This window comes from Amblyomma maculatum, chromosome 1 (assembly GCF_055883805.1).
Source record: "Amblyomma maculatum isolate TAMU_Amacu chromosome 1, ASM5588380v1, whole genome shotgun sequence".
NCBI lineage: Eukaryota > Metazoa > Arthropoda > Arachnida > Ixodida > Ixodidae > Amblyomma > Amblyomma maculatum.
In genome coordinates this window covers 260,171,217-260,315,395 of record NC_139344.1, presented here as the reverse complement: position 1 = coordinate 260,315,395, position 144,179 = coordinate 260,171,217, and the positions used below count along the sequence as shown (strand labels likewise).

Genomic DNA, 144,179 nt, shown 5'->3' with positions numbered 1-144,179 from the left:
TGCGCAGCAAAATATTGCTTCTGAAGCTTGTGCTTCGCTCCCATTGAGTGGTTAAACAGAAAACAAATGGAAAGTGTTTTCGATGATAGCAAAAACGTTAACGGCAAGAAACTATGAGCCCTCCTCCCCCGCCAAGGGTAGATCTGCGGGCATATTGATTGGTATAGTGGAATTCTACGATAGCAAAAACGTTTATAGCAAAAAACTAGAATTCGCTTCGGCAGTATAGGTTCCTCATCAATCTGCCCTCTCTTTGTACATACACAAAAAAAAAATTCAAAACCATGCTGTTTTTCTTGTTCTTGTTACTCGTCGTGTTAGTCTGGTTTAAAATCCAGAACCTCCTTCCTAACCTTGAAACATGAAATATTTCTCGATTGTTCCTCTTCCACAAGCTTATCATTTACCGAGCATCAATCATATTGTATATGGCGCCCGAAGAAGACAAAGCGCGATCGCTTCGGAGACGAGCACAATGCTGCCAGACCTGGCAATGTTTTTGGTTCCGTGCAGTTGCTGTGCTGTTGCTGCTGCACTGGTCCAGCCGCTCCGTCCCTACGTCAAGTCGTGCCCACGAGGCGTATTTGATAAGGCATCCCGCGCGTAGTTTGATAAGCCGCCGGGACAGGTCATGTGTCAGCTTTCGACGTCCCAAAGGCTTCTTTTCTTCTTTTTTTTTTTTTTTTTTTTTTTTTAGCTGGGGTTTAATTCCGCTTAGACCGATTAAGACGTGCGAAATCATTGTATTGCGTTGCTTTGGTTGGCGGTTTAGCGCTGAGAAGCTGGCACAGCGGCGTCAGTGTACGTGAAAGGACCTAGGTGGTGGCAATTATTCCGTATCTCTCCACTACGATGCCTCTTTCACTTCCACCTCCTTCCCTCTTCATATGGCGCGGCTCAAGTGTCCTGCGAGAAATGTGAAAGCTACTTAACACTTCCTTTTTCTAGAAACGAAATCGTAATTTACGCAGAGTTTGCAAGGCGACCCTGTACTGTGCGATGTCAGTGCACGTTAAATAACACCTGTTGGTCGGAATTACCGGAGCTCTCTAGTACGATGTCTCTCGTAGCCTGACTTGATTTATGACGTTAAATCCAAACCAAACCAAATGCCCTCTATGAAGTGACGCGCTTCGTTGTTTGCGCTGTGAAAAGTTGCGGCGCTGCAGGCAACGCCGCTAAAAAAGCTCGAATCGTATCGATGATGCTTTCTTTGGAAAATCAGAGACGGCTTTTCGTGTGGAAACATAGCAAGGCCGGTCGAATTCATCGGCCAAAAGCTGGTGGAGATGCTGACGCTGTCCTTCACTCTCCCAATATATCGAGAATTTCAACAGATGCCAGCAGAAGTCACACTAAGATCGAAGACCGCGGACACATGCCAGGCAGCCATGCGTACTGTCGTGCGGCCGAATAATTTGACGCATTCACGTCGTTACAGACGCTTCGTTCTAGCCTTTGCTTCAGAGAAGTGATTGATAACTGATAATCAATTACCAAAAAATAATTGAAATACCCGAAACATTACTGTTTGAAAAAAGTAAATGGCTGGTTGCAAAATTACTCAAAAATGTAATTTATTACAAGCAATCGATAACGTACAATCCTAATCCTTATGGATCAAGAAAATGTAAAGCCGTCGCCGGAGGTGTTCGCAGAATGCGCCACCGAAAGTCGTCAGCCCACGTAAAGTCGCGCGAAAGCGTATGTCGTCTCATCAGACATATATCATCGCTAGGAGTGTAATGCTAAAACATATCGCGTAACAATCAGTCATATGACATTACAAGACGTGTGATGATGACTATATGATGGGATATTATGATACTCGTATGTCATGAGGCACAAACATAGAGGTAGAAAATGGTTTTTGTTGCGTCAAGTGAGAGATATGTAACTTCATACTAATCATGTGGCGTCATAAATAGTAATGATGTCACGTGATTCAGGATAACTTGCAAAGAGTGATGACATCACAGCAAACAAACGTGATACATAAGCGTCATGTTTCAGGATGACTTGCACAGAGTAATGACGTCGCGCTGGAGTAATGTGACAGAAAAGTGTGATGTGATTCAGGATGAGTTGCAAAAAGTTATGAGGTGACACTGCAGTCACGCGGCACTGAAGTGTCACGTGATTCGGCATGACTTGCAAAAAGCGATGACATCGCACCAGAGTTACGTGACAAGAGTTACCTAGACGAAGACAAGTCCACTTGTCGAAACATTGGCTCGGCTTACAAACTAAGGCTTCCCTCTACCCTTGTTGAGTGCCTCTTTCATACTGTGTAGCCATCTTCTTTCTCTCGTTCTAGCCTAAATAAGTGTTACATGATTCATGATGGCCGCTAGTTAATGTATCAGCAGCAACAAACGCTCATTCCTTCGCATTTCTCCACTGAAGCATACTTCAATCTCCGTAATGGTTTTTTTTTTCTTTTTTTCCAGCTCAATGCCGGCGGTGCGCGCTTGCGCATAATAGACGAGGAACCAGAAACGACATGCAAAGTGGTTCCAACTAACTCACTCTTTGGAAACAAGCCAAATTTACAGAGCCGGGAGCCTCCGACACTAGGCAACCAAAGGTTGAAAGAATTATGACTTACCAATATACTGAGGCTGAGTTGTGAGTCAGCGCTTATCCCGTAGCTTCTTTTATCTTGTCCTATGTCTTCCTGTTTGCGCTGTTTTTATTAACAGTGGTTGAAAAAATAAGATGCAGCAGTCTTGGCTTTAGCACAAGACGCGTACGTTCAAGGATGACCATACTATGAAAAAAGTAATTAAGATCGTTCTGTCTCCTGCCAAGCAGGGCAATATTGCGCGCTTCCTGACATAACTATGTTCACGCATTTCCCTTTATAAGAACAGTGAGGAACCGTGGCTGGCTATTCGAGCACCTGGTGAGTATTAGTATAAACAGATAATTTTTCTTCCCTTTCGTAACGCCCTTAATAAGACACAGAAAAAGCATATACTTTTGTTTTAAAAGATGTAAAAAAAAAACGTCTTTATTTCACGAACACTTTAGTGAAATCACAATTTTCTAGCGCAGATTTTTCATTTTCCCCAGGAAAATTATTTCGTTGTGTGCACTGTCTAGGACACGACGCTAGAACGGCAGTTAACAAGGTTGACCTTGGCCCGCCTCCGCGCTCGTGATCAATATTCTTCGTCAGACCAGGCAGATCAGGCATCCTCGATGGATGCCTGTGCAGAGAGGCCATCGCAACCCAGCACACAGCCGTGGCTTTCGTCTCTGCGATGGAAAGTCCGTCTTCTCTTATGAAACAACTGACAGCTCGTTATGCGATCTCCCTTTTGAAAGGCTTCTCTTTTCATCGGAGAAAACCCTTTGCCGCCGAAGAAGGCGGCCTTAAGTGGCTAAATAATTAGTCACCAAAGTATGTGCCGCAGCCTCCTCGCCGCGGGACATCCCGTAATAGAGCGTGACCTGCGCAGTTACACATCGCACGCGTTGCTTATTTAGTTGCACCGCGGCAAGCGTACGTAGATTGTCGCACGAGAAATGCTTCCGTCGGAAACGACTGCGGGCGCTGGGTGCCACGCGGGGAGCTCATTTCACGCTCGAGCGAGCCGAGTATCGACGCCAACCTCCGATCGGGAGGCGATAAATCATACACCGGGAGCACCGCATCACTTGCCCTCATTTCTGTCGCGAAATCCTTGATCTATGCGATGGGTTTGTTGCCTCCCACTGCGGCTGAACCACGAGACGTCAGCTATGCACTAGTGACGTGCACGCTGAGTCGGAATCTATATGCGGCTGACAGCCCCCCTCTTTGTGCCCCTGTAGATGCTGCATGCCAGCCACCTTATACTCGGATCCGCTCCAGAAGCGGGAATGTGGCGTTGGACTCGGGCGCAATTACGTACTCCCTGGGCGACTATTTCCCACGTTGCTTCAAAGAAGAAAAATTAATGTACGCAAGCTATCGGCGTCTGGTCTTTCAGTCGAGGCATTTCGTTCTCGTACCTGTGTTATGTGTGGGTGTTTATTTTTATTTTTTTTTAGTCGGATTGCTCTCACGCGCGCGGAGCATTTAGCGTGTTTTTTTTTTTTTTTTTATCCTATTCATCAATTTCAGACAAGTGTTTGGGGAGAAACCCCACGGTAGGCGATGCCTGAACACCTCTGACATGTACACCCTAACCAGAAACGACTTGGCAAGTGGTAAATTCATTTTCATGTAAGAGGGAACGAACCTCGAAAAAAAAAAAAAGAAATCAGAACGATCAATGGCATTCATGCGGCATATATGCGAGGGCGTTACTTTTTTGCACCATAATACATGACTATGTTATCGCTTTAGTAAACAAAATGACAGAGACATCAATGCCCTTTTCCGAATAATTTATTGTCCGGTGACAATAGGTGACTTAGGCCTCGCGTGATGTCCTACACCTGTCATTTCTTTCAGGTGACGCTTTCAAGCTCAATTCGATCATACGAGAGTATTGGACCCTCCACATCATCATTATCATCCTCATCATCATCATCATCATCGACCAGACTATGCCCACTGCAGGGCGAAGGCCTCTCCCATTTTCTTCCAATTAGCCCGGTTCTGTGCTAGCTGCATCCACTTGACCCCTGCGAACTTCTTAACCTCATACGCCCACCTAATTTTCTGCCGTCCCTTGCTATGCTTATCTTCCCTTGGAATACAAATGGTTACCCTAAGCGATCATGTGTTATGCTCTCTTCGCACTACATGTCGTGCCCAGGCCCATTTCTTTTTCTTGATTTCCACTAGAACGTCAATAACTTGAGTTATTTTTCTGACCTCTCTCTGCACGCTTCCTATCCCTTAATGTTACACCTACAATTTTTCGTTCCGTAGCCCTCTGCGTTGTCCTCAGCTTAAGCACAACCCTTTTCGTTAGCCTCCATGTTTCAGCCCCATAGGTGAGTAGCGGTAAACTGCTGGTCATAATGCGCGAGTGCCTTCCAAATGCGCTCCATTCCAATCTCATTCTCCTAGTTATTTCTCTTTCGCTGTTTCTGTATTTTTACCCTCCATATGTCACCTGCCAGTGGCATGCTTGTGAATTTGGAAGGGGGGGGGGGGGGGGGGTAGCTTCAAACGGGGGTTGCAACGGTCCTCACCTTTCCACATGAAACCAGCTTTCCGAGTTGTCAGCTCCTTCCAACTCGACAATGCCTTCTTCTCTCGTGACGTCATGCAACCTTCCGGCCAATCACAGGTCCAATGGCTTTCGTGAGCGAAAGAGAAATGAGCGCCGGGGCTCCATTTCTCCATTGCATCTCCTACATATATCAGTGCCCGGCCATGTCACTTGCCAGAGGCCCGCTTGTGATCTTTCAAGGCTTAAAACGATCAACGCCGCCGACGCCAACGGATATTGTTTTTTTTTTTTTTTACACATGGGGGTACTGACGCTCCCACGGTAAAAGTAATAAGTTTAAACGCAGGTGCGAGCAGGATCTTCCTCGTGGCACGCTGACATGGACAGTTTGCCACTCCAGCTTTTGTCTCAGATCAGGGTGGCTAAAAAAAAAAAAGAAATCGGGGGAATATCGCGACCTTGCGCGCCCTTACAATCTACCACATACCACACATTGTAGTGGCATACCGCTGCACTCATTTCATTCTGAAAAAGTAGTCACTTGATGCAAAGCATTCTACATACAAGGGTACACGGCTTTCCAAGTTTTAGAAGTCATTTTAGTCCCCATTTCAGTGAATAATTCTTCAAATTGCGGCGGTCTACTCAGATATGTACAAACACGACACAACTAAGCGCAACAGAAGCGCTCAGCCATGTCACATGACCAGCGCACCTGCGAAAGACCAACTGCCAGCGTTTATTCGCTCTCATTTCGGCACTGGCCTGTCGCTTCAACTGTTGGGCATCAGACTCCTTGGCGAGATTTACCTCTGGCTTCCAACGTGAACGGGGCTTTCTCGTCTCTTCGGGGCCTGTAGTACCTTCAGCGATGTCGACGCATACCGAATCGTGCGAGGGGCCTCCGATTCCATGTTTGCGACAACCTACTTCGATATATACTGACATACCTGCACGCAAACTAAGAGCAGCTGCCAACTGATGCCGAGCCCACCACCACTCTCGACCATACCACGTAGTCTCATGAAGCCACACATGTCAACCAATCAGAGTTAGACCACACCACGTGGTCTCACGACATCTCAGCATGACGACGCCGAATCACGTCGGACGAGGCTTCTATCGTCATCATCATCAGCCTCACTATACCCACAGTAGGGCAAATACCTCTCCCTTGCCTCCAATTAACCCGGTCTTGTGCCAGCTGCAGCCACCTGTAATCCCCGCTAACTTCCCAACACCATCCGCCCACCTAACTTTCTGCCGGCCTCTGCTTTAGGCGCCTTCCCTTGGAGTACGTTATCCTTAGCGCGCATCGATAACTTTGCTTTCGTATTCCATGTCTACCCATTCCCATTTCTTGATTTCGACTAGAATAGCATTAATTCGATCGCGTTTGTTCCCTAATCCACTCGGCAGGCTTTCTGTCTTCAAATGTTACACCTACAGTTTTTCTTTTCATAACTATGCGTTGTCATCAACTTAAGTTGAACACTTTTCGTTAACCTCCATGTTTCTGCCCCATAGTTGTGTACCGGTAAGATGCTGCAGATGTTATACGCTTTCCCTTTGAGGAATACTGGCGAAATGCTATTCATGATCGGAGAGTAGACTTACCAAATGCGCCCCATTCCAATCAGGTCTTCCTAGTTATTTCACTCTCGCGGTCCGGATCTGCGGTCCCTACTTGTCCTAAGTAGATGCAATCTCTTACTAATTCTATGACCTTGCTACATATCGTAAACTGCTGTTCCATCCCGATGGTATTAACCAGTACTCTAGTTTTCTACATATTAATTTTAGGCCTACAGGTTTCTTAGAAATTTATTCCTGAGTTATTTAGCAAGGTAATGTCATCAGCGACTCGCAGATTACTAAAATATACTCCATTAATATCCCTAACCGTTCCCAATGCAGGTCTCTGAATGATTCCAGTAAGGAAGCAGTGAGTAGCACTGGAGAAATCGCGTCTTTTGCCTAACACCATCTTTATGAGGATTTTATTACTTTCTTTATGAAGGACTATGGCTGTTGTGCCGTCAATATACATCATTTCAAGAACTTTCACATATGACTCATCTACACCCCGCTTCCTCAATTCCTTCAGGACTGCTGCGGTTTCTTCTACCGAGTCAAATGATTTCTCGCAGATTATGAACGCTATATACTAGGGTTTGGTTATATTAAGCGCATTTCTCTATCCACTGGCCGACAGTGCCACTGCCTTCGTACCTTGTATAGGCAGCGGACAGTAAGATGATCGACTTACAATCTTCAAGTCCTTGGCGTCTCCTTTCTAATGGATTAAGGTAATGTTAGCGTTCTTCCAAGATTCTGGTACTCCCGAGATCATGAGCCATTGCGTATACAGAGTGACGAGTTTTTCTACCGCGATCTCTACACCGTCCTTCAGAAGATCAGCAGTTATCTGATCCCCCCGCTGCAATTCCGCTTTTCATTGCTTATAAACTTTTTTTTATATACTTCGCGCATTACCGGCGGAACGTCTGATTGATCTGCACTACTGTAATTCTCATTATCGCCCTGATTGCATCAGCTACTCAGTATGTCAGTGTAGAAATTCCTCGACTACATTAACTCGCAGCGCATACATCTGATTTTTACTCGTGCGTAGTTTCCTCTTCCCCGCTTTCACGCTACCGTCATTCTTTGGAGCATGCTTCATTTTCACCATATTATGTTTCCGTACGCCGGTTACTTCCCGCTTATGAATTGGAGTTTTTTAATAAGATCACTCGTCTCCTTAGATAGTATACCAGTATCCTGCCTATCTTTCCCCGTACTCCTACTACGCCCTCAGTAATGATATCTCTGAAATTAGCATTCATTGCTTTTATACCATAAGGTCGTCCTCCACCTCAGTCAAAGCCGAATATCTTTTCTGCAGCGAGGTCCCGAATTTCTGCACTTTCCCTCTTACCGATAATCCACTTATGGGCTTCTTCCTTACTAGTTTATTCCTTTTCCTCTTCAGGTCTAAACTAATTCGAGACCTTACACTCCAATGGTCAGTACATCGCTTCTTTCCGACGTTCGCCACAATGCCAAGGCAAGAGCATAATATGAAATGTAATTTCTTTTAGTCACCCCATTCGGGTTTTTCCATGTCCACTTCCGGTTCTTCCGTTTTCTGAACAAGGTTCTCATGATCACTAAATTACATATATTTCGCTGTATCTTAGCCATACGCTATAGCCACGCCAAACGAGTGGTTTCCGGCGAGCTTCTAGCCTATCTTGGCACTGAAGTCGTCCGTCAATACAGTATAGTGTGTTTTTACTTCACTCATTACCAATCCGTCTTCATAGAAGCTTTCGGCTACCTGGTAATCATGACTACATGGCGCGTAGACTCGTATGACCTCCAATGCATACCTTTAATTAAGCTTAATTACGATTACTGCCACCCTTTTGTTAACTATATATGCGTATGCGTAAGCTATATGCGTGCCCCGCCCCCCTCCCATCCCCATTCCCTTCCTATATTTATTTATTACATTATACGCCTCAAGTCTCATTTGTCTTTTCAACCTCACTTAATTTTATATTATCCCATTTCATTCCCGCTAGCTTCTCGAACATAACTGCTATACAAGCCTCAGTAGACAAAGTCATCGCGTTGAACGTTGCAAGTAAAGTTTCCATTGGCGGCCTGTACGGAATCGGATGCTTAGCGCCCTCCTCTGCGTCATAGGCCTGGCCACCGCCGAGGTCAGTTCCTCCGCAGCCGCTGGCGACTGAGAGCGGGGGTTAAATGGTTGTATTAATATTTAGAGGAGGTGGAAATCTACTACACCAGGGTGGCCAAATTCGGTTTCGGTAATGGAGTGCGTTATCCGGCAGTGGTCATCGGGATCACGCCAGACCTGGGTATACAAAATTGCGCGGCTCCGGAATTCTACCTCTACGCTGGCTACGGCTGCACTTCTGCATGAGGCTCCTCTGTTATCGAAAAAAAAAAAAAATGCGAAACGGGCTGAAAACGAAAAGAATGTTTCCTGCTAGCCGCGGCTGGGCGTCAACCCTCGGTCAATACCACTTCGTGGGTATGTATCATTTCTGGGGAGTTCAAGCGACAACTGACACAGTGATTGGCCCCGTTAAGCCTACAGCGATCAGTTCCTCAATGTGTTTAGCCATGTCACTTACAAAACACAATACATATATTTTGCCAGTGAAACGGCGGCCGAAGGGAAGCGTAACCAGGTAATTTACTATATTTAGTGCGCGAGCATGTGGCAAAGTGTTGGGTGGAAAATCCCTCCCTCCTCTTTCAGAGGAGAAAGTGAGAGTAGAAACATTTAATCTGAAATTGGCTTTTATCACAGCATTACGCAAGGCCTACGCTCACGCAGCAAACTTTGTTTTTTTCGCGTACTGCAAAAATACGTGAGGAAGAGATACAAACGAACAAGAGAGTTTGCCCGGGAGTGAAAGAAGTCGGTCAAACGCGTCTTGGGCGGAACTCGGTTAACGCTAGCTGTGCCTCTCGCCCCATTTCACCTTCTTCTTTCTTTCTGTTTTACCTTACCAGGTGAACAGCGCCAGTGCGGATCCCGCTCGGCTACTTCAGAGGCTAGTATAAGCCGGTGCAAAGGCTGCGAAAGGGCGGAGCAACGCACTCGAGCCCACCATCGGAAGCTGCACGCGCAGTGTACATAACGCCGCAGTTTGTTGCTCGCAAGTGGCCGCGGCGGTTTGCAGAGCCGACGTGGGAACAAGAGGGCCAACGAGGAAACGACGGGCGCAGATAAAGGCGCACTAGTTTTTATCCGCCCTTCTCCGCAAACAACGGAACGACGCGAAGCTTGTGCCCGGCCGCAACCACGCGACGTACGACAGCAGCTACAGGCACCGCGTTCAACGCTGGCCCCGAGCCGAGCGAGATAGCGCCACTTCTCCACGAAAGACTCGAACCTCCAACGTGGGCACGTGACGCGAAGGCCTGGTAGTTCCATTCGTGTTTTTTGTCGTTTACGCAGGCCACCGGTCGCTCAGCTTTTTCTCACGTCCATCTTTGACTCGCTCCGTTCATGTATCTTATCCGCATAGCGTCCCCACACTGAGCGGCACACGCCGCGGTGAAGCGCGGCTATTTAACCGGCCGCCTTAGGCTGAGCGTGGGGCTTGCACGCGACTCGACACTTGTACGCGGCGTTGTCGAGTGGGCTCTGAACACTGAAAACATCCCGTGGCAGAGTCAGTGCCATCTGGTGCGCCTCCCGCTATTCACTTCCTTTCTTTTGGGGCGCCTGTTCCTGTCTGCGACCATTGCCTGCCCCCCCCCCCCCCCCCCCTCATTTTTTTTTTCTTCGGGCCATTAGAGCGTTCCGCACCTCTGGACATTTTGACAGCTTGGGACTTGAGCGAAACACAGATTAAACAGGAACGTTTTAGCTAATTGAGTGCCTGATGACTCGTAAGGTGCGCCTTAATGTTGCTGTTATCACGCTGAAAACAACACTCCGTTCAAACTAAGTCATGTTCACATCGTAACAGTATCGGAATCCAAAATGGTTTCGTTATCTCGCAAGGCAAACGGATATTTGACGTGTCGTATATTAAGGTTGTTACTACCGACTTCCGTCAACCTTACAGCAGATATATGAATTCAGGAATTCCCTTCCCCTTAATATACTAATACTCTGCCATATCTCTCTAAACCAAATAAAAGGCAGTACAAATAAAAGTTATAAACCAACGTCCGAAACGCTTGTGAAGGCAGAAAAATTTTATTCTACGTCATTTTGCTTTCTGTATTTCAGAACCAGCCACCGCTGTGGCTCAGTGGTTAGGGCGCTCGACTGCTTAACCCATGGACGCGGGATCGAATCTCGGCCGCGGTGGCCGCTTTTCGATGGAGGTGAAAAGCAAGGCGCCCGTGTGCACTGTGCGATGTCAGTGCACGTTAAAGAACCACCGGAGGTCGAAATTTCCGGATTACTCCACTACGGCTGCCAGTATAGCCCTAGTTAGGAATCTCAAACCCTGTAAATTTAACCACACTACGTTATTTCTTTTTATAACCACTTCCCTTTACACCCAAGCAATTCAGTGGCAACTTCCTGACCTCAGACGCACTACATTTTCCGACCGGCCTCATTGTAGCTAAATGTGCTTATTGTACCTTTCTGCAGGCTACTCAACGATCAAAAGCTATCATATGGCAATTTTGTTTCACGTGCCGTTGGCTCAAGGTACATCATACGCAGGAAAGCACTATTTATTGGTGAGGGCGGGCTGCCTTTGCAGTGCGCTGCTCAGTCACGACCATAACGAAATCCTTGCACTCCGCCACGAACCTGCTGAAGCAACGCTTCAGGAGAGCAGATACTCCGCCTGCCTATTGTGTTACCCGTGCTCTTGGCGTCGATATGGTAGGTCTATTTTCGGCTATGCGATGCTCGCCGTGAACGCATGGCTTCATGAACGCTTACTGCCGATAGGGGCAATTGAACCAAGCTGCTCAGCACAGGATATTTGTTGTGAACTGCCTGCGGCTGTTCACTGTTGCTCCCCTGAGCACCAGATTGCAGTAGTGAATCCAGCCTCACATGTTCCGCTGGGAATAGCTGTTACAGGCAGCGGGCACGCTAGCAACTAGATATGTACACCAATCAATTCCGCCGCCTGTGTGAAACAAATAACCACACCTTACACCCATCTAATCAAGCGCATGCATTGACACGTAGATGCACATTGAAATTGCTAAAATATGTATGTACTCATTAATTGTTATAATGGTTACATGGCAGGCTAGAAATTAAAGTCCGTGCTGATTTATTCACTGTTACGCTTACGAAGTTATGGATTCTAAAATGTAATTTGCCACAATTTGCCCCTGCATTTACAAAAGAATCGCTAAGAACATGTCTTCGCTTTAAATAGTGTTATGAGTTGTGGTTGCAGTCAAAGACACTCTACTTGTTTATCTTGGCCTAGGAGATTAGCGGTGATTACTGCACTAATACACTGCAGTGTCCTACCATGAACAAAGGTAGAAGAACGCTGTCGGAGCATGGCTGGCCTTGCTGAACTGCATGCGGCCGGCGCCACTGCGCACGTCTCGACAACAAGAGTGTCTCGTCAGATTGCGCCCGCATGCAGTTTGGCATGGCTAGGCAAACTCCGACAGTGGTCTCTTACATTTGCTCACGGTAGTGTGCAAAGCGGGTTGGTTATGTTTGGTTCTGAAACTGGTTGTAACTGTTACGCAGTATTCATTTCAACACAGTGACCCCAAACCGCGAAAACTGGCCCAATTTTAAAGGGTCACGTGAACCAAAAATTCCGCAACAGTAGGCTTGGTTTATGGTTTGTTTTATGGGGTTTACCGTCCCAAAGCGACTCAGGCCATGAGAGACGCCTTAGTGGAGGGCTTCGGAAATTTCGACCACCTGGGGTTCTCTGACGTGCACTGACATCGCACAGCACACAGGCGCCTAACTTTCTGCCTCCATCAAAAAGCGGCCACCGCGGCCGGGATTCGCTCCCTCGTCCTTGAGCACAGCAGTCGAACACACTGACGTCAAACGAGTTATCCGCTCGCTATAAAATAAGACTGGCTTGATCAGCCACCTGAGGCGCCGCTTATGGCAAACATCACCACCATGGATGCTCAACGCCCATGGCGATGTGCCGCTGACCACGAGGTGGTGCCAGAACAGCCTCAGGTGGTCGGACATAATCCGGAGCGCATACCCTTTGCGCGGATTAGGGGGCTACAGCTTGCATGAGACTGGTTTAAATAGAAGACCCCCCGTCATAATTTTTTCTTGCAGGGATGTAACTGGGGCGATGATGATTATGATGATGAAGACAAAACTGCATACAACGATGCAAAAAGCACATATTTATGAAAGGGTGTTAACATTTAACTGCAAAATCAGTTCTTCAGAGCCCATCTTGTTTTCTGGGTGTAAACATGTATAAACATAGTGAGTAACTGGTGCAATAACCTAGTACCGCGGCCAATATCCGACATGACCTATCGGCCATAGAGTTTCTTACTTTTACCTAGAGGGAAAGCTGTGCTGCTATCTATGGGAGTTTACATGGAGTTTCCTGACGACCGGTTCAGCCACCATGGGCGCTCAAAGAATCATGGGCCGGAGAGCTACCGAGTGCAGAACTACAACTTTTGGCCAAAACTAATGCAAAAATAAACGTTGTTCTACCATAAACAATGTTCTAACATGCAATTTTGTGACTATAAATTGCAAAAAGAGAGAAAAACAGCATGTCAGTGTGAAATTTATCCAATATAAGCGATGGCTCTTTCTCCTATTGGCTTAGTTTTGAGCAGCACAAATACCAATATTTCGCACTTTGAAAGGAAAAAAACGTTTCGGAAATATTTATGGTTGCACAATCATTTAAGGAAGTTTTTAGTGGCATTTCGGGAAACAGAAACCTTTTATTGGCGACGTCTGCTTTTGCGCCTTCGCTACTATGGCTTTTGCGGTCTATGTACGCACCTCGAAATGATGATGATGATGAAAAAGAAACATTATAGTAACGCCACTCCTCGCACTCGAGAAAAACCAACAGTCCCGCACCAAGTAGCACACCGGCCCATGATCCTTAGCGCGCCCATGGTGGCTGAAGTGCAGCGCCCTCAGCTTTCCCTCTAGTTAATAGTGTAAGAAACTCTATGCTATCGGCAGCAACAACCAGGGCATTCTTAGTTCACCGTGCCCCTTTGGTCGTCCCACGTGTCGATACGGAGTCCTGATTAAACTCCCAACTAAAAGGATCGAATCCTAGCCTGTGAAATTGGTGAAGCTGAGCAGGGGCGGCCACCGCAGCTCCTGTTCCAGACAGCTGCATTTCGAAACGGCGAGCCTTGTGACTAACGCTGTGTTGAAACGGGATAAATGCGCGCCACTGGCCATTGAACCGCCTCCCTGCGTTGAGAGCTTACAAGCAGGCGGTTTCGAAACCGCTCGATGGCTACCCTAAACCAAAGTATTACTTGGCAACTTTTTGTTTGTGTCTTTTCAACATTCACAAACAGGCTATGATGAAACATCACGAGTAAGTTCAATAAACCTGCAGAGCGGTTCAGGCACGAACACAGTACAAGCAGAACAAAAAATAATTCAGAAAAGGAGGATAATAAATCGCAGGCTCGTTGTTTGCATAGGCGTGCATTAACAAAAAAGGGGAACACGAAGCTGATTGCATAAAACGCGCAGACTAACTTCTCTTAACCGTTAATTCCATTTACAGTCATGAACGTTGAACGCGTACTCAACAGGGGCGACCTTTTTTCGTTGTTTTGAATGAGACTGACCTGGCGAGATTATTTAAATTAGCATCACATTATGCCTTTAGTTAATTTCTTCCTCGCTTTCATTTCGCAGTTCTGGCGACGTACAGAGCTAGTGAAAGGCAGGCTACAAAAAATTATAGGGCTGCGCTTTAGTCTGCTTGAGAGCGGAAATGGCGAAAGCCTCTATACAGGACTGTTTTCATGAACTGCATCGTCATTGACATCGCTACCATCATCCGCACCCTAGACAAGGAGAATTAAGATCTATTTCTGGCGGACCCAGCTTGATTTGCGCGCTCGGCTGGGGACCGAAGGGATAGTGGATCGATTTCATTTCATTTCATTTCATTTTATTACCTTAAAGGCCCCTAAAAAGGGGTGTTACATAAGGGGTGGCAAGAGCAAAAATACATAATCACAATAACAGGAAAGTTTTGACACTATCGATGAACTGTGGTGTGCAAGTGATGAGAGCAATGTTGTCCGGAAGGCCGTTCCAGTCTGCAGCTGTTCGGTGGAGACAAACTTTTTTTTTCTTAAGTGTCAGTTCGTGCGGACTTTTCCTGCGGATATTTCCTGTGAACGCTCTTTGTCCACACCACCCATAAGCCAAGAAGGAATTTCGCCTTAAAAGTGCGACGAAAGGCAAGCGACAATGGAGCCCTTTCTAAGAGTGGCGTGACGGCTGGCACCGTGCCTCTAGCGATGTAAGCGCAAGTCGCAGTCCATGTGAATACTGCCACTCATTCTCGAGACAAGTGGCCAAGCTGTTCTTTTTATCAAAGCGCCGAAGATGGCTGGTCTGATTATAAGACATGCCCCACAGCACATCAAGATTATTTACCGCCGTTCTTCCTTTCCTTCTTCCTTTATTTTTTTTCTATATCTTTCTTTCTCCCTCTTCCCCCTACGTTTATTTATTTATTTCTCTCTCTATCCCTCGCTCCCTCCCTTCCCCCTCCCTCCTTCCTACCTTCCTTCCTTCCTCCTTCCCTTCCTTTCCTTCCTTCCTTCCTTCCTTCCTTCCTTCCTTCCTTCCTTCCTTCCTTCCTTCCTTCCTTCCTTCCTTCCTTCCTTCCTACCTTCCTTCCTTCCTCCTTCCCTTCCTTTCCTTCCTTCCTTCCTTCCTTCCTTCCTTCCTTCCTTCCTTCCTTCCTTCCTTCCTTCCTTCCTTCCTTCCTTCCTTCCTTCCTTCCTTCTCTCTCTTTCTTCCTTTGCCGTCTTGTGTTATCACTGCCTTGGACCAAACGGATCGTCGTCAAAGTTGGCTTAACGGCATAGCACGCATGTAAACGGTGAAACTACCTTGCCGTTGCCGACGTAAATGGACTCCTTTCTTACACTTGATTTCGAAAGGTAGCGCCAGCTAGCGAGTTTGGCTTGCAACTTCAGGCTAGGGAGCACTATAAACCTGACAGTTCGAAGGATAAATGGAACGCCCAAAGCCGGATTAAGTATTTGACGGTGACATCAGGTTTGATTTAGCTCACAGCGGACATTCGGAAATTTCTGACCTTTAGTATATCGCGTGGTCTTAACCCTTCATAGTGTGAATAGCCGTTGCACTCATGGGCGCTTTGACGTTCTTAATTTTGTCCTGGGTATGAGCGATTGTTGCCGGATTTTTATATTTAAAACCGACTTCTCCGGTAGATATACTACTGAAACTAAACCATATTCGCCTTGCCAACAACCAGCGCTCACGCTGCCCACCTGTTTTGCACAATAACGGCGAGTCGGGCTTGCTGAATCTGGTTCGTCTTGAAAGAAAAAAATTAACGCAAACTGACGAAGGACACAAGAACAAGAGTGGGCACTACAAGCTCTGTCTCGCAACTAATTAGCTATTGTGAAGAATTGAAAATATAAACATATACACACGTATATGTATAATAGAGGAATGCGCAGAAGTTTACGTGCTTGCAACCATGTTAATGTTCGCGCTCCCTCCCCCTCTATCATTATGCCGTGTACTTGGTGTAAAGCACGCCAGCTTCGAACAAATCGCATCGCAGTACCAAGACGTGACGTGGCGGTACGATAAATTCAAGTATGTGGGGTTATATCTGCTTTTGATCCAGCTAGTACAAGTGAAGCAGGCTAAACCTTGCTCGTCTTGTCGCACCAAAACGTGCGCTTTTTTTCTTTCGCTTTCTTGATGCGTGTGTCGGTCCAGCTCATCAGGTACGGCGGAGCCGACATTATAGAGCTCTAAAGCTATAAAAGTACTAAGTCTCTTACGTTAGTCACATTCGTGTAATGTAGTTATATTTTTTCTTTCTAATAGGCCAAGTGCATAGAGCCGACGTGAGGCACATCATGCATGCCTGCACACAATAGAACACATTGGCACGTGTCCATACTCCCCATGAGCGATGTACCATTGTCTTAAGCAGCGAACCATTCGCGCATCTTTTTTTTTTTTTTTTTTTGCAGACGATTACTGACAACAATGCGCGGGCGACGATTCTCCGATTTTTGCACTCTTTTGAGAGTAGTTCTTTCATCTTCCTGTTCGCGTGTCGCGATGAGAGATGAAAACAAAGCGTACTGCGGCGGCGGTGTCGCATCAAAAGAAAGGGTGATTCAACCCCAGGGCGAAAAAGCACACCGGCAACAAGCTTCGCATTTTGACAGCTCATGCTGCGCAGAGCCATCGCCACTGTCACTCTATTGGTGCAAGCGCTCGCAGTAAAGCGTCAGCCGAAAGAAATAAACAGTTTTTTATTTGTTTGTTTGTTGTTTTTTTAATAGTGGCGACGAGCCAGGAGGAAACACTTCATTTGACGCCGCGGCAGTCGGACATGTTTACAGCGCAAAAGACAGGGTAACGAGATACAAGCTTCTTGGCTACGAACGTAAACACGTCTGATATGAGGCGTGATATCCGCGCCCCACAGCGTGCGACAGCGTTGTAACGGCAGAGAGCCAATTGACGTTCCGACCAACGAGCGCTTATCAACGGGAAATGAAAAAAAAAAATATATATATATATATATATAGTTTTCCCTCAGCCCCGGATAACCGCTGCATAAGGGGCAGAATCTTTGAGCGCTGATAATGTGCTCGCGCTGTTATATCATGCAAGGCCACTTCAATGTCAGGGTGATTTCTATATTCGTGATCTTAGAGCGTGCTTAGCCCAAAACATAACGAAATTGCGATCCGGACAAAAGAGGTTGAAACGGTCGCGAGGAATGGGAGGGACATTTGTGACATTTGTTTAGTTGACGGAAACTTTCCGCTCTCACGACCTTGAGACGAAGCCAACATGTAGCCGGTGAATGTGAACAATCAGGTGATAAGAGGCACAAAGAGACCCTTCGAATGAAGCCAAAGCTACATCACTCCTCATTAGGAGACTGTCCCGTAATTAGGACACTCAGTCGAGAAAATTTAGACAGGAAACCCATATTGAAGCCTCCCCCCCCCCTTTTATATATATATATGTATATATATATATATATATATATATATATATATATATATATATATATATATATATATATATATATATATATATATATATATATATATATATATATATATATATATATATAACGAAAGCCCACGAAAGGCACGTTTAAAACGGGGCCAATCCCTCCAAGAGTGAGCCCCCAATCGCCCCTGGTGCATGTTCACGTTCGTCAACAATGAGTGAGGTATTCGAACGAAGGCCAGCAAGTGAACCGCTATCACGCGGGACTACCCTGCTCCACGGCGTGAAAATCGCGGCCGACAACGCCTGCATGGTTAGCCGTTAATACCTACCGAAGGAAAGGACTTGGTGAATTATTCCTTTATCCCTCGCGAAATGTGTACTGCACAAGGGAGGGGCATAACAACACTTAAGGAGCAACAGTAGTTACTGTGAAACAGAAAGAAAAACGAAAAGAACAACCAAAGTTAGGGAAATTAGTAAAGAAAATAAACAAGTCTGCAAAATTTTGTGCATCGGAAACAATAACTGTCTGTGGTAGGTAATTAAGTTCGAGAGATGTCCCAGATGCACAGGGTCCACGTGACTGCACACCTGCATCTGCATGTCGCAGCTCTTCGCCGGATGCCCTCTAAAGGGCTTTATGCATATAAAGCAGTGCACAGACGAGCAGACTATCCCTTTAAGATCATTAAAAGACAAACTCAGACGAATTATCATACCAACGACAACAAGCTCGCTCGCCGGCTAAACACCCGCGACTCGTGCGCTTGTGATTAGTTTAGACCCACAAATCACGCTTACTACCTCTGTCAGTTCTCCCTCTGCGGGATTCAATCAATCAATCAATCAATCAATCAATCAATCAAAATTTTATTTGTTCTCTCAAGGAGAAAAGGGAGTGACGGGTAAAAGCCGCTTAGGTGCGGCTTGTCAAAGCCCGGCCCCCTCTATATTTCATAATAGTCATCGTCACCACCATCACAACGACCATTTATTTAATTACCCTTAAAGAAACACCGAGCACAACTTCGGAGAGTATTTCTTCGCGGTAAAAATTGCTTCTCAGAGTATTTCCTGGCACGTTACCGTTTGTCCGGCAGAATGCACAAGACACATTTCACACCGAGGAAATTTAATTTGAAAAATTTAACGCCTCCAGAATCAAACGTGTGACGTGTACAAGAAAAAGGACTAGCTACCGCGTTTTTGAAGTCAATAGAAAGTTTCAGCTTGTACGTGAAGCGCGATCCGCTACCGTGATCCGCCACCGCGCGTTCCACTGCGCATGCCGAGATCACCCTTGACGCCGATAGATGGCGCCACATACTGGATGGATGTCGGCACACAGCCCTACCGCGTCGGTACCAATCAGCGGTACCGCGCCCACGCGCGGTAGAGAGTCACGGTGGCGGATCGCGGATCACGGTAAGCTAAATCTCTCTAATGACGGTGCAGCACAACCTCCGGCGTCCTTGTCGACACACGCTGGTTACGTGCGAGATACGTCGGTAATTGTGACACCCGTGTTCGATGTTTGGTCTTCTCTATATTCTTACAAACGGCCCATTTTGAGTGAAATCGGTCTCCTTTTCTGCAGATGGTTTGGTTTATAGGGTTTAACGTCTCAAAGGCTATTGAGATACGCCGTAGTGAAGAGCTCTGCAAATTTCGATTACTTGGGATTCTTTAACGTGCACTGACATCGCACAGCACACAGTCGCCTTGTCTTACGCCTCCGTCGAAATGCGTCAACCGCGGCTGGGATTCGATCCCGCATCGTTGGGCACAGCAGTCGAGTGCCGTATAACCACTGCGCCACCACGGCAGGGTCCCTAGGTTACAATTCTGAAGTCTATGAATAAGCCTCTGGTGAGGAATCTCATAAAGAGAGAGGGGTCATATACCTGTTGATCGCAGTTCACAACAAATAAAACACGTAAATAAAAATACTAGACACGAGTAAAACACAGTTTTGTGCGTTGTAACACATATCGTAACAAATAATTTAAAATAAACAAATAAATACGTAAATAATCCAAATATCGTGGATCAGGAACTATATTCAATAAGCTTTATTATAAATTTTCTTAATTTTGTGACAAACGTACGATTTTGTCATAGCTATAGCGACCAGAACCTTTGGGTCATAAAACGACCTGATGTGCAGGCTTTAAATGTTTTGTGTTATAGCAATGCATATGCTTCCAGAATCAGAACACGAGAAAAAATACAAACACGTATGAAAAAATTGGGGAACGTTCCTTTTGCGGTAGCAGTTTAGGATACAAACTAATGAAACTTCTAAAATTGACGAATACGGCAACTATTTTTAAAGAGAGGTCGCGGGAAAAAAAAAATTCAGCGATTTTTTTTTTTTTTCGCACTATGGCAATCCTACGGCCACGTATAAAAAGCTGCAAATGCAACGTCAGAATTCTCCCTGCGCTGACCCGAAATTCAAATCACTGCGGCCGGCAGGTGTGCAATATGCGATTTTGTTTCTGTTTATGGGGAAGGGGAGGCGCATATATATGTCCCATTTCTCGGTGAATTCCCGAACCACGCCATAAGAGAAGAAAGAATGGGAATGAAGAAAGAGAGAAAAAAGGTGCTGTAGTGGAGGGCTACGGACTAATTTCGACCCCATGGGGATCTTAAACGTGCGCTGACATCGCACAGTGCACGGACGCCTTTGCGTTTCGCCTTCATTTAAACGCAGCCGCCGTGGTCGTGTTCGAACCCGGGCACTGCGGTTTCGTAACCGAGCGTATTAGCCACGGATCTACCACGGCGACCTGCGATTTCGCTAATTATCCATTTTCCTACGGTCGACCTTCGTAATGAAGCGGTGAAACAAACTGCTCAGGTACTACGTTCAAAGCTGTTGTGAGACAGACCTCTGCATGGGCTTCCGATAGAATCGCACGTGATATGCCGTCAGTTATAAGTTTTATGCTGAATAATTAAAAAGAGGACACCTTCGGGAAATACAGTGAGCTCTTATGCATTTAAACTCCAACGGACTAGAAGTTTTGTCAGATTGAGCAGAAGTTTCAGTTGTCAGATGTGTCCGTTAACATGATTTAAAAATTGATACCGTCTGCTTCATGGATTTTTCGCTGCATGCAGATAGTATCTGGAACATTTTTTTTTTTTCCCTGTACAAAGAAGCACAGCAGAAAATAAGGGCTTAAAGGACTGATAAGTTTGCTCGACCAGTTGTGTGTGGTTGAAAAGTTAATACTACCCTGATGTACCAACCCTGATGTACAAAACCATGAACCATATTTATTGCCATCTCGCGGGACTGGAGAAAAAGGTGAAAGTAATCTGAATGTCCAATCATTGAATTGCTGCAAAATAACTGCAAAGTAAAAAAAAATAATGTTCCTCATTCCAGCAAATATAACTGATGAAAAAAATGGCAATATCCGCTGTTGAGTGAAAACGTGCCATCCCATATATACTCGTTTCGCCATTTTATACTGGGAATATAAGTTCTGCCTCTGCATTCATCGTAGCTTCGGTCGTGCTGAGAGGAACTACTAGGATAGAATTATAGCCGGAATCACGCTGAGGAAAGTTATCGAATTTGCTGGACCGGTGGTGGCTCGAGTATTCGTGTAAAAGCTACCCCGTGTAAGTCCACTTTGCCGCGGTAAAGTCATATTCTTTATAAGTGCACGGGCTTCAATGAAAGTTAACATTTTAGAGCGAAAGCTTTAAATCACTATGTTTCAGGGTGCCGCCGTGAAGTACAAAAATAGGTGACTAAGAAAGTAAGAAAAATAAGTGAATCATGCCCACGCCAGGACTTGAACCAGATTTTTTTTACTGCCTAACCCGATTGTGTGCTAATCACTACTCTGCGCAGGCTTCCTCAGTACGCGTTCATAATTCTTGTTATAGTGAACCTGAGTTCACTGTATTTATTGTCTAGTGTAAGGATGCCGTAGGGCGTTGAGGATAGAGACAACAGCAGTGCTGGGGAGGGGGAAATGTCAGCTAAAGTATGTTAACAGCGGCAGCACGCTCGCCCGCATTTATACGTTGCCGCGCGGACTTCATTCCACACCGCTATGGGTGACGAAGCTCCAGGCCCTAGTCGCGGGCGCAGAAGACCGAGAACGTACTACGTCACGGCGGAGGAGGCTAGAGCAGCTCGAAATGCCGCTCGTCTAACCGCCGTCGGAAATAGGAATATATATGCTGCGGTGATTGAACTCTGTACTGAGAGAGTTGGATGTCTAGAGTGTGAACAAAAGACGTAAAATGTTTAACAAAACGTCCAACAAGGCTTTCTTCACATTCTAAGCAAGTTCCAAGCGTACCCGTAATGTTTGGAAGGACGCAACAAAGGTACGTCTCGCTCTTCATGAACAGCGATTTTGAAAGCAGTGTGGCCCATTTTCATTTCATTTTTATCAGGATGGCGCAGCATATTTTGTTGGTGGCGTCAATGCCGCAAACAGCGCACGTTTGCGATAGTAGCATGTAGGTTAAGAAATCAGTCGCAATTAATCGTTGCTTAGAAACTATTGTAGGGGACCTAGATATCCACGCAATAAATTAATTTTAAGGAAGGAAGGAAGGAAGGAAGGAAGGAAGGAAGGAAGGAAGGAAGGAAGGAAGGAAGGAAGGAAGGAAGGAAGGAAGGAAGGAAGGAAGGAAGGAAGGAAGGAAGGAAGGAAGGAAGGAAGGAAGGAAGGAAGGAAGGAAGGAAGGAAGGAAGGAAGGAAGGAAGGAAGGAAGGAAGGAAGGAAGGAAGGAAGGAAGGAAGGAAGGAAGGAAGGAAGGAAGGAAGGAAGGAAGGAAGGAAGGAAGGAAGGAAGGAAGGAAGGAAGGAAGGAAGGAAGGAAGGAAGGAAGGAAGGAAGGAAGGAAGGAAGGAAGGAAGGAAGGAAGGAAGGAAGGAAGGAAGGAAGGAAGGAAGGAAGGAAGGAAGGAAGGAAGGAAGGAAGGAAGGAAGGAAGGAAGGAAGGAAGGAAGGAAGGAAGGAAGGAAGGGAGGGAGGGAGGGAGGGAGGGAATCGTCTCACACTTGCTTGGACCTCTAGGCGCAATTTCGGTCAAATGAATACCTTTGGCGCAGCATGGCACAGAAAATTGTATTTCAAAATGGCGCAGCTGTCCCTCCCCTGCTATTAACAATCTTTGTGCATTGGAATTAAAGAGGTATAAAGCAAATTTGTGCTATCTAAATGTATTTATTCCTGCCAGAACAAGAAAAATAAAATTAGAGGTAACATTTTTTTAATGGGCACCAGCGCGCATCGTATATAAAATATACAATAAAAACGTCGTTCAGACGTAAAGAAAAGATGGCTTTCTGAAGACTAAAAGAAATCTCTTGTATAAAGGTCCATGGAGCTATAGACATCTCAAACCACTTTATATTATAGCGAACGCAATACTACTCTAGGTTTCGAGCCTTCAGCGTGGCGCGCCCGCACCTACGTGACGCTGTGACGTCGCACCCCACGTGACACTAGGGTAAGAGCTGGGCTACCAACTCAAGCGGTCGGCGTAGCCAACACCTCTAGGCCGGCGGCTAGTGATGTCAGAGGTTGAGGCGCAGGCCTTGACAAGTATAGGAGGTGTTGGCGTAGCGCGGTCGTAGCCACGGCGCAGCACATGACGTCACACCCCACGTGACACAAAGGTGGTCGGCGTGACGCGCTAGAGGCGCAGATGGTGCTGACGTAATATGTGACGTCAGGCACGTTCATACGGCTTGGTTAAAGCGCGGTTTTATATGTGGGCTGGCAGGAGCTACCAACTTGGGTCCCATCGTTTCACATGGGGCGGTTATGTCAGAATCAGCCTGTTAGGACCCTGGCATTCACGTTACCCCTATAGGCCACTAGCACGTTCATACGGGTTAGTTAAAGCGGGGCTCTTATATGTGGGCTGAGGAATAAAAAAAAAAAAGAAGAACGCTCGCTCACCCGCAGCTAATGATTTCGCTCAATATCTGGTTCAGCTGCGTTGAACCCTTGTAATTATTTTTCTAGACGTCCATGAGACATACTTTGCTCAGTGGGGCATGTAGCAGCACAAACAGTATTGTTTGCTTGACGTACCCACACCGAAATTCAATCGTCCCTTCCCGGGCGGTGGGACATGGAAAGAGCAGTGCATAAAGCTAATCCCTGCGGAACGCACTTGTGCAAGTGTGTCAACTTGAGTTTGTATTGTTAGGACCAATAACATTTTTTTAGTTTATTTACTCATTGCTACCCTCATTACAACCTAAAGGTACTATAAAGGTACTGCCTTTAGCCACAGCAAGGACACATAGCACTGCCCACGTGTATGAAAGGTGAAAGTTGACTCGTGCAATGTGCTGCGGCGACGCCCGCTCCCTGCATTTCCTTCGGTGGCGCGCTTCACCACGTGAACCTCTGACAGCGTTCGCTGCGCTAGGTCGCGTGATGTGCCGCGGTGATTAAGGCATGCGATTGGAGGTACATGAGTAATAAAATTCGAATCCCTCGAAAAACCATGATAAATAGGAAGCGAAATGATCACAAACGGAACGTTGCATGAAGAACGATTCACAATTGTGATAAGAATGAGGGGAAATCTAGCACCAAGTGGAGTAACGTGGAGTAAGTGGAGCAGTAACGGACCTCTACCAAGTGGAGGTCCGTTACCGACCCCTGGCACGCCGACGCCATTTTTAGAGGCAGAGGGAGACATATGCTAAACTAAATGTGTACTGGGTTACCGGACCCCCTCCAATGCAGGCACAGAGGCCACAATTGCCCCCCGAACGGGCGTGTGCCAAAAGGGGGGGATGTAGGAGAACTAAGTAGCTTACAGCACGAAACCAACGTCACATGTCTTGCTGTTGGGCACATGTACCGAATCTCATTATGTGAATCAATCGCGGCCGTTTCGCAAGGATCTTCTCTACTGTGGCATTTGGATGCACGTTAAACTACCCCAGGTAGTTAACGACATCGAAGCCCGCCGCTACATCATCCGTCATTGCCGATGTCGCTTTCCTGCGTTAAACCCATATGTTTTTTTTTTCTTTTTGCTATTGAAGGCCTTTGCCCATCTGTATCTGTAACAGTGAGCAAATTCCGCTTTATAAAAATGCTCGAACGTTTCAGAAACGTCTCTTCCCATCGCCTAATGTTTACACTAAATATTACATAATACACCTAGATCAATATACTTCACAAGTAGCCCATTAAAATCCCTTTTCGTATAAGTGCTACTGCTGTCTCCATAGCAAACAAGCTGTTTCTGACAAGGGGAGTGAAAATTAGCTTCATAGCGGCTTAACTATCACTGTTTAGTTCAGGAATAAATACATCTTTACAATCGAGTGACAAAATGAACTCCATTTCTTTCGGGACAGTTTTATATATCCGGCACCTGTTTTCCAAGTAACCCGAATATTTTGCTCCGCATGAGGTTGAGTCACTGCTCAATAATTACAGTGATGAAGAAATCTTCAGCCTTTCAAAATTATTTGCCAGAACATGACAGTGCACATCAGTGTTTTTACAATGTCTTCGCAGTGACTGATTCGTAGCTTGCACTTTAAAGATAGGTATTGAAGATTAATCGCTGATAGTCCTAAATTTTGTCAAGTGTGTAAAACTTCTTTCAAACAGTGAAATTCATTGGCATTGTATACAAGTTATTACACTACTAATTTACCATTTATCAACACCCCACACAGCAGAAATCCTTATATTTTCCTCGGTTTCGGAAAATCTTTGAGTCATTGGTGCAGTGCTACACTATCAGACATCTGACTTTGCCCGCAAGAAGCATTTGCTTCGTTCTGAGCTCGGTAAGCTCAACTCAGCGCTGCACACATGAACAGTAGCTTTCCTGTGCGGCGACATTTTCTGTACAGTGTCGGCGTAATCTCATTTTTGGGAAATACTGTGCCTGGTTGTCTAGCAAAGTGTTGGTGTGTCTACGGCGAGCAGCCAGGCAGTGCGCTGCCAGTGCTACATTTAACCAGCTTAATCGTCGAGTCAAGTACGATACAATGAACCAGGCTGTGTCTCGATTCATTCTAAAGAGCTGCAGGTCAGAGGATGAACTTTTCATGTGCGTGGGCTTGACACAAAATTTGCCTTTCTGACACTCGTATAAGAAACGCGCACACTGTTGAAAAAGCAATGCAAAGAACAAAGCTGTCATTAGGCAAGTGGTACACAACAAAAATATCAGGCCCACGAGCGCGATACAACGTAAAAAGCGAGCAAAAGCAATGCCAGTAAATCTAGAAGACTCGTTTGCTGCGTGCCTTGTTTTCCTAAAACCCGCGATTCTTCTCCGCAGCATTGGCCCAGTCCACTGATAATTTTTTTCTGCAATATTGGAACATTCTAAATGTTAAATCACTAATGCATTATAAAAGGCACGTTTTCTTCGCCAACAAACCCGCCGTAAAATTAACTTGGAAGCAGACCTGTACGCCGCATGCACTTCTGCTAACGCCGCCGGCTGCCAATCCACACTATTGGAGCGACGATGGCGCCACCTCATGGTCGATCTCGCGACAATTCTTGGGCTCTCTCACTGCTTTTTTGGCTCGCCGTTTTGCTGAAAGCAATTCAAAGATAGAGACGAGTCTCAAACTTCTCCAGCTGCATCGAGCAAATATGAAGCATTTGAGCCATGCCAAGTTTGTTGCCCTCGTTGAAGAACTAGTATTAAGGCTTTTACTGCATCGAAAACTTCAAGGAAGGGGCTATATTTATTTATTTATTTATTTTCACTACCTCAAATGCCCCTGTGAAGGGGTTTTACGTACAATACATGGCGCAACAAAACTGGGGACTCGTCGGATGCAACTTACTCTGAACGTCTGCTTCAGGCCGAGACATTCTTCCCCTTTGTGTCAAAAGCCATTAAGGCGGCTCTGGCCTTGCCATTTACCACCTGCGCCGTTAGCACAATGAGGAGAGTAAAAACCTGACTACACTCAACAATGACAGGTTTAATAGCCTTTTTATGATGAGTGTACACAAAAAAGTGCAATGAAGAACAATTCTGACTTTATCTCCTGGGTCATCACGCAATTTGCCCAGAAAAACCACCGAGACGTCTGCAGCTGCTCAAGGATGACCGACTGACTGCATTCACATGTTGGTGAGCATATACTGCGTTGTGTGCTTTTCGTCAGCTCACGTGCATCGAGAACCCACTGTAGCGAGACTGACCATTCTAAACGAAGAGGTAGAAACTTCGCATTTTGCTTCTTTGCAGTCCAATAATAAAAACTCAATTTGCTACAAGGACGGCTCTGTGTATAATTATTCTTTCAAGTGTGTACGTAGTTCAGACCACTAATGGTGGTTTTTTGATGCTAATCTACTTCCCCTCCTCCACAGCACACACCCCCGGCTATTGCCCCCCCCCCCCCCAATTCTCTCTTTCTCAAAGGTTGGGCGGACGCCTTTGAACCCAACCATCATAGGTAGCTGGGTTCTGGCATATGGAACTGCACCGCAGCTAGGGTGCAGTTAAGGTGCACACGAGACAGCACAATTCCAATCCAGTACTGACGACGACATAGTGAACCCGAATTTTAGTTCACTATAGTCACGATTTTTCCATCGCATGGAATTCAGCGCGAAAAATAACGAAACACAGACTGGATAACCCTCAGTGCGCACTAGGCCCACTAACATATTAATTTAACGTCACCTCACGTCCATCGAGCATAATCTCTCTGTTCTCATCGGCTTGCCGCCACGTAACATTTGGTAACAATATCAGAGGCTGAAAAGAACCTTTTTCATATAGCCCCATAAAAAAAATTCTAGCTCAAAAAGCATTTCAGCTTTAGGAAACCAGCTTTAGGAAACATCTTGTATGTTCCAATTTTTTTCGCTTTCAAGTTTTCTAAATTCAATTTCTGTTTGGGATTTTTACCCCCAACATTAACGTTGTTTTAAAATAAATGTTTTAATGAAGTATACACTATTACCATCAATCCTGTGCATTTTATGAATTGCTATGTGCCATACATACATTTCGCAGCAAAAATGTTTGAGACCTATAATGAACAATTTTTACCATGGTACAAGAGAGATATTACACCTATAACTTTCCATCCCAGTCTTTGCCCTTCATTAAGTTGAACCCTTTCTGTTGGCCTTCATGTTTCTGTTCCATAGACAAGTACCAGCAAGATTCAGCTTTTATACACTTTCCTCTTCAGGTATAATGGTAAGTTGCCATTTGTGATCAGAGAGTACTTGCAAAACGTATTCCATGCCAACTTGATTCTAGTTATTTCCTTTTTATGCTCCAGATCTGCAGTCTCGAGTGCAACTTGCCTTAAGTAGACGTATTCCCTTACCACTTCCATTTCCCAATGTAAACAGTTCCTTTCAGAGTCTGTTGAATGTTGCTTTAGTCTTCTGAACATTAATTTTTAGCACTATTATTCTGCTTTTCCTGCGTCATTAACCACCCTTTGCAATTAGTTCCCTGAATTATTTAGCGAGGCAATGTCATCAGCAAATCACAGAAAACTGAGGTATGCTCCATTCACCCCTATCTCCAACTACAATTGTACAAGCAGTCAAGGTGACATCACAGTACAGACAATAGAGTTGAACATTGAGCTAGTTGGTGTGACATCTTGGAAGAAGGAATTGAAAAAGGAATTAAATTTTTTACGCTTACCAGCAGGACATTACAGATAAGAAAGAAGTCAACTGCAGATGTAAAGCGAAGGGAGATGATGTGCAGGTTCTGATCAATATAGTTGCCAGTGCAGCGTCGTCCTTGTGTCTGTGTGCGCTTCTGTTTTGCCTGCTCTGCTGCCTTCTTCCAAGACACAGTACAGCCTTCAGACTGTGGGCATTGCTGTTAAGCCTTTTTGCTAAAGCTTACCGTATAAAGTCTACACTTGATAAAGTTTACCTTCAGGTTACGCACAAAAAGTAGTCCAACGAACTGCACATTTTGATCTTTCTATGTCAGCTGCTCCTATCATTGCAAAGCAGATTTTGCCAAGTGTTGTATTGTTCACCCAGTAACAGTGTCTTCCAAGACACAGTACAGCCTTCAGACTGTGGGCATTGCTGTTAAGCCTTTTTGCTAAAGCTTACCGTATAAAGTCTACACTTGATAAAGTTTACCTTCAGGTTACGCACAAAAAGTAGTCCAACGAACTGCACATTTTGATCTTTCTATGTCAGCTGCTCCTATCATTGCAAAGCAGATTTTGCCAAGTGTTGTATTGTTCACCCAGTAACAGTGAGCATATTTGTGAATAAACTTGATATGACACTGACTAAGGGTTCCAGTAATTATGCTCTATTTTCACTGCGTCCAGCAAAACAAACAGGCATGTGGAAACGGAGTTCTTCACAGCGTACTTTATTATGCTTTGCATATAGTAGGTACATGGGCTCAGATCTCCAAGAAATACAGCAGAACCATGCCGACATGTTTCCAGTTCATACGCTCAACAATGCGGACAGTAAAAATGCCTCATATAGCTTACACCTTTTTTCTTCCAGTTTCCAGAAAACAATTTTCTGGCTACTATGTTCAAACTTTTGATGCACTGTGGTTGTATACTTTTAGCAATCAACCACACGTGCTAACATAAGCGCAGGCTGAACCTGGGGGGTCCACCTGAGCTGGAAAGCACCGATGCTCACATACTGTGGTGGCAAGGCATGGTAGAAAGGGGTGGATTATCAAAGAAGCCGAGAAGTGGAAGCTATGGATCCGAAACATGCCTCTTCCCATGCAGTGGAATAAGGTCAGTTATTAATTTCTTTTTTAAATATGGCCATAGCCTCCCATATTACCCACGATCGGTCATAGGTGCACACATCCAAAGATACCGCCTGTCACATTCAAGGCTGTGCTGGCAGCAGGAATAGTGCCCGTGCTGCAGCAAGATAGCAGCCACTAGTGTGCGCCGCTAGTGGTAAGACGTTGTTCGGGAAATTATACTTTATGCTGATCCTGCTGCCTTTCCTACGGAGAAACGGCACATTCGCTGAAATTGCGCAAACTGTGTCAGTAATAAAACACTGCAACATTAAAATACGCCCCTTTCCTTAGTTAAATGTCTGACTCTAAGCAAGTAGGAGCCTCTGTGCCGCTTTTGACTGTCCAAGTAACTTCCTAACACCGAGATACGCGTCCCCTGTTCGAACAGCGACGTAGACAGCACTGCTATAGACTCTAGAGGTAGGCTGCCTCGTCTGACAAAGAGCCATTTAGTAACTTCCTGTCACCGAAAACAATCCTTGGTTGCATAATCGGCAACTCAACTGACGGGGGTATAGCGATGTGCAAGGACCGACTCGCGCATTTTCTTCAACTGCAACTGGAGATTAGTACCTTAATACATTGTCTTGAATATTCTTTGTATTTGACTATAGCAAGATGAGCATAGTTATGTGCCTTACATGGCAAGGTTGTCCTTAATTTGAGCACAGCTGACTGAAACCATCATTCTGACTTCGACTATCGAGAGTATTTGCCGCTATTGTCACTGCCGCACTTCATTTCGTTGAACAACAAGAAATCCTTCAACAGCTTTCTGCGTTGGATTAAAGCTTGCTTGTCCACATTCTTGTTAATTGCGCTGAAAAAGATACTGACACCAACTCGTTTAACTTCCAAAATTCTGTCCAATGAGTGACTTGAGCCAGCTCCAGACCCTTACATTGTACCTAAGCCAGGAATAATGCATTGCTGCAGGTATAACAGTGCTAACGAGGACGCAGAAAACTTTATGAGGGGTGTCGCTACTTCGTTTTGTGACTTGAGTTTCTTCTTTTTGTGACTCACATGAGGACAGTTTACAAAAGCGGTGAGGAGGTTGTAGAAATGCAAGAGAATAAATTACATAGCATTGGCACTTACCACCTCTCAGATTTGTCTACTCATTAGAGAAGCCATATTTTCTTAAGATAGCATCTATCTATAAGCCTTTTGAAAGAAACAGACCCCACTGTAAATCTGCAAGAAGTGCACTCCTTACTGGCTACGGCCAGAGGACAGAGAGAAGCACCCAGAAACAAGAAGGCTTGCCATTGCCACCAATGAACCATGTGTTGCAAATAGGTTTCCACTAAAGACAATGCAAATGCCGACTGAATTCAGCAAACATTAAAAGATAAATGGTTTATGAGGTCTAACACCCCAAAGTGACTCAGGTTATGAGGGATGCCACAGTAAAGGGTAACGGACAATTCCGATCACTTGGGGTTCTTTAAAGTGCACGGACATCACACAGTACATAGGCGCTTTGCATTCCGCCTTCATCAAAACACAGCCGCTATGGCCAAGATTGAAGCTGGGTCCTCCTGATCAGGAGTATAGTGCCTTAACCACTGAGCCACTATGGCAGGGAGATATAAGCAGACATTCACGTTTGTAACAGCTAGCACAGGTGAAATTGCGTACAACACTAACCTGCGACACCAATAACGTAAAAAGGTCTCGTATACACGATCACTTACACATGGCACAATGCCACAGCTTACGAGTGCATTTTGCTTTTGGATATTTGTCGCCGATGAATATCCGGCACAAAGCGAAAGTGCGGCCACTGGTGAACACAAACGACCCCCCCCCCCTCCCCCCCAAATGGTCAAAGCATGGTGTAACTTCTATGACTATGGCAGCTATATAATGCAGCCAGCACACAGCTACTTTGGCATTGACACATACTGGCCTTGATCAACTGCTTAGCCGATGGTGCCAATGGTGCTAGTACAGATTTCCCAACGTCGATTTTGTGAAAACCATTCTTGCGCGGGCAGAGGCGACTTATTTAAGGCCAGTGGGCGTACAATTGGAAAGTCAGCAAAATATTGGGAGTCTCCCAAGCGAATCAGGAAGGTTAGCAGATATAGAGTCACTTTTGGGATGCCAAACACCATAAACCAAATTAACCAGCATTTAACAGTTATGCTGCCCGAAATCAGGTGTTTTTGATCACACATTTTCTTGTGGATTTATTATTCCACCACATTCTTTTAAGAAACATATTAACAAGGTTCTGCTGCATATCATTTACGAGCACTTCAAGAGACACAGCATTTACAAGCTTTTGAAGGAATACAGCCCTTATAGGCTCTCTAACTGGATGGCAACAGAAGTAAGCATTTGTCTTTCTCTCTTGCAAATCAAGACGCAACAGACATGAGCGTTTGTTTTTCTCTCCTGTTAATCAAGACACAACAGAAGTAAGCACTTCTTTTTCTCTCTCTTGCTAATTGACACAACAGACATGAGTGTTTCCTTTTCTCACTTGTTAATCAAGACACAACAGAAGTAAGCGTTTGTTTTTCTCTCTTGTTAATCAAGGTACAACAAAAGTAAGCAATTGTTTTTCTCTCTTTGCTAATTGACACAACAGACATGAGCGTTTGTTTTTCTCACTTATTAATCAAGACACAACATAAGTAAGAGTTTGTTTTTCTCATTGCTAATTAAGATGCAACAGACATGAGCGTTTGTTTTTCTCTCATGCTAAACATGACACAACAGACATGAGTGTCAGTCACTTTTGGGATGCCAAACACCATAAACCAAATTACCTAGCATTTAACAGTACACTGCTCAAAATCAGGTGGTTTTGATCACACTTTTCCTGTGGATTTATTATTCCCCTGCATTCTTTTAAGAAACATACCAACAAGGTTTTGCTGCATATCATTTATGAGCACTTCAAGAGATGCAGCATTTACAAGCTTTTGAAGGAATACAACATTTACAGTGGCAACAGAAGTAAGCATTCGTATGTCTCTCTTGCTAATCAAGACGCAACAGACATGACGGTTTGTCTTTCCCTCTTGTTAATCAAGATACAACAGAAGTAAGCATTTGTTTTTCTCTCTTCGCTAATTGACACAATGAACATGAGCGTTTGTTTTTCTAACTTATTAATCAAGACACAACAGAAGTAAGAGTTTGTTTTTCTCATTGCTAATTAAGATGCAACAGACATGAGCGTTTGTTTTTCTCTCATGCTAAACATGACACAACAGACATGAGTGTCAGTCACTTTTGGGATGCCAAACACCATAAACCAAATTAACTAGCATTAAAAGTTACACTGCTCAAAATCAGGTGGTTTTGATCACACATTTTCCCGTATGATTAATTATTCCTCTGCATTCTTTTAAGAAACATATCAACAAGGTTTTGTTGCATATCATTTATGAGCACTTCAAGAGATGCAGCATTTCAAGCTTTTGAAGGAATACAGCATTTACAGTGGCATTAGAAAACAGAAGTAAGCATTTGTACGTCTCTCTTGCCAATCAAGACGCAACAGACATGAGCGTTAGTCTTTCTCTCTTGCTAACAAAGATACAACAGAAGTAAGCATTTGTTTTTCTCTCTTTGCTAATTGACACAACAGAAGTAAGCGTTTTTTTTTTCTCTCTTGTTAATCAAGACACAACCAAAGTAAGAGTTTTTTCTCACTTGCTAATCAAGGTGCAAAACAGACATGAGCGTTTGTCTTTCTCTCTCGCTAATCAAGACGCAATAGACAGGAGCGTAGTCACTTTTGGGATGCCAAACACCATAAACACATTAACTAGCATTTAACAGTTACACTGCTCAAAATCAGGTGGTTTTGATCACACATTTTCCTGTATGAGTAATTATTCCCCTGCATTCTTTTAAGAAACATATCAACAAGGTTTTGTTGCATATCATTTACGAGCACTTCAAGAGACACAGCATTTACAAGCTTTTAAGGAATACAGCATTTACAGTGGCAACAGAAGTAAGCATTTGTATGTCTCTCTTGCTAATAAAGACGCTGTTGACGCAACAGACATGAGCGTTTGTCTTTCTCTCTTGTTAACAAAGATACAACAGAAGAAAGCATTTGTTTTTCTCTCTTTGCTAATTGACACAACAGAAGTAAGCGTTTGTTTTTCTCTCTTGGTAATCAAGACACAATAGAAGTAAGTTTTTTCTCACTTGCTAATCAAGGTGCAAAACAGATATGAGTGTTTGTTTTTCTCTTTTGCTAATCATAACACAACAGACATGAGCGTCAGTCACTTTAGGGATGCCAAACACCGTAAACCAAATCAATTAGCATTTAACAGTACACTGCTCAAAATCAGGTGGTTTTGATCACCCATTTTCCCGTATGACTAATTATTCCTCTGCATTCTTTTAAGAAACATATCAACAAGGTTTTGTTGCATATCATTTACGAGCACTTCAAGAGATGCAGCATTTACAAGCTTTTGAAGGAATACAGCATTTACAGCGGCAACAGAAGTAAGCATTTGTATGTCTTGCTAATCAAGACACAACAGACATGAACATTTGTCTTTCTCTCTTGTTAACAAAGATACAATCGAAGTAAGCATTTGTTTTTCTCTCTTTGCTTATTGACACAATAGAAGTAAGCATTTGTTTTTCTCTCTTGTTAATCAAGACACAACAGAAGTAAGTTTTTTCTCACTTGCTAGTCAAGGTGCAACACAGACATGAGCGTTTGTCTTTCTCTCTTGCTAATCAAGACGCAACAGACAGGAGCATTTGTGTTTCCCTCTTGCTAATCAACTCACTGGGCTTCACACAGTGATCTCATTACAATATCAATATAAGAGCACTCAATAGAGCACACAACCAAAGCAAAAAGTTCTTAGAGAACAGCTTGGTACAACAAGTGCCAATACAATCCGAGCACAAACACACAGACGCAGCACTATCATCAGAGGATTGCCTAAATAGCAAAATATGCATCACAAAGGAATGGCTGCGTGAAGACTTCTGTTCTATAATTTTCAAACAGCAATGTTTGATAGCCGAGGAAAAGGCCAGGAGTACACTTAAAAAAAAAGGGGGAGTTATAAAATAACAAAAAAAAATGCATGTAAAGATGAAGAAACACATGAATCATCCAAGCCTTCTTGAATGCTCTGAATGGTACTACAACTGTGCAACAATACTACAATTTGAAGTGATTATGGGAGGTGAACATTATTTAACAAGACTGCAGTGATGACTCGGAAGATGTATGGTGCATCTTGAACTGGCAAGCACAAGAAAAGGATGAGCAAACTGCCTTAGTTCCTCTCTGGCCTAAAAAATGAAAACAAAGAAAAAGTAGATGAGCATGCTTTCCTGCTCTGGTAGGCGAAAAACACTCAACAGTCACATTACAGTGACAATAACAAAAACGAAAGATGGGAAGGTAGAAGGGTAGGGAAAGACAGAGGCAGGAAGGTTTACTAGAAGAGGCACACGGCTGAACCCCCCTTTGGGGCCCATTTACTTGATGTCCTTGATGTGATTCTTCAAGTATTTCATCATCCCAAACATGCGAACACGTTTCTGGCCTGTGGAACAGAGAATAAAGAAAGTATGCAAGACATTAGCAACATTAATAATAACTGTCATAATAGTCAAGTGAACTGAAAAATATTAAGCATGTGAGCCAAAATTAAAAATGAACACATCACACACACACCAGAGACCACACAATCTGCAGCAAGGACGTCACCATTTCAGCCAAGGTCCAAGAATTACCATATGCTAGGTCTCATATGACTTTGCAGGCTTATAAAATATTTGACAATTTACACGAATAATCTAGTCAGCATTGCTTGTTTGTTTTCAGCCCATTTCATTAAATTTCACAAGCATTAAAAACAAAACAAAAAGGAACTGAACATAAATGCTACATGATAGCTACATGATACCATGGAAACACTGTTGAGCAAATTATGAACAGCCCTCACACAACCAGGCAGTATATTATACGAAATAAAAGGTGCATGCCAAACAGTCTCTAACCTATGTTAATTATAAAGGTGCCCGTGTTTTCTTGTGAAGGGGAAACCTTGCTAATGCAAACGTAGAACATCAAACATTGCAGCGTACACTTCCTTTAAATGAACTCGAAGATACCCGAAAATCTGTTTGTCTTATCAGAAGTTCATCTTAACTGAAATGCCCATAAGCAAAAAGTACTAGGCGAATAGGCTAGATGCATCCAAATATATTTTACATTAAACAATCAATAAAACAGTCTTCGAGAGAGCGAATATTTGCAAATAGAGCACTTATTACACAATGCATGAAGCAAGCTGTACACCAAGATTATTAAAATAAGCTTATGTTATCTTGCTCGAAAATGGTACTGATCCAGCTTTCTTTCCTTCGCTGTCTCATTTTTATCTATCTATCCCACATCAGCTGCTATTTTTGTGTTTCTTATTATCACTTTTGCTTTCCATCCTGCTCTGAGCACTTCGACGGTAGCTAGCAGAGTGGCCATGTCTCTCTCTTTTTTCGCTCCATCTACACCAAAGCTATTATCCTCTCCACAAGCAGGTACAGCCTTTGTCAAAACTTTAGAGCCCAGAGGTTTGCTTTTAAGCCGTATATTATGACTTCTTTAATAATCGTGGAAGTCCTAGCCATTGTAAAAGGTAAGACCAAAGATCTTCTATCCTTTAGTAAGTATGGAAACCTAGGAATGCATTACGAGCCAATAGTATGGCGCAGAAGTAGACCCCCTGGGCTCTAAACTTTTGACAAAGGCTGTATATCACGCGCCATTCCATACACCCCAGGCAATGCGTGTTGAAGTTTCCAGTCCTCAGCAATGGTGTGCAGAAGCCTTCCTGAGGGGGTGCACTTTCTTGTGAAGGAGCATGTAACATTCCCCCCCCCCCCCCCCCCCCCCCCTTGATAGTGCTGTGCCCTGTGCCCAGCGAGTTTCCCTGCACGGAGTTGGCACGGTCCGCAGCCGCTCTAAAAGTTCATTTTAATTGAAAGTCACACAAAAAAAGTTCACCATAACGGATTCTTTCTCACATTGAGTCCCATGAAAACCAATTAGCAGTCTGACAATTTTGGAGCACCATTTGAGTTCTGAATACAAGTGATTTTGAAAAGTTGCTCGAGTAAAAAAATAAATTTTCACACTGAAAATGGAGAGAGCTACACTTAAAGCACGAGTGTTAACCATGCAACTTCAAGCATGTTATCTATTCATCAAGGGCAACGATTATTACTAGCTGCCTGTGAACACTGTATTGAACGGGCTAGGTTCTCTCTACATTTTTAACTTTACAAACCACTACCACAGGTTTTATGCAAATAAGGGTTCAACTCCTTGACTAGGAAGTGAATCTTTAGCTGTTCGCTGTTGGCAACTGTGCACTGTGCAACACATCTAAGGTGCGACTAGCCTTTTTTTTTTTTTTTGGGGGGGGGGGGGGGGGGTCTGCAAGGTGCATCGATTAGTATAACTGGGATCCCCAGAAAAGGTGTAGGTGTGTGTAGTTGTAATTATCTGCAACAGATGGAGGGAATATTAACCATTCTGGGTGGGAAATGTCAAGCTTGCAGCACGGAGGCTCAAAAATGGTCCATGTTTTCGGCAGACGCAAAAATCAAAGCCTTGCTTGAGAAAAATGACATTGATGCCTGCATGTTTCTCTGTTGGATAGTTAAGACTTCCACAAGTGACAGTAGCATATGCAATGTAAAATGAGCCAGTGTTCAAGATGTACCACAATCAGGCTTTCACTATCACACTAATAAAAATAAGGCTGGACACCAAAACATGACGAATAATACATTGTGACTGCTAAGGAAAAAGGAATTGCATTCCATACGATTACTGTAATAAACTCTCAAATTCACACCCCATAAAGAAAACTATTCAGGGCAGAGGACAATGACACGAAATCCACAGTTAAATGGTGAATTTTCACTAATTAATACTAGAGACTTGCTTGAGTTCAAACTGACCTCGCATGTCCAGACTTTCTTGATATATAAAGTAAACAGTAACGCAAATAGTATGTACAAAAAAAAAAAAAAGCTCATGACAAATCACATATCAAGCAACTCCTGGAAACTAGACCATAATTATTCCATAATTATACCATAATTGAAAATGTTGCAATGGCAACACATTTGCTATTTCCGTTTCAGAAAGCTGAATTTTTTTTTCCCCCCCTTAAATTCAGCTTTAGGCTGTGACTTACAATGTGAACACAGCTTTTCTTCTAGCTTTTCAATACACGTGTGGTCACCTTTTTTCTTACTTTTCTGTACTTGATTTTCCCACTTGATTTTGTTTCAAACGTGGTGGGCAAATCAAGTAATGAAAAGGAAAGAAGAATGGATCGCAAATAAAATTTAACATTCATGAGTAATTCCAACATTGAAATAGATAATATGAAAGACAAACTATGTAGCAGCTACTATGCTTGGCTTGCAAGATCAATGCAGCTCAAGAGCAGGCTTTCCAGACTGACTCTAAGCAGGGCAGTGCAGTGCCTTAAACCAGAAGTGCACAAACTCCTTGCGCTGTTTTATACCTATTCCGCGAAAAATGCTTTATAACATGGCTACATCTATTGTAGTAGAACAGCAACCAGTACAGAACAAGGCAATATATGCAGCGCTACTGTCACGACCAACGGGAAAAAGGTTCAAATAGACAAAATGTAGCACTTTATGATCCTTTAAAGCAAATTGTACCATTTGTAGGGCTTTCTCAGCTCTGTTGACATTCATGGCAAACCACTGGATTAATTTCAGCCAGTTATTTTCTGACTTGGCCAATTTTTCTACATTATCCCTGACACTACCCCATTTTTCCAGCTGCACAATGATTCCCCTGATAATTTCAGGTTTTCCAGGTTGCTTGATACCTTGGTGCCAGCAATGCTTAATGCAAGGTGAGTCAACAGCTTTGAGGTCACTGCGGAATTGATGCACTGTCACATTTGTATGCCATACGAATGCAGAGAGTCCCATGCGTGCTCAAGAAGCAACAAAAGCAACACACAGCGCTTGCAAAGTGGTCGTATCTATCACGATGTTAGACTCACATCAAAGGTGGATGGACTACAACTTGAGATGTGTAATTTAACAGACGGAATTTTTACCCAAACACCTCAACTTGGCCCTTCTCAGAACGCCATGCAAATGTACTGAAGAGAGCTGAGCTATCCAGCTTGTCACGGTTGGCCAAAACAATGCGATGGAGCTCATCCCAAAAGAACAGTGAAGGCAAGCAGAGAGATGCAAAACTCTATGTGGACCATCATAACAGCTTATTAGAAAAAAAAAATAAAAGAAGTACATCCATTCTTAACAGAAAATAGTCAATGCCTATTATTCCTGCCCAGCAAGCAGTCAAAGGTCTGTCTTGAAAGCTTCAATCAATAGATGAGTACACGAGTGAATAGTATTCAAAATTTTGGATAGGAATTGAATACATTTGATATTTGATTCAATTTAAATATATTTGAAATTTTCTAATATTAAGTAGAAATCAAATACCTACAGACTTTCATAAATGCGACCACAGCAAAAGCCATAATGCCTAGGCAATCTAAAAATAAAGTACTTAGAGAGTCGGGGAAAACAGTAAAAAGACATCTTTGTCTTCTCAGTCAGTTATCACGTGAGCTGGTCATATAAGGGGATGTCAATAGGCTTAGATAGGCTTCATGAGAAGTCATGTAAGAGGGCTTTCCACACACCGTGCATGATCAGAACAAAGTGGCCAATCAACTGCTTCCAACAATAGGAATGTGAAGGCGACTTGTCCTGCTGCCTTCACAATTCTTTTATTATGAACTTCACCATATTACTTTGGTCAACTATGATATGCAAGATATCACACTTGCAGAATTTTGCATGGCATTCCCAAAGAAGGGTCAAGTTGAGGTGTTATAAGGCAGGGCAAGTGTTTGTATAAAAATCCTGCCTGTTGAATGTTGCATTGTAACCCATGCACCTCTAATGTGTGTGAAACAACAGGATGATAGGAAGGCTACAGTTGCTAGGATGCTGCACAAAGTCTGGCGGTGTGATTTCAGTTTCTGAGCTTCGCCGCCAGTCTGCAGCGGTAGCAGTTACTGGCCACCCATCCACCAGCCATATTCTGGAACCAGCTCGCCGCTTTCAGATGATGACTGACGTGCGGATTTACACATTACATTACATTTACACATTACATTTGTTACGGACGGCAAATAAGCGGGCAATGGTGCGGGCAGGAGCGCTCGAGCTAAGCCCTCCGCGATTCATTAAAACCATCTCACTGTCATCGGACATCATCTCTCTGTTCTCTGTTCTTTGTGTTCATCAGCTTGCCACCCCGTAACAATATATATATATTTTTCAGAAGCAGCTTCACTGCTCTGGCTTTTAATGTGTGTTCCCTAAACTTGTGTACATATTACTCTTCCAGCACACCTAAATGCATCTTCATCAATTTTGATTTGATTTGATTTGATCAAAGGCTTTTAGCTCTTATGGTGACGCAGCCTACTTACAGGACTTCACCTCATTTTCAAATTTTCGGCAGTTTTTTTTTTTTTTTTCATTCAAGGAAAGAGGGCTTTATTAACTTGACAAGCTGCTAATTGTTGCATTTCTTTAATTCCAGGTTTTCGTTATTTTTAGTTGCTGCTCATGTGTCTTTCATGGATTTTATTTTGTTACTTATTTTGCATGACAGGTTGCGCAATCATAATCAAACATTATGAACTTTAGAAGGCAGAAAGCCTGGTGACAGCAGTAGTCAATGTTCATTGTGGGGAATGGTGTGCATGGAGAAATTGATCTGCCAAGTAACAGACCTGTGGATCAAATTCCCGAGCTTAATTAATTCATATTTAAGTGTAACTACAATAAAGAAATTTTTGGCAGATAAACACAAAGCTCTACCAATTCCCCTCGCCAATCACTCAGTATACAATCCGTGCATGTCAAATTTTGTTTTGCATTGTGCTCACAGTCCAAATTTTACTTTGGTTGCAGAAACCATATACTATTCGGGAAAAAAAAATAAAACAATAATAATAAAGAAAGAAAAAAAGAAAAGTAAACATTTGCCCGATTAATTTTTTTTCTTTTTGGACTTGAAGGCATTTTTTTTTTTCGTAGTATTATTATGCACTTTGTATTTGAAAATTAAAAAAAAAATGAATGACAGCAGCTGTACACAGTCAGATTTACAATACTGACATGCACTGTAACGTCTTTCTTGCTGAAAATGCCTTTACACGGCAAACACCCTGCTCTGACAGCAGCTTACATTTCAGTAGTAACCTGTAGCAATCCCCGAACACTACTGAAATCACCAGTGTAACTGTGTTGTTGCAATACCATGCAGCATTGTAGAAGATGAGAGCTTCCACAGAAGTGAATACAAATATAAAAATTGGCTGGAAATAAAATACAATCTTTTTGAATATTTTAAGAAACTTAGTTCATATAGTTGGACTTTTCAACAAAACACAGCTATGAATAGAGAGATATTGCAAGCAAGTTTTATTTTCATCCATCATCAGTATAATTTGTTATACTACCTGTGGCTTGCCAGATATTAAATAAGGAAGTAGGAATTATAGTAATATCAATAAACTTAATTTTGTAGGGTACTATTTTGTTTACAATTCTCTGCTGAAAATGCTGTCAGTGAAAAAAAAAGAAAAGTCCAATGTCATAGTTTGACTTTAATATACACAGGAGGCAATGCCGTTATTTACAATTAAGACCCCACACAATGTAGTAAAACCAAGTGATATTCAAAGAAGTTCTTACCAAAAACCTTCAACAGCTGAGGATCACAGAGAGCAAACTGCCGGTTCGACGGGTCCTGAAAGGCAAGCGGGCAAAAAGCACAAAGGATAATGTGCTTTCATTGCAAAGATCAAAACAAGAGTGACATCTCCCAAACACAGCAAAAGAAATGTAAAAAAAAAAATGGGCAAACTTACGAAAAGGTTCCGCTCACGAACAATCGACCACATTTTCTTCACAACATCACTCCTTGCCATCTGCAAAAAAGACCGACCTGTATTGTAGATCATCAGCTTAATAAATAGCATAACTATTGGCACAATACACCAAGACAATAATGCACCCCCAGGAATTAAAAATGCAAAGCCAGGTATGGCTGTCAATTTCCTCAAATTTTTAGCCTCGATCCACCATGTATTACCACCTATAAGTCTGTTCTTTTTTTCTAAATGCTTCCATTTGAAATGAAAGAAGGTGGGGGGTTCGATCCACACAAGAAGTTCCCGTGTACTGTGGTTCCAAGGTAGTTTTGGTCGAGCTACGGGTTACCAGTATAGTTGAACCTCGCTGCCATAAACAGCACCAACAAAATATTCCCAATTAGCAATGGAACCAATTTCTTGCCCTAATGAACCATTTTTGGGGCGCGTTTCCGCTCCAACAAAGTTTTAGATGCGTGAAGTAGGGTTTAAAAATGTATTTGAAAATAAAATAAGCATATCGCCCCCATCTGCGCACTTCCATAGGTTTACACTGCTTTGTTTCACAAAAAAAAAAAAAAAATTCACTGGACTTGATACGTGTTCCTGCTGATCCACCCATTCCGACATATGAAGGCTGCCGTTGAATGGTAGTGACAATCGGGCTGGCTGCCTTGGTACAAGGCGCAGGTGAAGCTCCCATTTTCTTCAGAGCCAGAACTGCAATCTGTATCTTACATCACATAACAGTGCATTTGCTCTTCTGGTCTTTTCCTCCCTTGAGCTTGAACACTGCACTTGACACTAGCACAGTGACTGTGTCTAGGAAGCGGTTTCTTTCTTCAGAAGACAAGGCACCAACAATCAGCGAGGCAACCCATGGCAGGATAAATAGGAGATGTTGCAGCAGACTTCAGCATCTCACAGAGCTTGTTTTCAACTAATCTTAAAATAAAAGACGCAATATCCATAGCTCTTGGGGACATGGATGAAACTGAAGACGCTGACAACGTTCCAATGCAAATGGTCACCGAGTGTGAAAATTGCACACGCACTCATGGCAGAAAAGCAATAAACAAAATAAAAAAGCAGTAGCTGCTAACCGACATTGCAAAATGATATTTTTGGACTGCATAGTCCAATATGAAAGTGTTTAGGCTGATTTCGCCTCAACAAAATTTTTTGTAGGCCCTGTCAGCTTCATTGTAGCAAGCCAGTGCCAGTTTCCAGCACGATGCAGAAAGCTCCTATGCAGAAAAATTTAAATAAAGATAAAAAAAGGAGAGACAAATAGTTAATTTGTGTGCAAATAAGCTCTGCCACGAAAATTCTAACTGCACGCTGTTTGCCAGGCTGGCTCATGCTGCGGCCACTTTCTCTGACAAGATGAAGACACCATGAGAGCCAACTGTGAGTAACCTCCGGAGCACACATTAAGCCAAAATTTGAAACAGCATGGCCATCGACAGTTCAGTTTACCACTTCGGCCAGCTGCACGCAAGTATTGAAGGCAAGATGGTGCACGATTTCCGAGCCTTTGGCCCCCATTTGCCTCTGACTGCTGGCCTTGCAATTACACCTTTAGCTGTTATTTTTTTGTTGTTGTTGTTGTTGCTTTGCACTGCATGCACTGCGATGCCACATAGTGCAGAGGACGAAAGAAATGATGGACAGTGTATGCATGGACATTTGGATTCTGGGGCCGGTAAAAATCTGACTAAAGTTAGAATTCGCTTCCGCCGTATGGGACCCTCATCTGTCAAACCTTTTCCTAATATTAGAAAAAATTCAAAAATGAGCTGCACACTACTTATTCCAACTATTCACATTTCTCTAGTGTGTCTGCCTTAAAATAGCGATCATCCTTACCTAATCCTGAATGGCGATGAAAAGTGTTTCGATTGTGCCTTTTTCTGAAATTTTATTATTCCCCTCTAGGGAGCATCGATCATGTCCCCAGCCCACCATATCTCCAGCAAAACTGATCATCAGAAGACCACCTACCCACCCCCTGCTCATCTCCTATCATTTTTTTTTCATATCTAGGGAGTGGTATGATTTTCAAGGTGGAAGCTGTGCACCTTAACAAACTTATCCAATTCAAGAAAAAGACTGAAGTCATCATTTTGTAACTGCTATGCTCATCCCTCATGTAATGGTCCATTCGTGAGGCCTTTGAGGTACAAAAATTAAACAAACAAACAAATAAATAAATATATAGATAAATAAAAATATCTGTATTACCCAAAAGTTCGAAGTTATCAAATTTCCCTAAAGAACTGCAGAGAAACATTTTCATACAGTAATTTCATCTAATGAGATTTGGAATATGGATGCCTACACATCTGAGATGAACATTACATGAAAATGACAATATTTCGTGATTTAGTTAAGTGCTTAGCTTTGTGCATGCTATTGGGAATGTTGACCAGAATAGTCAGCACCTCCGGGGCCCTTTTCGCAGTGCAACACAGTAGCAGTGGTGCCTCTTCACAAATGGACCCCTTGCCTTTTGAGGGTGCTTCGCCGTATGGAAGATACAGTGTAAGTGGGGGAAATAAGTGTGGGTGTTGTAACGGCTTGATGCCACCCCAAAATTTATTATTTGTTACTTTTACACTGTACTGCTAGACTCAAGGTGAGGCTGCAACCAGGAGTGGGAGACATGAAGTACAGCACAAATAACACATCCGAAAAACAAACCAAGGCACAACAAGCCTACTTTCACAAACTGATACGGACAACCAAGTATCGTAAAAAAACCAAATATAATACCGACCCGAGTATAATACGAGGTGCCATTTGGGGGTTACAAAACGAGGAAAAAATAGTTTTCACCCCCGTATACTGCGAGCGGGGGGAATTTTTCGAAAGCCTTTATTTTCACAGCACTTCGCACTCTTCATTTCATGGTCAGTCGTCGTCTGTCACACTTTCTTCAGAAAGTCCTTAGTCAGACATATCCTCCCATAAGAAGTCATCTTCCGTCCTGTTGAGTGCATTGGAGATGCTGCATTTCTTAAAAGAGCAGGAAACAAGCTCCTCAGGAATGCTGGCCCAAGAATTCGCGATACAGCCACAAATGATCGCTGGAAAGGCTCGCTTCTGTCGCCCGGAAGAAGTTACTTCGGGGTCTCCCGACCTCATCCACTCCTGCTAAAACCGCTTGACAGCATCCTTAAATGGCTTGTTAAAGAGGTCATGCAATACCTAAAATGGGGTAAAGCAAATCGGTCGAGAGATAGGTACTCCCTCACAGGTCAATTCACCGCAAGAATTTTTTAGCTAGCTTCATTAACACCAGAGATATCGGCGATTAAAAATGGCGCTCCTCCTCGCTCCCCTCAACTCAACACTCCGAGACACCAGAAAAAAAAACAAAGAAAACAGCTCGGGAACTCCGCCCCGCTAGCCCCGTCCACGAAGCCTCATCGGGTGACGCTCGGTTCTCAGACTTCCGGTCGTCGCACCTGTTTTCCCAAGAGCGTCGCCCATGCATTCACGGTCTCTGCCTTTCCCGTCCCGTCTGCGTTTGCATAGCTTTCAACCTTGTCTGCTGTCTTCCTCGGCCGCCGGTATCTTCAGTTTCTTGACCCCTCGGAATTGTGTGCGACAGCAGCCCGAACAACTCGGGTCGTTCGCGAGCGCATACCTGCAGGTGGGAGTCCACACATACCGGCGGCCGCCGCGGAGGGATCACTTTTCTTCATATCCCTGTCCCATTCAGCGCAAATTAGCGTGCACTCCTGCCGAGCACGGCTTCTACAAGACCGCTTCTCTCGCGCTGCCTGGGTCAGTCTCTTTGGTACCGTCTTCTGCGGTTTGACCAACGGCGGCCGGTGACTCCTCGGGGAGTTGACGCGATAGCATCGCCTCTGCATGGATGCTGGCTGACGATCGAGCGTGCGAGTTGCCCGCGTGCAAACATATGTCGTCGTCACTTTTAGTCCGGAGCTGCTTTCATTATGGTCGGCGAGAGGCATCTCTTGTGCATAACGAATGGAATGTATACGCGTACGTATCACCGACGAGAGCACGGACTGATGATCGCTACAGAGTTTGGATATCGGATGACAGGTGAGCACGAATTATTAGTCCGCGAATCTTAAAATTGAGATTAACAAAAAGGATAGTGTAGTGTTTTATTTTTTATTTTTTTTTTTTGACGTCCTTTCGCACATCGTTTAGGAAGTGGCAATGCGCAACGTGCACGCGTGTTTATCTCATGTGTACGCATCGTCCGAGCCAGAATCGACGGCGCAAAACATCAGCAAAGCAGCTCGGCACATTCAGTTCGGCAGCGCAGGTTGCCACTGATTTTCGCACCGACACGCAAGAATCGCACACATGAGAATGCGAGCGGCTACGCTAGAGACGCAGCGAAGCGGGTGATTCCAAAACGCCGTCCGCCGTGGCTTCGACACAAATAAGGCCTAGCGACGACCAGGGAGCAGCGCACGGTCGGAGTGCCGTCGGTCGCAGCGCCCGCGGACGGCATCTCTGCGGTAACCTGGCGACATCCGGTGCTGCACATAAGCGGTGCGAATTTGTGTACTTTCGCGATGAAGCTGAGGACAGACCTTTTTTGACGCACGTTTCATTTACACGAAGGTTGATGCTGCCTTTTTAATCGTTACGGTGTTGAATCGGACCTGCGTGCTCTTTTGGCACTGCTGCACCGACGCGCACTTTCAGTCGGACGCACATAGTTTAGGAAGTGCCAGTGCGTAACGTGCACGCGTGTTTTATCTCATGCGTACCCATCGGCCGATCCAGAAACAACGGCGCAAAACATGAGCAAAGCAGCTCGCCACATGCAGTTCGGCAGCGCAGCTGGTTGTCACTGTTTTCCGAAGCTACACGCAAGAATCGTGCACAGGCGCACGCGAGCAACTACACTAGAGACGCAGCGAAGCGGACGATTCTAAAATGCCGTCCGCCGTGGCTGCGATGCAAAAGAAACAAGGCCTAGCGACGAGCAGGGAGCAGCTCACGACCGGAGTGCCGTCGGCCGCAGCGCCTGCGCCTGGCGGCATCGGGTGCTGCACTTAAGCGGTGCGAATTTGTGTACTTTCGCGATGAAGCTGAGGGTACACCTTTTTTTTGACGCACGTTCCATTTAATTATTAACACGCCGCACAAATGGTCGATACGGCAAAGACGAGACGGGACTACAGTACGTTGCTGCGCCGTCGGTCGGTACATAAAGGTTGATGCTGCCTATTTAATCGGTACGGTGTTAAATCGGACCAGCTAGTGCTCTTTTCGCACTCCTGCACCGACGCGCACTTTCAGTCGGACGCCATCACCTTTTCGGTTAACATCGCGAACCGAAGCATCAAACTCGGGTACACGCATGCATTGCAGCACTCGAGCAGACGACTTCCGCAGCTACCGGAAGTGTGTCAGTGACGTAGAGGGCGTCGCGGCTGCAGCCAATGGCAGCCTGTCGTGGCATGTCACTCTGGGACTGGTGACGTAGGAAATCACGGCAGAATAGTACCAAATCTCGCCGCCACGCGGAAATGGCGCAGCCCGCGAATTTCAAAAAACGCTGTCTTTAAAAATTAATAACAAATCGCTGGATTTTTTCCGATGAATTTTACTTTGAACGAATGCTCGGAAGCATTTGTTCTGCACGTTGAAAACGTTTGTCAGTGACCTTTCTAGCCGTTTCATCCCCCCTTTAATACAAACGTCTAGCAGCTGTAACTGGGACGTCATCCCTGCCGGAATGATGAGTTCGGTGCACGATTTGCGCAGTAGCCTTTTTACTAAGTCGGCCAGGTGGCAGCGGAAGGCATCCGGGCAGCCGGCACCACACAGAATTGACCCAGAGCGTCTTCTGTTTAAACACAACATAGGGTAGAAGCTTGCGGCCATCCGCAGTGCAGGCCAGCATTACGGTAACCCCAACTTCTCGTTTTCTGTCGATCAGACACAAACCTGCTTGCAGTCCCTTTCGTTCACTGTGAGTGCCGACGGCATGTCAAGGTACACGGGAGTTTGGTCAGCCTTCCTGACTTGGCCAATCTGGAAATCGTGACTCTTCCGCAGCAATATTACATGCCACTGGAACGCCATAAGCTGTTCCTCGTAGCTTGCTGGGAGTTTCTGAGAAATTGAAGTTCGCCGACGCAACGAAAACCCTGCTCGACGCAAAAAACGAGACACCCAATTTTTGCTCATTTTAAAGCCACTCCACGGAATGCCTTTATCCGCGGCAATCTCCCTAGCTTTAGCTTGGAGCAGCTCGATGCTTACTGCCAGGTGTACTGCACACTGTTCTTTCATGAAGGCGGCGAGATCGTGCTCAATTTCAGGAAACACTCCGTTCTTTCGTCCCCGAAAACTCTTCCCCTTGCCGCTGCAAGTAAATAGGGCTTCCTTCTGTTTTTTCCAGCCCCGAATACTACCCTCAGTGACGCCGAACTGCCGCCCAGCCGCACAATTCTCTATGGTCTCGGCAGCGAGAATAACCTTCCTTTTAAAGGCAGCTGAATACTGTCTTCGCGCTCCTGACATCGTGGGAAATTCTTCCATTCTTTCAATGAGTTCACTTCCACAAGTCAACGTGATCAAAATGACTGAGCAACAACAAACAAATAATGAAGGCTACCGATGCCATCACCAGGTGACGCAACAAAACCGGAACTGTGAATTTGAACCAAAAATTGTTTGGGATCCATATATAATTATTATAATTATTATATATGGATAGGTAGAAACTTGGAAAGGTAGAAATTTAACGGTATAAAATTTGGAAAAAAAAAACTCTTATTATATTCTGTTTTTTTACGGTAAATGCAAGCATGGAAACAAAATAGTATTCATGGTGGAAGAAAGAGAGGTGCTCCGACGGCACGGCCGCGCTGCAGCGAGCGCGCGGCCGCATAGTGTGACCGGAAGAGAGGGCAGCCGCTAGGGGCAGCACGTGTTCTGGGGGCCATCCTCTCCGCCGGTTCTGCTGGCGTGCTTACGAAGCACCGGCGCACGCGCTTATAATTTCGCACTTAAATCAGCATTAAAAGGCCCTAATCCTTAGATATTTATTTTGCGATATTTACACCCCAACTTCTGAGCAGATAGAAACTTTCGTAACGCTGACTAAACAAATAACTCCATTTCCGAGCAAACAGACGCGTCGTCTGCTCGAGCAGAAGACACGCTGCGCTCGCTGCTCCGGAGCACGCACAGGGCGCGCTTCTAGCGGATTGTTGCTACGTCTGGCCAATTAAAGAGAAGCTCCATGACATCATGCCGCCGGTGCAATGCCTCTTGGGTAGCTGTTCAACGCATATGAAATGAAGGTTCACTATTCTATCCGCCCCTTGTTCGCATCGCAACCAGACGCCGACTACATGAAGGTGAAGGAAGCAAGATTAAAGCGCTGTCGGGGAGGTTTGAGCGTCTGCTTCATCCTTGCGGGCATGACAACCGTTGCCACATGAGAAACTGCGCTGCACCAGATAGTATCAGAATGAACGTGGCGCTCCAGTGGCAAAGTGAAGTATCGAACACAAAAAAGCAAAGCTATCTGTAGCCGGATGCGCGTGTCTACCTCTGACAGCATCCACACAGTCGGACGGGGGCTTTTGCCGTGCGTTCGATCTGCGGTTCACACTTCATGCAGGCATGCATAGGCTGGACTGCATGAAAGAAACAAAGAAACCGTGCACAGGAACGAAGGTAATGTGCATCGTCGAATGATTAAAGTAAATGATTGCAGCCAAGAAACATTCTGTTTTAATGAGGCAATTCTCCATGGGCCTTAACAATTTCTTCATTTCACTAGTAATATTTGGAATATGTTGCTTGCTCATTGAACTTTATCGTATTTTGCGAAATCCGTGTTTTGGTGAAGGTAAGACTCAAAAAACATCTCTGTGCTGCCCGATGCCACAAACGCATCAGGAACACCACGCGTACAAATTTCAGAATCATTCACTACGGTGTCTGCCAGATAATTTGCAACGCCAGGACATAAATGAGAAAATACAATATTATGCCACAGTTGAAAAACAGTATGCGATTCACAAATGTCGTAGAATCTTTAATCCTGTGTCGTGCGCTGAGACTTGCGCAAGGGCGTTATTGGAGTGGCCGTAATTACTAGCGCAACGAAATTATGCAATATCTTTTCAATGAATTTGAAAGCTGAAGCAAAGGAAAATAGGGGATAAAGTTTAAGAAATATAAGAAAAATTACTTGTCTTCAAAAGTTTTCATTGCTCGCGCTGTTTTCTTGAAATTACCGCGATCGTATGTCTGTATATTGAAACGTTATATAAATATAAGCTTTCGCAGTTTAATAGATAAATATGCTGAGAACATAGTGTGGAAGTATTGCCACTCCTATCACAAACGGTTTTTGAGACAAAGGCCTGCAAAATAGGCAAAATTTCATTTCCTGGGCCGATTTCGCCCGCGCGCTGGTGCAGTTTTTAAGATGCCAGACTACTGTGCTGGAGCACCGTGGTTCGATCCCGACCGCCGACAGCTGCTTTTCGATGGTGGCGAAAAGAAGAGGCGTCCGATGTCAGTGCACTTTAAAGATACCCGAGTGGTCGACATTACTCCTTAGCCATCCACTGCGGCACATTTTTCTCTCTTTGCGCTTTCACTCCCACACTCCTCCCTTCCCTTAAGGCGCGGGTCAGGTGTCCACAGAACATTTGTGACAGATACTACGCCTTTCCTTTCCAGTGAAAACTAATTATTATATTTTAGGAGATTTCATAAAAACAGACTAGGTGTTTCTTACAAATCTGGTGGAAAGGAGTAGCCGGAACCGCTATGCGGCACCAACTTCTCCTTTATTGTTCATGTAAATAAACAAATCTACACTCCCCCCCCCCTTCCCCCCCAAAGAAAAAAAAGATTATCTGAATACAAACAAAACCATGCATATTTTTAGTGAGACTATTTTCAGCTACCTAACTTTATTATAATTTCTGTAATCAATGTAATCAATAACCAAAGTTGTCAAAAACAACAGAGAACATAAGCGCGGCACTCCACTCCTTCGGTATTATTAATTTCCTATGCCCCGAAAAAAAAATTTGGCAGCACAACCAATTGCAGATATCTTCTTTCCAGTCATCGGGCAGCAGTATATCAAAATTTTAAAATCAATTTATAAGGTCGGCCGACCATCCTTTATTTGATCTTGCATGGAATCGCCCTACAGCATCCTGTCTTCAAGTAATGCACGACCCGCACATGTAATGGCAATAAAAAGAAATGCGAGCAAAGGCGCGCCTACGGGTTCCTCTGTTTAAATTTCTTGCGTGATGTTTACATTTGGATTGCAGCAAAAGCCTTCTACAATTGTCCGTAACGCAATAAATCAGGACATTAGCGTGTTTTTGCTATCAACCGAAAAAGAGAACGGCGAGAAAAAAAATCAAATAGCGGAGTGCGCGAATGTAAGTGTGTTCGGTTTTTTTTTTTTTTTTTTTTTTTTTTTTTTTTTTTTTTTTCAGCGCGACAGTACCTGAAACTTTGCATATGCTGGTAGCTGTGAAGGCTCACATAGTCATCTTGCACTCCTTTGGATGTTCTTTACGCGCCGTTCACAGGAGTGCTTAAGGGGAGATGCTCCTCGCAAACACTTTTTCTTTAATATTGAACCTAAGGTTATGAAACATAGGCCATTTATAGAGTTTTTAATGCAGATTCCAAATATGTTTTTACTTTTCACATATCTTTATTAGTTTTTGTGTAGAAGTGTCTGCAAAAGCACAATATAGGGCCTTTTGTGCACACTTTTTTGATAATGAAATGCATGTTTAGACCAGCTTGCAATAGCTCATTATGTTGCTTTGGTAATATAGTATGCCGAAAGCTACTTCAAATTTATTCATTTTATCCTATAATTGTAAAAAAAATTCAGGAACACCAATGTGTATATTTTGGGCACCATGTGTCAACATTCTGAATTTTTTTCAAAAAAAGTTCAAGAGATTTTTTATAACCAGGTAGATAACAACATTCTACACACTTTGAAGAGGCTGTGCGCAAAATTTCATCCAAATCTGACCACTGAAAGTACTCAAAATTTGTTGCACAAAATGTAAAAAATGCTGAAAACTACGAATGGAGAAAATTGCATTTGAAAGTTTCAAACATCTGTATTTTTTCATAAACACAACAAAAGCACATGAAACTTCTTGCCACTGCTTTCATGGCCGCACCATGAACTTTCTTGCCGATAGCAGCAAAGTTCTTGTGGTGTAATGGGTTCGGCAGGTCAAGAATTGCACAAAATCGCGACAGCTGTTCGTGTCCGATGCCAATCGCGCGCGCAGCCACCACCACCTTCACGTTGACGGCGAAGCTGTCGCGAGAGCTTCGACTCCGATAGTCCCGATTTCCACTGGCGCTATCTGCAAGTCCACCGGGCACAACGCGGCTCGAGGTATGCACAGCAGAAAGCACTGATGCTAGGCACTCGCTACTTTCACAGTGCAGCTCAAGAAAGGCTGAAATCCCCTTTCGCTTTTCCACCGGTTCGCGGCACGTAGGGCAAGCAGCACCGCTTACCAGCACCGTAAGCGTGCTAATCTCGCATATCGCAACACTCTTAGAATATCGATGACCGCATGCTGCCCTATCTTCCTTGAAGAGTCCAATCTTCACCTCCGAGGTGCTCACAAAGTTCACCGCGGCATCGATCTCATCCGAGTGCACGTTGGCCTGGTTAGGACTAGCTTGCGTCTCCCGCTGCAGTTTTCCGGTGAGGTCCGCGACGGCGTCCTCGGTACGGGTTCTTCGACCGAGACTTTCGAGCTCGGAAGTTGCGCTTTTGCGTGTCGTTCATCGCGAACTCAACAAATGCTAAAAGGCCGCTGAAAAGAACTAGCAGAGCACGATGTAGCGCGATCCAAACGCTGCACAAAACGAAAGCAGGAGGTAGGCTTCGCCACAGCGTCGTATCAGTCTAGGCCAATGGCGGCCTCTCTAGAGCACCACGTGATTTAAAAGGTCCAGTAGGGACGCTCGAAGCGTGCGCGGAAAACGTTTTTTTTATTATTTGCAGCCGAGATACGAAACTGCGAGAGATGCTATCTACAAGAGAAAGGCTTACTCAACCTCTCCCAGCAAACGGCAATGGCGGGCGACGCGGCGTTCTCGAGGTATAGGCGCACGAAAATTGACGATTTGCGCGGAAAATAGCACTTTCTCGAGCCACCGTGGTTGAATAAAATGGACTTTTTACTAACTTCACTATCGAATTTTGCCTTGATCTTTTAGAAAGTTGTAGCTAAATGTTCAAAGATAATTTTACAGGCAAAAACTCAAAACTGAAAAATTACTCGGAAAACTCGCTTTTTCGACGCGCATCTCCCCTTAAGGAAATATTGTATTACTCGTGTTTGTCGTAAACCGCAGAGCTGCATATCAATTAAGAAATCATTCATGCGGCCCCGAGTCAAATTATAACCTAGAAAATGGGTAGAAATATAAAGGTACATAATTCCAACCAAACTAGTAATTGTTTCAAGCAGGCGAACGCCCCTATGTGTCAAAAACAAGCACCCGTCCTAGGCGCGCCCATAGAAACGCCAGCGAAACGAGCGACGAGACAGGCCCCCAGTACCCGCGCTGCCCCTGGCGGCCATGCCATGCGTAAATGTCACACTAGGCGGCCGCTCCTCGCAGCGCCGTCGGAGCACCTCTCTTTCTTCCACCGTGATAGTATTCATCTAAAAAACTATTCTTACATCTATGAATCAACGAAATCACGCAGTCAGCTGCGATCATGACACAGACTTTTAGCATTGTTTTCTTCAAACGACATTTGCAGCTATCACGCTTCCAATAATTTTGTGGCAGTGGACTATGCCCGCCCCAAACATGGCGGGTGCGGCGCGATAAATCGAACCAGGCACTCTGCCAAGTTCGCTCCCTGCCACCACAGGATCTATCAAAAGTATAGACAAAAGATAAACACGCTGTGACATTATCCCTGCGTAGCATCTTGGCACGCTGGCAATAAATGAGCTGTGGATGCGACGGTCGAAACGAAGGGACGCGCCTCCGAACGCTTGTTTTTTTTTTTTTTTTTTTTTTTAAATTCTCGGGGGCAAAAAGAAAGGGGGGTGGGTTCATTACGCAACAAATAGAGTATAATTTTTCACGATCACAAGCGGTGTCTCAAGCCGATTTCTGTATATCGAATTATCGATATATCGAACTATTTCGCGATCCCCTTCGAGTTCGATATACAGTTGAATCCCGCCACAACGAATACCGCCACAACGAAATTTCCGCGACAACGAATAATTTTTTATTCCCCGCGAGTATCCTATAAGAATTAATGGCCTAAATTTCTCTGCACAACGAACCATTTTTGCAGAGCGTTTCCGCTTCAACGAAATTTTCGCGTTCAAAATCGAAACCGAAACTAGTTTTATTGGCGAGAAGTCCAAGTCAAATCCAAAGCCACATTAAGCATGAAATCACGTGATTGCAGTTCCGCCATTTTGGCTTTGTGTCGTGGTCACGTTGTTCACTCGCTGCCTTTCTCTTCGACAACGACGAGTTTTCATCCGCAGGACACGATGGCAACGCAAGTGAAAAAACGCAAAACTCTTTCCCTTGAGCAAAAAGCTCAAATAATCGCCCAAGCAGAAAGCGGAAGGAAGAAAGCGGCAATTGCTGAAGACTTCGGAATTCCTGCAAGTTCGCTGTCAACGATTCTAGGCAATAAGGACAGCGTGAGATTGGCACTTGCTTCAGGCACATCCTCGAAGCACAAAAAGGTGATGCGGCCCCTCCATGAAGAGTTGGACAAAGCAGTGCATGCGTGGTTTGTGGAAGCACGAGCCAGCAACGTCCCCCTGTCCGGAAGCATCGTCCAGCAGAAAGCCTTGAACTATGCATGCCTACTTGGCATTGATGATTTTAAAGCCAGCATTGGCTGGCTAAACCGTTTCAAGGCCCGCCATAACATCGTTGGAAAAGTGTTGTGAGGCGAGTCAATGTCAGCAGACGTGGACGGAGCAGCTGCTTGGAAGGCGAGTAACATGGCCGGAATTTTAAGCAACTTCGCGCCTGCAGACATTTACAACGCCGACGAGACCGGGCTATTCTACGAGATGTTGCCGGCTAGGACGCTCGACTTCAAGGGGCAGCGCTGTCACGGCGGCAAACACAGCAAAAAACGCATCACAGTGCTGCTTTGCACAAACATGGATGGCTCGGACAAGCGTCCGCCGTTAGTCATAGGCAAAAGTGCCAAGCCGCGCTGTTTTAAGGGAACTCGTAGCCTACCTGTGCAGTACAAGGCGAACAACAAGTCATGGATGACCCGCGCTATTTTCACCGAGTGGATGATGGCATTCGACCGCGACATGAAGCGGCAGGGCCGTAAAGTTTGCTTGCTTTTGGACAATTGTTCAGCGCATCACTCCGACGAAGTCAAGCTCACTAACACGGAGCTGAGGTTTTTCCCTCCCAATTGCACGTCTGTCTTACAGCCTCTCGATCAGGGCGTGATTCTTAGCCTGAAGCGCGCTTACCGCGGGAGGTTAATTCAGCGGCTGCTTTTTAACACTGAAACCGGCCGAGACACGAAAGTGGACTTGTACGTGGCACTGCAGATTATGTCTGCTGCCTGGAGCACACTGGGGCGCTCAGTAATTGTGAACTGTTTCAGGCACGCCGGATTTGCCGAAGGTCGACCCGTACACTCTGCTGGCCTAACACCAGGCGTTACAGACGACGACGAAGAGGCGTCACCAGCTCCGGGGATCGCGGCCGCCTGGAAAACGCTGGGAGAAATAGGAACCGTGCCGCCTAATCTCGAGCTCGACGAATACATCGGCGCTGACGCTTGTGTTGTTGTTCACGAAGATGTGAGTGATGAGCAGATCATAAAAGCTGCCCGGAATGATAAGGACTCTTCCGATGAAGAAGACGACGACGTACAGGAAGCGCCGGCTGCGGCAACCGCCGTACAGGTGATGGACGCTTTTGATGTCATCAGGAATTTCGTTGCTGTCCGAGACGACGATGTTGCAATGGGTTTGCTGACCGAGTGCGAAAATCGCGTGACGGCGTTGCTCGCCGTGAAGCGTAAGTAAACCAAGCTTACAGATTTTTGGCATTAAACGCCTTTGCTGCTGCTTGGGCAATTCTTTCTGCGTTTCACGTCAAATTTTTGCGATAACGAAGTTCCGCGAGAACGAATTTTTTTTCGTGCACCGTGAATTTCGTTATAGCGGGATTCAACTGTATCCGGGTTCGACTGTAGTACACCTGTAACTTGAGAACAACCACGCACACCTCTATGAAACTTAGTAGTTATTCCAACGTCCATGCTATTAGCCTACCCTAAACATTTAATTGAAATATCTCAATAAACAAGAAAGCCAGCATTCTCTCAGCCTTCCAAGACCATTTTCCCAGAATCACTTTTTTGCCCCATGTGGCTGCTTAGGAAGCCGTATCTCAGGAACCACTTATAAGATTTTCATTAGGTTTGTTTTATTTCCTACCTCAATAGATTTCTGAAGGAAAGACAAGATCATTTTTTCAGAATATTGGGCTTGGAATTATTGACAAACAGTTAAAACTTGATTAATGCAAGTCTAATTAATACAGGGATGCAACAGCTCAAATGGGATTTGTAGCAATTTTTGGAGCAGCAAAATCTTAGCGTTGGAGCAGAAAAATGTATAATTGGAGCAGCTCGCAGGAAAAATACACTGCCCTTTGCAGCATGAACTCACATTTTGAAGCCGTTAAATATGGAAGAAACCTTACTTTCGGCACAAAAAATGAAAAGATGCGGAAATCTAGTAAGGACCGCCTATCACCGGTGCTGCGTGTACCTATTTTTGTAAATAAGCGTTTGTATTGCAAGACATGCTATCACACTAAAAAAAAAGAAAAAAAAAAAGGATGTGAGCCATAAAATTAAGGAGGTTACAGAAAAGAAATGGAGAAAGCTAGAGAAGATGCATTTTTTTTGCATCTAGCACACTTGACAATCTTAATCACGGGATGTTATCTCGCTCGCAAGACTCATACAACAATGTTTTAATGTCTGCAAAATCCACAGCTTGTGTCGTACGAGGGCAGCTCCAGAAGAGCTCAATTCGAAGCCATGACTGCGATCAGCCTGTACCCAAAAGCGAGTTCAGTGCAAACAAAATGTTGATTGAAAAGCAGACACAGAAAAAAGAAAAAAAAGAAAAGAGAAAGAAAAACAGCAACCAAAAGGCAAAAGGGCAAATGCCAAAAGCAGATAAAAAAAGCAAGTCATAAGCAAAGAAAACTGACGAGCGAGCACGCCTTCAGCCCGTGATTTCTGCTTTCTGTGGGCTGGCAAGATTCGGAGTTTTTAGATACAATATTTTGATTGAGGGGAGGTAGGCGATGACTCGAGATATTAGGTTATATATTTCGTGCACAGAGCAGAAGTATTTAGAATTTCCAGCATCCGTAAATGTTAATTTTGGCAGTCTTGGGCTCCACTCCGGCGTTAAGGAATTCAATGCTGCTGCGCGTTTCCCGACCTGCTGACGCCCGAAATAAATTTCCCGTATACCACTTTAGCACTAACACAGAAGCCATAACTGACGCACCTCCTACATTACTGACGACGGGAAAGTGAGTCTATCGACGAGGCAACATAAGAAGAACCTTGCTGTAAATGAATGGCCCCGCAAAATATTGAAAACTTCCAAGAGCCGCACAAAAAATACTAGAGCTAAACCCATTAAAAGCATGCAGCGCTTAAAACACAGTGTTGCAAGTACTGCTCTAAAATCACAAGTACCACAACGGCTCTTTTCGCAGTGCAACACAGTAACAGTGGTGCCGGTCGTTACGAACGCCCCTTTGCGTTATGGAGACGCTTCACATACCACACGAGCTGTGAGCCATGCAGTGAAGCATCCTTAAACCGCCACGGTTCAGCGTACTCAAAGAGTGGAGGAAGCACTCGGATGCAAGTGAGAAAACTATGAGTAGGCATTAAAACGGCGTGATGCCATCTCAAAATAAAACTAATTAAAATGCCAGTGACGCACACTGCAGTGTCTGAAACGTCGTGACTGGCCATACCACGGCCGCGGAAAGTTGTCCCCGAGTATGGTAAATTTTTTGCGGCTTCTCGGAGAATTTTGACACAGCGTGGTGCAAATTTAGCAAATTTCCCGCTTATGGCGCAGAAATATGCAGCTGTATCAAAATGACGCTATGGGCGCAGCTGTTGCACCCCTGTTAATATCACTGATTTTGGGGCTGTGCTCAAATTTTTCAGCGAACCAATTTAGAGAAAGGGCTTTGTCTTGCCAAGAATGACCATAATGAATTTCACAGTGCTAGCACATTTTGTAAATTCTCGAGGCCTGTCCTAAGGGGCCTATGTAAACCATTCTGATAATCTCCTCTAACTTGAAAACCATTGAACCCAGCTCCAAGAAACTTGGCAGTTCTTCGAATGGTTGTGCATGACTCTACCCAGAATGTTTCACTTAAATATCTCGAGCAATAAAAAAATTCGTGCTCAAGGGCAGCTTCCCCTTTTAAGCAAAAGCAGACCAATTATGACAAAGCTTTGCCTTGTACAGCGTACACGTTATTAGATTTCATTATTTGATACAGTATAGAGCGATTCGCAATCCGCCACCGTGAACTGCTACTGCGCGGCACTAAATCACTAGTGCTCACACGCTGATTGGTCCTGATGTGGCAGGCAAACGTGCTGCTGTACAGCATGTGGCGCCATCTCGCCCAGTCAAGGCAATCTGGGCATGTGCAGTGGTGGATTGCATTACACTATAACTCTCTACCAGTGCAACAGCGCAGACAAAGCCCATGTTAAAATAAGACGCAATAAAATATCTCTTTAAAGCATAAAAAAAAAAAGCAAACGAACAGCATTTCCACAGCCAAGCCACATTTCATTGCAGAAATATGAAGGAATACCTGTTCGGCACCAACCACTGCTGCAAGCTCTGCAGAAAGAGCACACTTCCTCGAGTATGCAGACTCTGCAATAAAGAAAGCAAGCAGGGAAGGAAGATTCAATCAGACACCAAAGGTAAAGTGCAGTGAAATTTCTAGCAGAACAAAACACGCTTAAAAACATTCACACTCAAGGACTGTTTAACTTTCTGATGTAATGTGGCACAGAGTTGAGACACTTGCGTAAGAAACAATTCAGCCCACCGAAAGCAGCAACAACTACTATGGGGCATGAGTTTGTTTTCTGGACTGTAATGCAAGTGGCTACATTTCAGCGAAAGCAAAATACCACAATGCCCGTGTAATGAGCTTTCAGAATCAGATTAAAGAATCGGAGCTGGCAAATGTCCAGCTGCACTAAACATTTGGTACCGCATCTCATCTGCATGTCAACTGGGAGCCAAATTCGATTTTAAATTAGGAATGTCTTAATATTAATTAAAAGTATTGCACACTTGAACAAAATAAAACTAGCCCACATGCACGATTTCAGCTCTCCTAGCAAGCCTTTCGACTTGGTATGGTTTGGTTTATAGGGTTTAACATCCGAGCAGCTGAGGCTATAAGGGACAGTGTAGTGGAAAACTCCGAAAATTTCAACCACCTGAGGTTCTTTAGGGTGCATTGACATCCCACAACACACGGGCACTGCGCTTATTCGCGAAAAGCTGCTGCCGCTGCTGCCGAGATTTGATCCCAAATCCTTGGGCTCAGTAGTCAAGCACCCTAACCACTGAGCCACCGCGGCGGGCCTTTCATTCTAATAAATGCAACCAACAATGATCATATGGTGGCCAAACTCCTCTCACATTAAGTATTCATCGATAATTCATTAAGACATTATTTACTATCATCAACAAAGCCAACTGAAACTAAGTGGTCAGCAAATCCCAGAAGCGTAGCAGTCTGTTCTTCATTGCATGTCCACGTCAGATGTGCACGAGCATGCAATTCAGGTCTGAAAAGAGCTATTTTTCGCAATCGCAATGTGCCGACCATAACTGGATGTGGCCCACTTCTGGAAGCCTGTTCGAATTAACTGGTGCAAGACTCGTCGCACCCGGATTAGCAAAAATCCGAGTCATAGCCTTACATAGGCGCTGGCTGCTGGATCGTGCCTAATTTTTTAATTTGCTTGATTTCTGCATTACCGGAAGCCGCAACTAATGAGCTTTTACTGCGGTTACAATTGTTAGAGGTGGCATAGAACAGAAAGGAAGAAACTTCCATCAATGGCCGCCACACAAGTCATGACGTCATTATGATTTTACACAGTCTTACATTTTTTACAGACTCTCTTCCCATTAAGATGGCAATGTAACCCAGTGACTTCACTGCCACATCGCGAGGAAGGGCAATGTTTTGTCCATATGCTGGATGCCAGATGCAATGGTGCAAAGTTCGAATTATCTGTGGCATAACTAACACAAATTCAAATCAACACTTTTTTTTCTATATACAGTCGACGACTGATTTTTCGGACACCCAATTTTTCGCACATGCTTGATTATTCAGACTTTTTCCCGGCCCCAAAACATACCTTATAAAGTCAATGTATTACGCAGCTCAAAATTTCGGACACTCTAAGGAGGGCTATTCGATTTTTCGGAGATTCCAAGCGTCAGCCAGGCCAACTGTCACACATTTTGAGCGGTGTCGCTACCATCTTGTTTGTTTACTTTTTCCTTTGATATCCTCGAAACCGGTGCCGGCCTTGTGTGCCGCTCCTCAGCTAAACTGACGCTGGATCGAGGCTATATTATTTGCCTAGCAGCTTCCGCTTCTGGAACAACGTCGCTGCTCGCTGCCGGAGTGTTTTTCTTTTAGCTTGATTGTTTCGACTTCCTGTTCCTCTGTGTGTTTACCATGCGTTTCACGTGCGTTGCCAAGCATAGCGAGTAGGCCTAGCCATGGTCAGGCTGATGCGAGAACTACGGTCTATCGCTAATATGGCTTGCATTTATTTGAATCTGCTTCAGTTCTTCAAGGAGCTGTTTCCGGATTTTATAAAAAGCTTTTTTTTTTTTTTTTCTTCCGTGCAACGCGGCAGCGAGAAGGCACTCAACAGAGTCGGTGTTGTGATCCAGTGGCTGGTGGTGGTGGTGTGCCTCGACAGTAGAAAAACCTACTCTGTCGATTTGCTTGGAGCACTTAGTATGCTCGCCAATGCGTGGAAGTTGGTGGCCCCCACAATGCTGCGCAATTGCTTCCGCCACGCAGGATTTGTGTTGAATGACGAGTCGGCTGCCTTGGACGATGAGAGCGTCGTCGAGCAGCTGTCAGGCAGTGAGCAGCTCATTGACGACCTTTGCACTGCAAGTGCCGAAATTCCATCGGCCGTCTCGTTTTCAGAGTTCACAGACGTGGACCACGAGTTGGAACTGTGCGCTGGGCTCACAGATGCAGAAATTATTCGCCAAGTGGTTGCCAAGTCTCAGAGTGACGACGACGACTCACCTGCAGCAGCGCAGCCGATGCAAGCTGAGCTGATGCAAGCAGTCGCAACCCTTTCATCAGCTTACAGCGACACTATGACTCTCGCCGAAATTCCGGCAGACCTGTTAGTACGGAAGCGGAGCGTGGTGCAGAAAAGCATTTATGACTTTTTCCGGCCTCAAAGTCAACAATAGGCAATAAATTGAGCTTTTTTAGTGCTTATTCGTTTTTTTGGACTGCCCGACTTTTCGGACATTTTCGCGGCCCAATGAGAGTCCAAAAAAATCGGTCGTCGACTGCATAGACATTATTGAAATTCGCTGGAACAAGTCATACCTGCGAATTATCCAATGATTCGAATTACAGAAGTTTTAGATTAACAATCCTTCCCTGTACTGACTTCCTCTTCACTACACTGGAAATCAAAAGATAAGTAAACTGGGCGTTTTTTTTTTTTTTTTCAGTGACATTTGATTTTTCAAGTTTTTGCGGTCTCTAGAGAATCCGAAAGATCAGTCGGCGACAGTAACAAACTGAACTGAATGCTTGTGTTGTTGACAAAGCAACAAAAACTGTGGTTATGATGTTTCTACTATACCATATTTACTCGCATAATGCTCGTACCACCAACATTGGGTGTCAAAAATTGGAATTTCTTTTTTTCCCCCGCATAATCATCGCACCACCAATATCACCACCACGAGAGTCGTCTGCTAGTAATAACAAGCGCCATCTTTGAAGCGCTACTGAACCTAGCTGGCCTCGTTGTGTGCACGTGCTACCAGGCGGCGACAGTGTGCACAGGCAGATCATCATCATCATAGGTTATGCTTGTCGTTTTTCTTTTTTTTACCTCCATGATGCTCGTAGTCGTCGCCATTTTGCGAGGTGTCTCCGCATCTCGTTGTCATTGTTTCTTTGTTTCGTTCGTGTTACTTGCTTTGTTCCACTGTCTATCGTGTTCTTGGTGTCGCATCGCAATGGGGCGGTGCGCAAGTTATACAGCTGCTTTTAAGCTGAAAGCTTTCGAGTATGCACTACAGCAGGGGTTCTCAAACTGGGTTCGGCGGAACACAGGAGTTCCGCGGCCTGTCTTTGTTCTGCGAGAACCCTCACCGGCCGATCCCCATTTCAGGTTCATTTTTAGTGTACACACGCGAAACAAACAGCGCTTGATTCGTTAAAGCTAATTTTTACTCTTCGTAGCCTCAAAAAACAATCTTGTGTGTCACGCCCACGATAGCAGGCGTCGACAGCGGACGTTTTTTTGCATACGATCAAATCCACATGCCTACCCGTTTTCCGTGGCATCCGAGATCACGTCTGCGCGCGTTTCTGAAACGCGCACGGACGTAATCTTGGAGGCCATGCATTTTTATAGGCACTTCTGTTTGTCGTCACCAGATGGCACTACCCACGCCGCCGTCGTGAAGCCAAGCCAAGCCTAGGCAACCAAAAAGAAGCTCGTTATGTCGCCGAGGTAGCCGCTGGATCTTAACACGCAGTTCTTTCGCCCTAGCATCATGAGCCAGAAAGCAAAAGGGAGATTGTACGATAGCAGCTATCTTGCATATGGCTTTGCGCAAAGTGGAGGAAATCCGCAATGTGTTATATGCTGCGAGGTTTTGGCTAACAGCTCGATGAATCCGGCCAAGCTGTCGCGTCCCCTGGCTACAAAGCACCCGGCCTTCAAAGTCAGGCCAGTCGAGTATTTTGAAAGAAGAAAGCAACTGTTCGATGCGCAAAAACTGGACTCTCACTACCAGGTAAGAAAATTTGTTGACTACGATAGGGAAGTCGCGTTTCTAACACTAGCGTATCTTGTTGCAGAAATCGACACCATCTCTCGGCAAAACAAAGGCGTCATACCTCCTCAGCTACAGAATCGCCAAGCAACTGAAACCGCACACTATCGGCGAAGACCTCATCATGCCTTGTATTCAGGATGTGGTGAAGACTGTGCTTGGAGAAGAACAATCGAACAAGTAATGCAAATTCCATGCTCGAACGACACTGTTAGCCGGAAGATCCGCGAAATGGCGTAGGATGTGGAAGAGCAAGTAATTAATAGTGCCAAAAGCTCTCCAAAATTTGCAATCACCGTGGATGAGAGTTGCGACGTTTCTGGGTACCCATACCCATAGCTGGTGGCATTTTCAAGGTTTATTTCCAATGGCGTCATTGTGCAGGAGTTTCTGTGTTGCCTTGAACTGAAGACAACTGCCACAGGAAAGGACTTATTTGACGCGCTAAATGAATTTTTTGGTAAAACGGGGCTCCTATGGGGCAAATGCGTAGCCGTGTGCACGGATGGTGCGAAGTCGATGACTGGGCACGTGAAAGGGCTAATAGCTTTAATTAAGCAAGTAAATGCCAACACTATTTTCACACACTGTATGATTCACAAAGAAGCCCTTGCCTCGAAGGAACTGAGCCCCGATCTCATGGCTGTCATGAGCCAGGTTGTGAAAACTGTGAACTGCATTAAAGCAAAGCCAAAAGCCATTCGTCTTTTCAAGGCACTTTGTAATGAAATAGGCGCAGCTCATGAACACCTGCTACTACACACAGAAGTGCGTTGGCTGTCGCGCGGCAATGTGTTGAGCCGAGTATTCGACCTGCGAGATGAGCTGGCCACATTTCTCTCAGAAAATGCACTAGCCGTTCATGCAGAGCTTTTATGGCAAGGTTGGCCTATCTTGCAGACATGTTCGAGCATCTCAACACATTGAACCAGAGCTTGCAAGGCCAACAAACCACCTTAGTTAATGCTTCTGAGCAAATCAAAGGATTTTGCCGCAAACTGCAGGCCTGGATGAGCTGCGTGAGCAGAGGTGACTTTAGTCCGTTCAAAAGACTTAGTGGCTGTGAAGTGTCATCTGCTGATATGTCTTTGTTCTCAGCACACTTGATGGTTGGTTGGTTGGTTTGTGGGGTTTAACGTCCCAAAGCAACTCAGGCTATGAGAGACGCCGTAGTGGAGGACTCAGGAAATTTCGACCACCTGGGGTTCTTTAACGTGCACTGACATCGCACAGCACACGGGCGCCTTGCTTTTCGCCTCCATCGAAAAGCTGCCGCCGAGGCCGGGATTCGATCCCGTGTCCTTGGGAACAGTAGTCGAGCGCCGTAACCACTGCGCCACCCCGGTGGGGTTCAGCACACTTGAGTACTCTCAGGGCTCACTTAGCTGAGTACTTCCCAGAAGTTGAAACGGTCAAATGACTAGTATCACCTTTTCGTGTTGATGTGACAATTTTCAATACTGACACTGTTGATATTGAGAAGAGTTTCTAGAGCTCAGGGCAAGCACTGCTCTCAAAGAGAAATTTAATGGTGAAGGCTTGGCGACATTTTGGATGGGGAGAGCTCCACTGTTTCCATGCCTCTTTGAAAGGGCAGTGGACATTTTGCTTCCCTTTGCAACTACATATGCATGTGAACAGGCATTTCCAGCCCTCGCCTATCTGAAGAACAAGCACAGGAGCCATCTTGGCCCGGCAGCTGATATGAGACTGGCTCTGAGTGCTACCGAGCCATGCTTTGACTTGCTCTTAAAAGGGAAGCAGTACCACCCATCACATTAGTATTTGTATTAATCTGTGCAATAAACATTTAACCTTTGCAACTCTCTCTTTTTGAAAAAATGCACTCGACAACATTGCTGGTAAGTGAAAGCGGAAGGGGGGGGGGGGGGGGGGGTCCTTGGAACTTATTGAAGGCTTTTGGGGTTCCTCCAAGCAAAAAAGTTTCAGAACCCCTGCGCTACAGCATAGCAACTGCGTTGCCAGCAGGCACTTCGGCGTCAACGAGTTCTGCGTAGTACGCTACTGGAGACAGCGATTGCAGTGTCGACACAGACTCGGGTCAAGCCTCTGATCATGAGTAGAACTGTATGGTCTGCTGTAAGCATTATATACTACGAAACGCGGGGAGTGATAATGGGGCTGCGTGCGGCAAATAAAGAGCTTTAGCAATTTGTGCTTTTGGTGACCCTGTACTTTTATAACAAGGGTAAGTTTTGCTTGAAAGTAATGTTATGGTTATATGCTGACCTAAGAATCCCAATACACACCTATATATATTTGCTTTTAGCGCCTTAAAACATTTGCTCGAAAATTTTCCCCACATAATTATCGCATCCCCCAACTTAGCACCAATTTTCCTCGAAAAAAAAAAAAAATGCGAGCGTAATGAGAGCAAATACGGTATTTGTTCTGGAGCTCTGAATTTCAACTTGAAATGCTAGCTGAACACCTAAACATATAGACAAAGCCACTAATTGCTACACCCTGCAAGATGGCAGGAATGAACATGCAAGTTTGTTTACCTCGCTTTGTTCCGGACGACTTTGCGGCCTTTTTAGCTTTCACCGGCTCTTTCTTGGGAGGCTGCAAATAACACACAATCATTATGAGCAAATTCAATACAATCCTTTCAACAAAGGTGTCTCTGTAAGCCCGAGTTGCTTTGGGATGTTAAACCCCACAAACCAACCATTTCAACGAAGAAAACACTAGACAAAGTGAACTTAATCCAAATAGACTTATATCAGCATACAATAGCATAATGATTATGTGAACTTTCAATAACCAGCAGCATTATCCTAAATTGGATTATGTTGCAAATTACACCGCTCCAAAGTCTATACAATGAAAAATTGTAGTACAAGAATGTGCCACTGAAAAAATAAAAAATAAGCACTGCATAACCTGGTTTTCCACAACTGGACCACTTAGAATAGAGATTCCTCTACATTTACTCGAAGTGCTCATATAAAGCCCACACGTTTAAAACTGCTCCCTACACACACACACAAAAAAAGAAAGAAAAAAAATCAGCTGCAAATTACACAAGTTAAATGTGCAGTACAGATATTCCGACCCTACCAGGAAGTGTAACGTCAATACAGCAAAAACCTCGTTTATCCGGACCTCATTAACTCGGAAATTCGGTTAACTCGGGCTTGCTGCGCGGTCCCGGCAAGACTGTGTATAATTCAATGACGGAAGACGCTCATTATCTCGGAGGCATTTACCCGCACATCGATTAACTCGGAGAGCTCCCGAGGATGAGGGCTACCGACTTTCCTGCGTTACAGTGCCATACAGCATAGATGTGCATCCACAGTGGGCAGGCAACGGGAAACCTATGCAAGGCGAGTCGGTCTGCGCACTATTCAGCAAAAACGAAAAACAGCGACCAAAAAAAGAAAAAGAAAAAAATGTGAAGCTGAAGGGCACGAAATATGATGATGATAGCAGATCATGTGAGCAGTGGCTAGGTGGCGCCGATCACCACGCGGTTCAAAGGGAGTAGCCATATCACCATCATCATCGTCAGGGCAGCGAAACTGTTTGTATTTTGCTGTCGAATGACTGCCACTGCTGTCCCAAGGAGGTTATATTACTAGTATAACCTTTTTCTGTCCCGTGGCTGCAATGGCTGCACTGACTGCACGGCTGATTTCTTTGTCCCGATTGCTTGTGATATGATGGCAACAGTGCGCAAATCATAAAAATAAGCGCCCGTTGCTCTGTTCTACTATGTGGCCTGTTGCTGCTGCCGTTGCGCTCTACAACAATGGTGACCGTCACTCCAGTGAAGCGACGACTATGTTACCGTCGCTGGCATCCTGACCGATGACGACATATAGGAAGTTCTCGATGAAGACGGAAATTGTTCCGGCGATGAAAGTCATGAGCAGCCGCTGCTGCGATGTCGCACTGTGCAAGAGGCCGCCGAGGCTCTCACTGTACTGAAGGAATTTTGCGTCGGATCACGCGAGAATGAGCGTGCGCACCACAACTTGATGGAACTTAAAAATATTGTTATCGCGCAAATTCCAATAAACAAAAAACAAAAATAATGGTTTTTCATGAAATAATGGCATGTGTATGCCTAGTACCTTTTTTTTTTGCTGTTTTCATGGTAAATTCAATAATCCGGAATTCAGTTAACTTGGACATTTTTGCCAGTCCCTTGCGAACCGAATTAACGAGGTTTTACTGTATAACTAACAAGGATATTCCATATTATTGGCTATATCGAACTACTCGTAAATATCCTTAATAAACATGTGCGTTTTCTACTTTACAAATTGAACGTGGTTGGCAATAAGCAGATACATGAATTCTATTGATTCACTGCCAGGCTGCAGGGTTTGTTGAAGTACACAAGTGACTGGTGGTAATGTGCAAGCATCCATGCCATGACTTGTTTTTTCATCTTGCATCCTTGCTGCGTCTTTATCTCGCATCTTTCACACCCATCAACAGTGCCCTGAAAGCACCAGCATGGAAGCTTGTAGGTTTGCACTAACGATCCAGTGCTCATGTGGGCTGTTGCGGTAAAAATGACGGTAGCTTTCACTTTGATGCATTTTTTTCATGCAACAAGGCTATAATGTGGGGAAGACACCCTAGCTGGCACTCCACCTGTCACTGTTGTGCACTGGTGATGCTGTAAAGAAGCCCATCTAACTGGCACTTGTTTATTTGAGGACACTGGAATCATCACGCAAAACCTTCAAAACGCTGCTAACGTTTTGAAAATGGCCTTTGCATTCCTCTAATAAGGGTAGCCTGATTTACCATCCCTTCATTATCCAAACTGCCCTGCTCTTGCATGCATTCTTTGACGAAATTGAATGTTAGGAATGCCAGCTGTAATTACTATTTCTTTACTCTTTGCTATAAAAAGGTCTGACTGTACCGAACAATGTAACATGCCACACCAACCTGAGAGCCACTTTTCCTCAAGCGACTGTGCTACAATAGTGCAATCTCTTTTCATGTGTATAACACTATCTTCTATAAATGCAAGCAATAACCAGCTACACCATTTCTACAAAAAATAAATTTGCTAAGTTTCTTCCTAAGGGATGGCTCCTTCAGTGAGCAGTGACCAATTGGGATACAGCCCACATAATGTTCCCAAAAGGACATAGTGAACTGCTCGCTGCATGTGATATTGTATCTACAAGCACACCTGTGACAACTTATGACCCCTTTATTTTGAACAGCTAATTCACAGCTCATTCGGAAATTGTACCAGTGGCCACATGGTACCTGCTACTGCAGACAATATCCCAAAGTACTCAAGAGGCAAGGTTGTGGTGGTTATTTTAAAACACTTTTGGCACGCCTGTCAAAGAAAATGGCGCAAATGGAAAAAAACCAAGCTGCTTCACGCAGGCAGCCCAAGTGAATGCACGATCTCGATCTCAACTGCAGCTTCGCACTGCCTTGCCCCCATTAACATGAGCGCCAGGCCATCTGGCGACAGACCACGGTGAAAGCCATGAAAACCTTCTGGAATGGGCCAGAAGGCACAGTGGCCCACGTCTGCGTCCAACTAAATAGACCAGGCCCTCCTCCTCATCGCGAACGAGACAAAGCGGCACATACTGACCGCAAGCTCCGGAAAACTCTAGTGCTCTTTGGTAGGCCGCGGGAGAGGAGCATAGCATTGCAAGTGCCATGGCATCTGAGCTCTCTCTCTGCACTCCTCCTCTTTCTCAAATTTTCAAACATGGTTATTTGTAAGCACTTTGTGCCACAATGGTCGGTTCGAGTGAGAGTTTGTGCGCTATTAGTGTACCACCTTGTGGATTTCAGTCAGTCTTTGTTGTAGAAGTGTAAATACATTTCTATATTGTTCGTAAGTTTCATCTGTTGCTCTGCATTTGTCGTCCTTCGTCTCTATGTGTCATCTAAATGTTGCCCGCCATGTCAATGAGCACTTTGTGGAGAACTGGGATGCAGAAGAAGAAAGGGAAGAATATCAAATCTGACCTTTACTCCAGCCATGAGCTTCTTAAAAACCCCGTGCTCCACTTGGATTCACAATTTATGATGCACTGAAGCTCAAATTCCCTACGCCAATGCTGCTACCCCACAATGATGAATGGTGGGCTAGTTGGCGTAACAGAAAACAGGTTTGGTTTACATCAGTTTATGTGGTTTCTCATCACCTAGAGTGATTCAGGCTATGAAGGAAGCTGTAGTGGAGGGGTCCGGAAAGTTTTGATCACGTGGGGTACTTTAACATGCACTGCCATAGTACAGTACTACAGCACGAAACAGGAGCACATTTAGTATACCTTCGTAAGTTATCACATGAAAGACCAGCCGTCATAGGTATAGAGCCCCTCTTTAACCAAGACCACATGAATGTGCCTGTCAGTGTGTTAAAGTTGGTATCCAAGGATCCTGGAAGGCTGGATTCTAATCTCACCCTCTCATCTCAAAAGTGAAGCCCAAGCTGGCAGGCTATGTCATGTGGTCTTGTGACGTCACCGAACCCCAATGTCCAGTCAGTGCACGGCCATTTCACCTGCCTGTTACCATATGCCAAACGCATGACCACGATTTTTCCCTTACCACTTTAAAGCTGGATTTTCAGGACAACGGGGTCTTTAATGCTACCACATCAAAAAGAAGAATGGTACGCAAAATCCCCACGTCTCAGTCTTCCGAAACGGAGGGATTGTTGTCTGGCTGCATCATCTTTTCTTTCAATGGGTAGAGAACTGGGTTTCCTGACTACAAGCACGCTGAGTTCCCATTTGCAATAGATGCATCACATGATTATGCCTGGTGACCTACTTGTCAGCAAAACCTGTATTGGCAATTCTAGTATTCAATGTATTTTGTCTCCAACTGTATCCGTTTAGCTTATAAGCATGCTGCAACTTCCAATCTTTCCTTAACGATATGGCTGCATTTACACCAGCTATTAGATTTTGGCATTGTGTGGTTTGCAATCGACTACCATAATGAGCAGTGTGTGCCATCTGTATACATGCGTGCTTCCATGAAGTAGAAAGTGCATGTGTACAACGGTCTCAAAAGATCATGTGTGGGTGAAGTTGGATCCTTCTGTAAGCTCATCTCGAAGCAGGTTACACACAGCGCTATTCTAACATTCATTATGCATGCTAACAGAGCGCTCACCCTAGACTTCTTTACAGCACGGCTCCGGCTTCGAACCTCTTCATCCTGTAGTTTGCGGGCCAGTTCCTCATCATCACCATCATTGCGCTCCTGTAAGAAAGATGCGAATAGTATTTGATGGATATGTGCACAATAAGCAGCCCTTAGTTCAAACACCGCATGGGTAGACAGGTTGTATATAAAAAAAAAATGTCTGACTTCTCGATACCATATTTACTCGCATAATGCACGCACCCTCCCATTGACTGTCAAAAATTGGATTTTTCCCCCCCTCGCATAATGATCACATCACAAAAATTACTGCCGCGAGACACATCTGCTAGTAGAAGCAAGCACCATCTTTGGAGCACTACTAAAGCTAGCTGGCCTAGTTGTGTGCACGTGCTACCAGGCAGCGATAGCGTGCTCGGGTATATCTACATCATCATAGGTTGTGCAATGGCACGTTGTGTCAAATGTTGTTGTGTAGCCTTCGTTCCACCATGTTGTGTGGTGTCTCCGTGTCTCGTCGTCATTTTTCCTTTGTTTCGTCCGTGTTATTTTTTGTTCCACCGTCTACCGTGTTCTTGGTGCCGCATCGCAACGAGGCGGTGCGCAAGCTACACAGCTGTTATGCGTTAGAGCATGGCAACCGCATTGCCAGCAGGCACTTCGGCAACAAGAACTTCTGCGTACAGCTAAAAACGATATGAGAGGGAACAAGGGAGTGCGTGGACTTGGCATTTCGCAAAGCAGTGCCACATACAGCAGACGAGAATGGGTGGCACCATGGGTATGCTCATAAAAAGCAGCCGACCAAGCTTTCTTCGCATGCACCTTTATTGCTGATTCTTATCACCTGTCGGCGGCAGTGCTTTGCAAACCATGGAAGCCATGTGCTCCCGTGTTCCCTCTCATACTGCTCCTAACTGTACATTTCTGGAGACAGCAATTGCAGTGTCGGCACAGATTTGGGTCAAGAGTAGAACTAATATGGTCTTTTATGAACATTATACCACGAAATGCGGGGAGTGATGGTGAGGTTGCGTGCAGGAAAGTGCTTTAGCAATTCGTGCTTTGGGCGACCCTGTACTTTTATGCGAAAGCTAAGTTTTGCTTGAAAGTAATGCTTTGGTTGCATTTACAATTGCTGGCCTAAGAATTTCAATTATCATCTATTTCAATTTGCTTTTAGTGCTCCAAAACATTTGCTAGGAAATTTTCTCCGCATAATTATTGCATATCCTAACTTCGCAACAATTTTCCGGCGAAAAAAAGTGCGGGCATTATGAGAGTAAATACGGTATATGAAAGAAGTTGTGCCATGACGACTGCACTGATTGGTGCTCAACAAAGTATGTACAGGAAGTCACACTTAGCCAAGTTGCCAGTCTCAGCTATTCATTGCACTCAGTGTAGAGCAAACAACATTTCTTGCTCCTTCCATCAACAGCTGGCATGCGCATAACCTTAAACATGCATTTGTTGCAGTGTTGGAGTCCTAGCTTTGCAACTCCTCAACAGCAAGTACTCAGGCACTTCCCAACGCAAGCTAATTAGTATTACTTAGCACTAACAAATTATGCTGCAAAAAATACAAAAAGAGTGCTAGTACTCCAGTTTATGTATCTTTGTGCTTGTATTTCATCATACTCTACGTCTTGTATGCCCCTCCTGCCTGGGCCTTTCGCCTGCAGTGTCTTATAAAAGAGTTCTGTACACTTTCTTTTATACTGAATTTGCTAGCGGCATTGATGAGCACATAATCTTGGCAAAATGAAGCTCAACTTTATTATTGGCAATTCTGAAACGATTCAATCTATGGGTGCAAGAAAATGCAGCTACAAATTTTAACGCTCCAACTGTGTTTCTGGCTAGACTGCCCTAAATGTTACTCGAGTCTGGCAAGAACATTACTTATTCTAAGATATATAAGCTACATGCACTGAAAATTTAGAGCTTTATTTGTCTGCAACACGCTCGTGACTTCAAGGCAAAGAAAAGCAGCCATATTTTGGTCCTCTTTACGCTGATTCTTGTTGGATTCAAAGTGCTATTACTGTTTAACAATAAAAACTGCATTTACAATAACACTACATGGGTTCAATTTGGCTACAAACCTGGCACTGACATCAAATTGCATGGCTACTTTTGGCTTTTAGCTCTGGCTCCCTTTAATATCTGCTCAATAACAATCCTGACCTGAAGTCCTTTAATATGCGCAAAACTGCACAGCATACAGGAACTTTTGCATTTTGCCTATATTGAAATACAACCATCGCAGCTGTGATTCAATTCTGCAACCGTCAGCAGCCAAACACACCGAACACATGCTGTAAGGAGCACATGTTGAAGTATATATGTTTGTGTAGCAAAATTTTCAAAATTAAACCCATCAGCATTTTAAAAAATCATGTAAACCTTGGAAAATACAACCACATTACAGTCACATACTACTTCAGCTACCATATTAACCTCTGAAATCATCCAGCTCGAAGAGTCAACTTTTTCCTTTTCCCAACATGGGTTGTATAACCTATTCACTACAGTTTACAAGCAACTGATGCTACATATGCATAAACCAAGCTCTTTTTACATGCATTGTCACATACCAAAAGCTACACCATGGGTATGTGGTGCTATTGCAAATATTAAAATAAATACAATGGTATGTACTAGTGCTCACAAAATAAAGCGGAGCACGAGTTCGAGGAAAAAGCAGTTTCCTTCGTCCGGGCTGCTGACGAGGCGAACACCAAAAGTGTCAAGCTGAACATCCGGGTGACCCACACGCATCCAAGCTATGCACGTGAGCCTCTGCTTGCAGGGCGCGCCGCAAAACGAAATTTTGTTCGTTCTTGTGCTACGTTTTATTTTGAGGGCACCAGTACCAAACAGCCCCTAGTTCCACACATGACAGTACGCAGTGGTCGAGAGCAGAAATATTGTAGGAAGAATACCATATGTTGCAAGCAATGCCTTCATGGTGGGATAAAATGAGGAAAAACCTCATTGAAGGATAGCAGTGGCAAACGAAAATAACCAGTATCATCATCAGATTTACATACCTGCTTTGTGAAATGACCAACAAAGCAGTCATTCTTATTTTTGTGTATGTTTTAATTAAAAATAAGTTTTTCTTTTTAGGAACATGCCTGCCAATGCATTTCCCGTAAAATGTTGCCGTGGCGGCCCCCACGCTGTCTGGGTTCATGAGGCCAACATTCAGAAGCAAATGGATACCGAAGGCAATTAAAACAAGATCTTTTTTTTTTCTTTTTAGTTGGCTTAAAAACCCCAGGCTTGTGAGTTGCAAAGGGAAGACAAGCTTTAGAAAGCAAAGCGTGCAGTGCACATAAAAAAGGGAGAGGGCTCAAGCAAAGTTGGCTCAGAATGCAGGAAGAAGGCAGCATGGGCTGCTGAGAAAGCAGACAGTAAAAGTGCAGTGAGGAGAAGGGAACACAAAGGAAGAAAAAAAGGGAGGGGGGGATTTGTAGCACTGGGTAGCGCGCAGCACAAGGCGGTAGCAGCAAGAAGCAGAGGCGCAGCAGTGCTCGATACTATCCCGCTCTTCTCAACTATTATCTCCTAAATGAGACTAAGGAGGCAGAAAGCACCACATTCCCTAAAGCTTTGGTCTGAACATGAAATCACTTGCGGCAGCCATGTTGTATTCATGAGATTGTGGCACTTCCACGATATAAACAGCACTGAAAACGGGATAAACTGTGATAAGTAAAAAATAATCACATAAAGGGATGACAAGAAGGTGGAAGGAACCCATTTCCTCTTTTATAAACCAGTACTATATATTTAGTAAATAGCCAATTATTTACCAGACGGCTCCCTCCCAGCCATGTCATTACTTAAAAGATCTTTAATGGTTCAAGCAACTTTACTATACAGCAGCTCTACAGCACTTCCAAGCATAGTTGGTTCGCTTGCACTGTGCTCCCAGGTGCAAGCTGTAGTGCAGGGTAAAATCAGGTTGAAAAAGCGGGGTGAAATATATGCCATAATTTGAATAGAGTATTTTTTATATTTCACCTCTTTCAACGTACAGCTCAACAGCAGGCAATCCCATTACATTTGTTACTCATTTTAGACTTCATTAAAAAGGGCCTGAACACTACAAGCTGTCTACACTACCACCCCCTTCTCTCACCCTGTCTACTCAAGAGGCAGCAACTTACCGCTGCCTACAAACTAAAACCTTTCTTTCCCCACCTAAGCCTCCGATACCCCTTCCTTTATTCCCCTGACTGCCCCCATTGCAGTGAGCGGGCAATGCTCTACCACATGGTTTGGGCGTGCCAGGTTACCCTTTCTCTTTGTCCGCTCTCTCACCCCTGCATAGAAGGTTGGGAGGCCACCCTGCAGGACCCCTGCCCGGAGCACCAGCAATGGCTGGCTGGCCGCACTGTTACTGCAGTCTCAGCCAGCGGGACCCTGGACTGAGGGTTCTCCCCCACTGACTGAATACAATAAAGATGTTTTGCCCTCCTCTTAATTAAAAAGGGGAGCCATTTTCTGTTCATTTTGCAGTCTTTCAAAATGAACAGAAACTAGTGTTTCTGACACACAACTAAAAGCAATTTAGCAAAGTGAAATAAAAGCTTGCCACTGATGTCAAAAACAATCTTCGCCCAAGGCACCCCGATCAACGCGTCAAACTCCCTAAGAGAAACTTTCAAGGCAATTTCATGCATTCTGCATTAGCATTCAACCTTCAAAGTTTGATGCTTACAGCCATTAGCTCATTTTAGGTGCATTTTGTGCAAGCTTTATTGCATTTCATTTTCTCTACATTGGTCGGCCAGCTATATTCTTTCACTTCCACTTTCAACCCTTCCCTAATGGCATCTAGTTACGTTCACATATTGCTTATGAAGATCTTTAAGCAAGATGGGCAAGAACTTGTAAAGGTAAGTTTCAAAAGACAATGCAAAAATAACTTCACCACCAAATGCAAAGGGTACACAAACCTCTGGGAAGCTATATATCCCCTCATAAGCAAGAAGATGGTAGCCACAAAAAAAAGACTTCAAAGACGTTCACAGCAACAGAAGTTTACCTATCTTCTTTGTAAGAAGACTACTTTCGTTCACAGTAAGCACAAATTATTACAGAAAAGGTGATCACAATTTCTGAGCGACCTCAAAAACTTCTCATTGCAGGCAACATTTAGAACCTCTCGCTGAGAATAGCCTAAAGGGGCGCAGTGACGTTCGCCAGACCACTAATTCCAGCCAGCCTCTAGGTTCTTTACACCTTCCCGGTGCCCCAAAGTCCAATCATAACGGCAAAATCGTAACGCCTAATATTTGAATCTGCTTCAATAATCAGCATTTTGGTACCGATGACAGCGACACACGACGGCGAAGTTTGTTAACGGATATGACGTTTCCTTCTCGTTTGGGCACTGCTTTGCCGATTGGTTGATTGGTTGAGCCTTCACTTTAGATTTTACATTCAGCTGTTTTCCAAGTTACTATGCACAAAACAAATAAAAGGTGTTTAATTCCGCATGTGTTCTTGAAGTGCTTGTAAAGATAGGGACTGTAAACTCAGGTAAATGCGGTGTTGTCAACAAGCGCAATGGGGCGTCTGCTTGCTGTGATTGAATAGTGACTTTGCCCTTCATAGTGGGACGCCGCTATCACAGCTGCCTTCTGGCGCACAACAAAAACCGAGAAAAAAGAAAAAAAAGTCCACCAATTCACTGTCCAGGCTGTATACGGTCACAAGCACAAAGGTCACTCCTGCAGGCTCCTCAAACCCCAAGGCAGCTGACAACGTTCGGATCTCGGAGGTCGGCAAAATTGCTGGACAGTCCAAAATCACACGGCTGATTGTTTCTGACGATGCTCCACAGATGGCATTAGTTGTGTAGAGATCACTCGTGAAGCGCATTCGCTTCACGAGTGATCCCCTTGCTGACCCTGTACAGGTACAGGGTAGGCTTTGCCTTAGCTCGAGTACGCCATTCACCCGTCTTCGCCTTTCGCACTCGTTCTCGAACTTTCGTACAAGTAGCGTCCGAGTGATCCGTAACAGCAGCAGCGATAGACACCGACGGAGCACCAAAACGGCGATGCAGATCGACCGATCGTCGGGTACACCTCATCGACACACCCGCAATTGGATTTGAAAACATTTATTGTCAGCATTGAACGATGTGTGGGCACTACACTTAGATAACAAAGATGGTGTGGAGCAGCGTCTGGTGGGCTAGGCTAGCTTTGGGCAGACGGAGAAGCCGGTCCTCATAGCACAGCTTCGCAGCGTTGTTACCATGGTAATGACGCTGCCAAAAAGTGCGGCTGCAGGTTGAGTTGGATAGGCAACCATGGTGGATAGCTTCCGATACGCCAGTAGAAAGCTGCGTTTCTCATAGGTTCCGCCCAAGTCGAACGCTAGGTGAGCGAAATGGGAGAAGGGGTCTCTCTCACACAGACTCAGACGCGCTGTTCATTTTTTCTTGTATTTAGAATTTCACAAACCTAATAACTCTCGTTTCTGAGCGCCGATTTTTGCAGTTATTTATGAACGGCTGGCTGGAATTAGCGGCCTGGCGAACATCACTGTGCCCCTCGGAGGAAAGGGCTCTCAAACCTTTTTGCCTCAAGGAATCTCAACATCCGTGCATATGTGCCAGGGAATCCCCCACCCCTTTAACCAAAGAAGAATCAAGAATGTTGCTTGTAAATAGGCCTATCTTGTTTTTGTTTTGTTTTTTCTGTAGTTTAGCTCCCTTTCTGTAAACACTTTATTTATTTTCTTGTTTTTGACAATCAGTTTTTTATAAAATGCCCATCTCTCAATCATGCTCAGACCTTTAAATTGAAAACAAGAATGCCGAACAGTACAGCTAGGATAAGACAAGTTAATGCTCAGAAATGGGTTTCGTTGGACTAGGCACTGCACCTGGTCTGCAGGTAGCAAGAATATAAAGGGGTAGTGGGGGGAAGGGGGTGCCGTCCAGTGGGAGCTCTCAGAACCTAGTTTGTGAACTACGAGAGACCCTCTACGGTACCATGCAACACAGGTGTACTAGTACTTTTGTGTACTCGTGTACTTGTGTACCACATACAACTCCCAAAAAGTTTTGTGCTAGAGTACTAGCTCTTTCCTATTCTGTTAAGTGAGTTTTGCTCACTAACCTACCTTGGCTAACCTCTATTTTGTTTCACTGTTCAACTATTTGAATGTGCATGCATGCCACATCTTCTACATGTGGAAGGAAAGAAACTGTCAAACTTACTTCATCGTCATCATCCATTTCACTTGATGAGCTGCCACTAGCTGATGCAGAGCTTGCAGCTCCATTGTGTTCATCGCTGCCTTTTGGCTGCTCTTTCTTCTCAGTGGGAGTAATTAGCTCCATCACCAGGTCGTCAATTTCTTTTTTCCTATCAAAAGAAGTCCCCCAAACAAGTCACTCACATGAGAAAAGCTCCCTTGGTCACTGCAGTCGTCAGTAGAATAGCCCCAGCATGTAGCAGAACAATAAGCAAAGCAAGGCACAATTTCATGGTTCATAGATGTTCAACAAAACATATATATACAAAGAAAGAAGCAATTTCCTGCTTTCCCTTCAATTCCCATGACCACTGCTGTTTAAACAGCACTAATAAGCCTAAGAACTGAACAGAAACAATGAAATAAAATGTGAAATGCTGAAAAATACTCAAAAAGACAAAATAGAGCTATCCATAACCATGCATAGCCATTCAAAGGTGTGCTATCCCTGTTGGTGCACTGTAGAAAAATGTTGGTGCACTGTAGAAAACAAAGCTGACTTTTATTAAAACCTATCACAGCTGCAACTCAAACATTTTAACTTTTTCTCAATGTACTGCTACTAGGTAGACGTTCAAAAAGGAACTTTTTTTTTCTGCCATGTTTAGTTACTATCCAAAGTTAAAACGATGTGACACTAAACAAGCATAGAAGTTTGCTCCATATCAAATTTCCAAGCGCTGTAACTGGAATGTGTAACAAGGATACCCAGGCTGAAAAACGCAAAGGTCACTGATGTTATGAATCTTAACCACAGAGGCTTGCCAATAATTTACCAGCTAAAACAGTTATTTTCTGCTTTGTTCTCAAAAGTTATTAATACTCAAATGCTCAGTTCATAAGTGGTGAAATCTGTCACTTCACTCAAGGTAAGAACTTACAGAGCAGCGCCGGTGTTTTTTCAACTACCTCGTATTTCACTGACACTTTTTAGTACCCTCTCCTCCTTTTTCTGGTCATTTGTACAAATTTCACATTGCAAATAATTTTAAAGATTTCTCATTACGTGGTCTCAATTGTGGAGATTTCTAAGAGCAACTTTGTAGGCACAGCCACCTATAGGCCTTTGCACCGGGCGAGGAGGACGTCCAAACGCCTTCTTTCTGGACTGTTGCAAGCCGGTTCCACTGCCTCTTCCGCGGTGCTAGCGTCATGCACACACAACAGCCCAGCAAGAATTATGGCGACGGCCAGAAAGCCCTCGTTGCAAAGGTCTATATGCGCTCTGTGTTTGCCCCAGGAAGGAAGTTTGAGCTTGCTTTTGGTCATTTTAGAGAAATAGTGACCTCCAGCTGTGACTTAAAATCACCAGTTTAGTTATTCAGCATGCGCAAGATAGATTTTGCAGCCATATCCATGACATTATAAGTTTGTATGTTGCGACATCATAGACCGGCTGTAGCTTACTTTCAGCTTCCTTGCTTTTGCCGTTTTAAAATTCTACTTGGTACTTTGAAAATGTTCTTATACCGGAGACAGGTGACCCTAAAGAATATGGCATGATTAAGAACTCAATATGTTCAAAACCCCCGGAGCTGCCCTTCAATAAACCTTCACGCTGTGGGAAGAAATATTGCTCTGTAATCTCAGTTCAGTTCAGTCGTGTCCGACTCTTCGTGACCCTATGGACCATATCACGCCATGCTTTCCAGTCTCTCACTACCTTCCTAACATCACATAACTTCATCTGCAGTGCCTCGAGGATGCCATCCGTGTTCGCTGCCTACCCCTTCTCCGGTGACCCTCAACCTTTCCCAACATCAAATCTTTCTCCAGCGACTCCTCTCTTCTCATCAGATAACCAAAGTAGCTGAGCTTTAACTTTAGAATTTGACCCTCCAATGAGCAGTCAGGGTTTATGGTCAACAATATCGACTGATTTGATCTTCTGGCCGTCCAAGGAACTCTCAAGAGTCTCCGCCAGCACCACAACTCAAACGCGTCAATTCTTCGGCGGTCAGCCTTCTTCACAGTCCAACTCTCGCATCCATACATCACAACTGGAAAGACCATAGCACGAGTTATACGGATCTTGGTTGGCAGTGTAATGCCTCTGCTCTTTACTAGGCGGTCAAGGCTAGCCATGGCTCTCTTTCCCAGAAGCAGGCGTCTCCTAATTTCATGGCTGCAGTCTCCTTCCAGGGTAATCTATGCCTCAGCAAAAAAAATCTGACAACAAAGAGGATTGACGGATCTGTCAATCAATAAAAAACAACGACATTGGAATGCACTGTAGGTTAGCGCAGCCTTAAAAGACAACTTCAATGTTTTTTGACATTCACACTACTCAATTTTGAAACTAAGTAGCACTATGTCCCTAACATTTTTTACGTGTTACTCCCATCTCCCCATATGAACAACAAATTCTGAGACCTGCATTAGGCCAGATCTTAGCCATTTTATAAACTCCATTGTGATTTCTATTCTCTATTACTGCCATTCAACGCACGTGCGAGTTTTTTTCCAAAACTGTCATGACTATCAATTCCTCAATCAGAACATTTTTTTCTGGTCATGAAACCAGTTTCAATTTGACGCTATTCCTTTTTAAAAATGGTTTTACATAAAATTTTGAAAAGTGCTTTGTTGTGTTGGAGACAGAGGCATGAAGTTTTGGTCTGGTTTGTGAGGTTAAACGTTCCAAAATGACTCAGGCTATGAGAGACGCCGTAGTGGAGGGCTACAGAAATGTCAACCACCTGGTGTTCTTTAAAGTACACTGACACCGCACAGCCCATTGGGCACCTTGCTTTTTGCCTCTATCAAAAAGCAGCCACTGCAGCCAGGATTCGACCCAGCATCCTTGGGCACACTAGTCGAGTGCCCTGCACTGCACTACCACAGCGGGTTAGGACATCAAGGAATGTGATGCAATCAGTAACTGAAAATTATGAAAAAATGCTGTCTAGGCACCTGTGCTATTATATGGAACGTGTATGTGTTATCACCTAACACACGACTTTGTATAATGCGCTGTTAAAATGGATGTTCATTGCTTACGCACTGTCTTGTTCAACTCCAATCCTCTCAATATATGCACCTTATTCAACTCTGTTCATTATAATATATTTGCTGTCCCTTTCCTGCCAGCCGCTTCAAATGCCAGGCTAGCATTAAGTTGAAATAAGTAAACTGAATAGATACAGCCTTTTTCAGAGAAGGTTGCGAATTCCACTTTCGTTCTGCACCCTGGCTGATTGTTTGACAATCGGGTGGAGCAAAAACCATGAACTTCACAAGCCTTTATTTGCTATCTGTACACATGCACGCACGCACATACAGACATAAGTAGCTACAAGGAGGAGGTCTTCTTCTCACATGCATACAACAAGCAAGCAAATATATTAAATCTACCTCACCAGTGACTGTAGCTCAGTTCAGAGCACAGGATGCGAAATTTGCAGATAGTGGGTTCCGATCCCATCAGTGGCATAGTTTTGTTTGTTTCTAATTAACCCTATGATTATGTTATTATTTCATACTGATCAAAATCACAAAATAAAACCCTTTATGCTTTACTTGGTGTCAATGGCTACTGGCATAAGCAGACAAGCCAACACCAGCTTATAGTTTCTGCACCATGGTCATGCACAAAGTTTACTGACTTACAAAAGAAAGTGTTTGCTAGAGCTTTTTCTAAATTCAAAGCAGTCAGAAACCATTACCACAGGCTGCCCAAATCACTTGCAACTCTTGTTAAAACAACACCAATGTAGATTTCTCCAAAACAAACACAGGTTCGGTGTTTTCACCAAACTGCAAAATTGCAGGCAATAATAGTGGCTTTGGAATAAAACTGATTACAAAACTCAACGACAACAATGCAATTACAGTTATTATATAAATATCAAAAATTATACAAATAATTTAAGCTAGGGCTACCTAAGCAAAGACGTATTCCCTTCTAATACTAACACAAATCCCACACAGGTTAAGTCGTGAACTATGGAGTTTAACATACCAAAGCAAGCTCCCTGGAGTTCTTTAAAATAAGCGGACACCACAAAACATATGGGCAGTTTGATGGTTTGGTATTTTGGCTTCCACAAAGGCTAGTAGACCACTCTGTACCGTGTTATCGTAATACATAAAGCATGCAGCCAACTTGAAGTAATGTTTGCGATTAGTACATGTAAATGAATTACTAGAGCTCTGAACTAATCAGAAACTAATAAAGCCCAAACCAAAAAGTGAACATGCTTTAATGACACAAAGGGTTATATAAATAAAATCTTCAATGTAAAAAAAAAAAAAAATCATCTGGTAACAAATTCATTCAGTAACAAAATGGCTCATGTGACTTCAATACTGCCAACGAAAATATTAAAGCTGGCAACGCAATCAACAAATATATCACAATTGAGAAGAAAAAGGCACTGCTTATATAAGACAAAGGTTACACAGAAAACAACAGCCTAACAAAGATCTACAAAGCAGGAGCATACTTCTGGCACACTTTCAAGACCAAACTTGGCTCATGACACAGACGTATGGAGCTTGAACTGGGTAGAAAATAACACTGCTTGCAAAACCACTCCCATCCTATATACATCATCCCAAAAGGTCGCTGGGCTGAACAGCTTATGCTTTTAAATTATTAAGGGAGTGGCAAATATACCAAAACCAACATTAATAGAGGTACACCTTTAGTCAAAGGTTAAAAAACCAAAGCTCTAAACTTGGCTCCAGATGGCTTTTTGTACATCCCTAGTGTTTAAAATATCTTGAAGGCGAAATAATTTTTTGCTCTCACCCCTCCAATGGTTAGGACTTCCAAGGATGCTCCATGAGCTCCACTACACTGCTTACAAGCAAACCTTCTATGATTTTGACAAAGGCATCAATAAGCACTGTGCTTATGCACCAGAATTATATATCAGGTTGTCTCTTGCTGCAAGTATCTCAGTTATCAGCAATACACTGCTATGTCCGGACATAGCCAAAAGCCCAAGCTTTTCAAGAAGCACACGAAAAGAGCTCAAAAATTATTTAAATAATGCAGAATGAAACCTATGTACAGCTGGTTACCAAACGTCAGCTCACAAATTCTAAATAGATAATTGAAAGCAGCCTTCACACATAAGTTCAATTCACATACAAATTCAATGCCTTAAATAACTGACTTCATTATCTGACAAGAAGCCTTAAAGGTAGCAAAATGCAATCAGCCAGCCAGTTGGGAGGAACATTCTTATATTTGCCTTAAGCATATATACCTAATACGTATAATCACGAATTGATGACATGTTGCACTAGAAACAGAGTCAAACACAGTTAAACAAGCCAATACTGCCGGCGGTCACAGTACCAAAAATTTCTCTTCAAATGCTCCTGAACTACGTCTGGCCGTAATTCGAGCGACAGCCGCCTTTTATAGTTGTCTTTAACAACCTGTTTCGCGACAACGGCATATGCCAACAGTTTGTTCGAAAAAAAAGAACACAGCCGCACAAAGCTCCTAACGATCAGGTACAGAGATATGAAATTGACGCTTGACACATTCAATGAGCTGCTCCAGGCGCCTTGCCTCGTCTAAAAAAATATTCCTCTCTGCAGCACGCATATATCCGAGGCATGCAAAGAGCGAATCGCAGGACGGCACGTTCCAATAAAAGATACAAAGCTAAAAAATCCATATGAACGCAGAACACCGCAATGCAAGCACCTGGCTTACGCGCGTGTGCTCAGGCTCGATCAAAGACGCTTGACGCTTCTGCGTAGCTGATGCAGCGGATCAAAAGCTGGGAAAGCGGCTCTGACAAATGAACAGTACGGTGCCAAACACGAGCGGCCACGGATACTTGGAGCAGTACAGGCTTCACCTCTCGGCAACAATCCCACGCGCTCGCTACGAGGGATCGGGACCAAACCAACAACCTTATTCCAATTTCGTCACCTGAAAATAGCTACACACCCATCCAAATCCCCCGATTCGAAAATTGACAGAGTAATAACTCGACAGGCGCTCTCTGAGGCCAGCGACAATTGGGAGTTTGCTTGTGCGGTAACTGATGTCACTCGAGCCGCAACGGCTCATGCGACGAAGACACTAGGCAACACATCAGCGGGCGCTTTTTTTTTTTTTCTTTCTTTCTTTTCGTATTTTCTTTTTTTGTCCAAACCTCAATACCCCTTCGCAACAGTTCACGGTTTGAAATAGGAACAGTACATGCCACGTTGCAGATCTAGTACTGCAGCCACAAGCTTGAAAAAAACAACTGGAGAACACGCGACCGCGAACGGCGTCGCATCACGACGAAATGCTTCGGCACGCGACAGCTAAGCCTCGCACCTCAGACGCGCATTTTGATCGCCTGATTATTGTGGCTTAATGACACACTGCCCTGAGCACCTGAAAACATAGCGAGTATAACATGATGTACACAATACTCACCTGTCAGTAAAATCAATGCCATACTTCTGTTCTAGTTGCTTCCGGATTTTCTTTGATGAGAGAGCGCTCAGATCAGCGCCTTCCAGCATCTCTGGAAGCACATCACAAACACGCGCAAAATTAGCGCGACATTTAGGTGACCATCACTTTGAATCATCACTGATCACAAGCGCTGAAAAAAGAGCACAGAGAAACAGACATTTTTTTTTACCCGAAATCGACTTTCGAAGCTCGCTAACCGGTACCTCCGCCATCTTTTCAGTCAGAACACACGTGCTTCTAAGGTGCTGCCACCTGAGCAGCTGCTTTTGTATCCTGTTTACCAACAAAAGAAGGTCTGTAAAACAAGTATCAACAAAATTTCACACACAAAAATAAACTTTAAAATAAGACTGCACAAGTTATTTTTGAAAACAATTTGTTTATTTTGTGACTCACAAGATAAATATGGTCGTTTGGTAAGCTTTCGGTTTCGTTCTTTGATTTAAGAGCTTGACCACTCTGCGAGGCTGCCTGTACTGGCCTGTACTACTGCTGCTCCCTCCTTGTTTTATTTTTTTTTTTTATTGTTTCACAGGAAAGGAAATGTGTAGTATCTGTCACACTTGTTCTGTGGACACCTGAGCCGAGCGGTAAGGGAAGGGAGGAAGGTGGAGTGAAAGCAGGAAGAAAGAAATGGGTGCCGTCGCTGAGGGCTCTGGAGTAATTTAGTCCCCCTGGGGATCTTTAACGTGCACTGAAATCGCACAGTACACGGACGCCTCTTCATTGAAACGCAGTCACCGGCAGTCGGTATCGAACCCGGGTGCTCCGGCACAGTAGTCGGGCATCTTAACCACTGCACCACCGCTGCGCACTTTCATTTTTACTCAATTGTTGACCTCTTCAACCCCCGACACATGCCCACGAGGGGTAATTGGTTGAGGTTGGTCAGGAATGCCAAAGACAATGACTGAAGTGATTGCAGGGAAAGAAGGCAAGTTATTAGAGTGTGAGAATCGAAAATTTGAAAATTTTGAAAAGAAAAAAAAAAATGATTTCCAGTAATATACAGGAAATGGACCTCGGGCGAAAAGCTACAACGATATCTTGAGAGATGCCCGAGGCCCAGTAAAGGCCGAGAAACAAGACGTATGAAATCAAGGCGAACATATACATATATAACATGAAAATTATGAAGCACGGAAAGAGCACAAATATACAAATGAAACAGCAAATTTAAAAATAGCACAGTAAATTAACGGCCAACAATCATCTAACAGTATGCACGCAAACATGGCAAAACGAAATGAAAATAAAGTAACTATTATGATAATGTTCATGTCAAGGAACGGAAAGTACAGAAAGACAGTGCGGAATTGATGAAATACAGTTTAAAGTCCTTAATTAAGGCCGTAAAGATGTTTGGGTTCTGTATGCTGTAATGATTTAGTATGCATGGTAATGTAAAACGAAGGCTATGGTTACCGTATAACGTCCTCGTTCGAGGAACTCACTGGTTCACTGGTGTGAAAGAGTTTTACTAAGTCCAGCAATATTCTTCAAAAAATCGGTTAAGCATTGAGGTGACAATTTAAGGCAGTGAAGTAAACGATACTCAAACATGGTATGCACACAATGAATCCTATATTGCGGAAATAATATTTCCGTGTGGGCAGTGTAAATGCACCCGCCATCAGTCTAATGGCCTTTTTTTGGAGACCGAGTATGGTGTTCAGATTTGTTTTGGATGTTGCACCCCAAACGAGGTGACAGTAGTTTATGTGTGATTGAATTATACCGTGGTAATAAGAAGCTTATGCTTTGGGGAAATTCGTTCCAAAGTCTCGAGAGGAAGCCAACAGATGTAGTAAGCTTACTTGTATACATTATATGGTCAGACCGTCATATGCAAGAGTCGAATACAACACCGAGCGATTTGAACTTGTCTACAATTTCAATAATGTTATTATTTAGATGCAGAGTATTGCTTACAGTAATATCCAGGCTAAGGGGTCGAAAAAAGACGTATTTGGTGTTGTTAGAGTTAACTACCAAACCATTAACTATGGACCATTTGTGGAGAGCACAAAGAACCAGATTTGCACTATTGATTAGTTCGTTGGCAGAAAAGCCCCTAAGAAAAAAACTTGTGTCGTCAGCGTAATACAGCTTGTATGATAGGCTATGCTCGCAAGGTCGTTAGCATAGACATTAAAGAGGAACGGGCTGAGAAGGCTACCTTGTGGGACACCACATTCAATGAAAATGGAGCTAGACTTGTGATTATCGACCGAAACGACCTGCTGGCGCATGTTTAAATAAGAACGAGAGTTAGAGGGAAAGACCACGGTGACCATAGCTTCCAAGTTTACAGAGTAGTATTTCATGATTAAGAAGGTCGACAGTTGTAAAGTCGATGAAGATGCCAAGAGTCAAACTTTTAGTTGTCTATATTATTTCTGAAAGTGAAAGGACAGGAAAAAAGTAATCGAATTAGGAACGGTCACATGAGGGAATCGACAAGAACACAAAAGGCGCAACAACATTTGTAAAAAAAATTCGAGTGCATTTAGCAGTAACCGCATGAGGCGACAATCCTTGGCTATGCGTCGCGCGACGACGATGACAACGCCATTCGTTGCCGCGGGCTCGCACGGAGCCGAAATTCTGAGCCCGAGCCTGGCCCGGGCCCTACGCTGAAGGCCCGCGTCTGGCCCGGCCTAGTGCTTTTACAGAAGGCCCGATCCGACCGCTGAAGTTTATTCGCTGTTCTAACTTGTGAATGGAGTGATTAATCCATTTTAATAATAATAATAATAATAATAATAATAATAATAATAATAATAATAATAATAATAGAGAGATTTAGCTTACCGTGATCCGCCACGGTGACCCTCTACCGTGCGTGGGCGGGGCGAACCAGCTCATTGATCCCGACGCGGCAGGTTCATGTGCGGACATCTACGGACATCTTACGGACATCCAGTATGTGGCGCCATCTACCCGCGTCTAGGGGGTTTGGGCATGCGCAGTGGAACGCGCGGTGGCGGTTCACGGTAGCGGATCGCGGATCACGGTAAGCTAAAACTCTGTATTAATAGAGAGTTTTAGCTTACCGCGATCCGCGATCCGCTAGCGCAATCCGCCACCGCGTGTTCCACTGCGCATGCCCAGACCCCCCTTGCCGCCGACAGATGGCGCCACATACTGGATGTCGGCACATAGACCTGCCGCATCGGAACCAATCAGCTTGTGCGCCCCGCCCACGAGCGGTAGAGGGCCACGGTGGCGGATCGCGGATCACGGTATGCTAAATCTCTCTAATAATTGGTTATAGGAACAGAAAGGCGCAATACCTGTCACACTTTTGCCGTGGACACGTGAACCGCGCCATAAGAGAAGGGCGCTAGGGAGATGAAAGTGAAAGTGGAAAGAGAGAAAAAGGAGCCGTAGGGGAGGGCTACGCAGTAATTTCGACCCCCTGGAGAGCTTTAACGTGAGCTGACACTGCACAGCACACGGACGCCTCTACGTTTCGCCTCCTCGAAATGCACAGCTGCTGGCGGTCGGGTTCGAACCTAGGTACATCCGCCAAAGTAATCGGACGTCTTTACCACTGCGCCACCGCGGCTAGCAAGATCAGCAAGTTTTCTGTACACAGCTTCCTTGTTTCTCTAAAAGCGCGCCGGCTCTACCTATAGTGATTGTTGGATTGGAAAACATTTATTCACCGGCAGAAAGTGGTCCAAGGTGAGTTCTTGGTTGCGCTAGATGGCCGTCAGCCCGTGGCTAACCGCGACCTCGTTGGCCCGCTCCACTGCCCGGAGTTGGATCTCCGGGTCGGAGCTGAGCAGCACGGCCTCCCACTGCTCGGAAGTTAGGAGCTGAATTAGGTCCGAGAGATCCTCCGGACAGTTGAACAGGACGTGGTCTAGTGTGGCTCTGTCGCCGCACTTGTTACACTGGGGCACGGCCGGTCTCGAGGGAGAGAGCGCGCGAGAGAAACGCGCTCTCCCTCGAGACCGGCCGGGACTGGGGGAGTATTGCCCGGGGTACATGAGCGAAAGTACCGTCGGGTTGGGGTGGGAATGGGTTTGCAAGCGACGCCATGTGGTCTCCTGGGTCTTCGTGAGCGATTTATGCGGTGGAGGGAAGATGCGTCTTTCGAGGCGAAAGTGGTGTGTTATGTCGTGAAGCGAGGTCAGGCCATCTTTTGAGAAACTCGGGTCAGAGAAGCCCACTGCCCGGCCGCGAAACCTCGGGCGTAATCGTGGGCTGCCTCGTTCCCCGGGTTGCCCGAGTGGGCCGGAACCCATAACAACTCGATCTCCCTTGGGGGGGGGGGGGGGGGTTGTGGTGGGTGCTTGTGAGGATTTGGAGGGAGGTGGGGAAGACGCGGCCCCTCGCAAAGTTGCGTATGGCTGCTTTGGAATCGCTGAAAATAATGTCAGTTGAGGTGTTGGCTATAGCTAATGCAATGGCCGCTTCCTCCGCCGTCTCGGAGGAGGTGGTGTATATCGTGGCGGCTGTTAGGGGCGAACCGGTCCCGGTCACTGCGCCTATCGCGTGCGCTTTGTGCGTTTTTTGCGCGCGAAAACGCGTCGCACGCCCGACGCCCGCGCCGGCGTCGACGATTTCACTCCCGCATGGTCAGCAGCCGAGCGGCTTTTTTTTTTTTTGCCGCCCAGTTGCGCGACGCACGCGCCCCCATCCGGCCGTGCGTCGAGGTCGCGCACATCTTGTTTTCCCTGTCGCCGCGAGCTTCAATTTGTGGTTTCCTCTCTTTCTTCTGGGTCAGGTGTGTCAAGAAAACAGGCACAGGCATCACTTCCAACAGCTATGGATCTAAATGCAGAAGTCATAGCACGCTGCCGTCGACGCCGGCGAATCGCCCGGAAAAACGCTCCATGCGGGTCACGCTATATTCCGCCGGGTCCACGTAAGCGGCCGCGGGGTAGTCCTTGTATTTGGCGTGTAAGGCGCGGGCTCTCGCCTTGCGTCTTCCCTCGTGGTGCGTAGGGTGCATGTTCTTAGGTAGGGGTTTAACAGTGAGCATTCTGTGTACTTCGGGGAAGAGTTGTTTCGAGTCCTCGGTTAGGGGTTGGGCGTTGATCTTTATACGGTGCAAGATGGCCCTACCTGTCTTGGATCGCGTGAGACGTGCGTATTGGGAAGTGAGGTGTGCTTCGCACAGTTCGGGTAGGGTGTTGTGTATGCCAAGGGCTAGCAATCTGTCTGTAGGCGTGTTGTGCGCAAGACTGAGCGCTGTCTTGTAACCTTGACTGATGAGGCACTCTATCTTGATCTTTTCCGCTTGATAGAGGTGCAGGTACGGCAGAGTGTACACGAACCTACTGAGGACGAATGCCTGGATCAGTCGGCAGAGGTCGTTCTCCCTCATGCCCGCGTCTCTTGTTGGCTATTCGTCGTATGAGCTGGGTGGTTTGATTGACCGTGGCGGTCAGTTTTCATATCGTTTCGGTATTCCTGCGGTTGCCCTGAATGAGAATCCCGAGAATTCTAATTGTTGATACTTCTTTGATTGTCCTCCGACAGTTATGTGTAGCGGAGGCGGGGGTGCCTGGCCTCTGTGGCTGCCTCTCGGACTGTCTCTAAGCACAAGCAATTCTGATTAGGGATGCGAGCATTCGAGCCCCGCGCCAGAGGACTCGATTACGTTGACGGCCTCCTGCAGCGTCTCCTCTATTTGGCCATCATTGCCGGTGAAGATCCACAGAGTGATGTCGTCCGCGTATAAGCTGTGTTGTAGAACCTCGATTGCGGCCACTTTCGGGGTTGGCGTGACTAGGGAGAGGTTCAATAGGAAGGGCGAGAGGACCGAGCCTTGCGGCGTGCATCTGGAAGATTTATTATGTGGCCGACTACTTGGTGAGCTCGTTTCGCTCATGGTGTGGCTTTTTGCGGTGCTGCAACTGCATTCTGGGCTGAGCACTCATCATCGTCATCATCATCATCCTGACTATACCACTGCAGGGCGAAGGTCTCTCCCATGTTTATCCAATTAACCCGGTTCTGTGCTAGCTGCATCCACTTGACCCCTGCGAACTTCTTAACCTCATCCGCCCACCTAACTTTCTGCCGCCCCCTGCTACGCTTTCCTTCCCTTGGAATCCAGTTTATTACCCTAAGCGACCATTGGTTATCCTCTCTTCGCACTACATGTCCTGCCCATGCCCATTTCTTCGTCTTAAGTTCCGATAGAATGTCGGTAACTTGAGTTATTTCTCTGACCCACTCTGCACGCTTCCTATCTCTTAATGCTACCCCTACCATTTTTCGCTCCATAGCCCTCTGCGCTGTCCTCAACATAAGTAGAACCACCGTGAGTAGAACCCTCTTGGTTAGCCTCCACGCTTTAGCCCCATAGGTGAGTACAGTCTGAGCAATCACGAGGCAACTTTAGCATCGCGGATGCTTTGACTATAGGTGTTATGCCCCCGTTTCCTATGTCGGAACCAGGAACAAGCCTCAACAGATCGAGACGCGAGAGGCGACAGCATGGCGTGAATCTCGAAACGGGTAATGAAACGCCTCTGTTGCCCTAGGTATAGGGCTTCCGAGCGCCCGAGTTCAGCCTGCGGGCAGGGCCGGGTACGGGCTTTGGGGCCGGCCCGAACCCTTGCACTCCTCTATGGTGCACACCGCACGAACCGACGGGACCCGGCGACAGAGACGTGGCTTTTTCAGCTTCGCTGAGTTACTGCCGCCTCATCGTTCGTTCAAGGGGAGTGCAGTTACTCTAGTATCCCGTTTCTATCTGTAAACAGCATGAAGTACAATAAAACGCTGTGTAAAATTCTTGTAATGTACAGCGTTTCTCGGGAACACGGCGCAGTGGTGTAGTGGTACGCTAGTACACTGCCATGCAGACTGGCAGTGCACGAAGTGACTTTCTTCTTCTCCTTTAAAAAATTAACAATATCTTGCCACACTAGCCTTTCCTTTCCTTTACTACCTAAGCCTTTACTGAACTGTCTCGATGTTTACCGCGCTTGCGGCGGTCAGCAGCCGTATTTCATTATGTTTGTGCGCGCGTTGTGGCTCTGCTGCTTGAGCTGCAAAAATTATGTTTATTTCATTTTAAATACGATCTCCTTTGAGGGGTATGCTTCGGAAAAAGCTGTTCATGTTTCTACGAGAGCTGTGAGCAAAAGAACCAAGGGCATACAACGATATTTTTGTTCGACTTGCTTGCTTTTAACGATACTTTTACGAAAACCACTGCTTCTAAAAGAAAACCGCTTCTGCAGCGTTTAGCTGAAGTATCAGTCTAGGTACTAAATGTCGAGTTTTTCAGCTGTAAAGAATAGTTAATTATAACTAGTGACCTAAAAAGTGACAAATTGGGAAAATTGCGCGTTAATAGCTGCTAGTCAAATTCACAGAACTCAAACAAATTTAGCTGGATTCTAGACAGTGTCCTTTTTTTTTTTTTTAACCTCGAAAGTCTTACTGAGCTACACCATGCACGTACTTGTTCAGTTTTTATTGTTCAAAGCTGGTCGTAACCTAGAAACTGTTTTTTTTTTTAAATGACTTCTTGAAGCAAGTAAACGTCATATATAAAGCCAACTACTTTGAAAATGTTCTCGACTCTAAATGTGGCAAAATCAAGCTATGGCAAACAGAACAGTAATACGGCGCAATTCAATTGTGCCTTTTTTGTGTACCCAAACCTCCATAAAATACACCCAGCGCGAGAGATCACTGTTATATTTCAGGCTGGTTTTTTCAAGCTCAGTTATACCCGTGTACTGGACGCCAAGAAGACGCCTCAGGCACGCTCATTGGCCACAACTTGCCCCATCCTTGCTATTAGCGCGCGCAGCGGGCGTCCGGTAAACAGATGAAGTCTCTGCATTCAACTTCCCGTGCGATTCCTGCGTGGAGTCAACTGGTTTGTATTTAACTGTTTTCTGATAGTTTTCTGCTGGTTTTACTGGTTCCAGCAGAGCATGCTTACTGGCTTTCTACTGCTCTAAGGACCAGGTACCCTGCTGGTTTTCTGCTGCTTGCACTCGTTCCAGAGAAGCACTAACTGGCCCTTGCATTGGAATCTAATGGTCCTAGAATGGTTCCAGAGGACATTTTGCTGTTCAATTTAGAGAGCCAATTTTTCATCGTTGGTGCTATAATAATGTACTCCAACTATCAGAAAGTTTCAGCTGAGTATATTGGACTGTGTCTGCTATAAATTCAATAAATAGGAAAAGAGATATATAATGTTTATTAATAATCATTCTAAAACCCGTGGGATATCCTTAAAAGAGCCGAACACTGATAAAATATTTCGTGGATTCATGGTGGTTAAGAAAAGGTCATGCCTTATCGCAATTCCGGAAAAAGTTACGTTTCTGGCCACAATTTATTTATTTATTTATTTATTTATTTATTTATTTATTTATTTATTTATTTATTTATTTATTTATTACATGTTCCTGCAGCGCCTGAAGGCATTATTGCAGGGGGGGAGATGACAAGTAATCTTGCTGACATTGCAGGTCAGCACAATATAAGCAAACATGGCCGTCCGATACAGGTTCGCGGCGGCAAATTCACTTGGTGCTGGGCTTTGATTTCTAGCTTGTAGTGTGGAAATCTCAGTGCATTGTTGAAGGCCAGCTGATTATAGCGGCCAATCTTTTGCCCGATCTGTCTGAATGACCACAATTCGCAAAGTGTCGTCCTGTGCATATATTTGCTTAGAGACGCTCGAATCGCAGGGTGAGGGCCTTATACCGCTTCTCAATATAATATGCCTCTTCGGACAGGCCAGCGCGTATGAAAGGCAAACGCCATATGCCTTGCCGGATTTTCTGAATGGTGCGAAACTCTTTGAGCAGCATTTATTCAGTGCTGCAAGCAATTCCTTTTGAGGTTTTCGGCTAACTGACACCGCACGTTTACTTTCGTCTTTTCTGAACAGCTTGAGTGGTGCAATGCAGCATTTTTCTAGAGTCAGCGACAGTTACCTCATCTGGACAGCATGAAACAGTGGCATGAGAAACGACAAACTGGCTGCGCTTGATGTAAGTCGCCTTGGCGCCTACAATTCCGAAACCAAGTTTTGAAGCGTTCTGAAGGGGTTAAACCGCGTCGCCATTGAACTACACGACATTGTGTGCAGCAAGAACCTTTCATAATGCTTCTTTATATATATATATATATATATATATAAGCTAGACCTATTCGTGGTGCATTAAAATAAGGTAAACGGCTGAACGGCTGCTTACAGAGAGGAACTTGCGCAGGAGTCTTTTTGAGCTAGTATACATGGACTAACCTGCAATTGCAGATTGATTCGCAGTGTGTTCGATGACAGAAAGTTGCTTATTGCATGATGGCGGTGAACTTGGGAAGAACAGACAGCATGTAAGAACACGGAATGGGTAGTTTTAACTTCCTTTTGCACGTTCCAGACAAACGATGACTAAAGGAAAGTAGGCGGCGGAGAGAGAGAAAGAGAGAAGGGGGGGGGGGGGGGTGTACGAAAGTCGAGAAAGCAGGCAAAGGTGCAAATATAAATCCTGAATATATGCAATAGTGATGCGCAATCTTTCCCCATTTGACCGACTCATCCTCTACTTATACGGCTCAGTGCAGCGAGCACCATCGCTTAGACATATACGGCCATGCTGAGTGAGAGACTCGGCCATTCAAGCGCTCTAGAAACGTTACTCGCATGACTCAGTTGTCGAGGGTCATGAGTTGCCGCTGGAGATGTTGTATATAATATATTAGGATATAAGACAAATGTCATCGCGCCTACAAAATGACAGCAAAAATTACAAAAATTCTAAACACTTTCCATTTTCACCCATAAAGAAGCTCAGCAAGCTCGTGTTTGGCGCATGATGGCCTTAGTTGCCTGTGTGCCAAAAAACCCAGCACAAGGCAGCAAAATGACAGCGTGGGATCAATATGCTACCTTGAATTAGGGATTACAAGGTAAGTTGACGATTGCCAAGAAACGTCGCGAGTGAAATGGTTGGGACAAATGACTGTGGTCATTCTTTTGCGGATGGTGTTTTTTAAGGCGAAATCCTTTTTTGCCTCATGCACGCCGTGACGAGAAAGTATGATGAGAAACTGAAAGCAAACCTGTCGCCTCCACACGTAATTGAACCAATATATCCTTCCGATCCCCAGCTTAGCGTGCAAACTCCACGCCAAGTTCGTCAGAATCCATGGCAACGTAGGGCCGCCGCTGTGTTCACCGGAGGATATGAGAGGAGGTGTGCTCGTGGATCTTCAGTCACTCTTCCTGAACGTGACAGCTAGCGGACGCGCGATCTTTTCTAAGCGAACTACTTCGTCACCAAACACTATAAACGGGTTCGTATCGCAGGCAGAAAGCGTCGGAAGCGTGACGAAAAACGACAGGTGAGTTGTACTCAACGGTCTCCTCAATCTCTGACAACGAAGAGGGAGAGGCTCAAAGGCTTTCGTTTTTCTGCGCTATCAAACGGAGCTCGCGTAGCACACGTAACACTGTTCCGGGATGGGGCTAGACCCGCATTGAGGGGCAAATGCTTCAATGAGAGCAAAGAAGCTTTCGCTGCAAATGAACGACGCTTGTTTGCATGCGCTACCAACGGTGCTTCAGCATAAGGCTGTTATATTAATGACATAAGCAGGATTTAAATATCGTGATAATACTGCTTGAAAGGCACGAAAAAAGTCTACAGAAAATATGGCTCAAATAATGCACCCATCGTTCCCTATTCGCGCAGTTCTGCACCGCATATGAGATAGAACTGTGTCAATTCATTAGCTTGTGTATTTATCTGCATGGTTAAGTTATTTTTCATTATGTAATTAGCTATATGTACTGCGTGGCTCTTTTAGGTGCCGTCTGGCTGATAACGGCGCAAGATTAAGAAAAATGTTTTGGCGGGTTTGTCTCCGAGTCAAGAATTCCGGCTTGCTTTATTTCATTTATTTTTCTACTCCCATGCTTTATTTTAGTAATAGGCGCAACCTACGTTTCGAATAAAATTTTTCATTAGTAATTTGGTTTGGGAGCTAAGAATGTGCAGGATCTCATTGCGTCGTATCATTGATGCGGCTTCAATCATTGCAACTTTGCCTCAACATTTCGTACAAGTAAATCAACTCAACTTGGGTCTATCGTCTAAAACCTTTCGGAATTGGTGCGCGACCATTACCATTTTTGACAAACTCTATTCCATGAATTAAATAGAGTATAAACTTTGCCGAAATAATTTTTATTGAATTTGAAACTCGTGCACCTTAAGTTGATGATTTAATTAGAAGCGCAATATTAATACGGTTTCACCAACGGAGCTAGTACATGTTTCGAAATGTTTTGGATAGCGCCATCCAGCCAGGAAAATTATATTACTCAAATATATTTTGAAGGAGCAGGAATTTGATGGTGCTATAGAAATAATTAAACGTAGCAAAATGAAAATTTGCTCTCTAACAAAACCGAAGCGGTGCGCGAAGTGCCTGATTGTTTTCTTTTCTAGGTACACTAGGTTAGAGCCCGATCGCAAACTTTAAAATCGTTCAAACGATTCAAATTAATTTGTTTTTGTCAAAAAGTTGTCAGTAAAGTATTACTGTGCGCGATGCAAAAGAGCGCGAAAATGTTCAGACAAGGGCAAAAAAAAAAAAAAGAAAAAAAAAAAACTTCAACGCTTCTGAACCGAATGCCGAACGATGGCTCTGTTTACGTAAGATATAATTCTGGTTTCCATGCTTATTTCATTGACTTCTTTCTATTACGATTAAGGACGTTGCCATTGTGTGTGAAACAGTATCGGTTTCTAAGTTTATTAGTAAAATTGTGAATTAGTGAGGAGGAAAGGAAAGGCGCAGTATCATCACACTCCTGAATGGACGCCTGGCCGCGCCGTAACGAAAGCGAGGAAAAAGAGAATGGAAGAAGAAAGAAAGAGCTGTCATAGTTGACGGCTGCGGAACAATTTCGGCCACATGGGGATCTTTAACCTGAATGACAGCAAGTCGTCTGCACCCGCGTTCGAACTAGACCGCTGCGGCTGCGATTCGGTGGGAAAACGCAAAGAAGTCCGTGTGCTGTACGATGGAATTGTGCACGTTAAAGATCCCCAGGTGGTCGAAAATATTCAATAGGCCTCCACTACGACACCTTTCCTTACGCTCCCGCCTTCCTCCCTTCCCTTACGCACTGTACAGGTGTCCACCCTGAAGTGTGACAGATGCTGCGTCTTTCCTTATGCGATGGATTCGTGTCATGGAGACCGCAGTTTAAAATTCACGGAGTAACGTGACTTTGACGCAAGTAGACAGTAGAGCTAACGCTCTAATAGCGTACAGTTACATATATGGCACGTTTAATGTGTTTCCATCGTTGGCGATACGTCGCTTTTGACCCTTGCAAGGTGGCAGACCCTGGCTTCATTGTTAACTTCACTTCTACTCCAGAGTTCAGTTCAGTCGTTCAGTCGTGTCCGACTCTTCGTGACCCTACTGACCATGTCACGCCACGCTTTCCGGTCTCTCACTATCTTCCTAACATCACATAACTTCATCTGCAGTGCCTCGAGGATGCCATCTAACCATCGCGTTCGCTGCCTACCCCTTCTCCGGCGACCCTCAACCTTTCCCAACATCAAATCTTTCTCCAGCGACTCCTCTCTTCTCATCAGATAACCAAAGTAGCTGAGCTTTAACTTTAGAATTTGACCCTCCAGTGAGCAGTCAGGGTTTATGGTCGACAATATTGACTGATTTGATCTTCTGGCAGTCCAAGGAACTCTCAAGAGTCTTCGCCAGCACCACAATTCAAACGCGTCGATTCTTCGGCGGTCAGCCTTTTTAACAGTCCAACTCTCGCATCCATACATCACAACTGGAAAGACCATAGCCCGAGTTATACGGATCTTGGTTGGCAGACTAATGTCTCTGCTCTTTACTAGGCGGTCAAGGCTAACCATTGCTCTCTTTCCCAGAAGCAGGCGTCTCCTAATTTCATGGCTGCAGTCTCCTTCCGAGGTAATCTTGGAGCCCAAGAAAAGAAAATCTGTCACAGCTTCCACTTCTTGTCCCTTGATGCTCCAGGACTTGATAGGGCAAGACGCCATAATCTTTGTCTTTTTAATGTTCAGTTTAAGCCCAAACTTCTCACTCTCTTCTTGTACGCGCATCACAAGTCTCTTGAGTTCCGCTTCACTTTCTTCCATTAAAGTGGTATCATCCGCATATCTAAGGTTGTTGATACGTTTTCCAGCAATCTTCACTCCAGCTGAAGACTCGTCCAGACCGGCTTTCCTCATGATGCACTCTGCATATAGGTTAAATAGGCAGGGCGACGGTATGCAGCCTTGCCTCACCCCTTTCTCAATCGGAAACCAATCAGTAAGACCATGCCCAGTTCTGACTGTGGCCTCTTGCCCTTCATACAGGTTCCTGAGGAGACAGATGAGGTGAATTGGAACTCCCATCTCTTGGAGAGCTTGCCACAGTCTGCTGTGGTCTACGCAGTCAAACGCTTTCGCATAATCAATAAAGCAGAAGTAGATGGGTTTCTGGAACTCTTTGCTTTTTCCATGATCCAGCGAAGGTTGGCAACTTGGTCTCTAGTTCCTCTGCCCTTGCGAAACCCAGCTTGCACGTCCGGAAGCTGCCGATCCACATACTGCTGCAGCCTACCTTGGAGGATTTTCAACATCACCTTGCTAGCATGCGAAATAAGCGCGATTGTGCGGTAGTTGGAACAATCTTTGGCACTGCCTTTCTTTGGAATGGGTATGTAAACTGACCTCCTCCAATCCTGTGGCCACTGCAGGGTTGTCCAAATCTTCTGACATAATGTATGCAGAATGTTAACAGCGTCATGGTTGAGGTTTTGAAGCAACTCAGCTGGAATGCCATCAATTCCGCTAGCTTTGTTCTTAGCAAGGCTGGCTAAGGCCCATTCAACTTCACTCTTCAGGATGCCCGGCTCAAGATCAGTGATCACAACCGTCTTAAGTTGGGTTTGCACATTCGGGTCCTTCTTGTACAGTTCTTCTGTCTATTCCTGCCACCTCTTTTTTATCTCTGCGGCTTCAGTGAGGTCCTTGCCTTGTTTGTCCTTTATCACGCCCAGCTTAGCACAGAAGCTTCCTTTGATATCTTTGATTGTCTTATACAGAGCTCTTGTGTTCCTTAATTGGCTGTTGTCCTCAACTGCTTGGCACTGTATGTTCAGGAAGGCATTCTTATCTCTCCTTGCTATTTTCTGAAAATCCGCATTGAGAACCTTGTATCTTTCTCTTTCCCCCATAACTTTTGCCATCCTCCTTTCCTCAGCTATTTGCAAAGCCTCTTCAGATAACCAGATTGCTTTCTTGCACTTCTTTTGCTTTGGAACTACCTTAGTAGCAACTTCTTGTATTATATCGCGAACATCAGTCCACATCTCTTCGGGCTCTTTGTCTTCTAGATCTAATTCTTGAAATCGATTCCTCACTTCCACAGCATATTCTAATGGAACTTGATCCAGATTATACCTGAAAGGCCTTCTAGTTTTCTGCGTTTTCCTCAATCGAAGTTTAATCTTGGCAACAAGAAGCTGATGATCGGTGCCACAATCGGCCCCAGGCCTTGTTTTTACTGCTTGTATAGCGCTTCTCCATCTCTGCCGGCAAATAATATAATCGATCTGATTCCTGTACAGACCGTCCGGTGAAGTCCATGTGTACAGGCGCCTCTTGTGCTGTTGAAAATGAGTATTCGCTATGGTCAGGTTGTTTTCTTGACAAAACTCTACTAACCTCTCCCCAGCTTCATTTGGCTCACCAAGACCGAACTTGCCTGTAATTCCGGATATTTCTTCACTCCCTACCTTAGCATTCCAGTCTCCTATGAGAAAAACGACGTCTGATGATGGGGTGCGGTCTAAAAGGCATTGTAGGTCCGCATAAAATCTCTCAACGTCAGCTTCTTCAGCAGTAGTGGTCGGTGCATAGACTTGGATAACTGTTATGTTGAAAGGGTGACCTTGGATCCGAAGTGAAATCATTCGGTCGTTTTTGGGGTTGTACCCTAGCACTGCTTTGCCCATTCTTCTGTTTACTATGAGAGCGACCCCATTCCTTCTCTTGGATTCGTGCCCACAATAAAAGACATAATGGTCGCCGGAGTTAAATTCTCCCATCCCGGTCCACTTGAGCTCGCTGATACCCAAGATATCAATGTTCAATCTGTCCATTTCTCGCTTGACGATATCCAGTTTACCTTGCGTCATAGATCTTACATTCCATGTTGCTATGTGATACATCTCCTTGCAACATCGGACTTTCCGGTCGCTTCCCGACACATCCACAACTGAGCGTCCTTTTGGCTTTAGCCCAGCCGTTTCATTCGTCCTGAAGCTACTAGGAATCGCCCTTTGTTCATCCCCAGTAACATGTGGGACGCCTTCCAACCTGGGGGGCTCATCTTCCGGCGCCATATCATTAATGGTATTGTGACTGGCCATAGGGTTTTCTTGGCAGGAAATACTGGAGTGGGTTGCCATTACCTTCTCCAGTGAAGTTCTATACAAGATTATTGGGTAAACCACGTGATCACGTATCTCGTGAAAATTTTCTTTAGTGCATTGTATTCTTCTTTCTTTAAGGAGCGCTCGGCATGATATAATTTTCGCCCTCTCCAGTACCATTTTAAATAAAAAACAATGCTGCTTTCATTCATTCATAAATCTTTATTCACAAGAGCGCAGTGCTTAAGGCGGGGGTCCCACGGTGGCCATCTTGGAATTAGTTCAAATTCTGCCACCAGGCTACGCCACTGATTCAAGACTGAGAAAGTGCCTATCGGCCTTGCCCCCAGTTGGCCGAGGGACCCAACCTTTGCTTTGTAGAGAAGCTTTCTTTTGTTGGAGGGTGGGTTTTCAAAGCCCCATTCTTCTCCCCGCCGTGCGCAGGGTGAAGCGTTCACCTGTTCTTAGCTTGACTACAGCGGATAGCAGGACTGTGGGGTGCTAGCTTGCCTTACCACGGCTGAAGGCGGGGGTCCAACGGTGGCCATCTTGGAATTAGTTCAAATTCTGCCACCAGGCTACGCCACTGATTCAGGACTGAGAAAGTGCCTATCCGCCTTGCCCCCAGTTGGCGGAGGGACCCAACCATTGCTTTGTAGAGAAGCTTTCTTTTGTTGGAGGGTGGGTTTTCAAAGCCCCATTCTTCTCCCCGCCGTGCGCAGGGGAAAGCGTTCACCTGTTCTTAGCTTGACTACTGCGGATAGCAGGACTGCGGGGTGCTAGCTTGCCTTACCACGGCTGAACTAGAGCGGCGACGCGGACCGCCGCCGCTCGATTCGGCCATGACCGAATGTGCGTAACGTAAATGAAAAGTACCACCTCGTTTTGTTGTTCACTGTTCTGTATAGAATGGAAGCTTGAGCGAGTTGATGATACATCGTCGATATATGTTCAGGATAGCTCAAGTGTATACCAAAAATGGAAAGGTGCGATATGATGGAAGATATTTATGTGGCCCTTGTATACTATACTTTGACTCACAAGAGATTTGCACCACTGCTAAAGGAAGGGGCTCCCTGGCCCATTCAAATGCGCACTGTAATAGGTAATTGTGCTCCGACGCACCCCTCGAATCGGCAAGGGCGACAGTGGGAGCACAATTGCCTATTATAGGTGGTGTGGATAGTGGTTATTCAAACAAAAGGAAGGAAAAGAGTGCTGCCGGCCCCTTCAACTGCTACGTAAAATTTGAAGCGCCTAAGCTGCAGCCGGCGGGAAAGCAAAATGATGGGGACAGGAAAGCGAGGGGAAGTGCAGAGGGGAGCTATAAAAAGAAATTACAGGGGGAGCTTTGTACATTAGTTACAAAGTACAAAAAAAAGGGGGAAACGCGTTTGCCTCGCTCGCGCGCAAGTGTCCAAGTGCTCTTGGTCCATGGCGCCCCGGCCTTTCACAGTACTAAAAAATTTTGTGAGACGAAGTATACATCTTTGGTGGTTTCGTCATGAACTCTGGCTGAAATCGACACCTGTATTGTCTTTCCTTTGATACCCATCTTTTGAGCTGTTATCACTTTTGAAGTTATGGCATTTATAGTAGGATATTCTTGCGAGCTCTCTGGTGCAGAACTACTTTTATCAAACGTTATTGCACATAATAAAATTGCAATAAAGTCGGTTTCAATCAACAGTAATCATTTTCTTTTTTTTTTCTTTTTTTTTTAGTTCGGCCTTTTCTAACCATAGAAACTGACGTTGGTAACCTAATGAGCTGAGAAAAGGGCGATGGCCAATTTCATTTTACCGTAGAGAGGAGAGCCGGCATTGCGAAATAGGTGTGAAATACCTACCAAAAGGGTAAGCACCACGCAGCTGCCGCAATGCATTCAGGCTAAATTTTGGGGGAAATGAATTGGAGAGGGGAGGGTAGCAGACAGTTATGAGGCAACGTCGCCAGTAGAAGCGGGTTAGTTTCGCAAGCGCGTTAGACCGCTCCTTCTCGACCCTTCCCCTTTGAATCTCCTCTGTACTCTTCACTGGTTAGATGTACGTTTTTGCTGCATTGCGAATCCAGTGTACTTTCTATATATTTATTTACTTATTTATTTATTCACTACCAGCATCACCTGCTTTCATAACAAGCATAGAACGGCAATAACTCGCGCTAACCACGGTAAAATGCATAACTGGCTGCCACTGAGGCGTTCTTTGGAGTCAAAGGATTCGTTTCTGTCCTTGTATGTGCAACAAAAGAATAATGCAAGACGCCCTTCGGTTACTTACTGCCCCTAGAATTTCTCCGGACATGTACTTCCTCGCGCTGCCCTGATGGGGCCATTTGGCGTGCTGAACAGCTTTCTTTTTTTTTTTTTTTTTTAGAGCCCAGCTCTTTGGCGCCCGTTCCTGCGTTTCGCATCGCCGTCTGCGTTGTCCCTCGTAACCAGCTCCGCAGCCAGGGCAGCGCACGCTCCTGCCACCATTCGCCGCTGCGTGTCCCCCCTCCCTCCCCCTACCTTTTTCCTTTGTGGCGACGACGGTGTTTTCCGGTGTAAGTGGATCACGGTGCATACATCCTAAGCCGAAACGCAGAGCCACGTTGATTTGACTCGCTAGCGGCGTCAGCGGCACAGTCAGTCGCTGCTATCTCTTCGCTGCGCAACGCTCCTACAGGTCCACACGCTGCCTTACGCGAACTCCTGATCCACAAAGCTTCCTTCATGAGAGTCAAGAACTGTTAGTGGAGTGTTTTTTGAAGAAATACGTGTGAAAAATAAAATAAAAAAGTTGTCTGTAACTGTACATACATGTCTTGCTCGAAATCTTTGCCTCAATCTATCGAAAAGCTGGAACAGCCAATGAGATACGCTCAAATTTCGCATTAGGAAGTAACGTAATCGTCGGTAATTTTTCTGTTGTAATAAAAGTAGAAAAAAAAAAAAACGCGCGCGCTGATATATGTGGGTGTGCGTACTTTCCTTTTCGTAACGCGCTGACCGCTTTCTTTTTTCCCTGGTGGGGGTGGGGGGGGGGGGGGGGTGGAGGCATTTCCATTGAAATACACGAGGCTATATAGTGTTGACGGTAAGCTAACCGCCGCTCCCCCTCCCCCATTTTTGTTTTTATTTAGAATAGCAGCTTGGGCGTGTTGGTTATGCATCTTGAGGTAACAGCGCGGAACGTGGACGGGAGCACAAGGTCAGAAGACGACACAACGAATAGATTGATATTTTAGATTGAGCTCCTTGTGCTATATATAGCAACATGAGCAGGTGGGCTGAAGGCGAATGCACCAGCGCTGGTAGTAAGCGTACATTGGTAATGGTACTCCAGCTATAATAACTACCGCGAGCTCTAGTTTCAAGTCAGTCTGCGCTCTTGTTGCGACATTTTTAGCTATAAGGTGCGTTGAGAAAGCGGACTGCCATACTAGCAGCACTCGAGAGCGTGAGTGCAACATGATATTTCTGAAATATATTCAAAATATATGTAATGCCTCCCTGAGGGGTAATGTAAATAAAATAAATAAATAAACATGTTCTGAGCAATAAGACGACCAGAAAAGTGCGACATCACGAGCAGCTATCGAAATATGCGCCGCTTTGCAACTACACATGTGTTTCTTGACAATGATTTCATAATTTGAAATTTACCAGCCCCGGAATTCTTTTTACATGTCTGGGGATCGTACAATAAGATACCCTTGTTGATTCATCTGCGGTTCCAATGAAGAAGGGGGGGGGGGGGGGGGGATCGCCCCACTTAGACAAGTACTGGCGAACCTACACTGTTTGCAAACATTGTCCCCACGAATGTGTGAAGGGTTTGTTTCATCATTGATGGAAAAAAGAAGAACAGCCCGAGGAAACAGTACGGAAAATCGAAGAACTGACAGCCATGGCTGTCAATCCTCACATTCCTTCTGTAGGTAAACCCTCGTAACTGCCATAAATAAAGCGGGTACTCCAAAGCACTTTCCATGCGCCGCGACGTCAACGCCGCCGTCACGGCAGGCGTCGCAAAAGGGGAATGCACCTGCATGTTCGTGGTGCTGGCTCGCTCACCCTCTCGCGCGGACTGAGAAAATTTGAAAACCGCGAAGAAAACTATTCTGTGAAGAAAAGAAGCAGGGGGAGCTAAGTGGACTTCAGGACGAGAAAAACGGAGTAGGGGACAGCCGCGCGGTCCCAACCCCTCGCTAGTTTTCGACGCGTGTAGCACGCGCCAGATATCTGGCAGGGACAGATCACAGCATCAGAGCTCGCGATGCACGCAGGCGCTGCGCGCATGCGCAGACCGGCATTGGCTGACGCGTGCGACACGTTAGCGCGGCAGTGCATGACGCATGTGTGTTTGGAGTCGGGGCTAATGTATTCCAGTAGTTCCCTTCCCCCCCACGCCACTTCTACCCCCAACATGAGGCAATTTTGGATGTACTTTGCGGAGGTGTTATGCCTTTATACTTTCTTCAATCGCCACACTGAGAGAAAAAAACTTGACGAATGCTAAGCAGCACAGGCATCGGAATGTGTTCATTTTCATGTTAGACAAAACATTTTCCCAGTGCATGCCCAGATTATTGTGGTCAATTTTGGTCAATCTAGTCTGAATTTACTAGCTTTTGTAGGCTTACAAAAAGCTGCTGTGAGCTTTAGGCACACTGTCTCTCTGCAATGCTGTTTCTTAGGCTAGTTGGTGGAGTTTGCTCATTTTGACAAAGCGCAAAAAAGAGGCAGGGATGGTCAAGAGACATGGGACAAAGCGCTTTGCCTGTCTCTCGTGCCTGTATATTTTTAGCCCTTGCCCAAAATGACCAGTCCCTGTCCTTCTCTCTTCCTCTATCATGAGATCAATCATGGTGGCAATTCGTTGACCTCACCCCCATGTTTTGTTGTTTCACTATGCCATGCAGCGTTTCAGCAGGATTAGAGTTGAACAATGGCAGAGCTGGTTCAGGGCCACTTGTTGCACCTAACCCTTATCCTCCTGCTTTTTTTGTCCACACAAGAACTCCTTAGAATGACTTTCCAATCAGTCGGCTGAAGTATGCTCGTGAACGTTCAAGATGCAAGTTGATAGACCCTTGAAGCAATTTCTCTAAACCAAGAAAATGGCAGATGCTGCGAATATTTATGCAGTTTCTTCTGCGGCGATGGTGCCTCCAGGTATTCATTTATTCCTTTCACTCCACTGACACTCTCTGCTTTCCTCTAGATCATGAATTGTAGCCTCTGCATCAGGTGAGACAGTTGTCGAAATTCTTTCTCTATGGAATGTTTGAAACCGGATCTGCTGCAGAAAGAAGTTGTTTCGACAGGCAATGAATTTTTGAAAAGTGTGACACTCACCTCACAAACAGCAGTGCAAATAGCAACAAGCAAAACACTTCACAGCACAAAAGTAGTATAGGTGGGTTGCAGAAACCTAGAAGTCAGCAGAGCAAAACCCCTTCACCATGGCAGCCAAACCTGTTTTGAGGGCAGAAGTTGGGTGCAGCGCAGAATACTTCTATGTCCAGCCTGATGTCATGCGCAAACGTGTTGAGCAGAATTCCTTCACTATTGAGAGCCTGGAGGAGGTAGGGGCAGGGGAGGTGTTATGAATGGCACTCACAAACGGAGGGGTTCTTAATCCCATAATTGCGACAAGAAGAAGAGGGGTGCAGGAAATGGACGTGGCCATTATTGCCACAATAGACGTCTCCTGCACTGCACCTGATTTCTGCCCCCAAAACAGGTGTGGCCGCCATGGTGAAGGGGTTTTTGCACTGCAGAGAAGCTGACTTCTAGGTTTCTTGACTAGCTTCAATACTTTGAAGGAGTGTAGTCACGCGTGCCTCTCCTGGCAATTGAATGAACTCACACTTTTGCTGCTTTTACCTAGATGGCGCTAGCACTAAAAGAAAACTTTAATTACCGAATACAGGTGCAAACACTAATTATCACCATGGTTTGTGCTTCTTATTTTAACTTTACTTTACAGTAATACAATATTAAAAAAAAGGCAACTCAAACAAGGCTCACGTTGTTGAGTATGACGGCCTTCTCGATTGAATGTCGTGTACGAAAAATTGATTATATTTGAAGGCTCAGTATAATCGTGCTAATTGTATAAAGCGCAATTTGCGCTCATTTTCACAAATAACTACTATTCTAGTTTCGGCATGCATGATTCCTAGGCTGTAGAATGAGCGGTTTTTCTGGTCAAGCTATGCGATGTGAGGCAGTATTACGGAAATCTTCAAATTGGAAAGGTAATTAAAAACGAACTAGCAAATAAATTTCGATGAAACTTCGTACACTGAACTATTATAATGTGCGCCCGAAGTGGTAAACATTTTACTGCTGTGCACGTTGATAAAGCGCAGCTATTCGTGCCCAAAATAGCCAAACTTTACCATGTTTAAAAGGCTGCCGATCAAATACTGAATAAATTAAAACTGATTACGCACCATTTTCCCTAATATAAATACCCATTCTATGTGTAGGCCAAAGGAAACTGTCCTAAGTTCAGCAGTTTCTTCAGCAAATTAATCCGAAGTAGGGTATATCAACGACGCTAGCGAATTTGTCATCTGCAATACCACCTCTCATGCAGTTGATAACGTTGGCACACTAAAGCAGCGCACATAATTTGGCAGAGCGTATATTAAGCTTTCAAATGATGCCTACGTTGTGATGTTCGAAAAAGAACAACGTGCAGAATGCTCATGCAAATATTGCCTAAAATGGCAAATTCGCGCTGCCGGAGTGGGACCCCCGCCTTAAAGGCCCACTATCCACCCTCCGGTCAAAAATATTTTCTTCCCCGGTGACTGTGAGACTTCGCCCCTAGAACGCAAGGCCGCAAAATGTTGTTGAAAATAGTAACTAATAACGCAGTTACAGCCACCGCAATCACCCGATTCTATCATGCCTCTCTCCTTTCGTTCCCTCGCAAAGGTTTTTCACTCTCCTGCCCGAGGTCGTCTAGCCTCCGCAATACAAATTCCCCTTCCTCCTCCGCGTTTGGCGGGAGGTGGGGCGTGGCTCTCCGCGAGCGCGAAAAAAAAAAAAACGGTCGAGGGAGCGCGCGCCGCTGGATTCAGTCTGGCCGTGGCGAGGGAAAAGCGCACTGCGAGCGGTAGACACCCACCCTTTTCCTGTCAGTCAGCGAGACGGACCAATGGACATCGTTCGCGGTACGTACGTCATTATTGTGGGCCGTCGGTCCAGCGCAGGAAACGGGGAAGCTGGCTTCCCAAAGGAGAGCATGAGAGAGCTTTGAATTGTATTTTCGATGCTTTGCGGCGCGCGTGTCACTGTAACATTTTGCACAGACTATCTCCGGTACCTGATCGAAACACTGGGCTCCTTTGCTTAAAAGGGCCTTCCCTGGACAGTGGCCCTTTAAAGTCTCCCTCCAACGGAGTGTGTCTCCAGTGATTAGACCACAGGTGAAAAGGGAAATAGAGATGGAGAGAAAGAAAACGCCTGGTGACCTGTTCGGCACATAATTTTATACAAAGGAGAGAAATCATTCTTTTCCTTCTCGGGTTTTCAAAAAATATGTTAATGGCCTCTTAATAAAACTTACTGAGAAATTGCCAAAAAACAGAGAATGAATGTTATGAAAACCGCTGAAAAAAAAAAAAAAAAAAAAGATGGCAACCTGCTTCGTACTATTGCGGTCTCCTTATATATTCGAGCTCGGAGTGGTCTCAGACCCCTCTTAAATACTGATGGGGGATCAAAGACCCCCCGAGAACCACATGACTTTAAGCCCTGCAAGGGTGACCTGGAAACTAAGGAATAAGTGGGTGGGTTAGGTGAGGACATCGGACTAACATCGCCTACGATGCACATTTAGCGCTTGTCACTAGATGGCACCACAATGTTAAGAATTTCTTGTATGAAGCGGTCACCAAGACCAGCCTCGGCCTGGACTAAACGTACTATGTTCCTGTGTTGTAGCAGTCTTCGATGTGGAAGCTGAAATGCATGCTACTAAACACTAAAAATGTCTAATTACTTTCTGTAGACTAAGATATATATCAGTTTTCAGTATTTCATTACATCACTTTTGTCGACGCACGATCGTTATAGCGTTCGATGCTCATGGATAGAGAAGAGATCATGAATAGATCGAAAAATTCACTGTAGATTTTATGTCTTCCTGAGATCCGATATAAACATAGGTGTACAGTTTTTTCTTTTTTTTTTTTATCAAGCGTTGAGAATAAGTGTTTAATATTCCGAGGTTGAAGTGTGCAATTTTCTCATAGTAGTGACTGTTCCGGCTCAGTGGGATTTCCACATATTGGTTAAAATAATAATAATATAAGAGAATAAGACTAGTTGTAATTAAGTTTAATACAGAACCAAAGTTATGCTGTGAAAGTGCATTGAAATACCAGAAACCGCACTTGCTCCTAGCAGATGTACCAGTGGAGCGCTGTCGAACTCACTTGACTTCATAAAACTCTCCAACACCTCGACTGAATCCCTTCCGCCTCGACTTCAAGAGGTGGTGGGTTCGACCCCTGCTGCCGGTAGGATACCCATCGGTTTTATCAAATGGGTACAAGGCATTGCCCAGCTCTGTTAAATGCCACCATTCAGCAATTCGTTTTTCCGCCATTTTTTCGCGCTATTTTTCAAGCCATGTAATTTTATCACTGCTGCATAGATGGCGCCAAAAACGTTCCGCGTTTAAGGTGCCTCGATATCTATTCATATTCCTTTCCTTTCGCCACCAAGTAACCATGTATTACCGCGAAGCCAGCCTGATGTGCACTCCGGCTACATTTGCGTCATCCGTCGTGGGTGCGGCGTGCCGCAACTGTGTGACAGCTGTAGCGACTGTGACTTAATTCTTTTAGGACAACCAAAGTAATCACTTCTCGACTGCTTTCCAGTCTGGCGGCTCGACTTCTTCAAAGACAACGTGTGGCTTCCCTGCACAACTTGATTGTTGATGCGGAACTTTCGCGCAACTCTGGCAAAGCCTATACGGTATAGTAACTCTATCCAAAATTAAAGAGCCTATTCAAAATTAGTGCACGGGCATGTACAGGAACCCTCTTCAGCATATCGGACAGCTGATTTTCAGGATGATGGACGCGTTGGGATCCATCCTCAGATCTCTCAAAACATGATGTTCAATATATTGGACAGGTCGGTTTAGCCAGGAGCCAGGAGGATATTGTTGGGTACAAACTCAAGAAAAAAAGCGGTTCTTGTCCTTCAAAGAACCCCTTGCAGCCAATGGCGTCGACCGAATCTCGTAAATAATTCTGTGGACCTGCTAGCAGTACACCGCAGGATGTAACATATAAAGGATGCATCTTTTTTTTTAATATTTTTTATTGTAACTGAATCGGTGAGCTTCTCGCTGAAGGTTGCTTACGCAAGACGCTTGCGTTATCGGTCATCAGTTGTTAGTATTTGGTTTTTCTTTCACCATACCTTTACGGGAATATCAGTGCGACCACCAGCAATACAAATTGCTATTTCAGTATTCCAGAGAGAGGTCGGCGTGGAAATCGATTGAGTAGAGTTAGTATCTGCCTGCGACGCAATGAGTAAACACGATTTCATTACAGGACGCGTAACGCTGGCTCAAACGACTGCGCAGCGCTTTCACACATACCAATAGCTTCGAAGTAAAATTTAGTCCCCTTCTTGCAGCAGAAGTCATGAAATCATCTGTTCTGTTAGTATATATTCAATATTCATTACATATAGGGAAACGATGTTGTGCCCCACAGCGGTGGCTCAGTGGTTAGGACTCCTGATTACTGAGCCTGAAGACGTATATAGGTGCGACCATGGCAGCGAACGCGACGCTTCGATGAAAGTGAAGCGGAAGGCGCTTTCGTAGTGTGTAATGTCAGCGCGCTTTAAAGAGCCCCAGCTGGTCGAAATTTCCAGAGCACTCCCCTACGGCGTGCATCATAACCGATGGCATTTCGGGATGCTAAACTTCATATACCATATGTAAATTGAGTTATGCTCCAGCTAGCATTCCTTTGATCCTTCTTTCTTTGGCATGTAGGACTATATATGCGTGCAGGATTTAAAAAGGCGTATCATGCGTGACATGCAGGCGCAACAGTTTATCAGACACTGTATAGACATTCCAGGCATAAAAAACAGCTCTAGTGCGGCGGTGTTTATAAATAATGAGCAACAAAACGTGCCCTCTGTTAGCTTGGCACAACAGATGAGAAGAAAACAATCATTTTTTATGTGACTGACGCACCAGCCGCAAGGCGACAACACAGCCTAACTGGTGAGGTTCGCTTTGGCTGCAGGAAGCAAGAGCGCTTTGGAAATTTCCAGAATTATATATGAGCCATCGTGCACATACGAGTAATGCTTGCAGATGTTTAAAACGCATTTTTTTTCCGGTTGTGGGGTACTATACAACATCACCATTAGCGTGGCTGCGTACTGAGCACTATCACAATAAACGGGAATGTAAAACAAACTCCCATGAATTTTAACTCTACGACAACGCAAATAAGCTCACTCCCGCTCCCCCGGGGCGGGAAAAATATATCTGGTAATATTATCTAGCGCCCGAAGACGAGCTAATCGTGGCTACCGTGCCGGCGCGGCCACGAAGATCCCCAGCCCCGCAGTTCCCAAGGAAACGCCCGCGCGGCGGCGCACCAGTCGGCAGAAAATGGCTGCGCCCGAGAGCGGCTAAAAACTCGAACACCAGTTGATATTTTATTCATGGCAGTTAAATAGCACAGAGCGTATTTTCAGTTGGCATAGATGTGCCTGTGTCTGTTGCTCAAGCGAAGCTTGTCTGTTGGTATAATCCCGTCTCTGGCTCGATTTTGAAATATTGCTGGTCGTGTACTACTCTCGCACTGAGCGTTTATAGGGACCGGGCGCCCGTTGTATGGCGCCACCGTCGCCTCGGTGGAACAGCGCGGCCCGCGGCGGAGTGCCGAAACAGCGGAATGGCGAGGCAGCTGAGCGGCGCAGTCGTTTCCGTTCTGCGAGGCGTTTTTGAGCCTGTGCCTACCCGTCGTTTTGCGGTGTGGCTTTGAGAGCTTTGAGCTGCTTTGAGTAATCGCAAGGAGTATTTTTTGACGGGGAAATCTTGAAAAAGAAAAGGGCCGTTCTCTGCAGGGCGTGCGTGTTTTTTTTTTTTTTTTTTAAACCGCCCGGCGCATGGTATTTCTGTTATATACTCGAAAATGCCGCGCGCGTGATTTCACCATGCGCTAGGAACGCCTTCGTTAGGCACTTGTTAAGGCGACTTCGAAGACGGGAATTGCGCCTGCACTGCGCGTCTACTTTATATTAGGTCTAGTCGGAATCTGCCTGAAGATCAAATACCGCCGAGCCGTGTAGCCGTGTAATAGTGGTAGTTGTAATGGTCAGCGTTCATGCAAAATGAAAAATATGCTGCACCTGTCTTTTCTGGTAATAGCTAGGCTCAAACGATTCAGAGCAGAATAATAGCAAATTACATTCCAGTTTCAACCTTGCAACGAGAGCTGTGAAAGGAGAAAAACAAACAAGCAAGACAAAAATAGGATCCTATTTATGGTTGGAATAGCAAACACACATATACTTCCAGGACCTCCTGCACAATTACGCTACAATAGCTCACTGAACCCGGCCTTGAGACCATCAAACTTAATCATAATATAAGCCAAATGAGTAATACCACCTCAGCATCATTTTTACATATAAGGCAATGCTCTTGTTCAACAAGTCGGAGTTGCTACATATAATTGACTTAGAAAATATTATACTATGCATGCCTTTCTCCCGACATGCTGCGGAGGTTGTGAAAAGAAAAAAAAAATTTCCTGCTAGCGTTCTCTCAGCGCAGGAAGTTCAATGCGATTGACCGCACCTGCCTTGAACATCTGAAGGCAATAGTCCAATACTGTCAAACTCTTAAATACAATCGAAAAAAAAAAACAACACAGTGTGATGTGTTGTAAGATAAGCCACCGACAACTAAGAGAGCGTTCTATTGTTAAATGAATCCCTCTGTTGGCTCGTTCGCTAAGGTGGTCTACTTTCTCAGCGTACCACGAACTTGCGGGGCCGATACCTAGCTGACCTCGATACCTGATGAGTGTGAGAGGACACGAGCATGTATGTAGTTTTCTATTTGCACGTAAAGGAATCCGTATAACTGAAAGCCATTCCTTTTACAACTTTGTCACTGCAGCTTGCCGGACTGCAGCTAAATCTGTTTACATTGGCCATACCTAGAAGCAATTTCTGAGAGAGGTAAAACGGTCTTGTCATACTACGCCACAATCAGGAAATCTTACGTTCACTAAAACGCCGATGAGAAACACATGCATTTAGGCGGGCCAGGAAATGGACACTGCTGAGAAAATACGTAAAGCCGTGTCAGGTGCAACGTGAATGCGAAAAAAAAAAAACTGCTACACGGCCTTCGAAATTAAAAAAAAAAAAAAAATGCTACGTTTATGCTCGTTTCCACAAATTAAATTGTTTTTTTTTCTTGTTCGACTTTTATATGAAGCCGATAGCAGATTTTGTGACCATGCGGTATTTATTGAGCTGTGAAATGAGTGATTTTATTAGGCGAAATGGACATACGCCACAAACAAATGTTAACAAATTCTAAGAGTATCAACGCAGAGCTCTCAGCGCATTTTCATTGGTTGACAAACGAAAAGAGGAAAAATGACAAGATCATGGCAATAGGGATTGTTCATGTCTCCTATCTGCTCTTTCTGTTAAGAGAAAAAAGTAAATTATCTTTGACTATGTCAGCGAAAGTATCCGCACAAACATTGTCTCTGCCCATCACTGAAGATCGTAACGCAGCCCGAACGACGATGGTGGAGCTGCCTTTTCTTTTTCCGTGCTGGGGTTTTCTTGTACACAGGCGGAGAAATGCTAGCGGTGTAACTTACGCTGTTGGGTTTGCTTCGATTTCCAATTGTCAATAAAGTGACTATAGATGAAGGAGGGCGGCTTCGGCTCCGAGACTCTTGTGCCGTCACTCCTGGGGAACAGAAGGCACAGAGCATCCGGTAGCAAGCGGAATTTTAAAAATTCGGCGCTTTCCATGACCACACAGTAACCAAATACGTAGATTCGTGCCTTTGCCTTTCAAAGAACCATGCTTAGGTCACCCGCCACTCATGCTTCTGTGGAAACCCGTAGAAATGAATCGACTTAAAAACGTCCGACGAGTTTGCGTAGCTGCCAGTGGAGCCAGCAACGCACCACCTTTCGCCAGCCTTGTTAGACCAGACTTCATTTCACTGGACATATTCACACAATTAACTAGCCCAACTTTCTGTTCTCTTGAGGATACATTCAGGCACAACGTCATCTAAACCTTAGGATTTCCAATTTCCACACAAACCAACGACAAACAGTACCCTCCAATGCGCTGGCAATGCGCCGGCCGGGGCCGGCGCATTCCGGCGATTGAGCGATGCGCCGAGAGGGCGGCGCCACCCGTTTACAGCAAGGTGCCGCGACGAGTGGTGTGCAGGTTCGTGCTTGTCCGCATAAGTAAGGTTAACTGGTGTACGAGTGAATACTTTGAATTCATATACCAGATATAAATTGACTGACTTTTTTCTATCTACATGACCTCTTGTTAAGCCGCGGTCATTGTTAAGTTTAATTTTTAGCAGGAAAGGTAAATTCTGGAGTTAAAAATATTGAACATTTCATCTTTTAGTTAGCACCATGACGATTGTCAAGAGTTGTATTTACATTTTTGCTTCTCTTTAATTTGAAAGAGCTCCAGGATCAGAATTCGCGGACTCTACCAAGATTATAAAGAGCTTTATTGTAAGGCGAGCTCGTTTGCTAGGGCTAGGCCAAGGTAGGCGCTTGCAGGTAGCCGCTTGAAAGGTAAACGCTTGCAAGGTAGGCGCTTGCAGGTAGGCGCTTGCAGGTAGGCGCTTGAAAGGTAGGCGCTTGCAGGTTGGCGCTGGCTCGAACAGCTGGTGCCCGCGTCTCGTGCCGGCGCGCTGGCGCCATCATCTTCTTCTTTACACTGGTAACACTATATCCAAAAATTTTCCGAGGCTGACAGCGACCGCCCACTTCGCTTTGTTGAAGCATGTGGACTCCACGGTGTTGCGAGCCGGTCTTTTAAAAACTAGTTCTAAAGATCGCGCCTTTTAAAATCACAAAACATCACCGCAGTTTTCTTTTTTTCTATATTTGAGGCTGATGTTGTACGCTGATGTCAAGGCCTGATATATTTTGCGCTCTTTGTCAAGTTTTTAGCGGCTATTTTTCTCCGTTTTGTGCTTGCCTCCAATTCTAACTGCCTATTTGGCACGTTAAAAGTGCATTTTTAGTGCCTAAATATCCCCCTCTAGATTAGAGAATGCAGAATGAAAGAGTTTAAAAGAATGAAAAATAAGGCATGAGCCATGAGGTTGTCTTGTTCAAAAAACGCAGCGCGCTCTGTAGTCGTTTTCGAAGGTTTTTTTAGTCGCGTCGAAACGATCACCTGCAAAGAGCGGCCTACCATTTTGTCATCAACCATTTTTGCGGTGCGTAAAAGAGAAAGAGGAAAGTAAAGAAGGCAAAAGGAACCACGCATTTGCTCCAGTCTTCTTTTTTTTTTTTTTTTTCACGCTACAAAAGTAAGATTTCCTCTGCAACAGAACTTTTTAATGAGAACACATTCGGACGCAGACCCCGCGAAGAAAGAGCCTTTTATTCCCTAACAGTTCAAGAGACATGCGCTCAATGGGAAACAATCCGGCTCTAATATCGTTTAAGGAATCTCTTTAAGGCTTAGCAGTAAGTTCTCAGGGGCCTTGACTGAAAAAAAAAAAGAAAGAGTTCAGGTCTTCTTGATCTTCTTGGGAGCGTCATTGGGCGGAGTCGATGCCCGCCTCTTTCGGTCAGGAGCTCCAGTCATAGTTGTAGCGTTCCAGGTCCCCGAACCTCCCTGCTGTGCCATGTCACCGCTGAAGGCTTGACCCGCTGAGAAGGGGGCAAGTGTGCTGCTGAAGCGTGCATCGAAGTTGCTGGCCGTCGTGGCATCGCCGGTCCAAGGAAAACTGCCAGCTGCATACACAGGAGGGGCTTGCCAGGGGGCCGTCGCCACGACCTGGGGCTGCGAGAGCTGCCCGCGGTTCGCCAGGTACTCTTTCATATCGCGCAGAAACTCCATCGACCAGAGTTCCGTCCCACTCAGGTACGCGTCTTCGTTGAGCGTGGGAGCCATCTTGACACGCAGTTCACGGGACAGTTCTCAAACGTGGATTTGGATTTGGATCTGTGGCCTTGCCATTTCTTCTTCTGCTTCTCCTTCTTGCCTCAGCGGAAAAGGATTGGGACCGTATTCTAATGACTGCATGCACACAGCGGTACGCTAACGGAAATATGTGTGGGAAAATACATGCACAAATAAAGGGTTACTGATTAAGCTTTTGGCAAAGTGAATGGATGAGAACGAGAATTCGAAAAAGAGAGCCGGCAAACGGGGGCCATTGACATTTTCGCGTCATGACCTTAGATAAAGATACAGCGTCTCTACAATTTTTTGACCAGATATCGCTAAAGGCCTCCCTGTGGCGTTTTCGGCGTTCTGAGCGGAAAATAACGAGCATGCACCTGAAAGCTGGTAGTCGGCACGAACATGGCCCAGCACTGATTGGTCGTCTGGCTGTGTGACGTCACTAGACCACGTGACATTGAGCTTGGATAGCGCCTTCAGGATGGGAAGGTGAGAAGGGAATCGAACCATACGTGACTCCCGGGTCCCTGGCCTGCCAGACTGCTTATAGGCCACGCATGCACGTTCAGACGGCTTGCTCCAGCGGGAATTGATGTCGTTCGGTCTCTCACATAATGCGATGGCTTACGACCATGTATGTACGTACCTCTGAGAGATAATAGCGGAACAAATTTTCTGATCAGTGATTAAGCGAGCAGCAAAGAGCATGTTCCGCGAAAGGGGATCCGCAGGTGGGACTGATTAACGTTTTCGATTCTTAACGGTGGGTGAAGGATGTCACAAGCGCTGACGTCATCACTGCGCTGATCAATCAGGGAATTTCTTTGTGACCCCAGAATGTTTGGCGACTTGGGTTTGGTACGTGGACTTAACGTCCCAAAGCAACTCAGGCTATGAGAGACGCCATATAGAAGGGCTCTGGAAATTTCGACCACCTGAGGTTCTTTAACGCGCACTGTCATCGTCCAGTGCACGGGATATTGCGTTAATTATGACCCAATGTTTCAAGTTGGTTTCCAGCGTACGAGCGCTCCTAAATTAACATGTCTCCAGGTTCCTCTCAATTCGACCTCTCCCATGGCCACCACCAACTTCCGCTACAGTTACGGGAACTGAAAATAAGAATTCATATTTTTCTAGAGCGGAAAAAAAATCGATAGCAAAAAAGGAAGCATACGACAAAGTGTCTTGACTCCTGTCGTCGTTTCTTTCACCCTGCAAAAATACAGGTATGATTTCCTCAAAAGTGGAAATTTTAAGGTCAGCACGTTCGTATAGGCAGACCCCGCGCAGGAAGCGCTTTCTATTCTCTAACAGTCCATGAGAGATCCACTCACAATGGAGCAATCCATCTATGATGTCAATAAAGGAAGCTGTTTATAGTTTAGCGAAAGCACTATATGTGCTTCTAGTGGCAACAAAACAGCACTTCAGGCTTTCTTGAACTTCTTGGCAGGGTCGGTTTTCTCAGTGGCGGCCCGCTTCTTGCGATCTAGAGCGCCAGTGGTCGTTGTAGCGTCCAGAACCCGGTTCCGTCTGCGGTTAATACGTGCCCCGCGATGCTGAAGCCAAGCGTGCACCGTAGCTGCTGGAGGGTTTGCTCGCGCCGGTCCGTGGTAAGGCGGCCTGCACTACTACCTTGGCCTTCGGGAGCTACCCGTGGTTCGCCAGGTACTATTCAATTTCGCGCAGAAACTCCATCATATTTTGTTCCGAACACGCCCGGGTAAGCGCCTTCATCTAGCGAGGGAGCCATTTTGACGCGCAATTTGCGGGGCAGTTCTCAACCGTAGATCTGTGGCCTTGCATTTTCTTCTGCTCCTTCTTGCCCCAGAGAAAAAAGATCGGGACTGTATTCTATTGACGGCATGCCTACAGAGGTAAGCTAGAGGCACAAATAAAAGGTTACTGATTAAGCTAGTAGTGAAGTCAATGGATTCGAACGAGGATCCGAAAGGGGAGCCGGTAAACGGGAGCCATTGAAGCTTTCGCGTCATAAACGTAACGATAGATACAGATGGAGTTAAAGTGCCCCGTATTTTTTTTTTAACGAGATATCGCTATATATATCCTCGATATGCAGTGAATCCTTCGGTTTCGGTGCTGTGAGCACAAAGTCACGAGCATTCATCTGGCAGGTGGTAGGCTGCAGGCCACAAGGCCGGGCACTGATTGGTCGACGGCATGTGTGACGTCACGAGACAACGTGACATGGCTGTAAATGAGTTGGCAGAAGTAGCCGTAATTAATTCTTCCACTTGCACTGGATGCCTTCCATGTCTTACTTGCATGCCAACAAAGCTACTGCGGATGCATAACCTTCATAAAAAACTGTTAGGAACACCGCGGCATGTGCACAACAATAAATTCGGTACCAAATGCAGGCGAATGTGCAGAGTAACTAAAAAGTGCGTTACCATTATTTAAGACGACGCATTATCATAGCATAATCATAGCAACTATGTATATTTTTGTAAGAGTATGCTTTCTATATATTTACAAAATGAGCAACTGTAACACGTCAAAGCATTTGCACCTGCTGACTGGAGAAAGTAATTTATCAATCACTGGGAGAATCGCTAGGAAGAAATGTAACGAAGTTGCTTAGATTCTGATTTAATAGACTATTAATTAAAGCAAACACGGTTGTATGTCGGGTTCTGGGAATTATTATTTATGGTACGGATAACAAAAAGGTTGATAAACATCGCCAAATAGCATTAAATACGTTTCCTTTTTGAAAGGTAACGCATCACGGCATTACTGTGATCAATCCTTCAATATGTTAAAACGTAAAAGCAAATTTAACTTACATCTGAACAAAACAATGTATTGCCATTGGGAATACATACGAACTATGGGCAAAGATGCTGGGTTGTATGTTTACCTTCTGCTTAGAAATCTGGCATCTGATGAATTGTCAGTAAAGAATGCCGGCATCAATGAAAATACATATATTTCGGTCATGCGTCATCTCTTACAGTTCTTGTGCTATCTGAATGCAGTCTCTACCAGTGATTTATCTTGATGCAGTACAGACCTGTTATCTACATCAAACAAGGTATAGTCTCTCTTTGCCTCTGTTCGCTTAATGGTTAAATTTGTGCTAATGGTACAATTCATTCATTCTACGAAAGAGTAATTCTTTTTTCTCAAAAAAAAAAAAAAAAAAAGCAGCGCAAAATAGACGTGGACAAAGACGAGACGACATGGACGGGTGCTGAACTTACTAGATCATTTGTTGTGGAAGAATTCACTCTTATACACATTCTGTGCAGCCGTGGCTATCGCTCACGAAAGCGCAAATAGGTCAGTTCCTTTTTGGGAAAGGGTGATAGAGGCGGTGCTGCCACAGCCCTCCCCCAGACGACACATCTGTTCAGATTCTGCGATTTCTGCAATGATGCGTTGTTTGCTCTCTCTAGTTACGGAGGTGTTATCAAGTGCAGGTCAGCAATCCTGGCAGGTAAGACAAAAGATTGCAAGGAAACTTTCAAAATCTTTTCCCTCGCATGCATTTTGACATTCCTTGCAAGCTCTCGTAACCTTTCGTTCACGGATGTCCCAGTTTGCCAAACGTACGTTTTTCCACAACTTAAGGGAAATTCTTAAAATACACCTTCTGTACATTCTACAAAAGTCCGCCTGTGTTTTTTGCCACGGCCACTCTGCTGGGTTGCCTCCTGGTCAGTTATCCTGCAAAGCTTGGACAGCTTGAGGGGAGCAGAGAACACGACTTTCACGGCGTAACGCTGGGCTACCTTATTCAGATTGTGCGGCAGTGTGTATGTATGTAGTCTATGCTACCTCGAGCACATCACTGTATCAGGCATTGCGCAGCATCTCGATAGTAACAACTTCTTTTTTTACTCTAATTGTTCCTCAAGAAAAATATAACAAGGTTGATATTACACGTGAAATACTTCCAAAGAAATTTAATTATTTTCCCTTTGGGAACTGTTTTTCGCGGTTCGTTGACTTTTGAAAAAGCGAAGTCGCGAAAGCACACGAAAATTAATTACTTCAAGTGTGAGCTTTCTGCTACTCCAAACAGCTAAATATATGATTGGTTTGGTTTGTAAGGTTTAACGTCCCAAAGCGACTCAGGCTATGATCGAGAGACGCCGTAGTGGAGGACTCCAGAAATTTCGGCCACCTGGGGTTCTTTAACGTGCACTGACATCGCACAGCAGACGGGCACCTTGCTTTTCGCCTCCATCGAAAAGCAGCCGCCGAGGCCGGGATTCCATCGCGCGTCCTTGGGAACAGTAATCGAGCGCCGTAATCACTGCGCCACCCCGGCGGGTAGCTAAAGATATAGAACATCGACCTTAGAGGAAGGTTGCAAAAACCCAACAATTTGACTCGGGTGGTACTTCTAGTCGCCTTAATTTACACTTCAGATTTTGCAACCTTCCTCTAAGGTCGATGTTCCATATCTTTAGCTCGACCTTTGAGGAAGGTTGCAAAATCTCAAGTGTAAATTAAGGCGACTAGAAGGACCACCCCAGTCAGACTGTTGGGTAATTTGTGACCTAGCTTCGAGCCTATAGGACTTAGTTTTTATTCGTGGTGATAAACCGAGAGCCGGCCTCACAACCTCTCTTTCGTAGCATGTTTAAGAGCTGCATATCCCGCCATATAGCAAACTGAACATTTTGACGTTATAAGGATGATCTAGCGCCCCACCCCCCACCCCATCCTCTATCTCTCTTTTTTTTTTTTTTTGGAAAGCTATTCTCTCTTTTTTTTTTTTTTCGTTTTGTATGTGTACGAGAGCGATTTTCTGGGGACAGTAATGACTTTCATATTACCGGTTGCTTGAACACGCAGAATAAAAACTACCTTGAATGAAAACATTCTCTGGAACAATAAACTATAAAGCATTGAGTAGAAGCGCATATTTCTGGGTATTTAAAGATAGCTGTTACAAGAAATTCTAGCTCATTGGAAGAAAAATAAAGTTCTTAAGCTTGTTTTTTTTTTTATTACTGCCTTTCATGTACTTCAATTTTTCTTCGTTTTTAGCTACCCGCTTTCTTGTCCGTCGTGCGTTTGCAGTGCCGCACGAAAATTTCAACCCTTTGTTCGCCTTCGTGGTCGCTCTTTGCACGCTGCCGCGTGCCTCTCACCAACCCCTTTCTCCCTCTCTGGTAAGCGGCACATCTTTTTTTTTTTTTCCCATGCAACCTTTACCTCCTACTTCTTCCACCTTTCCTGACCCACTTTGTTCTGCTATTCAATAGCCAACTTCTCTGGCTTGTCGTCGGTACTTCATGTTCTTACTATCTCTACCTCCAGCGGTATAGATTCGAACTGAATGCCGACTTTTCTTGTGGCTTCAGATGACGCACTGTAGTCGGCATGGTTTGTGTATAAAACAACAGAATATACAATTTTGGACTGTTTATAATGGGGTACTGATGACTAGCTTTAGTCAGCGCGCTTGAACAAAGATGTGCGATATCAACCGCCGGATGAGGGGAAGAGAACAAGCCTCCTCACTCTTTATAGCTGCGTCATCAGGCAGCGCCGGCGGGCGCAGCACCGCCTCTCGGGAGCGATACTGCTCCTCCGCCCGGCGCGTTGGGCTGCAAACATGCAAACTTCTGCAACAGACGGTACGTGTTGTACGTTTAATTTCTTCATACATGCCGTCTCCACGCGTCTTCTTTTCAAAACGAGCAGATTCCAAAACGAGAATTACGTGCTTTATGAATGCTAAATTAAGCTGTACGGCGAGTGAAACGTGCTGTGCGAGTCCGAATTCATACGCTCCTCAACAAACTGTTTTCTTCGGAGCCCAACTCCTGCATGCTTGTCCTGTCAGGAGGCTGTGGGCTGACACACCAGTTGCTGGTGGCGCCCTCTGCGCAGCGGCGCCTCCGTCATCACAAAAGCGGCCCCCCGCTTCCATGCATTTCGCGGCGCGGTCGACACACTGCCCAATATTCTAGTGGACTATACTGCAGCCACGGCCGGTCTCGATGGAGAGCGCGCTTCGCGCTCTTCCTCGAGACCGGCCATGCTGCAGCGCCGCTAGTTCTCGCGACCGCCACTTGGGACACTCTCCTCCGCCGGGCGGTATGGAGCTGTGAAACGGAGTTGGTTCTAGTAACGTTGGCGCTGGCATCTCTCGTGCGGCTCGAAGCCGCTGCCATTAATATGCATCAAGACCATGCAAAAAAGGAAAAAAAAATCCGGGGCGCGGAGCAGTGGTCCTGCCCAGTCCCACCTGAAAGTAGGGCACCGCCGCTTGCGGTGGAGGCTGGCCTGCCACCGAATTTTTACTCCCCTGATGGGGCTGGGACAGGGAGGTCACCGCCGCTTGAGGCGGGGGCTAGCCTGCCACCGAATTTTTATCGGTTGTAGGCCGTCATTGCACCCGCCACCACTCCGGTGGTGGACGATGGCTGTTGTGGCGGCGCGCGTCTCTCTTTCCCTCTTCCTTTTCTTTCTGCTCTATTTTCTCTTCTGTTTGCACAAGGCATCGGAGGTGATGGTGGTGGTAGAAAACATTTACATATTGTACAGGCCCGTGCATTTCCAGAAAACAACAACGAACTAAGGACTGATTACGAAAGCAGTCTACACAGTTCTTCGTCTGCATGTCATTGTGCAAAACGCGCCTTACACAGATTGTACATAAGAAGCAATCGTCCCTTTGATGAAAAGCTTACTTCGATAGAGTCAACTGTACTCCCAAAGCGTTGTGCTTCAGCTAGTACGCGCTGTTTTTAGTGGGAATGCACTATTTCACGAGATTTAACCGTGGATTCAGGATGTGCGCCTTAGGTACAGCGCCTTTCCGTTCCTGTAGACCAATTATTAATATATTATGTGTCCTGCCCCGACGGGGTGGTGCAGTGGTAAGACGCCCGACCACTGTGCCGGAGTTCCCGGGTTCGAACCCGACCTCGGCGGCTGCGTTTCGATGAGGCGAAACGAAGAGGCGTCCATGTGCTGTGCGATGTCAGCGCATGTTAAAGATCCCCAGGTGGTCGAAATAAACCGTAGCCCTCCAATACGGCTCCCCTTTCCCTCCTTCTACATTCTCTCCCACCTTCCTCCCTTTCCTTACGGCGCGGTTCGGGTGTCCACAGAGCAAGTGTGGCAGATACGATGGTGGCTAGAAGGCTTGCTCACTCAAACATTTCCCAAAAGAGATATAATGTTCTCCTCTTAATTGCGTGTAACTTTGCAATGCCAGTCTATGTTGATGAAGTCAAGATCTGGTTGTTTGCTGCATTTCATTAGCATTCAATATTAGTGTTGATGACAATATTACATTTTTTTCTCATTTTTTTTCTTTGCGCTGATAAATAACTTAGGTTCATGCAATTTATTTATAATGCCCTTTCCGGCGCTCTATGTACCTTGAATATCGTACGTGATTTAAAACTGCAGTTCAGTGCTGGTTTGAACTTACATTAACTTCCCCAACAAGCAATCAAATTTTGTCGTTTTTCTTTTCTCTGTGTGTGTGTGTGTGTGTGTGTGTGTGTGTGTGTGTGTGTGTGTGTGTGCGCGCGCGCGTGTGTGTGTGTGCGCGCGCGCGCGCGCGCGCGCGTGTGTGTGTGTGTGTGTGTGTGTGTGTGTGTGTGTGTGTGTGTGTGTGTGTGTGTGTGTGTGTGTGTGTGTGTGTGTGTGTGTGTGTGTGTGTGTGTGTGTGTGTGTGTGTGTGTGTGTGTGTGTGTGTGTGTGTGAACGAGGAGGGAAATCTATCAAGGGCGCGACTTGATTACTCGCAATAAAAGGTTTTTCAATAGACTCATAGACTCACGCGCTTGTTCAGTCGTCGCAGTGCACACGCCCATTATCACTGACTTCTTTATTTGTGAACTGATTAAATAACTCACGACAAAGAAATAATTTTTTTTTTACATATTCTATATATACGGGAGTGCAAGAGTGCCGATCCGGAGCTGTGTTCCACGCCGTACCTGGAAAGTGAGACTTAAGAAAAGCGCTTCTGATTAGGCGATGACGGAGGCCGTTTAGGCGTAATCTGTGTTCATCTTTTGACGCGTGTAGCCAGACTTCATGCAATGCACAAACAGGCTGTCCAGGCTAGCAGATTTCTGCGTGTAATTGAGGAAATCTGCGCAGCGCACAAGTAAACGTGACACCCTCTGTGTTACCTTCTAAGGTTAGAGTGCTCCTATGCACTGAAAAGTTGGCTAATTTGTTTGCATGACAGGATCTATGCCCTGAAAGAACATACTACAAAACACACACCAGCGAGTAACGCAAGAGACAGTGCTCGTGAGCAAACCGACGGCGCTCACACTTATTTCATAGCATTAACAAATGAATTTCGCATACCACAAACGCGTTCTCTAAGGTAATGCGTTCTTCGAAGCCAAAACTGTCGTACTGTAGTTATACTGCAACGATGCACAGTGCAACAGCAGCACGCAAAAGCTACATGTGTGCTGGCCGCTCCATGCTTTCGCGCTGCGTGTAGCAGACGACGCGCTCGGCAAGGAGCAAGAGTTGACTGCAGCCACGGCCGGTCTCGAAGTAGATTGCGCTTCGCCTCCCCCTCGAGACCGGCCGTGCTGCTGCGCCGCTTGTTCTCGCGACCGCAACTTGGGACTCTCTCCTACGCTGGGCGGTATGGGGAGCTGTAAAACTGAGTTAGTTCTAGTAAAGTTGGCGCTGGCATCTCTCGTGCGGCTCGAAAGCGCTGCTATTAATATGCATCAAGACCACGCAATAAAAAAAAATCCGGGGCGCGGGGCAGTAGTCCTGCCCAGTCCCACCACAAAGTAGGTCACCGCCGCTTGCGGCGGGGGCTAGCCTGCCACCGAATTTTATGCGAAGCATATTAACGTAGGTTTCGGGCCTTCGCACGACGCCCGGCGGTGGCCACCATTGACCCTAAAGTGTGGTCACGTGACATGACGTCACGTTTAGACGTCACACCGGCTGCAGATGGGGCCTCATATCGCGCCGTCGGACGTCGCCCGGCGGAGGCCTCCACGCTTCGGTTCGCGCCGTCGCGCGCGACGCGGCGGTGGTGCCACCATCGCTGCATCACGTGATATGTCACGTCACGCCAGGGATGAAACGGCGCGCGTCCGCCGTCGCGTCAGTCTCTGTGCCCGCAACCCCGCCAGCGTCTTTGCGCCGGGCATGTATGCGGTCAAGATGCCTACGACGATTAACCTAAAACTACGTCTCCGTTACTTTGCCCCATCCACACTGAGGCAGCTGCTTAACATGCTTCACATCCACTGGGCTTAACCTTGATAAGCCTCCAATTTTTTACTCCGCTGATGGGGCTGGGACAGGGAGGTCACCGCCGCTTGCGGCGGGTGCTAGCCTACCACCGAATTTTTATCTGTTGTAGGCCGACATTACACCCGCCACCGCTTCTGTGGTTGATGAAGGCTGTTGATGCCGCGCGTCTTTTTCTCCCTCTACCTTTTCTTTCTACTCTATTTTCTCTTCTGTCTGCACGAGGCAGCGGAGGTGATGGTGGTGGTAGAAAACATTTATATAGGATACAAACACAGGAGGTTATGCATGAGCTGACCCTGAATGGGCCAACCCTCACAAACACTAGGTGGAGGTCCCTAGTTCGGGATCGCAGTGGCGTCCGGCGCCGCTCGGGCTCGCCCGACTAAAGCCCGTCGGGCCTTCAGGTCGGAACAGCCGAGCAGGGTCGCCTCCCAGTCCTCCCGGGTTGGGTTGGGGTGAGGGGGGATAGCCGGATTTGAGGGGCAGGCCCACACCATATGGTAGATGTCCGAAGCACCACCCCACAGTGCGGGCAGCTGCCAGAGAAAGCAGGGTCGAAGTGTATTAGAGCTGCCGGGCACAGCAGTGTGTTGGTATAGAGGCGGAGTAAGAGCCGCTCATCCGCCTTTGAAAGTCCTTTGCATGGGCGGGGGTAAAGGCTGCGGCTAGATTGGTATGGAGGCGAAACGAAGTGACGTCCGTGTGCTGTGCGCTGTCAGCGCACGTTAAAGATCCCCAGGTGGTCGAAATTAAGCCGTAGCCCTACAATACGGCTCCCCTTTCCCTCCTTCTACATTCGCTCCCACCTTCCTCCCGTTCCTTACGGCGCGGTTCAGGTGTCCACAGAGCAAGTGTGGCAGATACTATGGTGGCTAGAAGGCTTGCTCACTCAAATATTTCCCAAAAGAGATATAATGTTCTCCTCTTGCGTGTAACCTTGCAATGCCAATCTATGTTGATGAAGTCAAGATCTGGTTGGTTGCTGCATTTCATTAGCATTCAATATTAGTGTTGATGACAATATTGCATTTTTTTCTCATTTTTTCTCTTTGCGCTAATAAATAATTTAAGTTCATGCAATTCACTTATAATGCCCTTTCCGGCGCTCTATGTACCTTGAATATCGTACGTGATTCAAAACTGCAGTCCAGTGCTAGTTTGAACTTACATTAACTTCCCCTACAAGCAATCAAATTTTGTCGTTTTTCTTTTCTCTGTGCGTGTCTGTGTGTGTGTGTGTGTGTGTGTGTGTGTGTGTGTGTGTGTGTGTGTGTGTGTGTGTGTGTGTGTGTGTGTGTGTGTGTGTGTGTGTGTGTGTGTGTGTGTGTGTGTGTGTGTGTGTGTGTGTGTGTGTGTGTGTGTGTGTGTGTGTGTGTGTGTGTGTGTGCGTGTGTGTGAAAGAGGAGGGAAATCTATCAAGGGCGCGACTTGACTACTCGCAATATAATGTTTTTGAATGGACTCATAGACTCACGCGCTTGTTCAGTCGTCGCAGTGCACACGCCCATTCTCACTGATTTCTTTTTTTGTGAACTGATTAAATAACTCATCACACCTGACGCTGTTTTAGACGACAAATAAATATTTTTTTTTTACATATTCTATATATACGGGAGTGCGAGAGTGCCGATCCGGAGCTGTGTTCCACGCCGTACCTGGAAAGTGAGACATAAGAAAAGCGCTTCTGATTAGGCAATGACGGAGGCCGTTTAGGCGTAATCTGTGTCCATCTTTTGACGCGAGTAGCCAGACTTCATGCACTGCACGAACAGGCTGCCCTGGCTAGCAGATTTCTGCGTGTAATTGAGGCAATCTGCGCAGCGCACTAGTAAACGTGTCACCCACTGTGTTACCTTCTAAGGTTAGAGTGCTCCTATGCACTGAAAAGTTGGCTAATTTGTTTGCATGACAGGATCTATGCCCTGAAAGAACATACTACAAAACACAAATCAGCGAGTAACGCAAGAAACAGTGCTCGTGAGCCAGCCGATTGCCCCGCCGGGGTGGCGCAGTGGTAAGGCGCCCGACTACTGTGCCGGAGCTCCCGGGTTCGAACCCGACCTCGGCGGCTGCGTTTCGATGGAGGCGAAACGAAGTGGCGTCCGTGTGCTGTGCGATGTCAGCGCACGTTAAAGATCCCCAGCTGGTCGAAATTACTCCTAGCCCTCCACTATGGCTCCCCTTTCTCTCTTTCCACTTTTACTCCCACCTTCCTCCCTTCCCTCACGGCGCGGTTCAGGTGTCCACAGAGCAAGTGTAACAGATACTGCGCCTTTCCCTTCCTGTGAACCAACCAAACAGCCAGCCGACGGCGCTCACACTTGTTTCATAGCATTAACAAATGAATTTCGCATACCACAAACGCGTTCTCTAATGTAATGCGTTCTTCGAAGCCAAAACTGTCGTACTGTAGTTACGATTATACTGCAACCATGTACAGTGCAACGGCAGCACGCAAAAGCTACGTGTGTGCTGGCCGCTCCATGCTTTCGCGCCGCGTGTAGCAGACGACGCGCTCGGCAAGCAGCCACAGCCAGTCTCGAAAGAGGGTGCGCTTCGACCTCTCCCTCGAGACCGGCCATGTTGCAGCGCCGCTAGTTATCGCTTCCGCCACTTGGGACACTCTCCTCCGCTGGGCGGTATGGGGAGCTGTGAAGCTGAGTTAGTTCTAGTAACGTTAGCGGTGGCATCTCTCGCGCGGCTCGAAGCCGCTGCTATCAATATGCATCAAGACCATGCAATAAAGGAAAAAAATCCGGGGCGCGGAGCACTGGTCCTGCCCATGTCCTGCCTCAAAGTAGGCCACCGCCGCTTGCGGCGGGGGCTAGCCTGCCACCGAATTTTAATCTTATGCAGGCCATCTGCACCCGCCACCGCTTCGGTGGTGGATGACGGCTGTTGTTGCGGCGCGTGTCTTTCTCTCCCTCTTCCTTTTCTTTCTGCTCTATTTTCTCTTCTGTCTGCACGAGGCAGCGGAGGTGGCTCAGCTACAGAGCCGGTAGCAGGCCCGTCTAAGAGAATTTTATTGGTACTGAAGGTTCTGGTACAGGACAAGACTTCATGATGATTTTTTGACACAGCGATAAAGGGCACTTACAAAAATGTTACAAGAATATAATGAGCATTCAGGCATATAAATGTGCTATTTGGTTATTGCATCCTACTGGTGTTTTACACATGTTGACATTATGCAGCATCTTGCGTACCACGCAAGGAGAGGATATGCAAGTAGACAAAAATACAGGTAAACACTCGTCCACCTTCCTAGTAAGGAAGGATGGACGCGGTCGCTTTTCCATTAACAATGGAAATGAAGCGCGTTGTCCAATGCAGGAGGGCCTCCTCCCCGAGCATTACAAGTTCTTCATTTAGATGCCTCAATAAAAGAGTTCTGAAACGATGGAGCAGAGGGAACATGGCTCTCTGCGGGCGTCCCCGCAGACGCGCATATCCTCCCCGCTTCCAAAGTACGAAAGCGCCAATGAACATGATGAGTTCGGCAAAGGCATATCGGTGACGGCTTTGCCACTGAATGTGTGTCTGAAACATGCGGGTTACAAGGCGCCAAAAAATGCGCGCAACCTGACATTCGTAGACGGCGTGATTTAAAGTTTCGGTGCGACCGCATTGCGGGCATGAGGCGGAGGGCGCCACGCCCCACGCCGCAAGACGATCGGCCGTGGGTAGCGCTTCCCATTGCCGGAGCCAAGTAAAGCTTCTTACATCTGCTGGGAGGGAAACAATGGTGCGATTCATCCGCCTTCTTTTGCGCATTTTCCTGCATTGGTCATCGTCAAGAGCTTGGAGCGCTGCACCTTCACAAAGCTCGGTCGCAGTTATTTCTCTAGGGTCACATTCAGGCATCGTGTTATTAAAGAAATGCAATGAGTTAATTACATACATGTAAAAGGGTGGCGGTCTCTCGGCCGCCGGACCCTTCCGAACAGGCAGATCAAAGAAACGACGCGACATACCTATTAGGTATGAGGACAGCTCGCTGCCTCGATACATTGTGTCAGATATCAGGTCCCACATGGTTTTCAAGGCCAATGCACGACACATGACATCACGATCTGGGATGCTGAAGCCTCCCATGTTGGTAGGGAGTCGAACAAAAACTCTTGCCACGCTTTCCGCATGGCCATTCCAGAAAAGTGAGCCACACAGGGTGGCTAAACTCTGAAGGACTCGACGAGGAGGACGTGCGACCTTGGCAACATAGAAAAGAGATGCTATGATGGAAGTTTTGATCAGGTATGCGCGTTCTGAGACGATAGGTGAAAGGTTTTGGCTATTTCTGTTCGCTTTTCAGCTTTGCGTTTTATTTCCTTCCGGATGGTGCGGGCTACTTCTCCGGACGCCAAAAACGTGACGCCCAGTACTTTGACACCATCTACAAACTGCACTCCGTCTGGGAAGTCACCCCTAAAAGACCCAAAGCTGAGAGCTTGGCTTTTAGCTGGGTTGAGACGCGCTCCCGACAGGTGGCTATATGTGTGGAAGAGCTGCAGGAAGGCTCTGTAACTGTCAATATCTCTGATGAACAGGGATACGTCATCTGCATATGCTGCAACCTTGATCTCGCCTTGGCCTGGGAGGGGAAAGCCCTGTATTGACGGCAGCATTGTATCCGGTGGAGCAAGGGTTCTATGCAAAGGACAAACAGGATCGAGGACAATGGGCATCCTTGTCGAATGCCGCGGCTCACGGGGAGGGGTTCAGTGATTCGATTGTTAATCACGAGACTGGCTTCCAAGTCTGTGTACAGGAGTCTTAGGACATTGATCAGATCCGCAGGGAATCCAAAACATTCTAGTACTTCAAACAGATAGTTTCGCTCTACCCGATCGAACGCTTTTTCTTGGTCTAGGGAAACAAAGACTCCCGAGACCTGCGTGCGTGTGGCATACGTGAAGAGGTCACGGGTTAGAGCTAAAGAAGAAAAAATTGTGCGCTCCGGCACACAACATGTCTGGACATTGCTTATCAGTTCGGGAAGACAGGATGATATGCGATGCGCCAGTATGGCGGCAAGTATTTTATAGTCTGAATTGAGTAATGAAATCGGCCTTCATGCTTTCGGGTCGGATGGTACGCCTCCACTTTTCAGGAGGAGCATAACTTTGCTTTCACGAAATGATTCTGGCCGAAGCCCATCAGTAAGGAGTCCATTAAGCATTGATAGCAGGTGGGCGCGTATTTCGGTGAAGAAAGTTTTGTAGAAAATAAGTGGTAGCCCATCAGGGCCTGCGGCAGCAGAGGCATTCATCCCTTGGAGCGTAAAGTTTAGCTCCTCTAGGGTGACTGGGCCGCACAGACTATCACGACTCTCCTCAGGAATGCAGGCTATGCCTGTGCAAAAATCGCTTATGGTAGTACTTTGGCTCCCAGAATCTCTCCACTTTGTTGTAAATAAGTGCGTAAAGTGCGTGCTAAAACGGCTTCAATGTCATCAGCATGATCAGACTGTGTTCCGTCCGGCAACTGAACGAAAGGGATCGCCTCTCGACATTCTAACGAGCCACAGTGAACACTGCGCAGTACAGAAGGGTCTGCGATCGGTCTTCCATTGATGTATGTCTGCGCCGCAGTTCGGGAGTTGAGTCGAAGTAAGAGTTCATAGCGGGCTTGCAATTGGTTCAGATAGTCATGCATTGTGAACGTGAGGGGCACGCCCCGTCGCACAATGCGTGCCCTACGAAGTGTATCATTTATTTCGGCAGTTAAACGTGCCCTTCTATTTCGAACTGCTTTAATGAGCTCCGTTCGCCATATGGTCTTTAGAGCGTCCCAGCTACTCGGTTGAGGAGCGTGGCTGCACGTTCCTGCTAAGGCTTCTTTCAAGGAAGCTACACTTTGAGGGTCGTGTGCCAATGTCAAGTCCATTTTCCACTGGTCCCTAGGTGGGACAGGGTGATTGAAGTGGAGTGTCACTAAAACTGGGTAATGGTCGGAGATGCGCGGGACATCAGGTGGGAACGTAAGGACTTCACAACTAGTGACATAATTAATGAGATTCTCTGGGAAGTAAAAGCGGTCTAGCCGACTCTTATTCCTGCCTCGTTGCCATGTGGCAACGAACGTTTCACCGTGCAACTCTATCCAGGCATCTCTCAGTTTGAAATTATGTACCAGTCGTTTTAAGGCTCGGGCCCCGCTATAGGGCCTACCTTGTCTCCTACCGCTAACATCCCTGTAAGGGTCTTCAACACAGTTGAAATCACCAACTATGAAGGTGGGATAATTGTCCAACACAAAAGTATCCAAAGAATCGAAAAACTCAGACGTGGAAGATTGCTGGGATGGGGCATAAACCACAAGTGCGCGCACACGTCTGCCTTGCACATTGAAATCTACCGCCAAGGTGCGAACATCGAAACCATATACGCAGTGGGCACCACGACGAAAATGTGGTTTAAGGAAAACAACTCCAACACCAGACATATGTGAATCAGTAAGTGTAAAAAAAACATGAACACAAAAGCGATCACAAAAAGATTGAACATCATATGGACAACTAAAATTGCACTCTTGTAAGAAAAGAATATCCACATTGCGAGCACGGGAAGTTGACTATCTCCCTCTGTTTGTTCAGGTTCCTTAAGCCCTGAGCATTCAGAGTTAAAAGATGAATTGCTGCCATTGTTATTATGAAAGTGCGCACACGGAAATTCTGAACTAAGCAGGGAAATAAAAAGGACAAAAAAGACTCTTCTCTATGGAAAGTCGTGCCCGGACTGCGCCAGGGCACTGGGAATTTTGTTGGGCTTACTCGAGTTGGGCGAGTCGTCACTGTCTGCCGACTCGGGTGTCACGAAATCGGCGCACATTTTCATCAAGCTGGTACGGCGCGAGGCCCGCGCGGCGTCGAGTGCAAAAGCATGGAGAGAAAAGCCTCCTTCCCCGCGCGGGAGAGCGCGTAGCTTTGTACGCGTTGCCGTCACCCTCTTTCCCATTGTCCGGGGAGGACGGTGGTTCATCGGACTGGAATACGCCAGAAAATTCCAGAATCTTCTATGGGACCTAGGCAATGACGACGCGTGGCTCGACGGGAGGAGAAGAGAGAGCTATAACCAGCGAAGCTAAGTGTGTGTGCGCGCTAGCTTTGACGTGTGCTAACAAACAGACGCGGCGCGCCCTATTTAAAGCGACCGCGCCGCTTGTTGAGTCAGTCAGACAGTCAGTGTTTGCGACGTGTTCGCCTGTGCTTCGGCTGGACTCCCGGGGATCACCCGCTGCTGGCAAGCCCACGGACCTACAAGGGAGCGGCGCTCGTCTCGTATGGCGGCCACATCGTGACTCTTGAGGCGTCGGACGGCAACAGTGTCCGGTGAACAATTTGGTGTTTGTTTATGTAACTCTCTCGTGTTTCATCCGTTGTAAAGCCTCTGTGGTATTGAATCATTCTGTGGCTGCATGCTTAGCGTTTGTATTCTGTGAACCTCTCGTCTGTGTATTTCAAGTGATCTTGTGTATTCCTTTGTATCGTCTCTTGCAGTGCATAAATTGTGTTTTGCTTGTTAATTCTGACTCCGATCCTTACTCTGGCTTGAACCGGCGACCACTGGGCACCAAACGGCCACCCCCTTCTGTCACTACAAGGTAGTTTAATTCCGGCTGAGCTTGCCACGCAGGTCGAGGGTATCTCCTTTGCGACCGGAACAGCTACCCCCACTCACTCTAAGGGTGTCTGGGAGTGTGCGCACCGTTAAGGGAACATCGTTAATAATCCCCCCTAATTATTAACGGGTGACAATTATTCTGGCGTCCGCGACAGGACGTTTGGTGCACTCAAGCTCAGAGGACGGGGAAAGAGCTGGAAGAGTTTACGAAGAGGTCGTAAACAGTGTAGCAGCAGAGCGGTAGCGAGAGGTAGTGCCGCGCGGAAGCGTTTAGGCGAAGTTCACTAAGCAGTGTTTAGGCTACACCCAGACGGTTCGCGCTTCAGATATGAATCTGAAAGAGCTGATTGAGGCTGGCACCTAGATGGGTTTGTCCGTTGCCGAACTGCGCAAATGGGTTAGCCAGAGGGAAAAGAAAGAAGGAGAGAGAGAGAAGAAAAAGAACGAGAGAGGGCTCGAAAGGAAGCTGAGGAAGAAAGAGAGAGGGCTCGTGTCGTGACGCTGGGGCTATGTCGACCCGGCCTTCACTTGGTAGCGTGCAGAGACTCGGGGTTGAAGTAGGATTGAATCTTCGAAGTTGGTGAAATATGTACAAGCAGGTTTAATGGCACTTTGAGAAAACTTATTTACAATATTTACACGAAAAAGAAGGGTACATCAGCAAAATGACAAGCGTTAAGAGTTCATAGCGAGAAGCGACTGGATGAGCCGTTTACCCAGGGCCCAGAGCGACATTTCGTGCTCTGCAGCGTCCTTAAAAACCCCCTATGTCCAGCCCCTCTCTGAAGATGCTGACCAACCAAATCCAGGGCACGCCCCTCAGGTATCGGCATCCAATCGAACACATCACTGCACTGATGGTCTGAAGCACTGACTGGTCCGGCATTCATTCGTTGGGCGTGATCACTTGTTGGCGGGAAAAGCTTGGGAACGGCGAGGAGAGGAGGTACATTTCTATTCTTCAGCAAAGAAACCACAGGCTGGTTCTGACAAGGGGTTTTACTTCTCAGAAACCCGAGTGCACGTGGCGCCGCATAGGGCTCCCAACATGGTCCCTTTTCGACAATTGCAAATCTTTCCTGCATTCCCGGGAAATCACTTAATGGCCGTATGAGTCATGCTCCTTTCTTGTCCTGCACGTCAGCGGACATGTCACTCTGTCGTCTCCTTTGGATAGGAGGCATTCATCACTGGAGGATAGTACTTCTCGACTGGAAGGGTGAACAAAAGAAAGAAAGCACTTCCTGCTATTTCCCTCAGGGGGACGTTTCTTTGTGTTTTTCCAGACGTTCTCTTGACAAGGTCAATTTGGCATTTGCAGGTTGTCCACAAAGCAAAACATGCTTACAAAACAGGATTCCTGGAAACAGGCTCACTTAGAGCCATTGGACCATCACCACATATTCACAAAACTTATCCATGCCCACAGGCGAACAATAGAGCGCGCAATTGCGGATGCTTGGTCGTAACAGCCTCCTCCCCCGCCAGAAGAGACTCGGAGGGCAGCAGTCCCAGCTGCTGCATGAAGAGACGACTTAATGGCCTGCACGTGAACGCTTGAAGCTCGCTGTTGCTTGTCGCGTTGTCTTGATTGTTGTAGGCCAAATTGCTCGAGCTGTCTGAAACTCAACCACATGTCGAAGCAAGCACTCGGCTCCCGTCTGAAGAGACCAGGTCAAAAGAAAACTGCCATTGTTGTTCGAGAAAAGCCCACACTCAAGACGTTAGGACCTACGTATTCCTAGAAAACCAAACGTGCTGCTTTACATAGTCACACATATACAAGCGCACGAAAAAAAAACAACCTGATTATCAATTTGGATACATGGTGAGGAACATCTCGGACCGCTTAGAAAGAGCGGCTAAGCGCGTCCGCATTCCCATTTAACTTCCCCTTTTTGTATCTTATTTCAAAATTGTACTGCTGTAAAATCAAGCTCCACCTAAGAAGGCGACTGTTCTTCGATGTCGCAGTTTGCAGCCAAGCCAGGGGACAATGGTCCGTCTCTACGGTGAATTTGGCCCCTCCAAGATAGCACTGCAATTTTTGAATGGCCCAAACAATGCAAGCGCACTCTTTCTCTGACGCGCAATAAGCCCTCTCTCTAGAACTCAGTTTTCTGCTCAAGTAGAGCACGGGGTGCTCATTACCGTCGTCATCTCTCTGGCAGAGAACAGCACCTAGCCCTCGATCACTGGCATCACACTGGACCGTGAATTCTCGGCCATAGTCTGGAGCTCGCAATACCGGACGGCTAATCAGCACAGCCTTCAGGTTTACGAAGGAGGCTTCCTTTTGTTCGTCCCAGACTACATTTGTCGGTTCTGTCTTGCGGAGAGCGTCGGTCAGAGGGCTAGCCAAAGCTGAATAGTTAGGGATGTAGTGATTGTAGTACCCAGTCAGACCCAGGAATGCTCGAATTTCCGTCTTCGTGCTCGGCCGCGGGTAGTCTGCTACCGCAGAAATCTTAATCTTGCTGGGTTTCCTGAAACCTTGACCTACATTGTGACCCAAGTAGTCCACGGTCGCCCTTGCCAGGCAACATTTCTCGGCCTTTACGGTTAATCCAGCTTGACGCAAAAGGCTCAGTACAGCTCTTAGATGTACCATATGGTCCGCCCATGAGTCGGAAAAAACCGCAATGTCATCTAAGTAAGGCACTGCGAATGTTTCACACCCCTTTAAAACCCTATCCATGAGTCGGGAAAAACAAAATGGAGCATTTTTGAGCCCGAAACTCATCATTGTTGGCTGGTAGCTGCCCGTCGGAGTGACGAAAGCCGCGTATCTGCTGGCGCGTTCAGTGAGCGGTACTTGCCAGTATCCTCGAGTAAGGTCCAGCGTAGTCACATATGCCGCTCTACTGACCTGTTCTACTCTCTCCTCAATATTCGGAATAGGATACACTTGATCCCTGGTGAGAGAATTTAGCTTTCGGTAGTCTACCACAGGCCTAGGGTCTTTACCTGGAGCTTCTACTAAGATCATAGGCGAAGCATAATCGCTTTCCGAGGGTTTTATTACTCCCAATTCCAGCATGCGATTTACTTCCCTATCCAGAATTTCTCTTTGCCTTGGAGAAAATCGGTAGCACCTTGATCGCACTGGCACGTCTGAAGTCAGCTCAATATCGTGCTCAGTCAAATCAGTTCTGCCTGGCCTGTCCACGAAGCAGGCCTCAAACTCTGTTATTATCTCGCCCAGATCGGACAGCTGGGATTTCTTTAGTTCTCCTCTCTGCTCCGTCTTTTTGAGAAGCTCCTGAGCGTTGCTTCCCTTTCCGCTGAGGCAAATCAAGTTGTCCCCCATCTCCTCGGGAAGGTTTAACGTTAGATTTACCACGGCTTCCCTCTGCACATAAGGCTTCATAAGATTGCAATGATAAATGCGCACTGCTTTACGCATATCGGGGATTTTCACTGCGTAGTTAGTGTCAGAAAGCTCTGCAACGACTTTAGCAGGTCCTTCCCACTGTACTTCGAGCTTATTCTTGGGATCATTGGCTTGCTCCATAGCTAAGTCCTCTCGGGTTCCACTTAGAAGTCTCGTGAGATTACTAGACACCGGCGGCAAGAGGTTACTCTCAAAAACGTCCTCATTCCGCGTCTCATCAAGCTCACTTTCCAGTTGACTTATCTGAGATGCCTCTCTCTCAAAGTTTTCTGACCCACTGTCTTCCGCATCGACCACTGTTTTAGCTGTCGTTTCCTCCACGGTGGATTTTTCTGGAATTAGCAGTGTAGCTAGTTCTCGCGCCTTTGAACGTGTTAAGGCTGGCACAACTCTGTCTCCGAAAAGGATGCCCCTCTTTCGCAGTAGCATATCCGATTTGTTGGAGAACAAATACGGATAGCACTTAGGAAGCTTTCCTGAAACGGCAGCCTCGGTTGTCAACTTGCCGAAAGGGCCCTCGATGACCACGTTCGCGATTGGCAAGCACACACTCTGTTCCTCCACTACCTGGCGGATCCACGCACACTGTCCTGTATAGTCGGAAGGCGACACATACACCGGATGGACAACATCCATCGTTGCGGCCGAATCGCGCAGTACCTTGCAAGGCTTCCCGTTGACTACTAGGTCATGCATGTAAGGTTCCAAAAGCTGCATATTTTCATCGCAGTCACTGACATACGAGAGAACAAACTTTTCTTTCCGGCAGTTGACGGCAATGTGACCCTGCTCATTACACCTAAAGCATGTGAGCGGCTTCCTAGCCTCAAACTTACTCTTTGTGTTCTGCGCGTTGGTCACTTCCTCCCTTTTCTCACTGCCGTCCTTTCTAGGGAGTTTGCCTGAAGAAACCTTCATTTCTTCGTTTCCAACTCTAGCAAAGTGCTTTTCCTGACGGTTATTCACACTCAACTTGGGATTGCGGGGCCTATCCACTGCTGGGTTGCTGAATTGTCGGCGCGAAGCATACTCCTCAATAAGTTCGGCAGCTTCCGTTGCCGACTTAATTTCGCCTCGGTCCTGTAACCAATTTCTTTCTTTTTCTGGGAGGCAGCTATAAAACTGCTCCAAAAGAATTCGCTCGACTACAGCGTCCCTATCACTGTAGGAATCAGTGCTCTTTAGCCACTCGCCCAAATTAACTCGTAAATTGTACAGGAATTCAGGGTAACTCTCGTCCCTGGACTTAGTAGCTTTCCGAAAACGTTGTCTGAACGCCTCGGCGCTAAGCCTATACTTTCTCAGAAGGCAAGCTTTGACCTTCTCGTAGTTGTCCGCGTCCTCCTTGCTTAGCCGCGCGACAACCTCCGCTGCCTCGCAGGGCAGAACCGTCAATAATCTCTGAGACCAAGTGTCTCGCTGGAAGGACAGTTTTTCGCAGGTTCGCTCAAAGTTAGCCAGATACAGACCGATATCCCCTGATATCACATATGGCTGCATGTACTTTGACATCTTGAAATCTGCCTCCTTGTTGAGAAGAGGTACCGCTAGCTGGGGACAATCGCCCGACCTCTTGCTCAACTCTAGTTCTAATTTCCGGAGCTCAATTTCTTGGTCCAGCTTTTTTGCTTCTCTTTCACGCTTCTTTTCCTCTTTTTCCCACTCTTTCTGCTGTCTGAGCTGTTCCTTTTTTTTGACCGATGAGGTTCCATGCTTCACTGAGCTCCTCATCATCGGTTCCCAGATCAGTGATTGCCTTTATAATCAAGGGTTTTCGTGCCAAACCACTTGTATCAATTCCCAATTCCTCACACAATAGCAACAGGTCCGGTTTCTGCAGCTTTTGTAGGTCCATGATCGCTCCGAGTGTTGGCTACTTCCAAAACAACTGTGCAAACTACCAAACCTAAAGGCGTTTCAACACTTTTTACCAGTTCTAAAATCTAACCCTGTTCTAGAACCTGGTCCACATCAGAAGAAAAGCCAAGCACTCACCCACACATGCGATCGATGTTCCGAGCTGCTTTCTTGTTGGCCGATTGTTGCGCCTGCTTGTTGCTTCAGATCCACCTCCAATCATCAGATGTTGTGGCTTGTAGATTCAGATCCCAACGCTGGTCACCAGTCGTTGTGCTTGTAGATTCAGATCCCACCGCTGGACACCAGTTGTCGTGACGCTGGGGCTATGTCGACCCGGCCTTCACTTGGTAGCGTGCAGAGACTCGGGGTTGAAGTAGGATTGAATCTTCGAAGTTGGTGAAATATGTACAAGCAGGTTTAATGGCACTTTGAGAAAACTTATTTACAATATTTACACGAAAAAGAAGGGTACATCAGCAAAATGACAAGCGTTAAGAGTTCATAGCGAGAAGCGACTGGATGAGCCGTTTACCCAGGGCCCAGAGCGACATTTCGTGCTCTGCAGCGTCCTTAAAAACCCCCTATGTCCAGCCCCTCTCTGAAGATGCTGACCAACCAAATCCAGGGCACGCCCCTCAGGTATCGGCATCCAATCGAACACATCACTGCACTGATGGTCTGAAGCACTGACTGGTCCGGCATTCATTCGTTGGGCGTGATCACTTGTTGGCGGGAAAAGCTTGGGAACGGCGAGGAGAGGAGGTACATTTCTATTCTTCAGCAAAGAAACCACAGGCTGGTTCTGACAAGGGGTTTTACTTCTCAGAAACCCGAGTGCACGTGGCGCCGCATAGGGCTCCCAACATGGTCCCTTTTCGACAATTGCAAATCTTTCCTGCATTCCCGGGAAATCACTTAATGGCCGTATGAGTCATGCTCCTTTCTTGTCCTGCACGTCAGCGGACATGTCACTCTGTCGTCTCCTTTGGATAGGAGGCATTCATCACTGGAGGATAGTACTTCTCGACTGGAAGGGTGAACAAAAGAAAGAAAGCACTTCCTGCTATTTCCCTCAGGGGGACGTTTCTTTGTGTTTTTCCAGACGTTCTCTTGACAAGGTCAATTTGGCATTTGCAGGTTGTCCACAAAGCAAAACATGCTTACAAAACAGGATTCCTGGAAACAGGCTCACTTAGAGCCATTGGACCATCACCACATATTCACAAAACTTATCCATGCCCACAGGCGAACAATAGAGCGCGCAATTGCGGATGCTTGGTCGTAACACTCGAAAGGAGCGAGAAGAGGAATTTCAGCGAGAAAAGGAATTACTTACTATGCAACTTCAGCTCCAAAACTCAGGGAACAGCAACGGTTTAGCTGAAGTGCATAGCTCCAGTGAAGGACATAGCAGCTTGCGGATAGACGCAAGTAAATTGATCCCGAAGTACGACGAGAGAAGAGACGATCTCGACGCGTTCCTCTTGCGTTTCGAAAGGATCGCCATAAATGCAAATTGGACAGACAGTGAATGTGCTACCGTCTTGAGCACTTGCTTTAGCGGCGAAGCATTAAGTGTGTTTGGAAGACTTCCTCCTGAGGATGCAGGCAGCTCTAACAAGGTAAAAGCTGCATTACTTAAAAGGTTTAGATTTACGACGGATGGGTTTCGTGAGAAGTTCAGGACTGGAAAACCTATGGACGGTGAAACGGCAACACAGTATGTTGCGCGACTGAGTCATTATTTCGACCGCTGGACTGAACCCTCAAAAATTAAACTAGAGTATGGCGCACTTCGCGAACTCCTAATTAAGGAGCAATTCCTGGGCAGCTGTCACCCTGATCTGTCACTTTATTTAAAAGAAAGAAAAGCGAATACATTGGACGAAATGATGGATCTGGCAGACCAATATTTGGAAGCCCTGGAGGCGAAAATTTGACCAAAATTGTAAATTCTGAAAACCCTCGAATGCCCGAATTCCGGCAGACAAAACCTAGCGTAAAGTCACCCCCGAGGTGTTATCTCTGCGGACAACTAGGCCACATCGCACCTAACTGCCGCAAACTCGCAACCAACAATCCATCCTCGTGTTGGAAATGCGGACAGAAGGGCCACAAAGCGATGTCGTGTCCCGACGCTGAAAAGGCAGCTCCGCAGGCGGCATGCGCGAGGACTCCGTCACAGTCGGAATGTCGCCCAGAGGAAGAAGATACCGATGGCTTTGTTGAGCGTAAGAACGGCAGGAAAGTCCGCGTGGTGCACGGCCTAGAGGAGGAGGAAGCAGAGAAGGTGGTTAAACGGAAGAAGGACAAGAAAATCCGGGTGGTGAACGCCGTAATATACGCGCAACCTGGATCTGCGGTGAATCGGATGCCGGTTTTGAGGGGAAAGATAAAAGGAAAATCAGTTTCTGTGCTACGAGATACAGGTAGCAGTGCCGTAATTGTTAAGCGCAGTTTGATTCATGAGAATGATCTGACTGGCGAGAAATGCCCTGTGAGGCTAATTGACGGCTCAATTCAATTGCTACCTGAGGCAAAATTGGAAGTGCAGACGCCATACTATCCTGGAAAACTGACAGCCCTGTGCATGGAACGCCCTATCTACGATTTGGTGTTGGGAAATATCAAGGGCGCAACATTTCCCGAGGATCCTGATCAAAGTCCCGCGCCTGTGCGCTGCAAGGAATCTAACAAGAAAAAGGCAAGGCGAGGAAAGCAAGGCCATGAGAAGCCGGAAAAAAAGCCCCGAGAAAAGAATAAACAAAAGGAAGCACCTCAGGAGGAAACCGAAAAGAAAGAGACGACTCAGGAAATTAAGCCAGAAATGCCTAGGCCGTCGCTGATGCAGGTAGCCCCAGTGTTTCTCCTACTTATTGGGGCATTACTTGGAATATTTCACCTTCAGCGGAAGGAATACCGGTGCCTAGGAAAAAGCACTACTACAGTGATTCTTTTTGTTGGTCTGTGCGCGTTGGCACAGGTTCCCGTGTATCCATCGGCGCTACTGGTTGTAGAGGCAATTATCGGCACACATTGGTTGTGTGATTTGCAAGGGGACTATAAGTCATGCCTCAGGGAATTTTCAGTAGCCCGATCTGGGAACATGGAAGCACCTCCAATGCGAAAGCAGAATCCCTGGCGGACAGAAGCGTGTCACGCACTGCTCGCGGGTTGGAATTACGCTCGGAAATTTAGGTTTGTGCGCTTCGCATTTGAAAAGCTGTGTGTTGTTGATTCCTATGTGTATCCGACAACAGTGTGTTGCTATGTTTGTGAATTTCATGGCATTGATGTGTGAATTTTGTAATGTGTTATTACAGTTTGTGAAATTTGTGCAATGTGGACATATGCCCCATATACTTGTGAGCGCATGCATGTGCGCGCGATGTTCGTGGTTATTCTTTAAGGGAGGGGCAGTGTCACGAAATCGGCGCACATTTTCATCAAGCCGGTACGGCGCGAGGCCCGCGCGGCGGCGTGCAAAAGCATGGAGAGAAAAGCCTCCTTCCCCGCGCGGGAGAGCGCGTAACTTTGTACGCGTTGCTGTCACCCTCTTTCCCATTGCCCGGGGAGGACGGTGGTTCATCGGACTGGAATACGCCAGAAAATTCCAGAATCTTCTATGGGACCTAGCCAATGACGACGCGCTGCTCGACGGGAGGAGAAGAGAGAGCTATAACCAGCGAAGCTAAGTGTGTGTGCGCGCGAGCTTTGACGCGTGCTAACAAACAGACGCGGCGCGCCCTATTTAAAGCGACCGCGCCGCTTGTTGAGTCAGTCAGACAGTCAGTGTTTGCGACGTGTTCGCCTGTGCTTCGGCTGGACTCCCGGGGATCACCCGCTGCTGGCAAGCCCACGGACCTACAAGGGAGCGGCGCTCGTCTCGTATGGCGGCCACATCGTGACTCTTGAGGCGTCGGACTGCAACAGTGCCCGGTGAACAATTTGGTGTTTGTTTATGTAACTCTCTCGTGTTTCATCCGTTGTAAAGCCTCTATGTTATTGAATACCTGTGTAATTGCATGCTTAGCGTTTGTTATTCTGTGAACTTCTCGTCTGTGCATTTCAAGTGATCTTGTGTGTTCCTATGTATCGTCTCTTGCTGTGCATAAATTGTGTTTTGTTTGTTACTTCTGACTCCGATCCTTTCTCCGGTTTGAACCGGCGACCGCTGGGCACCAAACGACCACCCCCTTCTGTCGCTACAAGGAAGTTGAATACCGGCTGAGCTTGCCACGCAGGTCGAGGGCATCTCCTTTGCGACCGGAACAGCTACCCCCACTCACTCAAAGGGTGTCTGGGAGTGTGCGCACCGTTAAGGGCGCATCGTTAATGATACCCCCTAACTATTAACGGGTGACATCGGGATGTCCCCTTTTCACAGTCTGCCGGTCGCACTCCATGAGGCTGTCGCCCGTGAGGGATCCGACGAGGAGGTTGAGTGGGTTTTTCAAGTCTATTTTCCGAGAGTCAGTCACAAGTCTGTTCACTCGAATGTTCTGTGGAACACTTTGTGGTATGCCGTGTCGACCCGTCGAGAACTGATTACGAAAGCAGTCTACACAGTTCTTCGTCTGCATGTCATTGTGCAAAACGCGCCTTACAGAGATTGTACATAAGAATCAATCGTCCCTTTGATGAAACGTTTATTTCGATAGAGTCAACTGTACTCCCAAAGCGTTGTGTTTCAGCAAGTACGCGCTGTTTTTAGTGGGAATGCACTATTTCACGAGATTTAACCGAGGATTCAGGATGTGCGCCATAGGTACAGCGCCTTTCCTTTCCTGTAGACCAATTATTAATATATTATGTGTCCTGCCCCGACGGGGTGGTGCAGTGGTAAGACGCCCGACCACTGCGCCGGAGTTACCGGGTTCGAACACGACCTCGGCGGCTGCGTTTCGATGAGGCGAAACGAAGTGGCGTCCGTGTGCTGTGCGATGTCAGAGCATGTTAAAGATCCCCAGGTGGTCGAAATAAACCGTAGACCTCCAATACGGCTCCCCTTTCCCTCCTTCTACATTCGCTCCCACCTTCCTCCCTTTCCTTACGGCGCGGTTCAGGTGTCCACAGAGCAAATGTGGCAGATACTATGGTGGCTAGAAGGCTTGCTCACTCAAATATTTCCCAAAAGAGATATAATGTTCTCCTCTTAATTGCGTGTAACCTTGCAATGCCAGTCTGTGTTGATGAAGTCAAGATCTGGTTGTTTGCTGCATTTCATTAGCTCAATATTAGTGCTAATGACAGTATTCCATTATTTTCAGATTTTTTCTTTTTACGTTAATAAATAACTTAGGTTCATGCAATTTATTTATAATGCCCTTTCCGGTGCTCTATGTACCTTGAATATCGTACGTGATTTAAAACAGCAATCGAGTGCTATTTTGAACTTCCATTAACTTCCCCTACAAGCAATCAAATTTTGTCGTTTTTCTTTTCTCTCTCTGTGTGTGTGTGTGTGTGTGTGTGTGTGTGTGTGTGTGTGTGTGTGTGTGTGTGTGTGTGTGTGTGTGTGTGTGTGTGTGTGTGTGTGTGTGTGTGTGTGTGTGTGTGTGTGTGTGTGCGTGAAAGAGGAGGGAAGTCTATCAAGGGCGCGACTTGATTACTCGCAATATAAGGTTTTTGAATAGACTCATAGACTCACGCGACTCAGTCGTCGCAGTGCACACGCCCATTCTCACTGACTTCTTTTTTTGTGAACTGATCAAATAACTCATCACAACTGACGCTGTTTTAGACGAAAAAGAAATATTTTTTTTTACATATTCTATATATACGGGAGTGCGAGAGTGCCGATCCGGAGCTGTGTTCCACGCCGTACCTGGAAAGTGACATTAAGAAAAGCGCTTCTTTGACGCGAGTAGCCAGACTTCATGCACTGAACGAACAGGCTGCCCAGGCTAGCAGATTTCTGCGTGTAACTGAGGCATTCTGCGCAGCGCACTGGTAAACGTGACTTCCACTGTGTTGCCTTCTAAGGTTAGAGTGCTCCTATGCGCTGAAAAGTTGGCTAATTTGTTTGCATGACAGGATTTATGCCTTGAAAGAACATACTACAAAACGCAGACTCGCGAGTAACGCAAGAGACAGTGCTCGTGAGCAAACCGACGGCGCTCACACTTGTTTCATAGCATTAACAAATGAATTTCGCATAACACAAACGCGTTCTCTAAGGTAATGCGTTGCTTCGAAGCCAAAGCTGTCGTGCTGTAGTTATAATTATACTGCAACCTTGCACAGTGCAACGGCAGCACGCAAAAGCTACGTGTGTGCTGGCCGCTCCATGCTTTCGCGCTGCGTGTAGCAGACGACGCGCTCGGCAAGGAGCAAGAGTTGGCTGCAGCCACGGCCGGTCTCGAAGGTGATTGCGCTTCGCCTCACCCTCGAGACCGGCCACGCTGCTGCGCCGCTTGTTCTCGCGACCGCAACTTGGGACACTCTCCTACGCTGGGCGGTATGGGGAGCTGTGAAACTGAGTTAGTTCTAGTAAAGTTGGTGCTGGCATCTCTCGTGCGGCTCGAAACCGCTGCTATTATTATGCATCAAGACCACGCAATAAAGGAAAAAAATCCGGGGCGCGGAGCAGTGGTCCTGCCCAGTCCCACCTCAAAGTAGGTCACCGGCGCTTGCGGCGGGGGCTAGCCTGCCACCGAATTTTATGCGAAGCATATTAACATAGGTTTCGCGCCTTCGCGCGACGCCCGGCGGTGCCACCATTGACCCTGAAGTGTGGTCACGTGACATGACATCACGTGATGACGTCACACCGGCTGCAGATGGGGCCTCATATCACGCCGTCGGTCGCCTCCCGGCGGTGGCCACCATTGACCTTGAAGTGAGATCAAATGATGTGACGTCACGTGATGATGTCACACCGGCTGCAGATGGGGCCTCATACCGCGCTGTCGGACGTCGCCCGGTGGAGGCCTCCACGCTTCGGTTCGCGCCGTCGCGCGCGACGCGGCGGCGGTGCCACCATCGCTGCATCACATGATATGTGACGTCACGCCAGGGATTAAGCGGCGCGCGGACGCCGTCGCGTCAGTCTCTGTGCCCGCAACCGCGCCAGCGTCTTTGCGTCGGGCGTGTATGCGGTCAAGATGCCTACGACGATTAACCTATAACCACGTCTCCGTTACTTAGCCCCATCCATACTGAGGCAGCTGCTTAACATGCTTCGCATCCACTGGGCTTAACCTTGATAAGCCTCCAATTTTTTACCCCCCTGATGGGGCTGGGACAGGAAGGTCACCGCCGCTTGCTGCGGGGCTAGCCTGCCACCGAATTTTTATCTGTTGTAGGCCATCATTGCAACCACCACCGCTTCTGTGGTTGATGACGGCTGTTGTTGCGGCGCGTGTCTTTCTCTCCCTCTACCTTTTCTTTCTACTCTATTTTCTCTTCTGTCTGCACGAGGCAGCGGAGGTGATGGTGGTGGTAGAAAACATTTATATAGGATACAAATACAGGAGGTTATGCATGAGCTGACCCTGAAGGGGCCAACCCTCACAAACACTAGGTGGAGGTCCCTAGTTCGGGATGCCAGTGGCGTCTGCCGCCGCTCGGGCTCGCCCGACTGTTGGGCCTTCAGATCGGAGCAGCCGAGTAGGGTCGCCTCCCAGTCCTCCCGGGTTGGGTTGGGGTGAGGGGGGATAGCCTGATTTAAGCAGGGTCGAAGTGTTTTAGAGCTGCCGGGCACAGAAGTG

The 144,179-nt window shown here is 45.8% G+C and overlaps 1 protein-coding gene across 1 annotated transcript; it reads right to left on the bottom strand.

The window, feature by feature from the left end:
• Positions 1–29,202: 29,202 nt before the first annotated feature.
• On the bottom strand, positions 29,203–83,947 carry LOC146206358 (uncharacterized). The gene is made up of 9 exons (XM_084591027.1): positions 83,870–83,947; positions 83,659–83,749; positions 77,227–77,374; positions 69,984–70,073; positions 65,357–65,417; positions 58,552–58,616; positions 41,605–41,664; positions 41,429–41,483; positions 29,203–35,184 (listed from the first exon to the last, which is right to left on the bottom strand). Exons 1-9 carry the CDS (start codon positions 83,910–83,912, stop codon positions 35,117–35,119), a joined length of 681 nt encoding a protein of 226 aa, XP_084447153.1. The 5' UTR covers positions 83,913–83,947; the 3' UTR covers positions 29,203–35,116.
• Positions 83,948–144,179: the final 60,232 nt, after the last annotated feature.

Coding starts and splice junctions, on each gene's coding strand:
- LOC146206358 (XM_084591027.1), bottom strand. CDS start 83,912: ATGGCGGAGGTACCGGTTAGCGAGCTTCGAAAGTCGATTTCGG. Junction 65,418..69,983: donor GTGCTGTAAAGAAGTCTAGG/GTGAGCGCTCTG, acceptor TGTTATTTGCAG/CCTCCCAAGAAAGAGCCGGT. Junction 41,484..41,604: donor TTCGTGAGCGGAACCTTTTC/GTAAGTTTGCCC, acceptor CTTGCCTTTCAG/GACCCGTCGAACCGGCAGTT.